Source organism: Sorex araneus, chromosome 6, assembly GCF_027595985.1.
Source record: "Sorex araneus isolate mSorAra2 chromosome 6, mSorAra2.pri, whole genome shotgun sequence".
Classification (NCBI taxonomy): Eukaryota; Metazoa; Chordata; class Mammalia; order Eulipotyphla; family Soricidae; genus Sorex; species Sorex araneus.
Genome location: NC_073307.1, coordinates 23,015,268 through 23,132,791, shown reverse-complemented (window position 1 = coordinate 23,132,791; position 117,524 = coordinate 23,015,268). Strand labels below are relative to the sequence as shown.

At 48.4% G+C, this 117,524-nt stretch overlaps 3 protein-coding genes across 4 annotated transcripts; 1 reads left to right on the top strand and 2 right to left on the bottom strand.

Moving 5' to 3' along the window:
- Positions 1 to 40,727: 40,727 nt before the first annotated feature.
- On the bottom strand, positions 40,728 to 59,800 carry GFRA3 (GDNF family receptor alpha 3). The gene is made up of 8 exons (XM_055143064.1): positions 59,638 to 59,800; positions 54,631 to 54,918; positions 49,250 to 49,342; positions 47,121 to 47,433; positions 42,358 to 42,461; positions 42,086 to 42,220; positions 41,761 to 41,849; positions 40,728 to 41,378 (listed from the first exon to the last, which is right to left on the bottom strand). Exons 1-8 carry the CDS (start codon positions 59,723 to 59,725, stop codon positions 41,289 to 41,291), a joined length of 1,200 nt encoding a protein of 399 aa, XP_054999039.1. The 5' UTR covers positions 59,726 to 59,800; the 3' UTR covers positions 40,728 to 41,288.
- An 8,121-nt stretch (positions 59,801 to 67,921) lies between these two features.
- On the bottom strand, positions 67,922 to 93,078 carry CDC25C (cell division cycle 25C). The gene is made up of 15 exons (XM_004609985.2): positions 92,891 to 93,078; positions 90,817 to 90,911; positions 89,325 to 89,370; positions 87,336 to 87,369; positions 87,168 to 87,257; positions 85,657 to 85,755; positions 82,128 to 82,283; positions 74,434 to 74,586; positions 73,601 to 73,702; positions 71,314 to 71,376; positions 70,113 to 70,211; positions 69,362 to 69,495; positions 68,685 to 68,796; positions 68,355 to 68,493; positions 67,922 to 67,986 (listed from the first exon to the last, which is right to left on the bottom strand). The coding sequence occupies exons 1-15, from the start codon at positions 93,076 to 93,078 to the stop codon at positions 67,922 to 67,924; spliced, it is 1,575 nt and encodes a 524-aa protein (XP_004610042.2).
- An 8,654-nt stretch (positions 93,079 to 101,732) lies between these two features.
- Positions 101,733 to 116,648, top strand: FAM53C (family with sequence similarity 53 member C). 2 transcript variants are annotated; one of them, XM_055142061.1, is made up of 5 exons: positions 101,733 to 101,872; positions 105,289 to 105,518; positions 105,906 to 105,963; positions 110,848 to 111,632; positions 113,610 to 116,648. In XM_055142061.1, exons 2-5 carry the CDS (start codon positions 105,441 to 105,443, stop codon positions 113,865 to 113,867), a joined length of 1,179 nt encoding a protein of 392 aa, XP_054998036.1. In that variant the 5' UTR covers positions 101,733 to 101,872; positions 105,289 to 105,440; the 3' UTR covers positions 113,868 to 116,648. The 2 variants fall into 2 exon arrangements, with proteins under 2 accessions (XP_054998036.1, XP_004609956.2); XM_004609899.2 differs by lacking the exon at positions 101,733 to 101,872 and adding an exon at positions 102,078 to 102,326.
- Positions 116,649 to 117,524: the final 876 nt, after the last annotated feature.

Below are 117,524 nucleotides of genomic sequence, written 5' to 3'. Positions count from 1 at the left end.
AGGTATTGAGCTTTGGTTTGTAGCTGTGAGTAGTAGCACAAGTGAGTCCATTTTGAGCCTGTAGCCTCTTCAACACTAATGCCAGTGTCCTCTGGCTTTACGTGATGGCGACTCAGAATACATAATCAACCTTGATCAAACACTCCTCCACCCACCCCATTCTGTTTGCCAACACCTCAAGCTCGTCCCTTCTTCTGGAAGAATTCCAGGAAGCTTTATGTAACCACAAGCTGCAGCCTCCCCCTCATCTCAAAAGGAATGAAATGAAATAAATAATAACATCAAACTGTCCAATCAGGAATGGAGGGGCTAAAATGCCCCCCCACTCCCTGTCCCCCTGAGGGCAGTCACGCCAATGGCAAAGTGGAGTCTGGCCTTCTGCCAGCTGCTTTCTCTGTGCCTTGGCCCCTCCCTCAGCCCCAATCTCCTCATCCTCACTCCTCTTTTTTTTCCCCCTAGATCAACTTTAACTTTCCAGGTTCCTGTTCTACTGATCTTGTACACTTCTAAATCCCCACTGTAAGCAATAGACTAGAAATTCACCCCCCTCAGAAAAGAACATGTACAATGCAATATTAATAGGCATATCAGCTAATAACTGAGCACTTACTATGTGCCAGTTATTTTTCATTTTGAGTTTGAAAGTGCATACAGAACAAGCAATGAATTTTGTGTTATTATAATGAGACTAAGTCTGAAAAGGAAAGAGGGCTTACTATTTCCTGAGTTTCTCTATGCATTAGGCCACTACCCTCAGGAGACCAGGGATCATGGTAACAGAGAATATAGACTCTGACTCAGGCCAACTCAGGTTTGAGGTCAGCTCCATTACTGACTAGCTCTGTATTTTTAGAAAGCTATTCACTGTCTCCATTCCTTCATTTATCATATGTAAATATAGCTGGTCTTATCTCCTTGGCTTGTTGAGAAGATTAAAGAAATGATGTATGGAAAGTGCTTATTCCTTGACCCATAATAATCAATAAACATAGAGAAATTATTATTATTACTTATAAAATAACATTAGTGTGAAATCGCAAAGTAATTCTAAGCTTTGCTTTAAGCCCTTCAGACCTAAGGTTAGCATTCCTCCTTCCCCCTCCTAGTTGTCATTTATTGGACTTAGAATTACTGTGCTCCTTGGGACTAATTGGTCAAGGGCATTCCATATCTACTCTCTACCTGGAAGTGTACCTGGCCAGCTGTCATGTCAGCAACGGTTTTGAAACAGGTATGTACATCCAAATACCAGGACTTGGCCTCATGAATGGCCACTGGGAAAGCCAGAGTAGCAGCATCTTTGGGATGTATTGGCTTCTGTAAACATTAATAACAGAAATCCTACTTAAATCAACCTAAGAGACTAGATGAGAGCGTCCAAGCATGCATAATTAGCAGACCCAACATGTTTACCTGCGACTGAACTCCACTGGCCATGTGCAAGGCAAGTGCCCTACCCACTGTACTTCCATTTCTTAACCTTTCATTATAGTGTTTAATTTAACCTTCTCAACTGCCATTTCTGTCCTCCAGATGAAGAATATGGGAGCTGGAGGGATAGGAGAGTGGGTAAAGTGCTTGCCTTGCAGGCAGCTGACCTAGGTTTTATCTCTGGTACCACATATGGTCCTCCAAACCCAGACACTAGTAATCCCCGAGCACAAGCCAGGAATAAGGCCAGAGCACAGCTGGGTATGGCCCCAAAAACCAAAACCAAAAATGAAATAAAAACTCCAAACAGATGAAGCATCCGAAGCTCAGGACAGTGGAGTGAGATGTGGCACAGTCAGCTGCAAGCTAGACTGGACCTTGGTCTGTTTGGCCCTTTAGTCCTGTGTTGTTAACTTCAAGGGTAGGAGCCTTGCACCAGGTAGGAAAAAGTTCTCGGCAACTCATCAAGTTTGAAACCAGGACCTTTTGGGCTAGAACGATAATATAGCAGGTAGGGCATTTGCCTTGAATACGGCTGAAGCTGACCTGGATTTGATCCCTAGCACTCCATATGATCTCCTGGGAATCACCAGGAGAGATCCCTGAGCACAGAGCCAGGACTAAGCCATGAGCACTTCCGGGTGTGCCCCCCCAAAACAAAAAATTAAAAGTCATAACTTCAAGTCTATCTTTAAGGTCTATGAATTTCCTCAAGTTGTTTTTATATCAGAGATTCAAATGCATCTCTGACATGGGTCTTGGGGAGTAGCTGGGCAGGTTCAAGAGCACAAACTGGACACCGCTGGCTCTAGGCTGTGCTTATCTAAGACACAGTGTGGTCTTGGCCATCCTTCTGTCACAGATAAGGGCAGATTTGAATCTCTGGAGTCCTTGTGATTACTGTGGATCAGGAATTTACACGCCCTGGGTGGAGAGATAGTCAAGCCAGTAGGGCATGTGACTTGTATGCATCCGACCCAGTTTACCCAGTTTCAATCCCAGCAGCCCATATAGTCCCCTGGGCCTGCTAGCAGTAATACCTGAGTGCAGAGCCAGGAATAACTCTGAGCAGTGGTGAGTGTGACCCAAAAACGAAAACAAAACCACACATCTCCCTTGGGGCTGGAAAGATAGTACACTGGTAAGAGCCCTTGCCTTGCAAGCAACCAAGCTGGATCCCATTTCCAGCACTACATATAGTCCCCTGAGCACTGCCAGGGGTGATTCCTGAACACAAAGCCAGGAGTAAGTCTTGAGCACACCAGACCTGTCCCTCGCCAAGCCCAACCTTGAAGAATCCAACTGCCGCCCTTCTCTGTGAGCAGCCTCAGCCTGCAAACTTCAGCCTCTGTAGCCCCTTTGCTGGAATAGGAGACGATCCACTCTCTCACCCCCTCGCTCAGAAAGGGAAGCACAGTGAGGATTTCCAGTTCAGGCAGAAAGCTACCTCCTTTACACTTACTTTCTCTTCCATTAAAATCGAAAGTTGCAAATCAATCAGGAGAAAATTGCCCTAGGGACCACTGAGCAGACATCTTCGTTCAAATCAGACCCTGGGTACGTGTGTCAAAAGCACCTCACACTCCCATTCACTGCCAGCCAAGTCTCTGGGGCCGTCCAATTGATTTAGGAGCATTCACTCAGATCTGACATTCACTGCACATGTCCTTGGTGGATTGGCGCTGCCAGGCCAGCCATCTGATTAGAGCTCTGACTCACTGATCCAATGGGCAAGGTAAAGCTACAATGCGAGGAGAACGGTAGAAACGGAAAGACAGAAGTGCTCTCCTCCACACCCCAGAAGCACGCAGCTGAGGTAGCAAAATGTCCCTAGTTTTAGATGAGCGGGCATTGGACATCTGCCACATCCAGCTGTTTGGCATACAGTAGTTCATCGATGTTCACCAAAAAAACAACAGGCAGGTGACAGGCAAGAGAGATACAACATCGTGCAAGGAACTTGGCATGCAGTCAATCCAGGTTGGAGTCCTGGCACCCCATATGGTCCCCCAAGCCCGCCAGGACTGAACCTTGAGCACAGCAAAAACCCTTGAGCAGCTCTGGGTGGGGCTCAAAACAAAAACATAATAGGTAGATGCTATTTATGTCTTCATTTACAAATAAAGATAATCTTTATTTTTGCTGTGGAAATATTAAATAATTTAGGGATGGGCTATTATCCTTACTATTTTGTTATCATTTGGTTTTTCTGTGCCAGGATTGAGCCCAGGGCCTCACACGAGTAAGGCAAGAGCTCTACTTAGCAGTTGCACCCCAGCCTGGGCTACTCTGGTCAAAGTTAATTCCTTTCCCAGGAAGGACCGGGAAGCACTCTCTAGGGCAAGGTGGTTAAAGAGTCATCACTCTACTACCCCCCCACAACTGTCATCTTACGCATAAACTAAAAATCAGAAACAACAACAACACAACAAAACCCTTTGTGGTCAGACAAATCTAGATTCAAATCATGGTTCCTATTATAGTAATCAGGAAAATGAATTCACTCTAAGGATCTCAAACCAAGAGAATTTATTACACATAATTTAATGGTGTGGCCATGTAAATAATGGAAGAACTGAGAAGCCAACCAGGAGAAATCGAGGTAAACCAGAAATTAGCAAGAGCAGGAAACCACTTCCACTTTCTGCAGCCCCAAAGGAAGGAGCTGAATCTTGAAAGCAGCCAGGTTGGGGGTATACAGGCTACTCCTGTCCTCACCCTCCATGGACCAAGCTCATAAAAAATCCAGCCAGAGCGAGGGGGCTCAGCGTTAGAGCAGACACCTGGGATTGGAGTGGGGAATCCAGCTGGGACGAAGAAGGCTGGGAAATGCTTCCTGCTGGGAAGTAGGAGTGGAGGTGGGGGGGCGGGGGAGGATGCTGATGAAAGAAGAAAATCTGTGCATCTAAGGGCAAACACCCAAATGATGGAGTCAGCTCTTGCTTATTTCATATTCCTCCTTTACATTATGATTTGGTTTGTTGTTTTAATTTAGTGTGGGGCCACAGACTTAACTCTTGACTCTGCACTCTGAGATCTCTGGTGCACACACGGATCCCACATCAATGGTGTGCAAGACAAACCGCCTTGCCTGTTGTGGTATTGCTCCTGTGGGACATCACTATGATCTTGGGCTGATCATTGCATTTCTTTGATCCACTGCATTTCCTCAAGTTCCCAACTCACTGAACTGCTGAGGAGATTCGTTTGCTCTGCAGATACTGCACACCTACGTAGTGTGTGCCATGTGAGGTTGCTGGTAAATGAGGAAGAGCCACTCAATCTCCTGGAGTATACCAGTGCACTAGGAGAAAGCCCTGGAGCCGCGGGAGAAGGAAGTCTTGGGAGGATAAAGAATAGATGAAGAAATACTGGTTTAAGAACAGATGAAGAGGGGCTGAAGCAATAGCACAGCAGGTAGGGCGCTTGCCTTGCACCCGGGCTGACCCGGGTTCAAATCCCAGCATCCCATATGGTCCCCACAGCATCACCAGGAGTAACTCCTGAGTGCATGAGGGAGGAATAACCCCTGCGCATCACCAGGTGTGACCCAAAAAGAAAAGAAAAAAGAAAAGAACAGATGAAGAAACACAAAGTATGCGGGACTTTGTGACTGCCATCTCTGGGTTCAACAGGACCGGGAACCGAGATCCTCCACCTGTATCCCCCTGTCTCTGGCAACTCAGTAGTCAGTAGTCATGCCCATAAGCCACCTCTGGCTGGTGCCAGGAAACCACATCATCAGCCACCAATCCAGAGTCTAATGTCCTTCTCTCCCGGGAGGGAGTATAACATGACACTCACCATAACCATGCCACCGGGCCCCTTGCCAGCCTGTTTTACTCTGGGCAGCCCAGAGGTGGGGGGGATGAAACCCCCTCCCTGCCCCAAAGGACCCAGCCCCGGCAGCTAAAAACCAGAACTCAAGCGCTTCACAGCCGCTCTCCACACCCTGAGATTCACCAACGAGTGAATCTCTTCCTGGGCACGTCATACCATACAAATCTTAGAGGGAAATATTTTATTTTACAGATTATATCACTGTCACTGTCATCCCATTACTCATCGATTTGTTTGAGCGGGCACCAATAACGTCTCTCATTGTGAGACTTATTGTTACTGTTTTGGCATATCCAACACGCCACGGGTACCTTGCTAGGCTCTGCTGTGTGGGCTCGATACTCTCAGTAGCTTGTTGGGCTCTCCGAGAGGGGCGGAAGAATCGAACACAGGTCAGCCACATGAAAGGCGAATGCCCTACCGATGTGCTATGGCTCCAGCCCACAGATTTTATATATATATATATATATATATATACACACACACACATATACATATATATATGTATATATATAAGCACACAAGGCTCAACCTTTAACAACATGTTAGTGATCTCTTACAGAAAGGCTTAATGGCCCCTGTGTGAAATACAACAGTCTTCACACTCTTTCCCCTAAGGAAACTTTTTTATAGCATTTTCAGTAGTTTTTCATAACAATACAAAATATATTATTTCAGTTCTGCTTTGGGGCAGGGGTTGGGGCTCAGGAAGGAAACATCTGAAATATGGAGGGAAGGTGCAATGGTTGTGGAATTGGTGTTTGAATATTAAATGTAATCAAATATTGTGAACCACTTTATAAAATTTAAAAAAAAAAGAATAGATGAAGAAGCCCTGGTTGAGTGTTTGCTCAGAGCCGTTTCCCTAGTCACTTGCCTAAGGGTGACTGCAAAGGGGAGCCTCTCCCAGCGCTCTCACAAGAGTCAAGCCAAGAAGCTTGCCTGCAGCCCTCGCCCTGCAGCCGGCGAGGCTGGGGTGGGCGCTCGGGTACCAGCCCTTTTGCAGCGCCGCGCGTCCCACCCGGGACCCCCGACCAGGGCGCAGCCCGCGTGCTTTGCGCTCCCCGCCCCGGGCGGCGCTGATCGTCGGCTAATGCGTATCGAATATTTGTTGAATTCGGCCCGCAGCCCGCACAGAAAGCGTGGCGGCGGCGGCGCTGCCAGTCTCTTTAATTCGCTTTGCATCGATCCCGCCGTTAATGACCTAACCTTCCCGCTAATTAACTGACAACTGCATTAGCCGGCGCGCCCCCTCCGCACGCCGCCCTCAGCTTCCCCTCCGCGGTTCCGCCCGTGCAGACCACCGGGAGCCGCGGGGCGCGGTTTCCCCAAACCCAGGGCCCTGCAAGTGGGGTGGGGGAGTGGAGGGGAGGTCTTGTTTCAGGATTCGGGTGCCCCGCTACCCCTATTCGTTACCAAACCTTTGTTGTTTGCGTTGTTTACTCTATGCCAACACTGGGAAAAGCACTTAGTGTGCTTCAGCTTTCTGATTCATTACACTGGCCCGGGAGCCGGAGAGAACATTGATGGGCACGAAGGCGGAGGGAGGGCCCGTGGCAATAACCAACACGCAAGCGCCTGCAGCCGCTAGTGAGGGAGCCCGCGGGCCCGCCCTTCCCTGGCGTGCGCTCTCGAGGCTCCCTTACCTGCCCAAGGACGGTGGCCCGTGCTAAATGTGAGTTACGGGAAATGCGAAGCCCCAGCAAAGGAGCCTGCAAGTAAGAAACGATGTGTTTTAGTGTGGCAGGATAACACTGGGACACCACGTTGTTTATCCTCCTTTGTGTCCCGGGCTCTCTTTTGACTGCCCGTTTCAACCAAGTGACCTGGTTTTGTCATCCCGTGAGCAGCAGAGAAAGCAGAGGCAGCTGCCTCCTGCCTCTTGACAAACAGGAGCACGGACGTCTCCAATTAGAAAGATTCCTTTCCCGCTAGATTCCTTTCCCGCTCCGGAACACGGGCGTACCAAAACCAGGGTGGAACCGGACCTGTTCCTATGCTGAACTAGAAATATGACCTTTAGCTCTTTCGTTTGTTCTGTTTTGGGCCCACAACCTGCTTGGAGACTGCTGGGGACCATGCAGTGCTAGGCATCAGATCCAAGCCTCCAGACCTCTCCGCCAGCTCAATGCCCACTAAAGTCTCTTTTAAGGTATGTTTTCAGAAACCGAAGAGACAGTACGGCTGGTAGGGCACTTCTCTTGTCTGCAGCTGAACTTGGTCTAGTTCAGCTTCCTACCTGCTGTACTATTTCTCTAGCCACTATGATTATTCACTGGAACGATCTGCGCCCTTTCAGTTTGGTTTGCTTTGGTAGCTGGCTACCTTCCTCTCTGCTCAGCTCCATGTTCACGTGTCAGTCCTGACAGTGCTCAGGGGACTTCGTGGTACCTGCAATGGAACACCAGGTCTCCTGCATATAAATGTTTGCTCCTGTCCCTTAAGTCATCTCCCAGGCCCTACTACTCAGGTTTTATTTATTTATTTATTTATTTATTTATTTATTTATTTATTTATTTATTTATTTATTTGTCTTTTTGAGTCACACCCGGCGATGCTCAGGGGTTACTCCTGGCTCTGCACTCAAGAATCACTCATGGCAGTGCTCGCAAGACCATATACGATGCTGGGGACCGAACCGGGATCAGACGCATGCAAGACAAACGCCCTGCCTGCTGTACTATTGCTTTGGCCCCTACTACTCAGTTTTAATCTAATTCTCCCTTTATCCTGATTTCTGTGCCTGTCATCCTGTTGTACTCTAATAAGAAAGAAAGAAAGAAAGAAAGAAAGAAAGAAAGAAAGAAAGAAAGAAAGAAAGAAAGAAAGAAAGAAAGAAAGAAAGAAAGAAAGAAGGAAAGAAGAACTTCCAATGTCTACTGGGATGAGGTAGCAAGCCAAAACAATATTTCAAAAAATGAAACCAGGGGCTGGAGAGATAGCACAGTGGGTAGGGCGTTTGCCTTGCATGAGGCCAACCGGGTTTGAGTCCCAGCATCCCATATGGTCCTCTGAGCACCGCCAGGGGCAATTCCTGAGTGCAGAGCCATGTGTGACCCAAAAAGCCAAAAAAATAAAAATAAAACCCAACAATAACAAACAAACAATAATAATAAAGTAAAACTATGACTGGGGAGGGACACAGGTTTTATATGCACTGCTGGGTGTGACCCAAAAAGAAAAGAGAAATGAAACCAGGCTGGACCAATAGTACAGTAGTAAGCCATTTGCCTTGCACGCACCAAACCCAGGGTTCAATTTCCAGCACCCCAATACTGGTCTCCTGAACCTGTCATTAGTGATTCCTGAGCACAGAATCAGGAGTACGCACTGAGCACCACCAGGTGTGGCCCAAAAACCAATAAAATAAATAAATAATATAGGGGCCAGAGCAATCCAGAGCACTGGATGGGGAACTTGTCTTGCATGCAGCTGACCAGGGTTTGATCCCCAGCACAATATATAGTCATCAAAGCCCCACCAGGAGTGATCCCTGAAGTAGGAGTCAGTACTTAGCAGGAATCAACCCTGAGTATTGCCAGCTGTGGCCCCAAAACTTAAATTATTAAATAAATAAAATATAAAAGAGGGGGCTGGATCAATAGCACAGTGGGTAGGGTGTTTGCCTTGCATGCGGCCAACCCAGGTTCGATTCCCAGCATCCCATATGGTCCCCCGAGCACCGCCAGGAGTAATTCCTGAGTGCAGATCCAGGAGTAACCCCTGTGCATCGCTGGGTGTGACCCAAAAATCAAATATGTATAAGTATATGTTTAATAAATATAAAATAAATATATATAAGATAGGGGCTGGAGCGATAGTACTGTAAGCAGGGCACTTTCCTTCCATGCAGCTAACCTAGATTCAATCCCAAAGCCCCTCCAGGAGTAATCCCTGAGCAGAGCCAGGAGTGATCTCTTGTTGTGTCCAAAAAAACCAAACGGGGGCCAGAGTGATAGTACAGTGGGTAGGACATTTGTCTTGCATATGGCTGACCCAGGTTCGATCCCTGGTATCTCATATGGCCTCCCAAGCACTGCCAGGAGTAATTTCTGAGTGCAGAGCCAGCAATAACCACTGAGCATTGCCATGTGTGGCCCAAAAAGCCAAAAAAATAAAAATAAAACCCAACAACAACAAGCAAACAATAAAGTAAAACTATGACTGGGGAGGGACACAGGCTTTATATGCATAAAGTTCAACCCTGACACTACCACTGACCCCCATGCCAGCTCTGTTGGGGTAGTACTGAAGGCCTCCTGAGGGCCACCAAATGTGGGTCTGGTGGCCTCAAGTACTACTGGGGTGACTCTAGTTGCCTCTAACACTGGGACACTGTGGAACCCAAGCAGGACCATATCATAGGACCTTAGCATGGAACAATTCCACTGGGTTTTCTGAGTATTTCCAGGAGTGTCCCCCCCAAAATAAATTATATATAAATATAAATAAAATAGATGAAGGGTAGGGGCATAGAACAGTGGTAGAGCACATGCAAAACATGTAAAAGGCCCTGGTTTCCAGCCTTGGAGCTACCAAAAATATATCAGTGAAAATAAAGCAGATAATATAGGAACGGAAATGTCTGGCCATGCAGTTAAAGTAAGAGCATCAAAGGGCTGAGCACACATTTTGCACGAGGCCCAGCTTCCATCCCAGCTACCACATGCTCTCCCAAGCACTGCCAGGAGAACCCCAGGACCTCTAGGTGAGGCCCAAGACCAAAACAAAAACAAAAACAAAATTCTACCAATGTTCATTGACTTGAGTTGGTATCTGGAAGTGAGGAAAGCGAGACTTGGAGTGGTTCATGGAATTATTCCAGCATGACAAAACAAGGTGACATCAAGACTGGAAAGTTCCAGACTTTCCCTAATACCTCCTCTCTTTCCTTCTTTTGCTGAAGTCACCTTTCCATCCAGATTCTGGGATTTCCATCAGCCTATGTCCCTTCCCACAGGACTTGGTCAATGTGGGTAGCCGGGAGAGGGTGCACAAGTGAAAAGGAGACAGACACAAGAAGAAAGAGGCAGACAGAGGCAGACACAAGAATGGGAACAAGCTCCAATTTTATTTCTCCTAAGCTAGTCTTTTATAATTGATTATATGAGGAAGTGGCAGAATGGGAGAATAGCAAAGAATGCGAATGTTTAATGAAACTGGATGTGGGCCCTGATGGCTGTAGGGAGCCATCTTACAGAGCTTGGCTCTTATCGGCTAGTCAAGCGGAGGCTGCTTGGGATTCCTGTGATCTTATCATTTCACCGCTTGTCTCACTAGCCAACGGCCATGCCTGATCAACATTTTACTATTGTTCCTGTGGGGGTCCAAGCATGCATACCACCCCCTCCCACCAAGAGGTATAAGTATTGTAACTGCTGTGAATAAACTCTCTCTCTCTCCTCCTCCTCCTTCTGGCTCTGCGTCTGTTCATTCGGTTACGTCCCCTCCTTAGCCCCACGAAGGGTCCTCCCTGCGGGACAGGATGGGACCCCACATCTGGCGCCCAGCGTGGGGCACTAGGGGACCACCGAACGCCCAGTCAAGTTCACGTCGGCCGACGAATTCACGGAAAAGTGAGTGTCTCTGAGGGTCGCCTCTCTCTTGGCGCACACCCTGGTATGGGACCGGGCTTGAATACAGTCTCGTGTTGAGGACAAGACGGTCACTGGCGGAAAGGCTTGAATTCCCTTGTCTTGTGTGTATGTGTGAGTGATTGTGCAGTCTTGGACGTCCTCGTCCTTGTACTGAGTCTGTGGCTCCACGACTTGGCATCCTTAAGATCCCTTTAAGGTTACGGAGTCCGATTGGGCTGTCTTCGATTCCACGAGGAACATATGGTCTAGGGTGGTGCTGGTTTAGACACCGGCCACAAGTCACCTCTCAGGCTGATCCACTATGGCTAAGTTCCTCACCGGCCAGACATGCATCTGAGTGGTTTGTTATGAGTGTCCCCACCCCACCCCCCGCCCCTTCTTGTGTCTTTTGTGTTTTCATTTCTGTCGAGTTGGCAGAAACTACCTCCCAGTGTAGACAGTCACTGGTGGAAGGTCGAATCCCTTTGTCCTGTGTTTTCATTTCTGTCGAGTTGGCAGAAACTACCTCCCAGTGTAGACAGTCACTGGTGGAAGGTCGAACCCCTTTGTCCTGTGTTTTCATTTCTGTCGAGTTGGCAGAAACAGCCTACCAGTGACCCTTTCTTTTCTCTTCTTGCTTTATGGCCTGCTTATCCTCTGTTTCCAAGGCTCCCTCAATCTGTGGGGATGAGGCCACCCCCATGCACGGAACTGACTCCTCAAATTCTACTACTATAGACTCTGACCATCCTGCTTTCCTACCTGAGCCCTCCCAAGCGGAGGCGCCTCCAAGACTTTAAAAAGAAAAACGGCAGTTGGCGACTGCTACAGGATCTACGAGCAGTAAATAAAACCATAGTCATTTTTGGGGCGCTTCAACCTGGACTGCCGTCCCCAGCAGCCATTCCTTCAGAAATGTATAAGACAGTACTTGATTTAAAAGACTGCTTTTTCTCAATTCCCTTGCATCCTGATGATCACCCCGCTTTGCCTTTAGTTTGCTAGCTTCTAATTAGAAAGAGCCCAATGTACATTGGAGCAACCCCATTGTCAGGGGGATAAGACCAAAGATAATGTGGACGTCCGTAGGGCAGGTTCAGGAATTTCAGTGTGAATGTGGTGAGTGGGTGCGCACCCTCGTGAAAGAAGGACCGGTCCGAGCGAGTGCAGGAGTGTGCTTTGTGCGTGTGCCTTTAGTGTGTGTGTAGTTGTCTCATTATCTTTCTCTTAGTTCTGCTTATTATTATCAGCAGAGAAGGCAGGAAAATGCAAGATCATGTGGTTAAGTGTTTAATAATATCAGGAAATAAAAGTATATCACTAAGGTAGCCTATCCCCAAATCTGATAAGAAGTCACTAGTTCCCTGCCTCAGAACTAGTCTTGACCAAGAAAGAAAAATGCTAGCATCTGACCACCTTAGGTTTCAACAATTTTGAAAAGGTTTTGCCGGCTTATATCAACAAAAGCGCTTTCTTGACCCATTTTTAACAAGCAGGAAACGGGCTGGTCAGGCAGAGAAACGGGGAGCAATGTTCCCAATCGGCCGACAGGGCTTAACTTTGCCCTGGGGACTTGTTCCTTCCTTTCTCAGTCTATCAGTTTTTTCCTTACCGTTTCTGAAGGGCCACATCGATAGATCAACTGCAGATGTGTGCACATGTACGTGTGGTGTTTTTAGTGAACTTATTGTCTGTCTGTTTGTTTGTCTGTCTGTCTCTCTATGTGGAACACTTGAGTGCTGGAGCCAGAGTGAAAATCAGTGGTAAAAATTAGGCCTGGGGAAAACAGGATCGTCTCAAGAGATCAGAGTGATATGCAGTTCAGCAATTTAAAGGATCTATGTGATTTTGGAACCTGTTAGACCAGGTTTAAACAAAGATTTCTAATTAGAATGTGGCGCCTACAACGAAATTGAAATTTTTAGTCTAAATTTCTTATTGGAAGAACATTAATAGTTATTAACAGTTGAAATTCTTTTGAATTCCAGTAGCTGTACTATCTAGAAAAAGCTACAGAGCTAGAGCCAGAAAACTAAAAGTGAAATAAGAATTCAGAGAGTGCAAGGCTTTATCTTATAAGCCTCAGCCAATTTTAATGAGGAATTTAGCTGTTTTTCAAGCAACAGAGGTACAGAAACCCTCAAAATAAACAAAGTTTACTTGTGTTTCCATAAACATTTGACAGTCCAAATGCTTTTCTTTCTATGCTATTATCAAAGTTTGGTTAAAAATATATATATATATATATATATAAATACCCAAAGGGCTTTTTCTGTGTTTGAAAGCATATTTGTATTGTGGAATTGATAAAGTTAGAAAGCTTGTGATTTGAACTAACTAAGGTACGAGAACTATTGAACTTAAGCCAAAGAAGATTTACTCATGTTTCATAAAAATTGATGGTTTAAAGGTCTTATGCTGTTGTGTAAATGTACATATGCATCTATATTGGATTATTAGAATGTGAGCTGAAATAGTTGTGGTTAAAAACAGGTTAGAAGAGTAATGGTTTAGTTAAAATATGTTTTTCTAGAGTTATAAAATTGGTTGCAAAATTTATTCTACAAGTGTTTTATTTGATCTGAGACTCGGTAACTAAAATTTCTATTGATACTTAGCAAAGAATTATAATAGATTAATCTCAGGTGTCAGCCTGATAGTCTAAAGCCATAGTATTGGGCCTTGGTTAAAGTTTGAGATGTGGGAACTTTTACTGACTATTGTTAAGTCAGTCTATCCAGTACATGAAAATGCATGTTATTATTCTGATAACTTTATTCATTGCAAAGCTTTGTCACCAGGTATCATACCTAGCTCGGACCATCAGAGAACTTTGTACACAAGTGTGAGATCCTTAATGTTTTATGGTAATCTATGAGTGTTTTAATCTTTATATTTGTGTTTTCCTAGAAATCAGAATTCTAAGATGTCTCCTGGTTAATTTCTAATGTGAAGTGAACTTTTGCCAAGTGAATATATGTTGTAAGAACTTTCTAAACCTTTTTGAATATCTATAGAACTGACAATGCTTTTGAAATGGTATGGCAGAGTAGTTTTGTCGTGTTAAATGAGATGATTGATAATTAGTGTCCAAATTTGGGAAATCATGTTGTACTGAGTTTAGTAAAATAAGAGTTTAAATTTGTGGGACGACTATAAGGAATATAGATGTATGTCTTAAGTCAGAAAGATAATGGATGCAGATATCATCAGTTGGAAAAAGGAAAGTAGTCCTGTTAAAGTGAAGTTGATTTTGAAATGGGTTGAAGGAAAGTTACAGGACAGAATGAATATAAAGGAAAGTGTAGAAGGTTTGAGGTTGTGTTTGAAGGAAAGAAACTGATCACTGTTTTAAGAAACTCTTTAAATCACATGCAGAATTGTTCTAGTATGTTTTTTGGTGGGATCTATGGAAAAGATATTGGATGGATTGTCTGGACTCCTGTTAGAGTGCTCTTAGATAATTGAATTCTTCAAAAGTTTCGGGAAATCAAGGGTTTTTTCAAATGGGATTAAATGAATTAGACATGTTTAACTGTACACTGGACTCCCAGTACAGTGCTCTTATTAATGGGAAGTCAACGTTTTCAACATGGGATTGAATGGGTTAAATATGATGTTAAATTGTACACTTTCTCTACAGATTTTAGATTCTTTGGCTAGGAACTACAACAAATGGGTGTGTTGCATCTCACTGTGAGTAAAAGTGAAATGTTTTTCTCTTCTTTGTACCTTCGGTATGTTTTTGATGCTTCGTGGCACTATGTTGGTTTGCATAAATCCAGACAAAAGTCTTTCCTCTCTGTAATAGGGTCTACCCCTCATGCAGACAGGAAAATCAATTATGGGACCCCAAAGCCCTCTTTCAGGGAAAGAGTCAAGGGATTGGTCTAAATGACAGGAGCAGGTATTTAACAGGTACTGTTTCAAGTACCCTACAAACCTCAGGGAGACCCTAGAGGCCAGTTGGCTTAAGGAAAGAATGGAAATCATCACTGCTATGGAAAATGAGAAATCCGGGAATCTGTGTGACTGACACAATCTGGGCCTACTCAGCATCAAGAAAAACCCTGGAAACCAGGATCTCTCTCAGCCCTGAAAAAGGGAGGGGATGGACTCCTTTCTGCCAGGATGCATCTACGGAAAAGGCCACCTCCAGTTCAACCTGAAAGCTCAAGACCATCCAGTTCATCGTGGGACATTTATGGCCAGGCCTGGGTAACTCTGACGTGCCACATAAGATTAATGCCATTATTGGTGTGCCTCCTGTCTTTAGCCCAACCCCCAGGACTTATCAGTAAATAATGGGGTACCCCAAAATGGAGAGTTCTCCAGTCTTGCTGTGTTTATGCAAAAGAACAAGTCAGATTTGTTAAGCCATCAGGCAAATTTTAAAATGAAGGTGGAGAGAAAACCATGTTTCTGTAACTTGCCTTTTACAGAATCAGATTCAAATTCTACAGAGTGATCTAGTAAATGTATTCTAATCTTGATCTAAAAGGTATCCCTTCTGGGTAATTCAGGTAAAATGTGTTTTGCTGACTGTAAAGTAAGCAGCCTAGTCTTTGGGACTCAATGTTGAACTTACTATCACTAGTCTGAAAGCCATCTTTCATGGGAAGGAACTCAGTACTGTGCTTTCTGTTTCATTAATGAACCTAGTGGAAATTCTGGGCTTCCTTTCCTAACACTTGTTCAGCATCAAGGAACTCACCAAGGAGAGGATTGGCAGCTTGACATGCAAATGATCAAACACTCATTCAAGGTATAAATATCTATTGGTTCCAATTGATAGCTTCAGTGGATGGGTAGCTTTTCCAACCTGAGAAGTGGCTTGGTGCTTCTAGGCCACTAGAAAAATCTGGACATAGGAAGTCATTTTCTATCTACCATGGGTGAAGCAGTTATTCTTTTCCATTGTTTTTTATGACAGAAATGGGTATGGCATTATGTTGCTTTGGTTTCTGTTGCTTTAACTCTTATGTTTCCTAAGACAGCAAACTATTTTGTCCTTACTAGGTCAGAAAGGACCTTCCACATCTCCAGAGTCTAATCATCTCAAAGTGCCATCCCTCAGTCTAATTGATCTGATCTTTTCTTTCAGATAACTTCAGGAACCCAACCAGTTCATTGCCTGGGGCCCACTAAAACTAAGGTAGCTTGAGGTTTCACCCCTTGTGCAGGCAGGGTCTGCGCCCCTCTGTCAGCATGAAGCAGCTTCAGAAGATGGATCACCGACCATTTTCCCCTTATAGATTTAAGGTGGTGAAATCTCTAGGGAGGAATATGATGTAGGCAGGTAGATAGGGAAAGGCCCTTGGCAATGAAACAGATTAACAAAGTCTCTGGGAAGGAGAATCCTGAGACTGACCCACCCTGTGGATACAGAAAACAGACCTGATAAGACTTTCTAAAGAAGACCATCACCACTCCCAACCTCCCTGGTAACCTCCTTAGCAACGGACTTTTACCCGAGAAGAAGCCCCCACGTGGGGGCAGGTTGAAGAGACCCTATAAAAGACACCTTGAACAAAGGAAGTGCGCGCATATGCTGCCTGAGCCCATGTGCTGTTTGTGCCATGTGGCCGAGCACATGTGTCGCCCGCATCTGCCCCCTTGAGATGTGTACTTTCATGTTTTCCTGTTTGTGTCACAAGGGATACCGGACAATGCCTCCCCTGACCACATTTAATTTAAAACAAAACAGGGGGAGATGTAGGGAGCCATCTTACAGAGCTTGGCTCTTATCGGCTAGTCAAGCGGAGGCTGCTTGGGATTCCTGTGATCTTATCATTTCACCGCTTGTCTCACTAGCCAACGGCCATGCCTGATCAACATTTTACCATTGTTCCTGTGGGGGTCCAAGCATGCATACCACCCCCTCCCACCAAGAGGTATAAGTATTGTAACTGCTGTGAATAAACTCTCTCTCTCTCCTCCTCCTCCTTCTGGCTCTGCGTCTGTTCATTCGGTTACGTCCCCTCCTTAGCCCCACGAAGGGTCCTCCCTGCGGGACAGGATGGGACCCCACAGATGGCAGTTTCCCTGGGCATTGTTCTGCAACCTTTCCCTAGAAGCGGTTGTTCCTTAGGTACAGGTCAGATTGTACTGACATATTGGTTCCCAGGCATAGGTTTCTGGCTGTTCCCAGGCATTGGTTTCTGGTTATTCCCAGGCATTGGTTCCTGGCATCTCCTCCCTTTTTATTTTCTAAAATAAGCAATTAGGTATTGGTAGTATAGTAAGCCTGCCCTCGCAGCTCCAGAGATGGCTCAACCCATTTCACTGAAGACAAGCTCACCTCCATAGAAAGAATTGGCATTAACCAGCGGGGGAAGTAGGGGCCTATCCCCCATCACTATTAAGGATCCTTTTAGTGGGGAGAGGAGTATTGTTCAGATCCAACCTCTAGGCATGTTTCTACAAGCTCGGGACGGCCTTTGAAGGCTTCTCATAGGCGGATACTGCCTGGTTCCCTCCCCCCAAAGGTGCCCATGGCATTATTACAACTGCCCCAAGAGCCAGTCGCCCTTGCTCGGGTGCAAGGAGCCAGTAGCTGCACAAGGAGCAGGTGTTAATCTTGAGGGTGGCGTAGAAAGGCGGGTGTAGGAGTCCATTCAGGTATCTCCAGCCCTCGATCAGCTAGAGCCCATCGATGATAATGAATTTGGATGGGTTTTGATGCCAGGGAGTTAATTTGCCATTTTTATCAAGGCCATAATTCTATTAAACAAAAATAGACCCAGGGATAATACAATCAGAAAACCAAAAAGGGGACCAAGCAAGGGAAGCACATAGGATAGTACTCCTCCCATCCCCCACCACCCCTGGGAGGTGTTGGTGAGTCGTCTTCGTCTCTCGAGGTTTTCTTGGAGCTGTCTTATTCGATCTCGGACCACTCCACTCTGGTTGACAAAGAAGCAGCATTCTTCTTGCAGAAAAACACAGAGGCCGCCCTGTTCGGCAGTAAGGAGGTCCAGTCCTCGCCGATTCTGCAATACAACTTGGGCAAGATAATTTAATTGCTCCTGAACAGTCAAAATAATTTGGGATACCTCTTGGATGTTCCCTATCAGCTGACTCTGCAAGGAATTATGTACGGAGACAGCAGTGGTGATTCCTGCTGCACCAGTGGCTACTCCAGCTGCTACCCCCAGACCAACAATGAATGGGATAAAGGCAAGGGACAGGGGCAGAGGGGCGGTACAAGTATGTTCTTTCAGAAGTACGGGGATGGATTCAGATGCTGGGAGTATACTAAGGTGTGGGAAAACAAAAACAATAGCATAAATTTCAGTTCAATTTCCATACAAAAAGGGGTGGATACCTGTATTGCAAAGAAAGGAGGCATGAAATGGGGGACAATACGTGAGGGAAGCATCCATTACTGGGGTTCCAGGAATCTTTGACAATCAAGGGAAAGTTTCTGTGTAGGTTGACTTAGAATTATTAAAGCAAGTAAGATTCTCTGGAACTGTAGACAGCACATAATAGGGAAAATAATAGAAAGGTCTATTATCATGACAGGGCTTATTAGCTCAGAGGAATCAAAGGTATCACTAATCAGCAAAATGGAGGCATCTAGGGGGACCTCATAAGAGGGGCACATACACAACCAGCACCCTTGAGCAAACCCACTCTGAGTAGTATTAAGCAACTGATAGGAGAACTCCAAAAGTTTAAGCAAAAGGGTAAAGGTTCAAGAATGTGTTGGATCTGGCTGCTGAATAAGCGAGTGCAAGATTTGAGAGATATTGGCTATCTTTTCAAGGATAATCTTGGTGGGGGAAGCGGTAGGCCTTGGGACCCATATTTTCTGTATCTTAATTAGCCCATAGGGGTCCGTCCCCCTTCTGTCCACTTGAATTCCTGCTAAGGCACCGGCTATCCAAAGCTGATTATTGGGGTCAGGGATTTTATATTTAACTGGGTTGCAATTCCCTGGAGTGCAAGTTTCGCTGGCAGGTAGTAGCAGCTCCAGGCTAGCCTTCAAGGAACCGGAATGCACGTGTGGGCAAGACCAATAAGGGCAGTAGCCTTCTTGAGCATCATCACAGTCTCCCTATTGCTTGTGCTTCCAACAGATATATTTATGGAATGTGGCATAAGATTGTTTCCAGCTGCGCAAGGAACCTCGCCCAGAGGTGGGCTTGCAGGCATCAAAGTACAGATCTACATGGCTATCTATTAGGGGATTATATCGGGACCTATTAAGAAGCAAAGGTGGATCAAACCCAACAGCAAGAATCTGAAATTCCCAGTGTGTGTCTTCTTTGTTACTGTAGATTGTCTGTGTCAGTGCCATCAGGAGGGGAAGTATGATTCTCATCTACATCTGTGGGAAGAGAAAAAAGGCCATTCTCGGGATTTGAGTTTCCCTGGACTTGTTGGTGTTAGCAGGTGTATTTACAGGCTTAATTAACCGTTCAGGGAGCCAGCGGGCTGTACCCTCTTGGCTATCAAAAGTACAAATGGACCCTCGTCCCCAGATAAGCACAGGGTCTGGGCCATTCCATTGAAAGGTAAGAGGGTCTTTCCACATGGCAAGGGCATGGTTATTTTGAGTAGATGGATGCCAAAGGCGGTCTGCTGCCGAACGTCCTTGTAAATATAAGGTTAGAAAATTGAGAACAAAAAGGGCATGATTCAATAGGTTTCTAGGAGTGCCCAAGGTTGGGTAGGTAATTCCTTGTTTCAGTTTTTGAAGGTAGGCCTTCAGGGTTTGGTGAGCACGCTCCACTATGCCTTGGCCTTGTGGTTTGTAGGGAATGCCCGTTATGTGTTTTATTTGGAACTGGTAACAAAATGTCTGAAAATTCTTACCCACATAACCTGGGCCATTGTCAGTTTTAATCATCCTGGGCTTTCCCATAAGGGCAAGGCAGGTTAAAACATGGGCAATAACATTCTTGGAAGCCTCTCCAGATTGTAATGAGGCATGGATAAAGCCGCTGTAAGTATCAGTAGTAACATGAATATATTTAAGTTTCCCAAACTGATTGTAATGAGTTACATACATTTGCCAAATATCATTAGGTACCAATCCTTGGGGGTTAACCCCCAGATGTGGTGAGGGCAACATAGTAATGCGTCCAGGACACTTTTTAACTATCTGCCAGGCTTGCTCTCGGGTGAGTTTGTAAAGAAGCCTAAGAGTATTAGCATTCAAATAAATGATGGAGGCTATAAGCTTGCTGGGATTGAGTAACTGAATCAATGAGAACCAGGAAGGCCTACTGAATGGTGGCATCAGCTAGAGCATTCCCTGCAGCTAAAGGTCTGGGGAGATCAGAATGAGCACGAAGATGACCCACATAAAATGGCTGTCATCGTAAGTGGATCAATTCTTGCATCTGAGCAAAAAGAGGGGAGGCATTTGTGGATGGTTTAATAAAGGGAACTGTTTCCAAGAGAGGAAGGGCAAAAGCTATATAGAAGCTATCTGTATATAGATTAAAGTAAACAGTAGATAGTTGTTGGAAAACTTGGACAATAGCAAACAATTCAACCAATTGGGCAGAGGTATAGGGAGATTTCTTATGCTGGGGGTGCCATCAATCACATAGGTGGCTTGGCCATTAGAGGATCCGTCTGTAAAAACGGTGAGAGTACCATGTATGGGAGCAAAGCAGGTGACCTTAGGGAATATAAAGGAATGTACTCTAGCAAATTGTAAAAGTCTGTTAGCTGGATAGTGATTATTTATTTTACCAGTAAAGGAAAGGCAGGCAATTGGCCAATCATCAGATTTGCTCATGAGCCAATTCAATTGTTCCTGAGAATAGGGAACAAACAGAGTATCTGGGTCCTTACCAAATAGTTGGAGACTACGCTCCCTTCCGAGCATAAGAAGCCTAGCCACCAACGATGGGTAAGAGGCAGCTAAAACTTTGGATGCAAGGTGTAACCAAAGGATGGGGCCCTCCTGCCAGAACACTCTACTGGGTATATGGGAGGTGGCACATATAACCAAAAAAAGGGGTTTCTCATAGTAAACAAAGAAATAGTTTGATTTTGAATGGCCGAATTAACCAACTGTAAGGCAGCAAGACCAGAAGGTGTAAGCTGTCTGAGGGAGGAAGGGTCAGGGTCACCTTTGAGGATATCAAAGAGCGGTTTAAGTTCTCCCTTGGTCAACCGTAAATAAGGGTGGACCCAATTAATATCCCCTATCAATTTTTGGAAATCATTAAGAGTTTTCAAATGAGCGGTTTGCAATTGCATTTTTTGGGTAAAGATCCTAGAGCCTTGCAATTCAAAACCTAAGTAAAAATATGGGTCTTTCAATTGGATTTTATCTGGGGCCACCTGAAGGCCAAATGTGGCTAATTTCATAACCAATTCCTTGCAGCACGCAAGGAGTTGAGAGCCATTAGAAGCTGCCAAAAGTATATCATCCATGTAATAGGTGATATGAATTGAGGGCCAATGGCATCTTATTGGATTGACAGCCTGGGCTACGAATTTCTGACACAGGGTGGGACTATTAGCCATTCCTTGCGGCAGCACCTTCCACTGAAATCTAGGCATTGGTCCAGCAAAATTCACAACCGATAAACTAAATGCAAAGTGCTCCTTATCTAAAGGGTGAAGGGGAATGGTAAAAAAGCAGTCTTTAACGCGGCCGGAGAAATGCTCCGGACCCGAATCCGGGCCAACAACACCAGGGATCCAGACGGAGGAGGTACAGCTGGTACACCTTCTCCGGATGGAACCCTGGCGACACTGAGAAGCAACTAACACGGCTCCGGGTTGCGGGACTGGAACACATCCGAGCCGCGGGGGGGCACTGGAGTGGGGCAGCGCCTGCCCAAACTCCAAATGGTCCCGGCCGCCAGAAGTCCCGCCCTCGACCCACCCTCGGCGCCATCTTCCCACCTTCAACAGAGAAGAGGCCAGGCAGTCTGGTGAGCAACGCGGCCGGAGAAATGCTCCGGACCCGAATCCGGGCCAACAACACCAGGGATCCAGACGGAGGAGGTACAGCTGGTACACCTTCTCCGGATGAAACCCTGGCGACACTGAGAAGCAACTAACACGGCTCCGGGTTGCGGGACTGGAACACATCCGAGCCGCGCGGCCGCGTCAGCGGCCGCGCGACCTTTTCTAAAAACTGAAAACATACAATCTTTTAATGACAAACCAATTATCAAATGCTTCCTTAGTAGGGCTGTCTTCCTTGGGGGGAAACTCCAACAACAATAGTGAGTTTTGTTTTGAAATATGGAATGTAAGCAAGGTAGAGAGAAAATGAAGTGAAATTCATCAGTTATACAGTTAGGGGGGCTGTGGCGGGGGGTATACTGGGGATTTTGGTGGTGGAATATGTGCACTGGTGAAGGGATGGTGTTTGAATATTGTATAACTGAGACATAAACCTGAAAACTTTGTAACTTTCCACATGGTGATATAATAAAAATTTAAAAAAAAAAAAAAAAAAAAAAGCAGTCTTTTAAATCAATGAGTACCTTAAGATGTCTTGCAGGAATGGCAACGGGTGAGGGTAGGCCAGGTTTTAAGGCTCCCATAGGTATCATGGTTTTATTAATTTCCCTAAGATCTTGGAGTAACCTCCATTTGCCATTCTTTTTCCTAATAACAAAGATGGGAGTATTCCAGGGAGAATTGGTGGGTTCAATATGGCCTGTAGCAAGCTGCTCCTGCACTAAAGCCGTGGCAGCTGCAAGCTTCTCCCGTGGCAAAGGCCATAGGTCAACCCACACAGCATCATCCGATTTCCATGTTATTTTGTCTGTGTGGGATGCAGGCAATGGCAATGGCCATTAGGGAAAATTTTTTGCACTGAATCCTGTGCGGTCAGTCTGGGATGGAGCCGACACAGGCTCCTTTACTCCCTGAGACATTTTTCCCAAGCCTTGGCCGGGGAAATATCCCTGCTTCAGCCTGAGCTGGACCACTATTTCATTAGGACTGCACATGATCAGATTCATTTGAGAAAGAATATCTCGCCCAATAAATTGATGGTCAGTCCTGGGACTACATAGGGCTGTACCGTGCCGGAATTACCCTCTTCGTCCTCCCATTTAGTCAGGTGGGAGCTCTGTAGAGGGTTGGTCATTTGTCCTATCCCCATGAGATGAGTGGAAGATGCAGTGAGTGGCCAAGATTTGGGCCAATCCTTTTCAGCAAGGACAGTTGTATCGACATTGATATCAAGTAGCCCTTCAAAGGAACAACCATCTAGCTTTAAGAGCAAGAGGGGTCTGTCTTGGGCGACTTTTTGTTTGTTTGTTTGTTTGTTTTTTGCTTTTTGGGTCATATCTGGCAATGCATAGGGGTTACTCCTGGCTCATGCACTCAGGAATTACTCCTGAAAGTGCTCGGGGAACCATATGGGATGCTGGGAATCGAATCCTGGTTGGCCGCGTGCAAGGCAAACACCCTACCCGCTGTGCCATCGCTCCAGCCCCTTGAGAGACTTTTTGAATCCAGAAGGCCTCAGGGGATTTGGGGGATGAGATCAGGGCAGGGGACATTTCTATATTTTTGGTTTGGTTTTGCTGAACAGGAAGAAACAAGAGCTGTGGTAAGGGTGTGCCCTTAGGGATGACTACAGGGCCGGCAAGGGTGGGAGCTAGGATCTGAATTTCACCCGTAAAAGTAGAATTATTCCACAGCCCCAGGAATAATATGCAAACCAAGCAAGGGTGTATCAGTTTTACCAAAAAGAAGGCAAAAAAACCCAGCCGGGAGAGACCCGGGAACCCTGGTGGACAGTACCTGAGTCCCCGCTTCCGGGGGTCAGTATTGTGCTGGTGGGGGAACAGAGCCCCAATCCTGGGCGATCTGGGGAGTCCCAGAGCAATTCGGCGATGCTGCGGAGGGGGGAATTTCCGTTTGCACGATGTTGGAGGGACAAATCTAGAAGCCCCAACGGTTTGTCTCTGGGGAGGGGCCTGAGGCTGGCCCCGCTGGGAGTTTCCCTGGCTTGGAGGGAGGAGGTTCTTATAAATGTCGGTTTTTGAGGGACCTTCAGAGGCCCAGTGTTTCCCTTTCTTACAGCGCGGGCAAGGAGTATTAGGTGATGGGTGCTCAGCCTTGGGTGCAGTGCTGTCTCTAAAAAAATGGCCTGGTTGTCGGCAGTTAAAACAGGTTTTGTCTCTAGGGGCTATGTACTCTTTAAGAGGACCCCGATGGCCATCCCAATGGCATGAGAGGAGCCAATCTCCGAGCATAGCCGAATGTAATCTGAGATGTTGGCACCAACACGGTGAGGGCGAATGGCAGCTTGGCATGCAGGGTTAGCATTTCATAAGCAAGGTGTTTTACAAAAGCACTTTCATTTTCTCTGCTGCCAACTAAGCGCTCGTTCGTGTCAGTCAGGCGGCTGATGAAACTGCTATAGGGTTTGTCTGCACCCTGCCGCAGCTTTGTGAGAGAGGTGGTCGCAGACTCCTCAGGGGGGAGGTGCTTCCATGCCTTGAGACCAGCACGCTGAATTTGGGCAAAGAGATCAGGGGGAAAAGGGGGCCGGGTGAGCGTTGGAGTCATATGAATGGCGGCCCAAAAGTTTATCTCTAGTCCAGTTTTTAGAGGCTCTATTTTCCAGATTTTATTGAGCAGTTTCTCTGCAATTCTCAATGAACTCAGTCCTCCACAGGACATAGTCACCTCCAGGCAAGGTGGCTCGCGCCAAAAAATACCAATCATTAGGCGTCAGCCAGCGGTCACTAAGATTATCAAGGAGTGCCAGAGTAAAGGGAGCTATGGGTCCATACCCGGTCAACGCCGCTTTCAGGTCTTTAAGATGTTTAACGCTAAGGCGACGATACTTCTGTCAGGGACCTTGTCCGAGTCGGATTGTTCTAGGTGATCAGAAGTTTCCTCATCATCAGAACCCGAGTTTCCTGAACCACCATCCTCATGAGAGTCTGCTTCCTGAGCTCCGGAGCCATGTTCCTCATTAACAGGTTTGGGTTTCCGAACGGTGAGAGCCTGAGTGGGGCCAGCCTCTGAGGGGGTCTTAGTATGGGTGACTGGGAAGGCAATGGCAGAAGGCTTAGGATTTTGGGGATGTTTTGATTGGGCTTCCTTAGGGAGGGAAAGTCTCTCTTCATCTAATGCATGGAATTCTTTGATCAGGCAGAGATATTCCTGCTTGTGCTGGAGAACAGCCCAAAGGGAAGCCACCTCTCTACATAATTGGTTTTTGACCCTATACAGGTCACTGGAAAGTAAATCAAAATCAAGAACCGGAGCACAAAGGGAGGGTTTTTAGGCTCACAAGGGAGTGCAGGGGCCAAAATACGCTCAAGATTAGAATAGGGTGGGGGTAAGGTAGGAAAGGCTCCTTGAGGGGAAAGAGGCTCACCATCATGATAATGGGCAGCCTCCTTCTCCAGGGTTGTAATATCAGCGGGGGATAATTCATCAGGAGGACTCTTTAGGGAGGGGTAAGGGGCCTTGGTCTGGGGCGAATCTCTGGATTGTGTTTTATCAGCAGGAAGGCTGTCACTACTGGGCATAGGAATAACAACCAAAGAGCAGGTTGAGGGGGGTCATGACAATGTTCTTAAGAAATCTCTCTCTTGTTGGACAAGCTTCCTTACTTCAGGAGAGTGATTATAAATTTTAAGAATATCATTAATAAGATTCCAATAGAAAAAGGCTTGGACAGGAACTTTCTCAGGCCCAAAGGTTTCATAATAATCTTTTAAGCAATCTCCTACTCTCCCTCAACATTTTTCATCAATAGTACCTTCCTGGGGAAACCAGGGACAAACCTCACCAATGTAAGTAAGGACTTTCTGCAGGTCTTTTTTCTTCTTCTTTTTTTTTTTTTCTTTTTGGGTCACACCCGGCAATGCACAGGGGTTATTCCTGGCTCTGCACTCAGGAATCACCCCTGGTGGTGCTCAAGGGACCATATGGGATGCTGGGAATCGAGCCGGGGCCGACCGCGTGCAAGGCAAATGCCCTACCCGCCGTGCTATTGCTCCAGCCCCCAGGTCTTTTTTCTTAACCCGTGTCCTAAGGGACTCCTTAAGCCCCCTGAGGAACATATCATGTTTACTCAATGACTGTCCATAATCAAAAGCAATAAAAGATAGACAGAGAAAAGATCACCAATAATTTATTTAAAAGGAGTGACCAGTGGAATTCTTGGTAACGAGTGCCTACTTGATGCACAGTTTTTCCTGTGCAGGGCACGCGAATTTATCTGGGATTCGAGGCTGTGACCCCCTAATCCTCTCACAGGAGTCTTCTAGTGGCAGGATGCCCTAATGGCATTTATGTGCCCACAGGGGAAGAGATTATTGGCTTAGGAAAAACAGCATTCAAACAGACAAATAACAACAAAAGTCACAACAATTAAAAGAAGATAATAATAATAGGTACTTCTTATAGGTGAATACAGATAAAGGCAACAAAAGGAAGACAAGCCATGAACCTAACGTGAAAAGAAAATTCCCCAATCCCCAATCGGTCAATTCCTCGACCACCCAGTCTGCTGGACTTGGGTTGAAAACAGATATTCACTGCTTACCTTTTACCTTTTCCGAAGTCTTCGAGACTTCTATGATCGTGGCCACTTTCCAGCAGTGCTTGTCACAGTGATCCCTTGTGCCCATCGCACACATTGGGTACCACCTGTCCTGTCCCGTGGGACTTGGTCAACGTGGGTAGTCGGAAGAGGGTGCACAAGTGAAAAGGAGACAGACACAAGAAGAAAGAGGCAGACACAGGCAGACACAAGAATGGGAGCAAGCTCCAATTTTATTTCTCCTAAGCTAGTCTTTTATAATTGATTATATTAGAAAGTGGGCAGAATGGGAGAATAGCAAAAAATGCGGATGTTTAACGAAACTGCATGTGGGTCCTGATGGCAGTTTCCCTGGGCATTGATCTGCAACCTTTCCCAAGAAGTGGTTGTTCCTTAGTTACAGGTCAGATTGTACTGACATATTGGTTCCCAGGCATAGGTTTCTGGACGTTCCCAGGCATTGGTTCCCGGGAAGCCTAGGCCCCCGCAGCCAGGCAAGCCTATCAGGTGCCCCATCCTTGCCATCTGGACTTTCTAGATCAAGAGGATGAAGCTGGGCAGACGTAGCAGTTTGCTTGAAGTCACTCAGCTGACTCAAACCCAGCTCAAACTCAGATGGAGCTGGATCCATTTCCACTATGCTCTCTTCAAGGCAACATGCTTTCCATGAATAGCAGTCCCCAAAACATTCTTGACCGGCAATTCCTGAGGAATTAAGTGTTTGTTATTTGGCCCAGCAGGGAAGTTCATTTTTGGGTTCCCCTGTTGGGGGAAGGGGTAGAGAACCAGATTGAATCAGATGGTCTCTTTCAGAAGACACAGGAGGCTTTGTGATGGAAACTGTTAAAAGGCACAGTCTGGAAGCATGAAACAAGCCTTGTACTGCCAGGCCCATCACTGGAAGGAGGGGCCTGAGAAGGGAAGGAATGAGATGCCTCCCTTAGAGCCCCAGTCTCAGATGAACATCTCTTGGTCTTCTCTCACTTCCTAAAAAACACTTCTGTTGCCCACCTCTTTTTTTTTCTTTTTGGGTCACACCCAGCAATGCTTAGGGGTTACTCTTGGCCCAGCACTCAGGAAATTAAGACCACAAAGCAGGTTTACTTTAAAAAGGTATATACAGATACACAGGCATTTTCTACTCTGGAGAAGCCCATGTTCTCTCTTGAGTACATCTCTCTCTCACACTCACAGAATTCTCTTTTATTTTGGGGGGAAGATGGGGGGCACACCTAGTGGTGCTCAGGGGTCACTCCTGGCTCTGCATTCAGGAATTACTCCTGGTGGTGCTCAAGGGGACTATATGGGATGCTGGGAATCGAACCTGGGTCGAGCCTAGGTAGCAAACCCTGCTCACACAATTTTTTAAAAAACTTTTTTCTATTGAATTACTGTGAGACAGACCATTACAAAGCTGTTCATGATTGGATTTCAGTCATACAGTATTCCAACACCCATCCCTCCACTAGTGTACATTTCCCAGTACCAGTGATCCTAGGTTCCCTCCCATCACCCACAATTTTCCAAGTAAATTTATGTCAATAAAACTACTTCACTTAAAAACTTTTTTAAAAAAGGATTTCCTGAGTGCAGAGCCAAGAGTAACCCCCCAAGCATTGCTGGGTGTGACCCAAAAAGAAAAAAAAAGAGGGGGGCAATAGAAGTGTTTTTTAGGAAGTGAGAGAAGACCGAGATGTTCATCTGAGACTGGGGATCTAAGGGAGGCATCTCATTCCTTCCCTTCTCAGGCCCCTCCTTCCAGTGATGGGCCTGGCAGTACAAGGCTTGTTTCATTCTTCCATAGGGGTCCAGAGAACTAGTACAGGGATTAAGGCACTTGCCTTGCATCTGTCAAGCCCGGTTAAAACCCTGGGCATCCTATATGGTTCTCTGAACCCTGCTGATGCTTAGGGCTGGAAAAATAGCTCAGTGGACTGAGCATACATAGGAGGCTCGGTTTGATGTCCACACCAGGTCTCTGGCTACACTGGGAGTGGCCATCAAGTACCCCCAGAATGGTTTCTCCCCAGTAAAGTTAAAAAGGCCATGCCACATATATAGCTCTTAGTGCTGTTTGCCGAGCACTCAGACCTGCAGCCCTCCACATGACCTGTCCATCTGTCCCCACCACAGAACTAGTCTTCGGTTCTGCGCCCCCCCTGAGGCCTGTGCCTCCCATCCTGAACCGGTGCTGAGCACGAAGCATGCTGACTCGGAGGTCAGGCCTGGGCAGGGGAGGGCTATTTGCTGATGTTCCCTGCGGGGTGGAAGCTCTTCCTGTTTAGTTGCTCTTCCCAGCCAAGACACAGGGCTCCCTTCTTCCCCTCACCCTCTCACCCGACCTCTGTTCTGGGATGCCATTGAAGGTTCCGAGGGTCATGAGCCTGAAGCTAGCATGCCTCTGGCTGAATTCTGCACCACAGGACCCAACTCTGCCCGTGGCTGTCCCTGAGACAGTGGGGCGGGGAAATGCGTGGACTAGGAGCTAGGACAGACATCTCAGAATGAAGATGATGATGCATCATCTTCTCCCTTGCTCTCCGTGCCTTTGTGTTTCCTCACTCGGGTTGCTGGCTGATCTTTCCCCCCAGCTGCTTCATAAACCTACTCATGCTTCCACTCTGAGCATAAGAGTTTTTCTCCCAGGAAAAATATAGCTTGAAAGAGCTTTGGCTGGGCTGAAGGATAGTACAGTGGGTTTGGGTGCTTGCCTTACACACAGCCAACCTGGGTTTGCTTCCCAGCACCCACTCTAGTCCCCAAACCCCACCAGAAGTAATCCCTGAGTACAGTCGAGTGTGGACCAAATACCGAGAAAAAATAATAGTACATTCTGAGGGCTATAAAGATAGTACAACATGTAAGGAACTTGCCTTGTGCATGGCCAACCTTGGTTTGATCCCCAGCACCCTATATGGTTCTACCTGGAGTGATTGCTGAGTGCGAAGCCAGGAGTAAGCCCTAAGCACTTCCAGGAGTGGCCCCCAAACAAACAAACAAACAAACAAAAAATACTTGTTTGGGCCCGGGTGGTAGCTTGAAGGGGGAGAGTTAAGGCTTTGCGTGTTCAAGGCGCTGAGTTGGATCCCCAGTCCCACACTGGCCCATCATGCCCTGCACTGCTGGGTGTAGCCCTGATGTCCCTTGGGTGCCATCAAGCCCCAGCAATACAGTCACCTATGCTCAGAAACATCAGGCCTGCACTGCTGGGTTGAGTATTACAGCCATTGGCCCTGGGTCCCGAAGTACTGCTGGGTGGAGTCTTCCCCATATAAAGTTCTTTCTGACCACACCTCCACATCTGGCCTCTGGTGTAATGGAGGGCATGGGATCACTGACAGTCGGGTGAATGTGATGTGGATTAAAGGCTCCACCCAACAGTCCAGGAGGTGAAGGTTTGATTCCTGGATCAGCCACTTGTTAGCCCGGTAACCTTCGCTAAGTTGCTTGGCCTTGCTTAGCTAGACTGTGAAACAGGGGAGATAGCTCTGAAAAGTAAATGAGATCACGCTTATTAAGTCATTAAAGTGGTGCTCCACACGCATTAAGCTCTTAATAGATGTTAGCTATTAAGTCTCCGTGTCTCCTCCCCTGCCCCACGACCCCGCACTCCCCATATACCAAATAAGGCCTTGACCAGCTCAACATCTAAAAAGGGGATTCTGTTCCCAAGGCCTCCCAGGATCCAGACCTAAAAAGGTTTCTTCCTGACAGAAGCTGAGATGCTGGGGGGAAAAGACTGAAATTTCTGACAACCAGAGATCCCAAGGGAGACAAGAGGGAGAGAAGCAATAACTATTGATCAGATAAGAAATAGAAGCAAAGACGAGGGTTACCAACCAGCCAGAAAAATGCCAAGAAGTCTTTTCAATAGTAGCTACACTTAGCTGTGCTGGAGGTAGGTGCAGGACTGATCCCAGAAATTCTTGAACAGGGGCAAAGACCTGGGTCCTTATAGTTTGGTGCTACCATCTGGTCATACTGGGGGGCGGGGAGGAAGGGCATGAGGGCCACATTCTGAGGTTATGGGGGACCATGTACTGCTGAAGATTGAACCCAGGGTCTTTAATGAACTCTGTAGTCCCCAAAATGGGAACTTCTATTTGGGGACAAAAAGAACCTGGGACACAATGAGATAATAGAGTGGGTAAGGCACTTGACTTGCATGCATCTGATCCAGGTTTGATCCCCCACATCGCACATGGTCCCCTAAGCATCACCAGGTGTGATCTCCAAGCACAAAGCCAGAACACAGCTGGGTGTGGTTCCCATACCTTCACATCCCCTCAAAATCTGATCTAATCTCTTATGCTCAGTTTCCCTGGAAAAGATAAAAAACTCAAGATTTCGGGCTGTTTTGGTGCCTCGTATGTGCAGACGATCCGATTCTGTGCATCTGGAATTGGAATGGGAGCTCATTTAATTGCAGTCTGCAAGCCTGGGAAGTCAGGCAGGAAAATGGGTCTGCGGAGGAAATGGAAGAGCTGGCCCAGGCTGCCTAAGTCTCTAACAGAAGGGTCTCAAGAAAGATTCTTGGGGCCAGAGAGGTAGCACTGTGGGGGGTGGGGACTTCCCTTGCACATGGTAGATGGGAATTTGATCCCTGGCCCCCCAAATGGTCTTCATCTTCCAAGCTTGCCAGGAGTGATCCTGAGAGCAGAGCCAGGAGTATCCCTGCGCACAGACAGGTGTGCCTCCCCCCAGGAACTATTTTGGGGCCAGAGAAAGCACTGAATAGATTGTGCATATTATGTACAGGAGACTCTGGGTTCAACTTCTGGAACCGCTGGGAACACAAAGCCAGGACTTGCCCCTGAACATCACTGTGATCCCCCAGAAAAATGGGGGGAAATAAAAGAATAATTTCTGAGTCAGGCTGAATTTCCCAAAGCCTGATTTAAATTCCTGAGATTGACATTCTCCTTTTACTATGTCATTCCAACGTCGTTGTTACTTCAGCCAAAATAACTTGGCTCAAAAGACAGTGACTTTCTTTGACTTCACAACTTGTCCAAAGTTCCACAGGGCCTGACCTCTAGACCCAGAGTTCGGGTTTTCATACTTGTAGTCCAGACCTTGCAAATTGGCAGCACTCTCCACAGGGTGCCCACAATTTTATTTTTCTTTTTGGGTCACACCCGGCAATGCACAGGGGTTACTCCTGACTTTGCACTCAGGAATTACTCCTGATGGTGCTAGGGGGTACCATATGGGATGCTGGGAATCGAACCCAGGTCGACGGTGTGCAAGACAAATGTCCTACATGCTGTACTATCGCTCCAGCCCCCAGGGTGCCCACAATTTGAAGGAGATTAAAGCTATCACTCCCCACTGTTCTGAGCAGGGTACCCCAGATTCCTAAACACATAGTACTCACAGGATTCCCAGGACTGAGTTGCCCATTCCACCTCCTTCCCTTCCCCACTGCTACTACTGCTGAGGGCACTCTTGGTTTTGGTGCTCCCTGACCTTCCCATGCTTCGCTCTGGGATTCACACTTCTCCAATGCTGGTGCTTGACCAGATGCTGGCTGCACTGTCCACCGGCAGTTACAGGGTGTCTGCATGGTGCTGCGCTCCTAGCGGCAGTGCTTATACGTCTTTTATCACAGGGCTTACCAGGGATTGCACAGTCCATGGCGGTCGGAGGTCCAGATGGCAGAGCCAGGCTGGGTGCCTGTGGGCACCAGAGATGGGACGCATTGCCTCCTGTTTGTCTGCAAAGTAGCTTTTTATTTTTAAATGTAGGAGTACTGCAATTATTCAGTCATTGATTAAGCAGATTGAACTGGCCATGAACTCCACATTACTTTTTTAATTTAATTTTATTTTTTTGCTTTTTGGGTCACACCCGGCGATGCACAGGAGTTACTCCTGGTTCTACACTCAGGAATTACTCCTGGCGGTGCTCAGGAGACCATATGGGATGCTGGGATTCGAACCCGGGTCGGCCGCGTACAAGGCAAACGCCCTACCCGCTGTGTTATCGCTCCAGCCCCTCCACATTACTTTTTTTTAAAAAAAAAATTTAATTGGATATCCATGAGATAGACCATTACAAAGCTGTTCATAATTGGGTTTCAGTCATACAATGCTCCAGTGCCCATCTCTCCACCAGTGTACATTTCCCCCACCAATGACCCCTGTTTCCCTCCCACCATCCCCCAACTCTCCCACCCCCCACCCAGCCTCCCTCTATGGGAGGCCCTTCTCTATTGCTCTCTCTTTTTCTGAGAAGCAGCTCTTTTGAGCCCAGGAGTCACCACCCAGGACCAAACTGCTATCTTTTTTTTTTTTTGAGAAGAAACTTTTTAAATTTTTTTTAATGTTTAATTTTTTTCTTTTTGGGTCACACCCAGCAATGCACAGGGGTTGCTCCTGGCTCTGCACTTAGGAATTACTCCTGGCGGTGCTCAGGGGACCATATGGGATGCTGGGAATCGAACTCGGGTCAGCCATGTGCAAGGCAAACGCCCTACCCGCTGTGCTATCACTCCAGCCCCTATTTTTTTTATTTTTATTGAATCACTGTGAGATAGTTACAAGCTTTCATGTTTGGGTTACAATCACACAATGATCAAACACCCATCCCTCCACCAGTGCACATTCCCAACCACCAATATCCCCGGTATACTTCCCCTTTCCCACCCTCCCCCTGCCTCCATGGCAGACAAGATTCCCTATACTCTCTCTTTACTTTGGGCATTATGGCTTGCAACACAGATACTGAGAGGTCATCATGTTTGGTCCACTATCTACTTTCGGCACACATCTCCCATCCCGACTGATTCCTCCAGCCATCATTTTCTTAGTGATCCCTTCTCTATTCCATCTGCCTTCTCCCCTCCGCTCTGAAGCAGTCTTCCAGCTATGGGGCAATCCTCCTGGTCCTTGTATCTACTGTCCTTGGGTGTCAGCCTCATGTGATGTTATTATATACCCCACAAATGAGTGCAGTCCTTCTATGTCTGTCCCTCTCTTTCTGACTCATTTCACTTAGCATGATACTCTCCATGTCTATCCATTTATAAGCAAATTTCGTGACTTCATCTCTCCTAACAGCTGCATAGTATTCCATTGTGTAGATGTACCAAAGTTTCTTTAACCAGTCATCTGTTCTAGGTCACATGGGTTGTTTCCAGATTTTGGCCATTGTGAACAGTGCTGCAACGAATATATAGGCATAGATGTCATTTCTACTGTGCTTTTTTGCATCCTTTGGATATATTCCCAGAAGTGGTATTGTGGGGTCATATGGAAGGCTCAATTTCTAGTTTTTGAAGGACTGTCCATATTGTTTTACAGAAAGGCTGGAACAGTCCCAAGGTGCCATCTTTTAAGCAGTCATCAGGCACCCTGTTCAGAGTTGCAGTTCTTTCCAGTCCTCAAAACAACACTGATTGATTTGAAATACTTTTACAATTATGTGACTGACTTAAATTTTTAGGGAGAAGAAAATAAACACAAGTGCTGCAGAGGCAGTACAGCAGATAAGGTGCTTGCCTCGTCTGTGGCTGTCCTCGGGGTCAATCCCCAGCACCACAAAGGGTCCCAGAGCACCGCCACGAGTAATCCCCGAGCACAGAAACAGGAGGGAGCCCTGTGCACTGGCAGGTGTGCCTCAACTCTCCCCCAAAAAATAAATAATAACAACAACAAAAAAAACATTAACTGGGTTCTGAGGAGATAGCATAAGTGGCGAGATAAGACAAATTCCTCATGCTTACAATTAATCTTTTATAGATATAGGAAGGAAATGAAAAACGAAGTACCAAACCATTAAGACTGATAAAGGCTAAAATGTAGCTCAGTTGTACAGCTCCTGCTTTACATGTATGAGGCCCTGGGTGGGGTCACTGGGATACTGAAGAATCAATAAAACAGGAGCCTGGGGAGAGCACAGAACTTAGGGCACATGCTTAGCATGTGTCCGACATGGGTTCTGTCCACAGCTCCACATGGTCCCCTGAGTATTGCCAGCTGCAGTCCTGAAGGCCCTCAAACCCCACGGGGTGTGACTGTGGAGTCCAGCATGGCCAGGGTGACAAGTAATCCCTGGCATTGCAGGGCCTGAAGCACCCGCAGGCCCTGGCATCAAGCTGTCAGGTTGGCCTCCTGAGCACTGTTTGGAATACCCCCTTCAAAAATGAAATACATAAGATAAAAAACATCATGTGGGGCTAGAGTAGGGCAAGCAGGTAGGGCATTTGTCTCGTATATTGGATCCCCGGCATCCCATAGGGTCCCCTGAGCACTGCCAGGAGTGATCCCTGAGTGCAGAGCCAGCAGTAATCCATGAGTACCACCAGGTGTGGCACCCCCCACAAACACAAGCAAAAACATTAACTGGGTACTAAGGAGGCAGCACAAGTGACAAGAGTACATGTTTAGCTCCTGTAAGACCCCGAGTTCAAGCCCCAGCACGTCACACCCACCCCTCTGCACTTTCAAGTGTGGTCCTTATATTTAAAAAATTATAGCGCAGGGGCCGGAGTGATAGCACAGCGGGTAGGGCGTTTGCCTTGCACGCGGCCGACCCGGGTTTGATCCCCGGCATCCCATATGGTCCCCCAAGCACTGCCAGGAGTAATTCCTGAGTGCAAAGCCAGGAGTAACCCCTGAGCATCGCTGGGTGTGACCCAAAAAAAGCAAAAAAAAAAAAAATTATAGCGCAGCGAGTAGGGCATTTGCCTAGCATGTGGCTGATCTGGGTTTGATTCCTCCGCCCCTCTCGGAGAGCCTGGCAAGCTACTGAGAGTATCTTGCCCCCATGGCAGAGCCTGGCAAGTTACCCATGGCGTATTCAATATGCCAGAAACAGTAGCAAAAAGTCTCACTTGGAGACGTTATTGGTGCCCGCTTGAGCAAATCGGTGAGCAACAGGATGACAGTGACTAGTGATTTGATGGGAAACAAATGCTCTAGCATTGTCTTTTAGGCAGGTTTGAGTGGTGGTGGGAAAATTCCAAGTAATGAGGGTGGGACTGGTGTCAAAATATTGAATGACCAAAGTAGAGAGAGAATATTGTGGAAATTACTTGCCACACAGCAGGGGAAAGGTTGGGATTGGGTGGGAGTGGGGGATACTAGGGATTTTGGTGGTAGAAAATGTGCACTGGTGAAGGGATGGGTGTTTGATCATTGCATGACCAAAACTCAAACATGGAAACTTTGTAACTATATCTCATGGTGATTCAATTTAAAAAAAAATTACTTGACAGGGCCAGAGCCATAATACAGTGGGGAGGGCATTTGTCCAGCATACAGCTGACCCAGGTTTGATCCCTGCATCTCATATGGTCCCTTGAGCACTGCCTGGAAAGATCCCTGAGCTCAGAGCCAGAAGTGAGCTCTAAGCACAGTGAGGTGGCCCCAGAACCAAAAAAAAAATAAACAAGAAATTAAAAAACATTACTTAATTAGCAATAAGGGGCTATAATTAAATCACTGGATTTTTTTTTTAATTACTAAAAAGCAAAACAAGGGGCTGGAGCGATAGTTCAGCGGGTAGGGCACATGGCCCACCAGGGTTTGATCCCTGGCATCCCATACATACAGTCCCCCGAGGACCACCAGGAGTAATTCCTGAGTTCAGAGCCAGGAGTAACCCCTAAGCATCAGCCAGTGTGACTCAAAAAGACAAAAACCAAACAAATGAACAAACAAAAAGCAAAACAAAGACTACAACCCTTTCTGTGGGGAGGGCCCACACCCGGCAATGCTCAGGAGTTACTCCCAGAGGGGCTCAGGTAGCATGGGGACCATGTGACATGTTGGGATTGAAGCCGGGTCTGCTGCGTACAAAGCAAATGCCCCCCTGCTGTACTATTGCTCCAGCCTTGCAACCCTTTTAAGTTCAGTTTTGCCATCAATGTCCCCACTATGGGTGAGAAATAGTGGCTCAAAGGAGTAAAGAATATCTCTAAACAGCTGGGTGTCACAGTCAACCAGATTAACAGACAAGTTCCAACGGCCTAAACTTGAGTACTTGGGGTGCCCCTTCCCCAGAATAGCTTATGACTGTCAAGGAAAGAAGTTTAAAAAGGAAGACAGCCTAGAACAGAGCAAGAATTTGTTACAGGTTTGTTGAATTGGGGTTAGGGGAGATAGCATAGCATGTAAGATACTTGTCCTGCACAGGGCTGAACCGGATTGCATCCCTGGCACCCCATATGATCCCTGGAGCCCTGTAGAAGGAGGTGATCCCTAAACCCAGAACCAGGAGTAATCCCCAAGCACCACTGGGTGTGGCCCTAAATCCAACATAAATAAATAAATGTTTGTTGAATGAATGATTGAATGGGGGAATTGAAGATAATTGTTTAAAAAAGTCAGCTCCACCCCAACCATGCAGACGCCTGTAATTCATTACTCTCTGCTTCCCACTGCTGCCGGCAGCCCTTCCCACCTCATCCCCAGAAGCTGGTCTAATGGCATTAACCATCCCAGCCAGGCAGGGTACCATTAAAAGCTTCAGTCCAGCCACTGTGCCCCCACCCCTAGGGTCTTGGCTCTGGGCCCTGGGCTAGAAGAGTGGTCTGGTTGTTTACCAGGAATTTGGACCTTCTTCAGAGAAAAGCACAGATGACCTATTAGTCTAATTCAAGCACTTAGCAAGGAATGACTGTACCATTCACACCCCCAGCCCCAGGCTAATGGAGCCAAGGCAAATGGAAAGGCCTCGGCTGGCTCAAACATCTTCCTGGCAGGGGAGGAGGGAAAGGTCCACCCAGGGTCCCACTGGAGTTTGCAGGGAGGCCGGTTCCCGGGGCAGGAAGTGGGCTTTATGGGGGCTACAGGGATGCAAGGCTGCATTAGGGGGAGACATCCCATTGCACTCACACTCTGTCCTCTCCTCTGCCCTGCTCCCCAGACCCTCTTCCTTGCCTTGAGATTCGGTTAGGAGAAAAATAGAAATATAGGGGCTGGGAAAGTAAAGTACAGTACAGTAAAGTAGGTAGGGTGCTTGCCTTGCAAGTGGCCGACCTTGGTTTGCTCCTTGGTATCACCTAGAATCCCTTTGAGCCCCTAAGCATCGCTGGGTTTGACCAAAAAACAAACCAAAAAAGTAAAATGGAAAGAAAATCAAATAGCCATGACCATCAATACATCAATAGAGAATTTTTTGTTTGGTTTTGGGCCATATCCAGCAATGCTCAGGGGTTACTCCTGGCTCTGCACTCAGGAATCACTCCTGATAGTGCTCAGGGAACCATATGGATACCAGGGATTGAACCCACAAGCCAGGCAAATGCCCTACCCCTCTATTATGGCTCTGCCCCAATAATTTATTTATTTTTCTTTTTGGGTCACACCTGGCGATGCACAGGGGTTACTCCTGGCTTTGCACTCAGGAATCACTCCTGGTGGTGCTCGGGGGACCATATGGGATGCTGGGAATCGAACTCAGGTCGGCCGCGAGCAAGGCAAACGCCCTACCCACTGTGCTATCACTCCAGCCCCGAGAATTTATTCTTAAAGTCTATGTACGAGGCTGGAGAGATGCAGTGCAGCTAAGGTGCCTGTCTTGCATTCAGTTGACCCCAGTTCAATTGACACTGTGGTTCTCCAAGCACAACCAGGAGTGATACTGAGCAAAGAACCAGGAGTAAGCCCTGAGCACAGCCAGTTGCGGGTCCCCCAAACAAAATCCAATCAAACAAAAAAGCGTACATCGGAATAGGCAACCATACAATCCTGTATTAACGCTGTATCAGCTTTTCAGCTGTCTACTGCATGCCCTAAGCACAAGGAGCCTTTAGTGCTGGATGCTGAAAGAGTTCGGTAATGCAGGGTCTGACTTCAGAGCAGGACAGAACCTGAGAGGTGTTGGGGGCTCACCTCTCCCGAAGGTGACTGTGTTACAGCAGCTGCGGGCTACTGCACGGGGCCCCTGCAGATAGAATAGAAGCAGAGTGTGCCCACCACCCCCACCCCAGTCCCAGAGGTCTTCGGTATCACAGCTCTTTATTTATCCAGCAGCAATTCCTGTGTTCACCCCACAACCACAGAAAATCCCTCTTGCCCTGCAACCGTGGAGCCACAGAAGCTGCAGGCAGAGGCAACAGTGGAGGCCAATAGCTGCTGAGAAAAAAATCCAAATTGGCCCAAAGGTTAGGTAAAAAGAAAGCGGGTTGAAGCATCAGGGGCAGGGGTAGCGGCTGCAGCAGCTCTCTCTCTCTCTCTCTCTCTCTCTCTCTCTCTCTCTCTCTCTCTCTCTCTCTCTCTCTCACCCCCGAGAGAGAACTCCAGTGCCCAGGGGACCATCCCTGCTTACATCGGGCCTCCATCCCCTCTTTGCCCTCTGATTGGAGGTGAGGGGCTGAGGCAGAGGGGACCAGCAGGAAAATTTTCATGATCTGGCTCCTCCCTCCTCATTTTCTTTGAAACATGAGCCTGCTCCCATACAATTAGTCATGTCATACTCCACATTCTCCTGTGCACATAGCTGTCTGAAGGCTGAGAGTGGAACTTTAAAGATTTTTAACTTTTTGTGTGTGGGGGGAGGAGTGCACATACCTGGAGATGCTCAGGAGACACTCCTGGCTTTGCACTCAGGGATCAATCCTGGTGGTGCTTGGGGGACCATCTGGGACACCGGGGATGGAAGCTATGTCAGCTGTGCGTGCAGGGCAAGCACCCTCCCTGCTGTACTGTCTTTCCAGCCTGGCACAATGCTTTTGTATTGATTATCTTCTTCCTCATGAGGTGATTGTAAGTTTTCCTGTTTATAGATGTTCATACTGAGACCAAGAAAGGTTAAGTCCAATCTCCTGTGGCTAGTGACTGACCAAGCGTTGGACTAAAGAGCGAATGCTCCTGCTCTGTACAGGAGGAGACCGTGGGTGCTTAGAAATGAGGTTATTATAATAAGTATGACACCTTATCACACTGCATTCTTTTTATCGCTCAATTTGACTGGGCACTTGTGGTGGTGGTGGGAGCTGCTCCTCCTGGTCGTCAGGGGACCAAGGACCAAGGATGGGGATTGAACCCGGGGCTCCCACATGCAAGGCTCCAGACTAAGGTCCAGAGCTCTGTAAAATCACGTCGGTTTACCCTGCAGGGGTCAGCTACCTCCTTATCCTGACAGGGCTACAGGTCAGGCGAAGGCCCCGCTCCCCTTCCCTCGGCCCTCGATGGCCTGGCACTCTCTAGGCTGTGCTTGGCTGAGGGCCCTCCCCTGTCAGCTGCTCTGGCAGATCCCACGCAGAACCCCAGACATGGTACCTGGAGAGGTAGTACAGCGGCTAGGGGGCTTGCCTTGCATGCAGTCAACCTGGGTTCAATCCCCTGCACTCAATGTAGTCTCCAGAGCCCTACCCGAATTAATTCCTGAGTGCAGAGCCTGGAGTAAGCCTTGAGCACTGCCAACTGTGGCCAAAAAAAAAAAAAATGACAGATGATAGAACAGATACCTGGTCTACAGTCTTTTTTTGTTTGTTTGTTTGTTTAATGTAGGAGTACTGCTATTTATTCAGCCATTGATTAAGCTGATTGAAATGGTCTACGGTCTTTTTTTTTTTTTTTTTTTTACTTTTTGGGTCTTTGGGCTGGAGTGATAACACAGCTCGGTTGGGCGTTCGCCTTTCATGCGGCCGACCTGAGTTCGATTCCTCCACCCCTCACGGAAAGCCCACAAGCTACTGAGAGTATTGAGCCCATGCGGCAGAACCTGGCAAGCTACCCATGTGTACTGGATATGCCAAAAACAGTAACAATAAGTCTCTCAATGAGAGATGTTACTGGTGCCCGCTCGAACAAATCGATGAGCAACAGGATGACAGTGACAGTGACTTTTTGGGTCACACCTGGAAATGCACAGGGGTTAGTCCTGGCTCTGCACTCAGGAATCACCCCTGGCAGTGCTCAGAGGACCATATGGGATGCTGGGAATCGAACCCGGGTCGGCCGCGAGCAAGGCAAACGCCCTACCTGCTGTACTATTGCTCCAGCCCCATGGTCTACGGACTTGAAGAAGTTATTTTTCTTTCCATATCCATATCAGATAGAAAGTCTGCGAGACTTGCCTGAGGTCACACAGCAGTTGGTGGCAGAACTGCCACCTCCAAATCCTTTGGCCTGCTCTTCTGTCTATATTATCTAGTTCTTTAGAAAAGCATAATGTGAGAGGCTGGAGCAATAGTACAGCGGGTAGGGTGCTTGTCTTGCACCTAGTCAATCCGGTTTGATCCCTGGCATCCCATATGGTCCCCCAAGCCTTCCAGGAGTGATCCCTGAGCATCACCCGGTGTGGGCCCCACCCGCCAAAGAAGAAAGAAAAGAAAATCACAATGTGAGAAAAGAGAAAAAGAGCAATGTTTTAATTCAATATGTTTAATTATGAGCTGAGAGGCTTGGGGGATTATAGGACAGGCAACTGGAAGAAACCAAGGTCCAAATGCTTTTGTTCCTGATGCTCAAATGCTTTACAGGAAACTGGGGCAGGCCAGGCTGCTGGCTCACACCCCTGAGCCCCCCGCCCTCCCCCGTCTCAGTTCAGAGGAGGAGACCTGAGAGTCTTCCTCTAATCTTCCTCACAATGGAAAAACGTCTTTGGAGGCTGCCTGCAAGCACCCAGCCCTGCCTGCCTGGGTAAAGTGGAGGGAAGGGCTGGTGATCCTGGGGGCAGCGGAAGGATCAGGACAGAGCTTGGGAAGAGCCAGTGAACCAGAAGATACAACTAAACTGTGGTCCCCACATCCTAACGAGGGGGCAGCCTGGGTCGGGGCTGGAGGCGCGAGCAGAGGGATTGAGAACTCAGCCAATCACAGGCTTCCACTATGGCCTCATCTGGAGCCGAGTGACAGGCCGGGTGGTCAGGGCTGCCAGGGAGGGTCCCCCCCTCCATCTTCCTGCAGCCCTTGCCTCACCCCCTGCATGCTGCAGGTCAGGCTGGGAGTGGTGGAGGAGGAGAGGGGCCTTGGGGAAGGCCAGCTACCAGAGGCTCCAGAGCAAGGTCCAGAGAAGGCTGCAGCAGGAAAAAGAGAGCAGCCAGGGCTGCGGCCTCACGGCGGGGCTGATCCCCTGTGGAAGGAAGCGGAATGGCATCAGTGCCACCTCCTGCACCACCTCAGTCTCACCCAGCCCCTCCTCTCTTGGGCCACTAGTGATCCGCGGTACGTGGGACATGGGGGAGAAGGTGGCCACACACACACACACACACACACACACACACACACACACAAATATACATTCCTCTAACTTTGTCTTACTTGGGTTTGTGCCCTAAGCAGAGTAGTTGCTTCTCAAGCTTTTATACACTGTGGCCCCCGTCCCACCTTGTTTATTTCCTGTTTATGTCCTACAGGTTGACCCCCTTATCCCCCATGATGCAGCTTTAATCTGGGGTCCCCCTGCTGAGGAACGTGGGGCTGGAGCGGGAGGAGAGGGGTTAGGAGAGGCTCACCTTGTGCTCCATCGCAGGACCCTCAGGGTCAACCCAGTCCAGGGAGAAGAGCCGGGTGTGTAAGCGCATCTTATCCCTGATGGCGTTTACTGGGGAGCGGGAGTTTGGGAAGGAAAGAAACTCTCAGTTGCCCGTGTGCTGGCTCAGTCCCGGGCACCGGACAGGCTGACTGGGCAGCCTGGGGGCCACTCAGGAAGTCCCAGGATGGGGGCGGAAGCCAATGTTGAGGAGGCAGCTCCTCCCACCGTGGACCATGGAGCCCACGCGCTCTCTGTTCATGGGGACACTGCGAGGAGTAAAGGGGCAGCGAGGGGCGCGCACTCACTGAGACAGGGGTTGCGGGAGAAGGCCCCCTCCAGCTGCTCGCACTCCTCCTGCTGGTTGCCACTTCCTCGGCACGTGCAGCTCAAGGCCACGCTGGTGTTGACACTGCTGACATAGTTCGGGGTCAGGATAGTCCCTGTGAAACCAAGAGGAGGCAAACGGTCAGGACCGACGACCCCCCCGGCTGCAGCTCCCATGGCCTCCTGCCTGTTTCACGGCCATGCTGCCTGGGTTTAGTCTCCAGAACATTCTCGTGTCCCCGGCCCATCTCACCGATCAGCCCCAAGTATGCTCGCAGACACCGGGATGACTGTGTCGCGCAGGTGCCTAGGATGTCCATGGGATGGCAGTGGGTCTGGAAATCCGCCAGGCGTGACCTAGAAAGAAGGAATTTTCCAGAATCCCCCTTGAGGAGCTGGCCTGCAGCTTTCACCTTAGCCACCCTTTTAGCTGGCATGCCCATCTCTGTGCTAAACCCTCCTTTGCTCTTAGAAACCCACTCAGGGCCTTCTCCTCGGTGATGCCTCCTCCTGTCAGAAACAAGGGGCCGCCAGACCCCACGGCACTTGGCTCTGAACTGTGGGTTGTGTATCGGGCTCTGCCATCCTGGGTCATGACAACGCAAGGCAACTTATTTAGTCTGTTTCCTTGACTGTAACACTAGCAGTGGGTTTTTGTGAAAATCAAATAAGAGAGTGCATGGGGCCAGAGGGATGGCTCAATAATGGGCGGAGTCCATGCTCTGCCTGATCCCCTGAGCACTGCTGGGATTGACCCCAACAGGGTTGGGAGTGGTCCCCAGCACCGTAGCCCTAAAAATCAAAAAAGAATTGAGAATGCATATATGGTACCTAGTGTAGCACCATAGCTAAGTATTTAATTACTGTTTGATATTGCTATAATCATTATCATTCATCTTATAATAGGTAAAGCTGGTAATCGTCAGATAATGGTTTATGGTCAGATAATGGACCAGAGCGATAATACAGTACTTAGGTTGTCTGCCTTGAACATGGCTGAACTGGCCTCAATCCCTGGCATCCCGTGGTCACCTGAATCCACCAGAAATGACCCCTGAGCACAGAGCCAAGAGTAATCTTGAGCAGTGCTGGGGATAACTCCAAAACCATGAACAACAACAAAAAAGATGAGAGGTTCAGAGGCCACAGAGAGGGTACAGCAGGAAGGGCACTTGCCCTGCATGTGGCTGGCCCAGTTTGATTCCATATGGTCTCCCAAGCTCTGCCAGGAGTGATCCTTGAGCACAGAACCAGGAGCAAGCACTGAACATTGCCAGATGTGGCCCAAGAACAACAACAAAAAATTAGAAGTTTACTTTCCTTCATCTCTACTTGATTGGGAATGCCATGAAGGAAGGGATGATACATTAGTCAGGTAGCTGAGCACTGGCTCTGTGTCAGCTGCCAACACAACAGTAGGCAAACAGACACAGGGCTGAGGCACACAGATTCCAGGCCAGGATTTCTTCATCCTTCTTTTAAAAAGTAACCATCACCAAGTTCACTCATGCCCCTCTGCTGTGGCTTCTTCATCTGTAAACCAAGAGTGAACTAAAAGCCTCTTTGGAGCTAGAGCGACAGCATAGCAGGTAGGGTGCTTGCTTGCACACGGCCGACCGGGTTCAATCCCTGGCATCTCATATGGTCCCCTGAGCACCTCCAGGAGTAATTTCTGAGTGCAGAGCCAGGAGTAACCCCTGAGCACTGCCAGATATGGCCCCCAAACAAAAACAAAAAGCCTCTCAGATACAGGGCTGTGGGGAAACTTCTGAGGAGGCAGCCAGGTGGTTGGGTGGGCTGAGATTGGGTTCCCGGGAAGTAATAAAACCAGGAGGTGATTCAAAGTCACCCTGTCACCAGCCCTAGAGTAACCCCAAAAGCACAAAGGCTGGACCCACTTTGTGGACATAGAAACTGAGACCAAGAAGACCTTCACAGCTGCCAGCACCAGCTCACAGACGCCTCAGAGAGAAGCTCCAGCAAGAACAATGGGCTGAGACAAGAACGTGAAGACAAACCGCCAAAAGTTCAAAGCTGGGGGTGGGAGCGATAGTACAGGGGGGAGAGCGCCTGCCTCACATGCAGCCGGCCTGGGTTTGACCCCCAGCATCCCATATGGTCTCCTGAGCACTGCTAGGACTGATTCCTGAGCACAGACCCAGGAGTGACCACTGAGCAGGCTGAGTGTGACCCAAAAAGGAAAACAAAAAAAACGTTCAAGCTCTTCTACTTGACAGTGGATCAATAGACCCTTATCTACATAGGAAGCCCCTCCTGGGGACACGCAGAAGAAAACCTATAAACCCAACTTTGCAAAGGCAAGCAGAGTGCTTCCCCCTTCTGGGGGCGGGGTCCCCACATCTCATGTTGGAATGTGTAATCCCTTTATTTTTATCTGTGGGGCAGCTTCAGCTCTCCTCTAGAGAGACCCACATTCTCTTGAACCACCCCCCTTCTCTCCCCTCTCTTGCTCTGTTTCCTCATAATCTCTAAATAAAATTGTTTCACTTCAGTCTTCATCTCCTCCTAAAATCCTTTTTCAGCCAGGGAAAGTGACAGACCTTTAAAGAAGCTGGGCGAATGGGGCTGGAGCGATAGCACAGTGGGTAGGGCGTTTGCCTTGCATGCAGCCGAACTCTGGGTTCGATTCCCAGCATCCCATATGGTCCGCTGAGCCCCGCCAGGGGTAATTCCTGAGTGCAGAGCCAGGAGTGGCCCCTGTGCATTGCCAGGTGTGACCCAAAAAGCAAAAAAGGAAAAAAAAAAAAGAAGCTGGGCGAAGGCTGGAGTGATAGTGCAGCAGGTAGAGGGTAGAGAGCTTGCCTTGTGTGTGCCTGACCTGGGCTTGCTCCCAGACATTCCATATGGTCCCCTGAGTGATTCTGGAGTGCAGAGCCAGGAGTAACCCCTCAGCATTGCTTGGTGTGACCCCAAAACTAAAACAATTAAAAATAAAGAACCTGGGTAACAATTAGGACTTATTTTTCCTTTTTTTGCCCCCACTCCCTTCTAAGAAAAAAAAAATTCCTGGCTCTAGCCTGAGCTCTACAAGAATCTGAGGGGAGCGGAAAGTGGCCGGGATTGATTCCCACGCTGTGTAGATCAAATGGGACTCGACACAATCTGACACTGGTGGGATGCAAGTGTCCACGCTGTGCAGGTGCTTGGGACAGACTTATTCAGTCCTGAACTTCCACGCACTAGAAGATAAAGTATAGAGGGCATAGAGGATAAAGCGGGAGACTCCCTTTCCCAAGGGAGTTATTGGCAGTAGTTAGCGGGATTAATATGTGCTCGGCACCATATCTGGTCCAGTGGGTTACTGAGAGCCCTGACTATGCAGAGCTTTACAGAGAAGGAAAGGGGGACTCCGGGGAGATCATTTGGCCAAGGAGACAGAGAATTAAGTGGCAGAAGCAGGCACCAAAGAAAACTTGGTATGTGGGCCATCTCTCAGAGTCAACCAGTGCCAACGAAACAGATGGCAACTTCACTTTGCTGAGGGTTTTGCCCTGAGAAGGCGAGAAAAGCCAGCTTAAAAAAAAAAAAAAGGAAATTTTTTATCCGCTGGGGAACGGTGTAACAAACACCTTGCATATCCTGGCATCCTTTGCTTTGGCAACAGCACAGAGTAGCAATATATCTTAAGTACTAATTAGATTTGTCCTACAAAGATGGATGAACAAGAGTGATATTTACTGCGCATCTACAGCAATCAGGGCATGATTAAATAAAGCATGGAACATCCATAAAAAGGAATCCAATGTAGGCATTTAACTATCAAGTTGTCTGAGGACCATAAATGACAGAATAAGCTGCACCATTTATTGAGCACTTACTCTGCACCAGCAAGTTGAGCATTCGGCATCAATTATGGACATAAGCCCTCCTCAGAATTTCAAGGTCTGCCTTACCATCCAGGCTGTTACTGGAATATGAGTGGAAGCTTAGGTTAAAAGCTGGGCTCAGAGTCACTCAGACCCAGGATTTAAACGCATCATTTGAGTTCACACCAGAGCCTGACCTCACCACACTTCCATCCTGCCTCGCTGAGGTAAAGCTCATGAGATTTGTAAGAAATGTGAAATTTTTTGATGCTTTTTTCCAGAGTGATTCATCTCATCTGTATGTGAAAAAAAAATATCCAATAAGTGGATTTCTTTCAGGGGATGGATTCTGAGTGATATTCTTCTGAAGTTTTTACAGAAAGAGAAAAAAATATCTATAAGAAAAAAGTTTTAAAGATATAGAGAGGGGATGGAGTGACAGCACAGCAGGTAGGGTTCGATTCCCAGCATCCCATATGGTCCCCCGAGCACTGCCAGAAGTAATTTCTGAGTTTATGAGCCAGGAATAACCCTTGTGCATCGCCGGGTGTGACACAAAAAGCAAAGAAAAAAATAGAGAGAGAGCAGGGGCCAGAGTGATAGCACAGTGGGTAGGGTACTTGCCTTGCACATGGCCAACCTGGTTTCAATCCTTAGCGTCCCATATGGTCCTGGAGGACTTCCAGGAGTAATTCCTGAGTTCAGAGCTAGGAGTAGCTCCTGAGCACCACTGGGTGTCACCCAAAAAGCCCCCCCAAAATAACAGAACTGAAGGAACCAGAGAAATAGCAGCAAAGTAAGATGTTTGCCTTGCATAGGGCTGACCCTGTCTGACCCCCAGCTGTCCATAGGCTCCCCAGAGTACCTCCAGGAGTGACTCCTGCCTATAGAACCAGGAATAAGTCCTGAGCACTTCTGGGGTGGCCCCCCAAAACCCAAACCAACAAAAATATATAGCAGGTTGGAGAAAGACCTCAATGGACCGAGCACGAGCGGCACCCCCCCAACCCCCCCACCTCCCCCACCCCCGGCACCACTACATCGTCCCCCGGTACCCACTGCTTCCCAGCACAGTGCCGAAAACCCCTGTGTAAACTCCAAACCAAAAAATATATATGAAGAATAGCTATGGGGTGAAGTGAAGTTCACGGCCCCCAGGGTATGCGGGGTCTGGCGGGCGCCCCTTCACCTGCACAAAGGTTCCGCGAGGCAGAGGTCACGGAGTTCCAGGCAGTTGGGGACCTCGGTGGGCAGCGCGCAGCTGGGGGCGATGGTGTGGCGCCGGCGCTTGCCGCAGCCCTGGTCGGTGGGCTGGCACGGGCACAGCAGGAGCCCCTCGGCGAGCTGAGGGGGCGCCTTCTCAAAGAAGAGGCGCAGCTGGCGCTGGCACGCGGCGCGCTGGCAGTGAGGCCCAGAGCACGCCTCCCCGTAGGCCCGGCGCAGCTGGTCACACTTGGAGTTCAGGGTGCACAGCATGGCGAACTTGAGGCAAAGGTCCGAGTCTGTGGGGAGAGGAGTGCCCCGTCAGCGAGCCCTGCTGCCAGCCCGCCCTTGGACCCACCCCGAGCCCCTGTGACGCTGACTGACCACTCAGAACCGAGAGGGGCAGAGAGACGGTGGCCAGTCCACCCAAATTAACTTCCTTCATGACTCCCAATCGGACTGCGCCCCCTAAGCACAAACTGTGCCCGCTCTTCCTGCACCTTAGCACCCAACTCTTCACTGTGACTGGATTTTTTAAGAAAGAAAGAAAGAAAGAAAGAAAGAAAGAAAGAAAGAAAGAAAGAAAGAAAGAAAGAAAGAAAGAAAGAAAGAAAGAAAGAAAGGAAGGAAGGAAGGAAGGAAGGAAGGAAGGAAGGAAGGAAGGAAGGAAGGAAGGAAGGAAGGAAGAGAGAGACAAGGAAAGAAATAAAGGAAGGAAGGAAGAAAGAAAGGAAGGAAAGCCAGGGGACTAAAGCGATAGTACAAGGGTAGGGCATTTGCCTTGCATGCAGTGGACCCGGGTTAGAGTCCCAGCATCCCATATGGTCCCCTGAGCACTTCCAGGAGTAATTCCTGAGTACAAAGCCAGGAGTAATCCACTCCTCCCCCTTCCCCCTGCCCCCCGTGCATCGCTGGGTGTGACCGAAAAAAACCAAAATAAATAAATAAAATAAAAATCAAATTAAAAAAAAAATAGAAAGCCGGGGACCAGAGGGATAGTATAGCGGGGAGGTTTTGTGCCATATGCAGTGACACTTGAGGGCTACTCCCAATTCTGGTCTTAGGATCGCTCCCAGGAGTGCTAGAGGATCAAGGAAGGGGTCAGCCACATGCAGGGCGTTTGCTCTAACCCCTCTATCTCACGCCTGCCTATCTTTCGTTAGTTGATTCCTGCACAAAAGTTTCCTGTATTCTTGAGTCCTAGAATGACTGGAGTTGACAGAATTAAGTGGAATTAACAGAATGTCCCAGCGGTCAGGAAAACGAGTAACTGGAGTGGGTTATTCCTGGATTCCTTGTTAACTGCGAGTTTACTAGGTATGAGCATTAATGCTTTTCTCTTAAAATTCCAGTTTAACGTATGGAACTGACTGTGCCAGCTGCGCTGACCGGGGCCAGAGAAGCAGCTCAACAGGCTGAGCACGTGCATTACACGCAGGAGGCCCAGGCCCAGGCCCCACGTCTGCAGATTCCCCTTGAGGACCACCAAGAGTGACCCCCTAAGCAAAGAGCCAGAGCAGTCACTGGGCGTGACCTCAAGCCACAAACATTGTTCTGACAGAACAAAGCTCACATTTTTTTCTCAGGAGGGATGTGTGCGTGTGCTCTTGCCAGTGAACAAAACAGCCCCCCCCTTTCCTGAACACCAGGGTTCTTGCCTAACAGATGGCGCCCCACACTGACTCACCCCTGAGGAGTCACAATCTCGCTCACCATCTCCCCAGCCCAACACCTCACCCATCCCATTACAGTAGTCGAAAACAAGCAATTTCCTAGTCTTCGGGGATAAAAAGCTATTTCCCAGCTGCCTTGAAGGAGAATAAATAACTTCATTTCAGCGCATTTTTTCCCTGCCACTATAGCCACTCCCAGAAAACCCTCTGTGGGGACCCACCTTTGGAAGCAGAGCACCCTAATGCACTCCTCGGAAGGGCTGCCTAATAGTGGCCGTCTCCACTGAGTCGTGAGGCCACCCCAGAGCCCTGGCTCAGACTCCCACCTTGAGAGACTTTTCCACCCCAAACCCCCACCGCCCAGCTGTGTTTCCCACCAGCCATCCTTCCTGGGGGTCCAGGTTCAGCCCCACACCCCACCCACAGAGTCTGTCCTCCATACCTGGTTTGAGCATGTTCAGTTTGCTGAGATTTACTTTCCAGGGTTTCCGGGTCACTGTGTCTTCATACGGCGAGACATCCAGCTCGTAGTCACCTAAGGACAAGGAGCAGAAGAATCCTGAGGACAGAGTTCAGGGCTTCCAGGTCAGACCTCGGTGCCCAAGGAGAAAAGCAAAAGGAGGGTCTCCACTAACTAGCTGCAAGAGGTGACAAAAAAGCTGGGCCCTAAGGGTAAGCTGACTGGCCTGGTGACAAAAGTGAATAAATGGGAAGAATACCAAAGCTGTTGCTTATGAGCATAGTGGGTATGTGTGCTGGGCACCATGGCATGAAGGAAAAGATTATATGTAATGCATGATCTGCCTTGCTTTCCAGTCTTCCCCTGCAGCTGGCGGGGGAAGGGGCAGGGCTGGACGAGGTTCTAGCCTCAGCACTTGGCTACAGAGATGCATGACATGCAGGGGAGATGGAAGTGAAGCCAGATCTCAAACTATATATATAAATACACACACACACACACACACAACACACACACCCCTTGTATGTCCTTTTTTGGATGGGGGGCACACCCAACAGTGCTCAGGGATCACTCCTGGTGGAGCTTAAGGGACCATATGGGACTGGGGGATTGAACCTGGGTCAGGTACATGCAAGACAGGTGCCTTATCTGCTGTACTCTCTCTCCAGCCCTAGTGCATGTATTTCATTCTTATAATCTTATTTAATTCTCCTTGACTGTGTGTGAGTATGTGCGCACTCACGTAGCTAAATCTTAGTTCACTCTCCTTGAACGCTTTGGGCAGAGAAGAAGAAATGGAGGATAAGTGAGGCTGTTCCCTGCTCAGGTTCACAGAAACTATCAAGAAGCTGAATGGGGATTTGAAACCTGGATGAGCTGAATTCAGTCTATGTCCCTAATCACTAGGCAAGAGGACACAGGGACCTGCCTTGTCTTCAAGTCTCCTGCAGCTGGGGAAGGGGCGGTGCTGGATGCTGTTCCAGCCTTAGCATGTGGCTGCAAAGGTGGGGGAGGGAAAGAGAGGGGGGGGAAGAGGGAGGAAGGGAGGGAGGAAGGTAGGGAGGGAGGGAGGGAGGAGAGAGAGAGAGAGAGAGAGAGAGAGAGAGAGAGAGAGAGAGAGAGAGAGAGAGATCTTAAATGACTTCCCAGTCAACCCCACCGGGCTGTGATCTCTTTGAAGGGACCTGACAGTCGCATAAAACAGGCACACAGTACATAGGCATGGAGGTGCTGGTAAATCTTATTAGAGGAGGCAAAGGGTGAGATGAGTGAGGCTGCAGGTGTGTCATCCAATAAGGCTTGGTGAAGGCACCTTTAAGAGGGAACGGCAATGGATGCTGTCAGGCGAACAGGAGCAGAGGGTCTGGATACTTGGGAAGGCCTGGGAGCTCCCCAGGGTAAGGGGTGGGGGCAGGGCAAAGAGCCCCGGAAGAAATCTTAGGGGAAATTCTGAAAGAGAAGCAATTAGGATGAAGAGTGGAAAGCAGGGAACAAGGAGTATGCAGACGGCTGCAAGGGCTGGAGTGAAGGTACTGTATGTGAGAGCCTTGGTTTTGATCCTCGGAGCTGCATCTCCCTAAACACTGCTGGGGTGCCTCTCAAAAATTAATTAATTCTTTTTTTTTTTTTCTTTTTGGGTCACACCTGGCGATGCACAGGGGTTATTTCTGGTTTTGTACTCAGGAATTATTCCTGGTGGTTTTCGGGGAACCATATGGAATGCTGGGAATCGAACCCGGGTCGGCCGCGTACTAGGCAAACGCCCTACCCGCTGTGCTATCTCTCCAGCCCCCAAAATTCTTTTTAATTAAAAATGAGTATGATAGGGGCCGGAGCGATAGCACAACGGGTAGGGCGTTTGCCTTGCACCCGACCGACCGGGTTCGATCCCCGGCATCCCATATGGTCCCCCAAGCACTGCCAGGAGTAATTCCTGAGTGCTAAAACCAGGAGTAACCCCTGAGCATCGCTGGGTGTGACCCAAAAAGCAAAAAAAAAAAAAAAAAAAAAAAAAATGAGTATGATATACTGCATTACTTTCCCCAAAACTTGCTGCCACCAAGTTAAACACCCCCACCTGTTGCCACTGCTTCCATATCCCCTCACGAGGTTCCTCAGCGACCCTCAGGTGAGCTGAAGCAGGCAACAACCCCATCTGAGCAAGAGCTCTGAGACCATCATCTGTTTGCACTGCTGCTCTTTTCCCTCTGCCTGCCTGGGTCCCCAAACGAAGACATCATGTGGTACAAAGACTCACAGGCCACTCAGGCACGTCTATAGCAAACATGTAGAGTGAGCCTAGCTGGAGTTTTTGCTTGTTTTGTTTGGGGGCCACACCTGGTGGTTCCCAGGGCTTACTCCTGGCTCCACACTCAGGGATCACTCATGTTGGTGCTTAGGGACCCTCTGGGATGCCATGAATTGAACCAGGTCAGCCACATGCAATGCAATCTCCCTACCCGCCGTACTATCTTTCCAGTCCCAAATACTTTTTTTTTTTTTTTTTTTGCTTTTTGGGTCACACCTGGCTATGCACAGGGGTTACTCTTGGCTCTACACTCAGGAATTACTCCTGGCGGTGCTCAGGGGGAACATATGGGATGCTGGGAATCGAACTCGGGTCGACCGCGTGCAAGGCAAACGCCCTACCCACTGTGCTATTGCTCCAGCCCCCCAAATACTTTTTTAAAAACGAAATCTAGAGCTTGGGGGTTGTTTGTTTGCTACTGCAACAAATTCTTATTAGAAACCAACAATTTCTTATTCAAAATGCAAGCTAGAAATGGAGAGCTGCAGTAACAAGAATCTATCTATAAGATTGGCTCTGGAACTGGGCAGTGGGTGGTGACTAAGCTGTTAAGGGGGCTGGAAAGAAGGCAAGCTCTCGTCTAGTGGCAAAACATTTGGTAAAATTGTTGCCTGTAGTAACTTGGATGGAAGATGACCAGTTTGCAAATAAGAAGGAATCAGAAAAGAGAGAATACAGGAATTCCAGATCTTGAAGGATTAAAAGATGCAACTAGACTCGGGATGTGAATCAATGGTAGGGAGCCTGCCTTGCGTATATATGTGACTCCGGGGTTCAATCCCAGCACCCCAAAATAAATAAATGAACAAAAGATATGACTGCTACTCATACTCAAATAATAAAAGATAAAAATGAAAAATGCTCTGAGAGACAAGTCAATTACAACTCAGTCGAGGGGAAAAGACCAAATGAGGTGTGTAGTTTATGAGCCTTTTGTGCAGATTTCTCACTGAGTAAGGCAGATTTGACTTGGAACTAGGCAATCTAATAAATTGGATTTATTTCTTAGATTATTTATATCAATAAACTTGTACTCAGTAAATTTGACAGTTGGACTTGTGTGATTTTTTTTTTTTTTTTTTGCTTTTTGGGTCACACCCGGCGATGCACAGGAGTTACTACTGGCTATGCACTCAGGAGTTACCCCTGGCGGTGCTCAGGGAACCATATGGGATGCTGGGATTCGAACCCAGGTTGGCCGCATGCAAGGCAAACGCCCTACCCGCTGTACTATCGCTCCAGCCCCTTATGTGATTTTCTTTTTGGATCCCACACCCCTGGTGGTTCTCAGGAACTACTCCTTTTGGATTTATCCATGGTAGCACTGGGCACCATGGATTAAACCCCTGCCTCCTGCATTTCGAAGCATGGACTCAGTCACCTGTTGAACAATCTCTCCTGCCCTGAGACCAACTTGAGAGTGGAAATATCCTAAAATGCCTTGGGTTGGAAGTCAGCTGAGAACACTCAGGCCCCAAGGAGGCTGTAGGTCCCAGTGCTCTTTTCAGAAGTGGCCAAATAAATGAAGAAGGGAGAATCTCCCAGAGGGTTGGGTCAAGAGCCACGGAGAACAGTGTGTGAGAATGGCTACTCCCAGGAGCCTAGCTGGGCCTGATTAACGATCGATCCTCACTCGGGAGGAGACGGATGAGGATCTGTCCAGTGGGACTTCACAATGAAGCGAGTGAACCGATGTCTGTGACGTGCCTCCCAAGTGTCCCCTTCAACGGGGTGGGTCACACTTCTATTCCTCTTCCATTCACATCTGAGTCCTTAGGGGCAGCACAGGACATGGCTTTTTAGTTCACTGATTTCTAGCTCATGAGGAACTACCTTCAGAACTGATGCAGAAATTATCCCAAGATCCTCAAGTTGGGAACAAGCATCATGTTTGGACAGAACTCTCTGAGTCAGGGGTGGGAGAAACAGCTCAAAGGGCTGGAGGTCATGCCAGCCATGCCACAGCACTGCTTCGTGCCCCCAAACACCACTGAGAGTGACCCCTGAGCAGTGAGCTAGGAGTAGCCCCTCCAGGTGTGACCTCAAGATAAAGCAAAAACAAAGCAAAAAATGCTCGGGGCATCTCCTTGGGAAGTGGCAGTTACATTTTGCTTGTGGGAGGCAAATGAATGTTTTGACCAAGGGGTATAGTAGTTGTATTATTGTTCCTGGAGATTTCTGCAGCCCTATAAGATTCTAAATCCTCACATGGATTTTCAAAGTGTCCCTGTGGGAAGGTATACACTGCCCTCATCACAGGGATGCCAGGCTTGGCCTTGTTGGCTTTGTCAACGGAATGTGAGCAAAAGTATTTCAATGGCCACTTAAGTCATCATATGTGGGCCAGGGAGATAAAAGTGGACATGGGCAAGGCCTTGCTTCAAGCCCTGGCATTGTATACCTGCCCAAGACCACCCCTAACCCCCTCTCAGAGCACTGGGGGTGGCCCCTAGTGAGAATAAACTGTCAAGTCATCACGATTCTGCCACTGTGCATTTTCTCTCTTCCCTGGAAAGAAGGGAACATCGCAGTTAGAGGCTGTTCCCTTCGGTCTGGATTCCAGAATGAAGAGCTACTCATGAAAGAGCAGACAGAATATGTTTTGTTACAGCAGCGTGATCCAGTAAAAGCTGACTGGCCCAGAGAGGGTCTGTGGGAAGTCGGAGGAAGCTTCTGCCTGTGGCTCTTCCCTTGGAACCTCCCACTATCATCTTCGATCTGGTTTATGAAGAGTCTTTTGTTAAATGAAGAACCAGAATGGCGACCCTCTACCTCAGAACTCACCTATCACATCAAAACCTATCTTTAAAACCTGTCTTGAGGTTAAGACCTTTCTTCCATTTGTCTCTGTACCCTGTGGCGCCAGGCATTCCCCAGATTGAGCCTCAATTTGGCCCAGAGCTTTACAAAGAAGTGGCTGCATGTTTTCAGGTTAGGAGTGAGGAGAAGATGGGGCTGAAGAGATAGTAGAGCGGGTAGGGTGTTTGCCTTGCACGCGTCCAACCCAGGTTCAATCCCCGGCATCCCATATAGTCCTCCGAGCACGGGATCTCACCAAGGCTGCGGGCGGGATGGACGGTCCAGTAGATATCCAGGCAGAAAGCTTGATTCTTCATCTGTCGGTGGCACGTGCAACTCATCAGAGAACTATTCTTGAGGGGCTGTGCTGCCTCCAGGCAGCCCTCGGGGACAGAAGGCTCCTCTGGGAGCAATGGGGTACTCATGTTAGACCTGCAGGAACTCAGATGCTGGTAGGCAGCACTGCACGTAGGATCAGCCAAGCACTTCCTCCTGGCCTGGATACAGCTGTTGATGAGTCGGCCTTCCACGAGAAGGGGGTCTCCTGTGTGGGGAGAGAGAACAGGTGAGTCTCACAGGTCAGAGCAGTTGTCATAGCCCAGGGCCAAGGCATAACACAGGAGGTGCAGACTCCTGATGTGACCTTGGGCAGGAAAGTCCTGTCACCATCTGCCAGCATCCAGCTGCACACCTCCCTCCCCCCACATCTGTGCTCCCCTCTGAAACCCAGCATCTTGCTTTCCAACATTAGAATTCATTTTGCTTCTTTGACAATCTGATAATACATGCTTTTGGTGTCTTGGCTTCTTTAACTCACTTATGTTTATGAAAATTACCCATATTGCTAAGTGTACTTGTACATAACTCCCCCTACCCATTGTTAGAGGTTCATCTTTATTACCTAATAGCAAATAGCTTATTTTCATTGCTATATTTAATTGTGTCACTATAATGTAATTCTACTGCTGACTGGCATAATATGGGGTCATCTCTTAAAAGTTATAAATCAGATTATCTTATGTCTCTGCTTAAATCCCTCCATCCGTCCACTTCCGTCAGGGTCTAGTCTGTATGTTCCGGTTTAAAAAGACTTGTAAGATGTGGACTGTGCCCACTTCTCCAACCTCCCCTCTTAGCCCCCTCTCCCTCTCCACTTCATCCACTTTGGCCTTTCCAGTTGCCACTGAACAAGGCATCTGAGGATTTGTGCTCTTCCCTCTCTTCCTTCTCCCTTCCTTTCCACCTTTTATTTTGCAGGTGGGGACAGGGGCATGAGTGGGTGGTGGGTCACACCTGACCGTGCACAATCTCAGGGATCACTCCTGATGGTGCTCAGGGGGACCATACGTGGTGCCAGGGATTGAACTGGAGTCAGCCTCATGCAAGGCAAGGGCCTAAACTCCTCTACTCTCTCTCTGGTCTGTTCCCTAGTGAAAACTCCTTTCTGAAAGGAGTTTTCATCTACCCATGTAAAGTATCCTAGCCACGCTAGCACATTATTACTCCAATTTCCTGCATAGTACCTTCATCTCTTGATTTTTTTTTTAAAAGCAGTTTTATTTTTTGAGTGCATGGGACTGAGTTGCCTTACCTTCTTCCCCCTCTTTTTAGTTTCTGGGCCAGGTCTGGTGGAGCAAGGGGCTATTCTCAGCTGGGCCCAGGAGGATGCTCCCACTGGTGCTCCAGGGCCTTGCGGTGCTGGACACTGAACCCAGAACTCTGACATGCAATGCATGCACTCCAGCCCTTCGAGTCCTCTCCCTGGCCGAACTTGATTTTATTTATTTGGTTTTGGTTTGGGGGGCCATGCTGGACTGTGCTCAGGGATTTTTTCCTGGCTCACCCTCAGGGATCATTCCTGGCAGGGCTCAGGGGACCAAGTGTAGTGCTGGGATCAGTTGTGGGCAAGGCAGGTGCCTTATCTACTGTACTCTCTCTCCAGCGGCCTACTTTGTTTTAAAAAAGAACCTGCTCCTCTCAATTTCCATTTGTGCCTTCTCTCTTCTCTGTGCTGGTACCTGGCATCATGCTTACTCCTGGTGAGCCTCGTTATTACAGAAACCACAGGGGCATGTGTGAGTCACCCTTATAACTTCACTGGCCTGTTCCCTCAAATTAGTTTCAGAACCCCCAAGTATGTGGGGTCTCAGAATTTAGCTCAAAGTCCTAAATCATGTGATAATCAAGCTGTTTACTTATTAAAATTTAGGCTTCTAGAGGGTTGGGTATTTTTTTTTGGGGGGGTGGGGCTCAGAGGCTGTAAGGGATGGAACCGGGGCCTCACAAATACATGACACTCTCCCAGTGAAGCACATCCCTGGCTCCGGATCCGGGTCTAAGTGTCAAACTCAGCCCTCCCACTTGAAAAGCAGGTGTTCCCGCCCTCTCCGTGAGCTTCCCAGGCCCTGAGCTATTACTTACCTTAAGGATTCCTTTTCTTGACACCTTCTTCGCTCACCTTTCCTTTGTCCCAGAATAAGATCATTTACGGCACTTTCTGAATCTAAGTTTCCTTAGATGTGAAATGAAGGGATTGAACTGATCTAGTTTCTTAATGGAGTGGATGGGGAAGAGAGGTTAGGCCCCTTTTGTGGGAGTGTATGGGGCTTTCCAAAGGGACTATAGTCCCAATTCACATCATTTTATATGTGGAAGATCACAAAGAAACAATCTTTCAGAAAGAGGAAGACATATTTTCCTCTTTTCTTTGATGGGGAGGGGGTCACTCTCAAACATGTTCAGAGGGTCCAGGGGCCACCCCTGATGGCACTCAATCAACCAAGCAGAACAATTTAATGCTAGAACCCAGCAATGCAATGTGGCTCCAGTCAGTGACGTTGGGGTGACCAGAGTTACACCCAGTGTTACTCAGTATCATCATGCAGTATTGGGGATCCAATCTGGGGTCTCAAGCATGCCTGACAGGTACTCCAGACTGTTGAGTTGTGTCCCGCAGCTCTAAGGTTTTTATCTTTACTGAAGAGGAAGGACATGGATTAAAACAGTCTGAGAAATACTAAACTTTTAAGATGTTACTTGGTAGGAACCCAATAAGTGCTTCCTGAAATAAATAAGTAGATCTAATTTCCATTGTTTTTACCCAACTAAATATGGAGTCATAACAATTTTTTAAAATAAACCTCACTAGTTCTTTTTTTAAAATTTTATTGATTCACCATGAAACCTAATTCTTATCTGATAATTTACTAAGTCTGAGCAGTGGTGGATTTAGGGACATTGCAATTCAACAGAAAGGGCAAAAGTCATGTCAAAATTTCATCATAGGGGCTGGAGCAATAGCACAGCGGGTAGGGCGTTTGCCTACATGTGGCCAATCCAGGTTCAATTCCCAGCATCCCATATGGTCCCCTGAGCACCGCCAGGAGTAATTCCTGAGTGCAGAGCCAGGAGTAACCCCTGAGTATCACCGGGTGTGACGCAAAAAAAAAAAATTTCATCATAATGGGGTGGAACTTGTAGCACTAAATGGGTTAAAGAGGAAGGTGGAGTCTTTTCTTGTTTAGTTTTGGGGGTCCACACCTCAGGTTGTTCAGGTTTTACTCCAGCTCTGTACTCAGGGATCACTCCTGGCGGTGCTCAGGGGACCGACCACATGCAGTGTCAATGGCTAAACCAGGGCCGACTGTGCGCAAGGCAAGCACCTTACCCCGCCCCCCTCCGCCCAGCTACTATCTCTCTGGCCCCAGGAAGGTGTTTTTTGAGGGTAAGAGGAGCCAATGTCTTTTCCTATGCCAGGAAAGGATTCAGAGCCTTTCACATGCTAGGTATGAGCTCCACCAGAGTCATAAGCCGGGTGCACTGAGGAAGGTGTTGAATGTTTGCCCCCGATGCTGTTCTGTAGCCATGTCTTTCGGGCTCGTGGCATTTCCTAACCAGGCCAATCATTTATCTTGTCTGGCCCCTGATTTACTGTCTCAGTCAGCAAGGTCCAAGCAGTTGTTTCCCTCCCTTCCTTCAGAGCTGCATTTGTGCAGTAACACCCCCCCCACACACACCTCATGGACACAGATCACTGTCAATGTGCAGTCTCTGCCTCAGAGTGCCAGTAGGCAACCCAGAAGGCAGGAGCTACACACGGGTCCCACCCTCAAAGGCAGAGGCACGTGCCCGGGGGCCCTGGATTCCTGCCGTGTGGGTGGCAATGATTCTAAGACCAGGCCTTGGGCAGCACATCCCACCAGACACCTACTGTGCTTGGAGCATCTGCCTAAGAGGACAAGCCCCATCGGGGCTGCAGGGCAAAGGCAGCTTGCTAGTGGCAAGGGACCGGAGGGAAGCTAGTGCACCACATGGGGCACTTGCCTTGCACCCCATATGCACCCCAGCCCACCAGGAGTGATCCTTGAGTGTAGAGCCAGGGGTAAGGCCTGAGTACCTCCAGCGTGCGTGGCTCAGAAAACAAAATTATAATGAGAACATATTTTTCTCCAAATAAGGGGGAGGAAGGTCAAGGCTGGTGGAGAGGGATATTCCCAACACAGCCAGACCGAGGAAGCAACTTCCAGGGCAGCTGCTGACCAGCAATGATTAGTGTAACAAATCAGTTCAACTTGTTTTGTTTGGGGGGCCTCCCAAGGAGTGCTCAGTGCTCAGGCGGACTCCAGGTCCACTCAGGGGCACGGCAGCTAGAGACCACCAGGGGGACCCCAAGTGGTGATGGGGAAAGGGAACCATGCAGTAGTAGGATAAACCTGGGTGCCTTTGAGCCATCTCCCTCCCCAGCCCTGAAACAAGCCAACCCAAACAAAACTCTTTCCCGGGGCTGGAAAGGAGCTTACCTTGCACGCGGCTGCAAGGGGTAGGATCCCATTAAGTCCCCAAGCCTCAGCCCCGCCAGGAGTAATTCCTGAGTTCAGTCAGGAGTAAACCCTGAGCATCGCGGAGTGGGGTCTGGGGGGCGGGGGGGGGCACGCCAAAACTGTCTTCTCCTGTGCCCCAGGTGTGTCCACGGCCCGGGGCCCAGCCCCATGCTTCTACCCCTCTCTGAGAGCCGCCGTGGTGGAAGCTGGAAGCGCCCTGCCGTGGGCTGCTGGGACGGTGACCGGACCTCAACAGAAGGAAGCGGGAGCCCCGAGGGAACGCCTGGGAGCCAGGACGTTGCTAGGAGTCACCTGCCACCAGCCAGACGGGCATTAGCAGGACAGCGAGCCTCTGCCGGGCGCCCTGGGGCTCCTGCTGCAGCTCTGCGGGCGCGGACAGACCGAGTCCCCCGTCCCCCGGCGTGCGCTCCGACGACACTCACCTGCCCCGAGCAGCAGCGGCAGCAACAGCAGCAGCAGCAGTAGCGGCGGCGGCGGCGGCGGGCGGCGCGGGTTCGGGGGGCGCGGCATGGCGGGGTGCGGGGCTGTCAGCCCCCCGGGGCGCGCAATGCTCGCGAGCCGGGTTCGGAGCTCCCCTCAAGCCTCTCGCTGCGGCGCAGCGCTGCGATCGGGGCTCGGCGGCCGGCGCCTCCCACCGCCCCTCCTCTCCCCGCGCCCCACACTCGCCCCCACCAGGGTCCTGGGCGCCGCCCTCCAGCTGCCAACCGACGTACCACCCGGCCGTTACTGCTCCGAGAAAAGCGGCGCGGGGGGCAGAGAGGGCGAGCGGCCCGTGGGGCCAGCGCGGCGCTTGCCCGTACTTGGCGGAATTCTGCTCCAGGCGTGCTGGGCGCTCTCGCCACCCTCGTCTCGAGACTCGGTCGCGGGCGTGCGGATGTTACTGATTTCACTTTTAGGAGCCACACCCGCGGGGCTCGCTCCTTGCTCAGAGGTCGCTCGCTGCGAGGCTGGCGGTGACCATGCGGTGCTCCGGATGGAACCTGGGCTCCCGCATGGAAAGTTAAGGCTGCAGTCCTTGGAGCTCTCTTCCCGAGATATAAACGGACAAAGAGCATGCGTCCTCGCTCTCCAGAAACCCATCCCCACTCCAGCCCACTACCATCAAGTTACAACCACCGACAACAAAATCTTGTAACAAATTTTTTTTGCTGTTGCTTTTTGGCCCACACGCGAAGTGCTCAGAGGCTACCCCCCAGCTCTATGTTAGGGGGCTGGGGCCCTTGTAACAAAATCGGAACAAACCAACACCAGGAAAGTTGCATTTCTCCTATATTTCTTTCTAGGCCTTACACACCTGGGGTCTGGAGTGGGGGCTGGACCAGGAAAAAACTGGGAGCACAAGCCAGGTGTGGCCCCAAAACCCAGGGGAACAAACAACACAAAGCAAGAACTTGCACACCTGTGACTTCATTTTCCCTTTCCAAGAATCTTCAAGGCCAAGAGTGCACTGCTGTCATTAACCCCCCAGAGTCTGCAAAGATGCAGCCTGTGCGGACTGAAACGGTCTTGGCCATAGGCTGGGCAAGATCGCAGGCCCTTTGCCAGACTAGTCTCCAAACTTCCTCTCCTCCTGTGTCAGGAGGGAGGATGGAAGAATTAAAGCCCCTTCAGACTAATTATCTGAGATTCCCCTGGAGGAAAGGCAAGCTCTCTAAGGAAGATGGATGGAGAGACCATTCGGGAGCTTCATCATTTTCAGATGATGATTCCAGGAGCAAGCTACTCTACCCAGGAAGCAGCGAGGTGGAAACCCAGCTGTGCCCAGAACCCAGGCTTTCTCCCCAGAAGGGAAAAGGTATTGATCGGGCAGAGTGCTGATTTCCACCTGCGCCCAAGGTAGAGCTAGGGGCAGGCAGGACCACTTGGAGGATAGCAAAGTAAGGTTTGAAAGGGAAAGAAGCCCGGGAAATAGCACAGCAGGTAGGGCATTTGTCTGCCCTGCACACGGCTGATCAGGGTTCAGTCCCTTCCCCGAGACCCTCCTGGAAGATCCCTGAATAGAGACAGGAGTAAGCCCTGAGCACAGCTGGGTGTGGGCCTGAGAATAAGAAAAAAGGAACAGAGAGTGCTGTCCCCTTAACTCCCAAACACAAGCCCTTGCCTTACTTCCAGAGCCCACCTGGCAGAGGGCCAGGTGGGAGGGGCTTGCGAGGAGCAATAGAAACCTTGAGATTTACTGGCTGCGGCCTGTAAATGTGGCCATCCTGCTGTGGCCTCTGGGGGGCATTTGCCGATGTAATCAGCCCACAAAGAGAGTCATTCCAGCCAGGGGTGTAAATCACCCTTCACAAAGCTAGGAGAGAGACATGTGCCCCAGATAAGGAAGGAGACTGATGTGGCCTCCTGTGCCCTTTCCCTCCCTTCTCCTGCCCAAGGGGAGCTGGTTCCTGAGCTGTAATGCACTTTAAATGGAGTTTGTGCTTTGTTTTAATCTCTATCTGCCCTGCCAGTTGCACAGGAGAGCTATGAAAGTCAGTGTCAAAAACTGCTGTTTTGCAGTGTTTTATTTATTTATTTGGTGGTGGTGGTGGTGGGTGTACACCCAGCGGTGCTCATGGTTTACTCCAGGCTCTGTCCTTAGGGATCACTGCTGGTGGGCTCAGGGGACCATATGGGATGCTGGAGATCAAACCTGGGTAAGCCACCTGCAAAGCAATCGCTCTACCCACTATACTATCTCTCCGGACCCAGCTACTTGGGTTTTTATAAAGGCCTGTTTTCCCCCAGCTCCTCCCTACCTCATTGCACTTTGTCAAACTGCTCCCATTCAGGAAGACTAGGAAAGCTGCAGCCAGGGAGCCGATAGCTCCCAATTTCCACTCCACACTGGTAAGTTTCAAAACTGGTTATTTATAAAGCAAAAGGAGCACCTTTAGGCAGAAGGGAATTGAGGACCTCGGACCCATGAATCGTAACAGGTTATGGACAAAGCACCTCTACTCTCCTTCAGCAACCAGGTCAAACCAAGCTTTGGGTAGAAGAGGCTGGAAAAAAAGACACCTGCCCAGGTACCAAAGTGTTTCCTCAGTGGAATATGGTGGCAAGGTCAAGCTGAGGGCAATGCCCAGGTCCACCTGTAAGAGGCCAGTCTTACTGTGTGAGCAAAGGAGATGCCAGGGGCATATTTTTGCTTGGATGCTGGGGTGGAGAGTCTGACATCACTGGGTCTTTAACCAGGATCCGTAACCAAGGCTCAGGAGGGGCTGAGAAGCCTCTGTAAATAAATATGACTCCAAGACTAATATTGACAGCTCCTCCGGGCACCCTCTCCCCACCAACCGTGTCCTCTCCACAGCCAACACCTGCTGGACAAGCAGCATTGCCGCTGGGAAGCTGGTGGAAAATGACAAATGAGACAGTCCTTTCTGCAAAGATGATGTTACTCAGCCATCATTCAATTAATAATGTCTTTCCAGACTGATTATGGGTCCAGCTGTAGGTCAGGTGCAAAAATTGATTAGAACACACAGGCTGGGCAGCTCTCAAAGCACAGGCCGGGACTCACGGGTCCATTTAAGCGAGTGAAGTCTCATTTAAAATCTTGGTTTCTACCAAGGCCTCTCTCACGATTGTACTTTCATTCCTGCTGCATTTGAAGTTTTTAGGTCTTTGGGCCACAGCCCATGGAGCTCAGGGCTTCCTCTTGGTTCTGTGCTCAGGGATCACTTCTGGCGATGCTTGGGGGACCATATGGAATTGAACCCAGGTTGGCCTCGTGCAAGGCAAATACCCTACCTGCTATACTATCTCTCTAGTTCTCAACCAATTGCATTTTTTTTGGGGGGGGGGAGGGACCACAAGTGGGTGGTGCACAGGGATCACTCCTAGCAAGCTCAGGGGACCCTATAGGGTGCAGGAGATCAAACCCAGGTTGGCTGACTGCAAGACAAGCACCTACCTGCTATCCTATCACCCCAGCTCTACCTGCTGCATTTTTTTTTTCTTTTGGCTTTTTGTGTCACACCTGGCGATGCACAGGGGTTATTCCTGGCTCTGCACTCAGGAATCACTCCTGGCGGTGCTCAGGGGACCATATGGGATGCTGGGAATCAAACCTGGGTCGGCCGCATGCAAGGCAAACACCCTACCCTCTGTGCTATCACTCCAGCCCCTACCTGCTGCATTTTTTTTTTTTTTTTTTTTTTTGCTTTTTGGGTCACACCCGGCGATGCTCAGGGGTCACTCCTGGCTCATGCACTCAGGAATCACCCCTGGCGGTGCTCAGGGGACCATATGGGATGCTGGGATTTGAACCCGGGTCGGCCGCGTGCAAGGCAAACGCCCTACCCGCTGTGCTATCACTCCAGCCCCTACCTGCTGCATTTTTAATCCCAGGTGTTAGCAGCATAGTGAGTAAAAGTCAAAAACATAAGTTTTGGGACTAGGGAGAAGGCTCAACGGGCTAGTGTGCAGAGGCAGTTTCAATCCCTGGCAACACATGATGACCCGAGAACCACTGGATGTGACCCCAGAGCAAGAAGGAAAAAAACAGCCTGGGTTCACATGCCATTTCCAATACACGCTGGGTGAGCTGGGGCGTGCTATTTAAATATTTTGTGCTTGTTTCTTCATCTGTGAAATAAACGAGTGTTTACTTCATATAATAGTTATGAGGATTAAACAGCAGATTTTTGGGTTTTTTCTTTGTGTGTGTGTGTGTGTTTAAGCCATACCTGGTGGTGCTTAGGGCTTTCTCCTGGCTCTGTGCTCAATAATCATCTTGGTGGTGCTTGGGGGACCATATGCTGGGAATTGAACCCATGTCACTAAATCAAGCACCCTACCCACTGTACTATTTCTCCTGTCCCTAAACAATAGTTGAGTTTAGCATAATGCCTGACACAAGCAAATCTGAATAAGTATTACAGGTGGCAGACAGGAAGGAGTTCATGAACCTGCCCAGATCCTGCCCTTCCATGTTGTGGCTTGGAGGCAGGAGGGGACATTATTTTTTGCTGAATGTACTAGTAGTGCAGACTGCTTGTAGCCTATGATCAAATGGAATCATTTTAAAGTGTTTCAGCTTCTTAGAGGCAGAGACTATATTGTGTTTTGGTGTGTTTAATTCCCAGGATCCCCGAGGCAACCCCACCAGAAACAGAAACAGGGACATGGCTCAAAGAGCTGAGCACAGGCTTTTTATGGGGGGCTTGGGTGGAGTGGGGTGTCTGCGTTCCACGTTTGTCACCACATGCAAACACTAGTGTACCCAGGTTTCCATTCTTTACTAGTGGGATTCCTGATGGATGAACACCAGCCCATGCAAAGTCACCAGTGCAGAGCTATCTGCCTGGGCAGAGGGCTGTACTCTGGGCACTCGTGCCCTGCACTGACCAGGCCAGGATCTGAGTGCACAGGGCCCTGACTTCACCAGAACTTACAGAAGCCCTGGGGATAGAGCACAGGGCCAGAGGTGCCAGTTTGCATACACAGGACTCTGGTTCTGTTCCTGATACTTGCAGGCCAGGGAGGCTGGGAGGCTCTGGTAGTCCCTGGCATTGCAAGGTCCGAGCAGCACTGCACAGCATCAGTCTGGCCCCAATGACTGAGAGCCTCTGGCAGTGGACTGTGGGCCCACTGAGCACCGCCTAAGAAAACCGAATGGAACTGAAGCTCTTATATATATATATGTATAGTACCTGGTTACAGTGCCAACTCCAGAAAGACACAATATGTGAGGACTTGGTAACAGTAAAATCCATAAAGGGTACACACTCTGGAATCACACCACCTTGATTCAAAGCCAGCTTCATCATTTATTAGCTGTATGATCTTAAACACATTAGTGATTTCCTGATTCTCAACTTATCTGTAAAACATGCATAATAATGAGTACCTGCCTCACAAGATGATTGTAAAGATTGTTTTATGTACATATGATTTTTTAAAGTCACACATGCAGTAAATGCCTGAAAATTATGAGCGTCTACTATTATTATTCCTGAAAATAACATGAATTAAATCAGGGAGATAGCTCATTGGGCTAGTGTTCAGACTTTGTATGTGGGAAGCCTAGGTTCAACCCGTGTGGACCCCCAACACCCATAAAGAGAGAGAGAGCAAAAGGGAATGCCCTGTCACAAAGGAGGGGTGAGGGGTATGGGGTGGGGGTGGTGGGAGAGATACTGCAGAATCACTGGTGGTGGAGAATGAGTACTGGTGAAGGGATGAGTTCTCGATCATTGTATGACTGAAATGTAAGCATGAAAGTTTTTAAGACTATAACTGTACCACAAAGTGATTCATTAAAAATTTTTTTTTAATTAAAAAAAAATAGAAAAAAAAAAGTGACCCCCCCAGCAATGACCAAGCTGAGAGTAGGACCCAGCACCACCACGATGATAAATAGCACTGAACAGATAGATACCTTACATGGTACCTAGACAGTGGGGAAAATCATACTAGGAAGCATACAGGAAATGCTTTTTTTTTTCTTTTGGGGTCACACCCAGCGATGCACAGGGGTTACTCCTGGCTCTGCACTCAGGAATTACTCCTGGCGGTGCTCAGGGGACCATATGGGATGCTGGGATTTGAACCCGGGTCGGTCGAGTGCAAGGCAAACGCCCTACTTGCTGTGCTATCACTCTAGCCCTGGAAATGCTGCTTTTATATGCAGACAGATATATTTGAAGAGTGTATCTTCAAAGCAGACAACTGATTATAGGTTTTTGTTTTACAACTCAGAACTACTGATGGGGGCTGAAGAGATAGTATAGCAGGTAGGGCATTTGCCTTGCATGCAGTTAACTCAGGTTTGATCCCCAGCATCCCGTATGGTCCCTTGAGCCCCACCGGGACTAAATGCACAACCAGTTTCCCCTGAGTATCACCTGGTGTGGCTGCAAAACAAAAACTAACAAAAGGACCCCGCCCCCAAAACATACTTTACCAAGATAACTAAAATGAGAACCACAATATCAATCTCCTCCCGGGTTGGGGCTTGAGTCTATCTTTCTGGGGACACGTAGGAGGAAGTGACCCACTTGGCTAGGCAGTGAGTTGGGGGACTCCTCAGGGAAGAGGTACTTCTAGTAGATTCCTCCTCAGGGTTCCAGCAATTCCTGCTGCGGGGGGCGGGGGAAGGAAGAAATGTGGAGGGGAAACAAAGAAACAAGCATCCTTGCACCAGTCATCTCCACTTAAGATAGCAGCATCCTTTTTCTCCTTTTCCCCTATAATGTCTGAGCTTGGATGTTATAGGGGAAATGTCAGTTGTCTACTTTGAAGATACACTCTTATTCCTGAGTCCAGGAATAAGACAGGCAGGAGCTGAGTGGCGGCAGGCTCAGGGAGTACAGCAGCGCCCTCTGCTGTGAGGCACACATGCAGCACCCAGGAGCGGGCTGGCCACCTCACACAAGACTGTCCCCAGTTCTCAGGAGCTTTTGAGGTGACCTTCTGCCCTCCTTCCCTCCCACCACTCACCTTAAAAAAAAAAAAAAGTCTCCCTAACGCGAGCAGAGCGACAAGAGGAACGCAAGCTTCTGTGAGCGCTGCGACCAAGTGTGTGCAACTCCAGAGCACACAGCCAGGCAAGTGCGCACCAAGTCAGGCCAGCAATGAAGAAGGAAGCAGGGATCAGGGGAGGGAATTAAAAAATGTCTCCCTGGGGCCTGAGAGACAGAACAGCAAGTAAGGTTTGCATGCAGCACACACAGTTAGATGCCTGGCATTTGGCTTCCGGAGCACTGCAGGAATGATCCCAGGGCAGAGCCGGGAATAACCCCAAGCACCACAAGATGTGGCCCCCAAACTAAAATAAAATTAAAGGGGCTGGAGCAATAGCACAGCGGGTAAGGTGTCTGCCTTGCACGTGGCCAACCCGGGTTCGATTCCCAGCATCCCATATGGTCCCCCGAGTACCACCAGGAGTAATTCCTGAGTGCATGAGCCAGGAGTAACCCCTGTGCATCCCGGGTGTGACCCAAAAAGCCAAAAAAAAAAATATATATATATATGTATATATATATGTATATATATATATATACATATATATTAAAGGCTGTCCTCAAGAACTCAGAACATGTGCTTAATTCACTGAGCTCTTTCTGATCCTTGTTCAGAATTTTCATTTTACCTGTTTTCATATGGTTCAAATCAGTACTTATCGCATCTGTGACGGGGTGGCACACCTGGAATGCTCAGGGGGTATTCCTGACTCAGTGCTGAGGAATCACTCCTGGCAGAGTTGGGGGGCCAGACTGGGTGTCAGGAATTGAACCTGGGTCAGCAGCATGCAAGGTGAACGCCCCTACCCACTGTCCTCTTTGGCCTCAAAGGGAAAATAACACACACACTTTTTTGCTGCAACCAGTGGTATTCAGGATTTACTCCTGGATCTGTGCTCTGGGATCACTTTTGGCAGGGTTCAGGGGGCCACATAGGGTGCCGTGAATTGAACCCAGGTTTGCCACATGCAAAGTAAACACCCTACCTGCTATACTATTGCTCCTACCTCCAAAAGGAATGTTTCAAAAAACTCAAGCTTGTGATTTCCCACTTCCGTCAGAAATTCTGGTTTTCACAGATCTACGGTGGATCTGAAAACACGCATTTCCCACAAATTCAGATGATGCTGACCGAGTGCGTAAAGTTAAAACTCTTTAGAACCACTGATTTAAGAGAAAAACACCTCGTTTGGAGCTCTGAATAGAGACGCTCACACCTTTATGTCCGGGAAAGTCTAACTTGGTGATCACTTCCTCATACTGATCTAGGAGCTGAGTGAGCTCGCGAATATAAATCTCCCATTCTGCAATGTTTATTTTTTCCCATTTAAGAAGAGGTGAGATAAATTAGAAAAAACATAGAGAACGAGGACAGGAACTCTCTGGCAGAGCCTGAAGCCCTGCGGGAGGTAGACACGAGCAGTCAAGAAGAGGGAGGCACCGTTTTCGGCGATCTCCCTGCACTGCAGGCTGCACACCGCCTTGCAGGGCGCCTGCCAGGACGCTCCCTCCAGCCTGCCAACGGCTCAGTGAAACGCAACCTATGCCCAGGCCTGGGACCTCATTGCTTCACGGGTATCTTCTAACCATCTAAGGTGTAGCTGCACAGGAAGTGGCCTCCTTGCACGCAGAATTGCCAGTGTCTGTGGGGGCCAGGTGGCCGCGGCCGGTCCTCCTTCACGAGCTCCCGTTCTTCCCCAGTAAGGCGATGTGCTCCTGCAGCTGCCGCTCGCCTTCCCGGGCACGGCTCTGGCTTTGACACCGCAGCATCTCGGCCTTATGGTCCTGGTGAAGCATTGGGCAGTAGCTCTGGGGTTCACACAGCTCCTGGAAGTAGGGGACTGCGTAAGGGAGACTCTGGGCTCCAGAACTCGGCCTCTAAGTGCCACAGAATCAAGCTGCTGCTGGCCGCAGCTCAGACAGGCAGCGGTGTCTTCTCATGGGGTCCTGGGGGCCCAGGAGTTGCCCATTAAAGCTGGCTCCCCGAGGCTGGACTCCCCCTCGGACCCAAGCCTTACCGTATATTCTGGGAAGAAATCTCGGTAGCCTCCTCGGAGGACGTACAGCTCTGGGTAGTGTAAGGCAGGATAGCGGTTCAGAGCCCTGTCCTCCTCCCTCAGAGCGCGGCACCTTGAGGGACAAGGCAGAGATGGGTGGGTGGAGTGAGGCAACGCGAGGACACCTCGGGCCGCTCACTGGCAGGAGGAGGAAGAACAGGTTCAGTGCTGGCCCGAGGAACGGCCTCCGGATCGGTCCATTTTTGCAAAGCCACATCCAGCTGGCGTCACTCTTGCTCCTTTCTTCCACGGGTGCGTGTTCCCCAGTCCTTGTTTCCCCTTTATTGCTCCAATTTTTTTTTTGGGGGGGGTCACACCCGATGATGCACAGGGGTCACTCCTGGCTCTGCACTCAGGAATTACCCCTGGCAGCGCTCAGGGGACCATATTGGATGCTGGGAATCGAACCCGGGTCGGCCGCGTGCAAGGCAAAAGCCCTACCCGCTGTGCTATTGCTCCAGCCCCTATTGCTCCAATTTTTGAACTGCAAAAAACCCTTCTTTCCAACTCCCTCACACTCTTCAAATTGCAGTGGAGACCAGTCACTCTGTGAGTCAGTCTCGAAACGGGTCTGGGAGGTTCCTTGCCTCTAATCGATATCCAGGTCCACCCACACCCAGCCCTGTGTAGCCACTTACATTCGAGGACCCCTCTCGGAAGAGAATTCGCAGTGGAACACAATGATGATTCTTTTCTGGGTGTCTAAAGGAACAATGGGCTTCTTTAAAAAGAAGTTGTATAGTTCTTCTTGACTGTACAAGTTTAAGGCTCCCTGTGGAAGAATTTTTTTTTTTTTTTAAATATTTCTGTTTTCTTAGTTGCAGGGTCACATCCTGTGGTGATCAGGGTCATGTGGAACCAGGGATCAAACTCAAGACCTCATGTATTCTAGGCAGGAAGGCTACACTTGAGCCATATCTCGGGCCTAAAAGCAATTTTTAATGCACTTTGGACTGTGTCTACACTGAAATATAACAGATATTATATTGGGGTATTTGGGCCAGGAAAAATGGACTATAATCATGTCCAGGACAGAAGATCACAATATCTCTATCTTCCTCTAGAGGATGTAGTAGGTACTCAATAAATTTTCATCCAACTAAATAACCAAGAGTGTAAGGAACCACTGTGGCGAATGTCTAGACAAACTGTTTGCAAAATGATTCTCAGTGCTTGGATTACTATTTTTCTTTTTTGTTAGGCATTCTTGGCTCCTACAGAGAAAAGAAAGATTAGTCTAGAAGGGGATAGGGAAAAAATTGTGCAAGGTAGACAGAAGCAAAAACGAGAACAAAGAAGTGCATCACATACTACCTTGGCTCAGGACACCTTTGTCCACAATAAAGAACTCTGCCCCCTTCCCTGTTAATGTTCCCAATGTCATCTCACCTGGATATGTCCTCCCAGGTACTCGTATGGAAAGCGGCAGTCAATGATATAAAACTTCTCAATCAGATCCTGAAACTTCCCTGACAATAAGGCAGCCACCTGCAGAGAAACTGTGAGTGAGGACCCGGTTCCAGAGTTAGACGCCCCATCGTCAGTCCTTTCATCGGGACCTCAAAGAGGGCGACGATTCAGCCCCATCCTACAGAAAGGGTGAAATAGGAAGTGGCCTTTTTGAGAAGACAAAAAGCTGGTAAGAATGAGGACACCAGGGAGACTACGTGGGCTAACAGGTGGGCTGGCATCAGTCCTTTAGGAGACCTCCAAGGACTCCGTGAGTAACAATAGATTACAAATCGATGATATATTCAACAAAAGGAGCTTTTGGTTTAATTAAAAATGTGTTGTGTAGGGGCTGGAGTGATAGCACAGCGGGTCGGGCATTTGCCTTGCACGCAGCTGACCTGGGTTCGATTCCCAGCATCCCATATGGTCCCCTGAGTACTGCCAGGAGTAATTCCTGAGTGCAGAGCCAGGAGTAACCCCTGTGCATCGCCGGGTGTGACCCAAAAAGCAAAAAAAAAAAAAAAAAAGAAACAATGTGCTGTGTAGCAGAATATTATATAGCCATTAAAAGGATTATAGATATTTTCTTGTTGCTAGAGGTAATGCCTTATTAAAACTAATTGTAGCACTATATGTTCACTGTGATATATTTTCGTAAAACATATGCCAGAATAAAATCCGGGCATTCAAAAGGAAAATATTCCAAGTGGTGGGCAGACAACACATAAGATGTCCAAATAATTATGTTTTCCACCTTCTGCCACTCTCTCCTTCCAGGACATTGGATACTTCGTTTAGTTAAAACAAAAGTTGACTGGGGCTGGAGCAATAGCACAGTGGGTAGGGCGTTTGCCTTGCACGCGGCCAACCCGGGTTCAATTCCCAGCATCCCATATGGCCCTCCAAGCACTGCCAGAAGTAATTCCTGAGATGCAGAGCCAGGAGTAACCTCTGAGCATCGCTAGGTGTGACACAAAAAGCAAAAAAAAAAAAAAAAAAAGTTGACTAAAGAAAGAGAAAGGGAAGTCTTTAAGAGTGAACATGATGAAAGAAAGACAAACAGAGTGTGGGTTTTAGGGACAGAATAGACCAGATGGTAGCTTATGTAACCAGCTACCATCTCCAAATCTCTGCTTACTGTTTCTGGGTTGATGTACTTCAGATCTGGGTGTCTCCCTGATACGGTTGGCAGCACACATACCTAGAAATACCCAAGAGCTAAAATAGCAAGTTTTCTGTAGCCAAATTTGAGATCAAAGACGCATATATTGTCCTTCTTTCCAATATATAAAATAACCTTTATAACTCCAGATGCTTTCAAAAATTGGTGGTCTCTAGAAGGTATACATGTAGCAATTCCAATTCAAGAATTAATCCACATAAACCAAATAAGAATGCAACAGAAGTTCCAGATTTGGCAACAACGTCGATCTTGGTATAGTTTCATAAAGAGAAGTTGTAAAAGTAAATATCCTACATGAATAGTTTTATCAAGAAATTCTGGGTGCTTGGGGCTGGAGCGATAGCACAGCAGGTAAGGCGTTTGCCTTGCACACGACCGACCCGGGTTCGATTCCCAGCATCCCATATGGTCCCCTGAGCACCGCCAGGGATAATTCCTGAGTGCAGAGCCAGGAGTAACCCCTGTGCAGAGCCAGGTGTGACCCAAAAAGGAAAAAAAAAAAAAGAAATCTGGGTGTTTAAAGAAATGATATACCATACCGCTATTAAAAATAATAAAATGAGGGGAGTAGAAAGATAGTACAAAGAGTACTTGCCTTATATGCAGCCAACCTGGGTTCGATCTCCACATCCCATAATGGTCCCCCAAGCTCACCAGAAGTGATTCCTGAGCCAGGAATAACCCAAGCACCGCTGGGTATGGCCCAAGCACCTCCCCTCCCAATAATAATGATAAAATGAGGCCAGGCATAGCTCAGTGGTGGAGCACCAGCCTTGCATGTCTAATGCCTGGGATGATCCCTGGCACCCCAAAATGGAACAATTGTTGAAGTAGGGGCCACAAAGAAAAAAAAGAAAAAAGAAAAAAAAAGAAGTAGGGGCCACAGAGATGGCCCATGGATAGAGCACTTGCTTCAAATAAAGGAGACTGGGTTCAAATCCTGGCACCATAAACAAACAAACCAAAAAAAAATCAAAGCAAAATATGCGGCCAAGCAGGGTTCAATCCCTGGCATCCCATATGGTTCCCAGAGCAATGCTAGGAGTAGTACCCAGGAACAGAGCTAGAAGTAAATCCTCAGGCCCAGATGAGATCCGGAGCAGTCACGCACGACACGGCCCCTCTGCTCCTTAAAGACTATGACCCAGGAGGTCTACTAACCCATTTTGGCACCCAGAGACCTCTTACAGAAATGCATCTAGACTGTGAACTGAGCTAAAATAACAGAAATCACATAATCTTCATTCTCTTTATTTTTCCCTTTTTCTTTTTAATTTTTTATTAGTGAATCACTGTGATGTACAGTTACAAACTTATGAATTTTTGTGTTTGCATTTCACTCATACAGTGATTGTTTACCCATCCCTCCACCAGTGCCCATTCACCTCCACCAATGATCCCAGTATCCCTCTCACCACCCCCACCAATCCCCCACCACCCCACCCTGCCTCTGCGGCAGGGCATTCCCCTTTGTTCTCTCTCCTTTTGAGTGTTGTAGTTTGCAATAGAGGTATTGAGTGGCCATCATGTTTGGTCTATAGTCTACTTTCAGTTCGCATCTTCCTACCCAAATGGGTCCTCCCGACATCCTCTATTTGGTGTTCCCTTCTCTATCTGAGCTGCCTTTTCCCCTAGCATGTGAGGTCAGTTTCTCAGCCATGGAAAACAAATTATCAAATGATGCCTTTCCAGCAGGATTGATTGTTGGGGGAAAATTCCAAATAATAATAATAGTCAGTTCTCTGTTGAAATATTTGAATGTATTCAAAGTATAGAGAGAATAAAGTGAAGATCATTAGCCACTCTGGTGGGGGGGGCGGTTGTGGGAGGGGAGTATATTGGGGTTCTTGGTGGGGGAACATGTGCATTGGTGAAGGGATGGGAGTTTGATCATTATATGACTGAGACTTAAACCTGAAAGCTTTGTAACTATTGTCATGGTGATTCAATAAAAAAATTAATTGAAAAAAAAAAAAGAAGTAAATCCTCAGTACAGCCAGATGTGGTAAAATAAATAAGTGATAACTCACTGAAATTTAGAATGGGGGGAGTGGACAGAACACAAATTAGAACATATGCTTTGCATGTGGGAACCCCAGACTTCTATACCCAGCATTGTATGGTCCCATGAGTACCACTGGGAGTGGTCCTGAGCACTGCCAAGTGATAGGGAGAGAGAGATCGGCTAAAATATATATTTTATGAATAAAAATATATATATGATAAGAATAATTAAACTCACCTTGGAGAAATCACCAATCAGATGCCCCTGGTTAAAATCTTCTTCAAGCATTTGACTGATACTAATATCACAGAGAGAGATGGTCTTCTTTAGACCTACACTCTGAAAATGACAAGGTTCTCTTCAGCCCCAGTTATCACATTAAAGATTTAAAAACCAAGAAATGGAAGAAGTAAAGACCCATTAAAATATGCACACTAGGGGCTAGAGCAATACCACACAGCGGGTAGGGCATTTGCCTTGCACGCTGCCGGCCTGGGTTCGATTCCCAGCATCCCATATGGTCCCCCAAACACCGCCAGGAGTATTTCCTGAGTGCATGAGCCAGGAGTAACCCCTGAGCATGGCCAGGTGTGACCCAAAAAGCAAAAAAAAAAAAAAAAAGAGCACACTCTGATCTACCAGGTGTGGTCCCCCGCACTGTACATGTAAATACGAATGAGCACGCATGCATGCACGCACGCACGCACACACTGGGAAGACAATGCAATTATACCATTCCCTAAAGTACAGTACAGGTATTTATTTTATATATGGCTAGAAACGGATGATGGAAGAAACAAAAAGATAAAGTAAAAGCAAGTAGGAAAAAAAGCAAAGAAGACGAGGTAGAAGATCAGACAGGTTCACATTTTAAAAAGGGTTCTTGAGCTGGAGTGATAGCACTGCGGGTAGGGTTTTGCCTTGCACGTGACTGACCCGGGTTCAATTCCCAGCATCCCATATGGTCCCCTGAGCACCGCCAGGAGTGATTCCTGAGCGCTTGATCCAGGAGTAATCCCTCTGGCATTGCCGAGTGTGAACCCCCCCCCCCCAAAAAAAAGCATTCTTACCACTCTGAATTCTTTGTGGCTAGAGCACTGCTTTTTTTCCACTTTATTTGGTGATAGGTTGTTCTTGAATTTTACCACCTGCTTCCATCCGGGCCTGTTCAAATTCTCCGGCAACGAAGGGGAGCGATGGAGAGAGCTTCTGTTCAAAGATGCCTGTTTAAGAATAGCAACGCTCTAGGTTTTTACTCAAAGTGTGTCTTCAGGGGGCGGAGAGGTAGTACGGGGGTTAAGGTGCTACCCGTGCATGTGGCTGACCCCTGTTCGATCCTTGGCACCACATACAGTCCTCTGGGTACTTGCAAGGCCCAACCCTAACCCCAGCACTGAGCCTGCTGGTAATCCTGAGCAACAATAGGAATGGCTCAAAAGAAACCCAAAAACAGAATGCCTTTAGACTAACTGAGAACCTCTAGGCACTTGTTAGAAATGCAGACTACCAGATGCCAGGCCTCTCCCAGACCTACCAACTAAAATCCACCTTTTTCTGGGTTCAAGATTCCTAGAACACAAGCTGTAGAAGCAGGGCCCTTGGCAAGCACAGTGTCTGTCTGACTGCTGTTCTCCCTGACTAACGTAGGATCTCCCCCAGAGGCTTCCACTCTAGTCAAACCAAACCTTCCAGCTGACAGTCTTGCACATGCCAATTCTTCCCCACGTGACCTCCCGCACCATGGTTAAGGTCCACAAAAATTCCATAGACAGTGTTGCAGGGGTGGAGGGTGGGGGGTCAGTGTCATGCCTGGTATCCCCTATTTCCTTCCCCTGCTTTTTACCATATTTGCTTTGGTTTGATTTGGTCTTTGAACCCACACTCGGCTATGCTCAGGGCTTACTCCTGGCTCTTCAATCAGAGATCATTCCTGGCAGGGCTGGGGGGGCCGGGGGGAGGTGGTGTTCCACATGCAGTGCTGGGGATGAAACCTGGATTGCATGCGTGCAAGGCAAGCATTGACTACAATATTTTTATCGTCAGCTAGATTGTAAAGGTATTAATTTTCTTCTCACTACAATGTAAGCACCACTGAAAGACTTTGAATCTTCAGCATTACTGAATGAACAGGACATAGATTGAAGAGGGGGTGATGTTTGGGGAGGAGCAGGAATACTTTATGCAGCGGAACAAGAAGGGCCGCAGATTATGTGAATATCAGAGAGAACCAGGATGAGGTAGGCAATACAGTACTTGTTTTGCATGTGGTGAGGACCTGTGTTCAATCTCTGGCACAGGGGACAAGGGGACAGGATGCATGTGGTACGGGAGGAAAAAGGTGTGTCCGTGTGCGCGCGTATGTGTGTGTATCTCAGAGCAAACAGATTGCTGTATTTGGAATTTGGGGACCAGGGATAGAGCTCAAAGATAGAGTTCCTAAATTGCATGTGAGAGTCTCTTCATGCAATCTCTGAGGCCACACACAAAAATTAAATATCAATTTCCTCTGATTATTTTCTTTCTTTTTTTTTTCTTTTGCTTTTTGGGTCACACCCAGCGATGCACAGGGGTTGCTCCTGGCTCTGCACTCAGGAATTACCCCTGGCGGAGCTCAGGGGACCATATGGGATGCTGGGAATCGAACCCGGGGGTCGGCCGCGTGCAAGGCAAACGCCCTACCCGCTGTGCTATTGCTCCGGCCCCATCCTCTGATTATTTTCTTGTGAAACAAAACACTTTAAATCAAAAGTCATTCTTGGGCTGGGAAGATGGCTCAGAGGGCTAGAGGGCTAAAGTGTTTGCTTCCCATGAGGGAACCTGAGTTCAATCCCCGGAGCACTGTCAGTTATGGCCCCAAAATTTAAAAAAAAAGAGAAAGTCATTCTTGATTCCACTCTTCCTTTGCAACCAACATCTAACTCATCAAGTCTTTTTGATTGTTTATCCAAAATTTATTTTTTTTAATTTATTTTATTGAATCACCAAGTGGAAAGTTACAAAGTTCTCAGGCTTATATCTCAGTTACACAATGTTCAAACACCCATCCCTTCACCAGTGCCCATATTCCACTACCAATAAAAACAAAAACAAAAGCAAAAACAAAACAGACAAACAAACAAAAGAAAAAAACAGATTACATCCCACCCCTCACCCCCCAACCCACCCCCTGGGTGAGTGATAATTTCACTTCCTTTTCTCTTTACCTTGATTACATTCCAAATTTCAACACATAACTCACTATTGTTGTTAGAGTTTCAAAACAGACTCACTATTTTTGTTGGAATTTATCCCCTAAGAATACAGCTCTATTAATAGGGAAATATTTGATAATAAGTTTTCCATTGATGAGAATGAAGAGATAAAATGTCGCGCGGCGGCGGTAGCGGCCGCGCGGTTTACAATTTCTGTATTATAGTAATTAAGTCCAAGAAGATTTAAGTTTGAAAATGAATCATTTCTCTTCCTGGAACAGCATGTAGCCAAAGTTAGTTCACAGTCTCCATACATGGGTGCAAGCACTTGCTGGAACCCCAATTCCTAAAGCTGTCTCTGGTTCCCGCTTGTTCCACATCCACCGGCTCTGCAGGGGCATGGGCGCCGGGGCCGAAAGCCCGGCCGGCCGGAGCCGAGCACGGGCCCCGACTGGGGCTGGCCCTGTATCCCGCGGCTGTTTCAAGTTCAAAGCACACATTTTTTTTTTTTTCCGCGCCAAAGTTCATACCTTCTCAACGGACCCACAAAATGTCGGACACCACGCCTTCTCCCGGAGGGGAGAGAGACCAAGAAGGAAGGTTATTTCCTCCGTTAGCCGGCGTGGGGCAAAAGCTTAGTTCACAGTCTCCATACATGGGTGCAAGCACTTGCTGGAACCCCAACTCCTAAAGCTGTCTCTGGTTCCCGCTTGTTCCACATCCACCGGCTCTGCAGGGGCATGGGCGCCCGGGCCGAAAACCCGGCCGGCCGGAGCCGAGCACGGGCCCCGACTCCCAAAATTTATTTTTAATTCATCCATTTCTGTTTCCATCATTAACCTTTGTCCAAGCAACCATCAAGCCCCAACATGTCTAGTAAAATAATTTCCTACTCCTCCCCTTAGACAGGGTTGCTTCACAGTAAGACCAACTCATCCTACCTTGCAGGAGACATTCCCCCATGGAATCTCCTCAGTAGCAGTTCACTAATCTATTCGAAACTAGCCTGCTTGAGATGGCCTTCCTAATTATTCCAATTAAAACATTGCTTTCTGGGCCTGGAGCGATAGCACAGCGGGTAAGGCATTTGCCTTGCATGCGGCCAACCCGGGTTCAATTCCCATCATCCCATATGGTCCCCTGAGCATTACCAGGAGTAATTCCTGAGTGCAAAGCCAGGAGTAAACCCTGTGCATTGCCACGTGTGACCCAAAAAACAAAACAAAACAAAAAAAAAAATTCTTTCTAGGGCTGGAACAATAACAGAGCAGGTAGGACATTTACCTTGCACGTAGCCAAGACAGGTTCAATCAATCCCTGGCATTCCATATGGTCCCCGGACCACTGCTAAGAATAATTCCTGAGCACAGAGCCAGGAGTAACACTTGAGCATCAGTAGGTGTGACCCAAAAAGCAAAAAAAAAAAAAAAAAAAGTTTCCTATTCATGTTTATCTCAATCCCTATCATATCTGTTAAGGTTTCCTTCATGACACTCAGGTAAACTGCAACAGTTCAATGACGCCATTTGGTTCAACAGACGGTACAGTGGGTAAGGCACTTTGCCTAGCAACACATAAGGTACCCGGTACCAGCAGGAGTAATTCCTGAGCACAAAACCAGCAGTAAACTCTGAGCACTGCTGGAAATGGCCTCAAATATGCCTCCACCATCCCCCTCAACAAAAAAAAGAAAAGAAATTGTGGGGCCAGAGAGATGGAACAGCAGATAAGGTGCTTGCTTTGCATGTGGCCCACCCCGATTCGAATCCCCAGCAACACGTATGATCTCCTGAGCACAGTAAGGTGGCACTCCTATACACATTTAGTAAAGTTTTAAATTAGATGGGAGGCAGCTGAAGGCCAAAAGAGACAGATATTCCTTTGCTCATTCTCTTATAAACAATATGGTTTTTGTTTGTTTCTCTGGTTTTTTTGGGCAGGGCATGGGGGACCATATGGGGTATTGGGGATTGAACCTGGGTGGGCCAGTTGCAAAATAAGTGTCCTGCCCTATGAATTAACTCTCTGGCCCCAAGCAATATTAAAAAAAAAAAAAGGAAGGGGAGTGGGTTTGGACACACCCACTGTGCTCTGGGCTTATTATCTCCCTGATATCACTCCTATCACAGGCTGGAGTGATAGCACAGCAGGTAGGGCATTTGCCTTGCAAGAGGCAAGGTGTGACGCCCCCCCCCAAAAAAAACAAAAAAAAAACCCCACAACCTCTCTACTCTACCTGTGTCCCTAATCTCTCCTTCCTGATTCTGCTGTTACTCCTCTATCTACTTCCTCACGCGGCTGCGGCTGCTAGTGACTCTCACTCCCTCACAAGCTTCTTCTCTTGCCTTAAACTTGGAGTCATCAGTCTTCATTCTCTGCTCTATGCAGATGGTCTTAAAATATAGATTTCCGCTCCTGGTGATTCCAACTCCGGATTCAGTATTTCCATTTAAATTTCCTGTTATCACCTCTAACTCAAAATGTCCAAAACAGAATACATTACTCACTTTCAATTCACCCTTCTATATAAATAATAGTCTTACAGTTCTCCAGCTACTCAGGTTAAAGTTAAAAGTAGTACCCTAAGTCCACAGTCACTTTTTCATATCACACTATAACTCAGTAATTTCACTTTCTGTCATCCTGTACCGTATGTTTTCTTACATTGTCTATCTTCTGGAATAGATAATATAGCTTCATGCTGTCTTAATTACAATGTCCTCAGTTATTGTACAGTACTTATTATAAGCAATAACACATACAGTAAACAATAACAGTGTTTATTAAATGCCATTGGAGCTTACACTTACATCATTTTGTTTTTGTACCACACTCGGTAGGCAGTACCAAAGGGCTACTCCCAGCTCAGTGCTCAGGGGTTACTCCTGGTGGTGTTTGTGGTACCATGCAACACTGGGAATCGAAGTTTTGTCTCCTGCATACAAAGCATGTGCTCTAGCCCACTGAGATCTCTCTCTGGCCTTTACATGTTTATTAACAATAATGAATACGTAATTATGAATTATTTTTAATATTTTTATCTTATTCACATCAATTCTATTGAGATTTAGTATTATTGTCTTTGGGTTTGTTTTGTTTCTGGACCACCCCCAGCCTTGATCAGGACCTTGCCACATGGTTCCTGGCAGGGCTCAAGGAACCATGTGAAGTGCCAGGGACCGAAGTCTAGTCAGCCATATGCAAGGCCAGCACCACACCTGCTGAAACCTCTGGCCTGAGATTACATGTTATCCTCATGCCATCCACCCTTCGCGCAGAGAGCAGTGTTTGAGCCACGGCCTGGGAGCTCAGTGCCTACACCCGCTCTTCGCTCAGCGGCAGTCCATGCAGTGTGCGGGCCATCAAGCCCCCTGGCCCCGAGCAGTGTCTCCAGGCCCCAGGCTCTCCTGCTCTCCAGATTTCTCTTTGGGGGACACACACCCAGTGCTGCTTGGAGCTTGCTCCAAGTTTTGCCAGGGATCAAACCAGGTGCCAAGTATGCACTCTAGCCCTTTGATTTATCTCTCCAGCCCCCATTTTTGTTTTGTTTTGTTTTGGGGCCTGTCACATTTAGGGCTTACTCCTGGCTCTGTTATCAGGACTCACTCCTGGCAGTGCCAGAATTCAAACCTATATAGCACCTTAATCTTATATTATTGCTCTGGTCCCTGCTCTCCATTTTTTGTTTTTTTGCTTTGGGGCCACATCCAGGGATGCTAAGGGGTTCCTCCTTGCTCTGTGTTCAGAAATCATTTCTGGCAGCCCTCAAGGAAACATATGGGATGCCAGGGATCGTCCACCACATCCAAGGCAAGTGCCCGCTGTACTCTCACTCTGGCCCTGCTCTCCTTTTTCAAAGAGTGAAGAAATAAAGCTGCAGCACAGTCCACTGTTTCTCTGATTGCTATAACATTAAACAAGAGAATGAGGACTATAATCCAAGCATTTTAATTCCACAATATCATAGTTCCCTTAAAAAATAAATTTAAGGGGCCGGAGCGATAGCACAGCGGGTAAGGCGTTTGCCTTGCACACGGCCAACCCGGGTTCAATCCCCGGCATCCCAGATGGTCCCCCAAGCACCGCCAGGAGTAATTCCTGAGTGTAAAGCCAGGAGTAACCCCTGATCATCACTGGGTTGTGACCCAAAAAGCAAAAATTTAATTAATTAATTAATTAAAAAAGCATTCCGGAGTCACAGAAGTGGCTGAAAGGGCTGGCCTGCAAGGTCACCAGTTCAAGGCCAGGCACGGCATGACGCCCCTGTAGCCCCTGAGTGCAGCAAACTGTGAGCACCCCACAAAAATACCCACATAATCCTACACGTACTGTTTCAAGGAAACAAAGTTGATACAGAAATGTTAAATGCCTCAGAAACTATCTTTGACTTATTAGTCTGCACCCAATAAGCCACAGGCTTCATATTCCTCTTAGAGATATGGAGATGGATGTAAAAGACTAATGATATATCATAAAGTAACTGAAAAACCATGCCCTATTCCACCACTGCTAATATATCTGGAGGCACCACCTAATATTCAAATACGCCAATGGCGATCTACAAACTAGTAACATAGCCTGGTCAGCAAACAGTCAGTACGAAGAGTGCCACAGAGTCTGACACCCTGTCAGTCAGGTGGCCCCGAGACACACACCAGGTCTTTCTTCCTTATTTACTTCTGGAGCCCAGAATGGAACCCAGGGCCTCATACACACATGGCAGAGTCCCCGCAGTGAGTCCTGTCTGAGCACAGAACCATGTCCTCTTTCTTGGGGCAATACCCGCAGTGCTAAGTGCCTGGATTTTAACCAAAGTGCCACACCTGACTGTGCTCGGGGCTTACTCCTAGTTCTGTGCTCAGGGATCACTTCTGGCAGGCTCGGGGAACCAGCTATATAGGGTGGCACGGATCAAACCCAGTTTGGCTGCACATAAGGCAAATGCCCTATGCACTGTTCTATTATTTCAGCTCCAGGGGCACCAAAGTAGTGTTCAGGGAACCGACCATGCAGTGCCAGGGATCAAACCCAGGGTTTGCTCACACCATCTCCCAAGTCTGATTATACATTCTTGATCTCTGTACTCTACAGCTTAGTATAGTGGCTGCCACCTGTTAGATAAGTAACACTATATAAGAATGCAGAAATGGGGGCCGGGGTGATGGCCCAAAGGCTGGAGTGCATGCCTGGCTTCACAGCATCCTGGGTTTAATTCCCTAACACTACATGGTCCTGAATATCACTGGGAGCACTAAGCTGAGAGTAGCCCCCAGAACTGCTGGGTATTAAAAAAAAAATGAAAAAAAAAAAAGTATGCAAGAATATTAAAAAAGAACAACTAGAGTAAACATCAAAGAACACTTACCTTTGGGGCTAGAGCAATAGTACAGCGGGTAGGGCGTTTGCTTGCATGCGGCCGACCCGGGTTCGATTCCCAGCATCCCATATGGTCCCCTGAGCACCACCAGGGGTAATTCCTGAGTGCAGAGCCAGGAGTAACCCCTGTGCATCGCCGGGTGTGACCCAAAAGCAAAAAAAAAAAAAAAAAGCAAAAAAAAAAAAAGAACACTTACCTTGGCCTCATCTTGATCTTCAAGGGAAAACTCCATCAATTCACCTGAAATCTCCTCTGCCAGGTCTTCTCTGGGTTCTGGATTTTTATGCAATCCTGGAACTGTTATGGGACTGCCCAGATATTTCATTTCACGCTCCATCAAGTTTCCGTTGTTCTACCAAATATATTAGTAGTGTTAAATACTATTTAAGAGCTTTATGTTATGAATAAAAATTAACTGAAAAGAAATCAAAGACCTAAATGTAAGTAAGAGGTACAACTATAAAGTTAGAGAGCAGCTGACACTGGATTCGGCAATTACTCTTTTTTTGGGGGGGAGTGGGGAGGGAGTGGGAGGCCCACACCTGCCGGTGCTCAGTGCTTACTCCTGGCTCTGCATTCAGGAATCACGCCTGGTGGTGCTTGGGGGACAATATGGGATGCTGGGGATGAAATCTAGGTCAGTTACATATAAGGCAAACGCCCTCCCTGCTGTACTATCACTCTAGCCCTAGAAATTACTCTTGAATATGACAAAAAAGCACAGGGAACAAGGCCCAGAAGGTAGCTCAAAGGAGTGGGGCATATGTCCTGCATGCATGAGGTCATGAGTCTGATCTCCAAGTATCTGAGCACCCAGGCCCAGGTACTACCAGGAGTGGCCCTCAAAGCCCTCAAGCACCATTAAGGCCTTACTAAAAAAAAAAAGAGAGAGAGAGAGGGTGAGAGGGGAAGAGAGAGAGAGAGAGAGAGAGAGAGAGAGAGAGAGAGAGAGAGAGAGAGAGAGAGAAGTGTGGGTAGGGCCAGAGCAATAGTACAACGGGAATGGCATTTACCTTGCACGTGGCCAACCCCAGAGTAACCCCTGAGAATTGTCAGGTGTGACTCAAACCAAAAAAAATGAACAATCAGCAGCTGGAGAGATAATGAAGTAAGGTGCTTGCCTGGCACACAGCGATACAAGTTCTATTCTGGTACCCCAAATGGTCCCCTGAGTTCTGCCAGGAGTGATCCCTGAGCACAGAGCCAGAAGGAAGCCCTTAGCACTGCTGATGTGGCAAAAAAACAACAACAACAAAAAAAGCAAACAAATAATAAAAGACCAAAGGAAACAGAAGAAAAATAGATAAGGTCAAGCTTGTCAAAATTAGAATCTTTCAGGGGGTGGAAGATAGTACAGCAAGTAGGACATTTGCTTTGCACATGGCCAACCTAGGTTTGATCCCCAGCATCGTATATGGTTCCCAGAGAACCACCAGGAGTAATCCCTGAGCACAGAGCCAGGAGTAATCCCTGAGCACCATTGAGTGTAACACAAAAACAAAAAGAAAAAAAAGAATTAAAATCATATGCCAACAAATACTAATCAAATATGACAGCCTTAGTTTCTAAGAAAAATACATAAATCATGTATTTTATTTTATACAGGATATAGTGAATGCCCTACCCACTGTGCTATAGCTTCAGCCCCAAGACTCCGCTGTCTTTTTTTTTTTTTTAGGTCATACCCGGCGATGCACAGGGGTTACTCCTGGCTTATGCATTCAGGAATTATTCCTGGTGATGTTTGGGGGACCATATGGGATGCTGGGAATTGAACCCGAGTCAGCCGCATCCAAGGCAAACGCCTACCTGCTGTGCTATCCCTCCAGCCCCTCCGTTGTCTTTTAAAGCCAGTAAGTGCCTGGACAATGTAATGTAACAGTAGCTATGGGGGAGCCAGGAATAGCTCAATGGTGGGAGGCTTTCCTTGAAAGCATGAGAGCCTGAGTTTAAACTTGAGTACTAGGGACTAAAGATATACTACAATGGGTAGAGTGCTTGAATTGCACAGGGCTAACTCAGGTTTGATCTCTACGCTAGCACCCCAGATGGTCCCCCAAGCACCACCAGGAGTGATCCCTGAGTTCAGAGCAGGAGTAAGCCCTGAGTACCGATGGATGCGGCCCCTAACAAAACACACATAATACAATTTTTTTTTTTTTTTTTTTTGCTTTTTGGGTCACACCTGGTGATGCACAGGGGTTACTCCTGGCTCTGCACTCAGGAATTACCCCTGGCGGTGCTCAGGGGACCATATGGGATGCTGGGAATCGAACTCGGATCGGCCACGTGCAAGGCAAACGCCCTACCCGCTGTGCTATCACTCCAGCCCCATAATACAAATTTTAGATTGTAAAATTACATGCAGCTAAGACTGAAAAGAAATGAGGTAAAGAGCCGTTTGCCTTGCACACAGTAAACCTGGGATTCATTCATACATGTGTGCGTGCACGCACATACACACACACACACACAGAGCTCCCAAAAGCCCAAAATAAGTAAATAAATAAAAGAGGCAAAATATGAATTGTGTGTTTTCTCTATAATGTACCTTTTTCTTTTTGGGAGGATGGTGCTTTTGAGTCACACCTGAAAGTTTCTGAGGCTACTCCTAGCTCCGTGCTCAAGAGTCACTCTGAGCTGTGCTTGAGGTAACACGAAATTCCAGGGATCAAACCCAAACCCAACTCATGCAAAGTACACACTCAGCCTGAACTATTTCTCCAACCCCAAATAGCATTTTGGTTATTCACACTTTCCTCTATTGTTAAACCATTTCATATGTGGCAGAAAATACTGTCAGAATCAAATAAACGGGCTGGGACATAGTACAGGAACATGGTTGCTCGCCTTGCATGGGGTCAGCCCCCACCCCCCATTCCATCCCAGCACTTAAAGGGGTCGTCCCTGCACACACAGACCTAGAAATATCCCCTGAGCACCGCAGGGTATAAGCCAAAACCCCCAACACTCAAAACAAACAAAAACCAGATAAACCAAATAAAATCAGATAAACATTTTAATGAAGGAGAAGTTGTGTGTGGGGAGGGAAGGGCACACCCAGCAATGCTCAGAAGCCATAGCTGGCTCTGTGCTGGGGACCATACTTGGTGGCACTGGGATTTGAACTAGTTTTACCCTACCAGCTATGTGCAAGGTAAGGGCCTTAACCTCTGTACTATCTTATTCTGGGAGCCAAAAAGACAGTACTGTAAGACGCTTGCCTTAGATGCCTGAACTCCTAACACACACACACACACACACACACACACACACACACACACACACACACACACACACACACACACACACACACACACACACACACCCCTTTCCCTGCTCAGGTGTTTTTCCATACACACACACACACACACACACACACATACACACACCCCTTTCCCTGCACACACACACACACACACACACACACCACACACACCCCTTTCCCTGCTCAGGTGTTTTTCCATACACACACACACACCCACACACACACACCCCTCTTTCCCTGCACACACACACACACACACACACACACACACACACACACACCCCTCTTTCCCTACACACACACACACACACACACACACACACACACTCTTTCCCTGCTCAGGTGTTTTTCCATTCACACCAGCTTGAAACACTTCAGAGGTACATAAACCCAGATCTGTCATTCCATACCCCACAATACTTCAGGTTAGCCTGGATAACAATGCCAGGAGACTCACCCTCAGAGAAAGAGGAGACATAAAAGGGTCTCCTAGTTTCTTCTGAAATTTCTGATTTCTCGATGCCCACCAGACCAAGGGCTTCAAATTGTTGTTTTCCTAAATTAAAAAAATACACATATTAAAAAACAAAATTAGAGATGGGAGCTGGAGCTATAGCACAGCCGGTAAGGTGTTTGTTTGGGTTCGATTCCCAGCATCCCATATGGTCCCCCAAACACCACCAGGAGTAATGCATGAGTGTAGAGCGAGGAGTAACCCCTGAACATTGTCAGGTTCAATGACAATGATTCCCTGAGCATCGCCAGGAGCAATTTCTGAGTGTAGAGCTAGGAGTTACCCCTGTGGATCGCCAAGTGTGACCCAAAAAGAAAAAAAAAGGGGGAAGGCATTTGCCATGCATGAGGCAGGCCTGGGTTTGATCCCCGGCATCCCATATGGTCCCCCAAACACCACCAGGAGTAATGCATGAGTGTAGAGCGAGGAGTAACCCCTGAACATTGTCAGGTGTGACCCAAAGACAAAAGAAAAAATAATAATTAAATCAAATTAGGGCCAGAGCAATAGTATAGCTTGATCAAAAAGAAAGCTTTTTGGTAGGTATCTAGAAAGATATTACAGAGGGTAGGGCATTTGCCTTGCATGTGGCCAACATGGATTTGATCCCCGGCATCCCATATGGTCCCTGAGCTCAACATGTGTGATCCCTGAGCACAGAGCCAGGACTAAGCCCTGAGTACAGAGCCAGGACTAAGCCCTGAGTACAGAGCCAGAGCAGCCACTGATCACAGCCACACATAGTCCAAAAAAACAAAAACAAACAACAAAAAATTGAAAAAAAAAAAATCTAAGTGTCCTGCCAGCAGCACAACCAAGTGGGCCCACTAGAACCTAAAATGGATGCGACCCTGGTAAGCACCACAACCACGTGTGTGGAAAATGGGACCAGAGCAGTTATACAGTGGGAAGGGCGTTTGTCTTGCATGCAGCTGACCCGGGTTCAATCCATGGTATCCCATATGTTCCCCCAAACCTACCAGAATGATTGCTCAGTGCAGTCAGGAGTGACCCCTGAGCACTGCCAGGTTGGGCCCCCCAAAAACAAACAAAAAGAAATTAAAAAGTAAAACTTGCATGTGAGTTATGCAAAGAGCTAATGAACATATATGTAAGTTACCTTAAACTGCTTTAAATAAGTGTTTTCAATTCCTTATACTACAGTAAAAGAATTTTGTCATTAAACTGTCAGCTGACCAGGAGTGATAAACACACCTGATGGGAAAGACCTGGAAGCTAGTTTTCCGCCCCAGGATCAAATCTTTACTGAGCCACATCCCTAGCCCTAAGGTCAAATCTTAAGGAAGGAAACAACTAACAGTTCAAGAAATTTTTCTAATAATGATGCAGTTTGCTTGCTAGCAAACTGTAAACAGCTCTAAGTCTTAGGATACAAATGATGCACAGAAAGAAAGCAAACTGCTAAAATATCAACATATCCAGTCAACACTCACCTTTTCTTCCTTTGTGGATGAGTTGCATATTGCATCTTTCTTCCTGTGACCTTGGACCAGAGCATTGGGAGTACTACAAAGTAGCTGTACCTACAAGAGACCCGGGACCATCAGCTTCCTCTGTGACTTGAGAAACAAAGCCAAGCCCAAGAAATGAAAGTTACTCACTGGGTTGCATTTTATATGGTGCTGGGGATGAGTCCTGCAGATTTAAAAACAGAAACATAAAACTACCATTTAGACCCCAAACACTACTTGGGCAATTCTTCAACTTTCCTCACTTCCATTTTAGGAGCCTTATACTTATTTTGTTTTATTGAACCACACCAGCAGTGCTCAGGGATCACTCCTGGTGGTGCTTGGGGAACCATACAGGATGCCGGGGACAGAACCTGGGTCAGCTGCGTGCAAGACAAGCACCCTATCCGCTATACTATGACTCAAGCCACATAGTTCATACGTTTCTAGTAACACACACATAGGATGTGCGTATAGCAAGATGTTAGTGACATCCTGGGTATAAGATCTTTATCACAGGCTCAAGAGATAATGCAGAGATTAAGGTATCTGCCTCTACTAAACCTAATTTGGTCTCTACATAAAGGCCTTCTGAGGGGCTGGAGTGATAGCACAGCTGGTAAGGCATTTGCCTTGCACGCGGCAGACCCGGGTTCGAATCCCAGCATCCCATATGGTCCCCTGAGCACCGCCAGGAGTAATTCCTGACTGCATGAGCCAGGAATGACCCCTGTGCATTGTCGGGTGTGACCCAAAAAGCAAAAATAAAAAAAAATAAAAAAAAAATTAAAAAAAAGGCCTTCTGAGCAGTGATACCTGAGCAGAGCCAGGAACAGCTCCCAAGTACTGCAGGGTAAGGTCCAAAACAAATTAAAAAAAAGACACGTGGGGTGGAATGGGGGTGGCAGGGAGGATACTGGGGACACTGGTGGTGGGAAAAGTACACTGGTGAAGGGAGGGGTGTACGATCATTGTTGACAGAAACTCAATCATGAAAGCTTTGTAACTGTATCTCATGGTGATTCAATAAAAAAATAAAAATTTATGGGGCTGGAGTGATAGCACAGCGGGTAGGGCATTTGCCTTGCACTTGGCTGACCCGGGTTCAATTCCCAGCATCCCATATGGTTCCTCGAGCACCGCCAGGAGTGATTCCTGAATGCAAAGCCAGGAGTAACCCCTGTGCATCGCCGGGTGTGATCCAAAAAGCGAAAAAAATGTAGTATTTCAGGGAGAAATCAAAATTGTTCAGTGTTCAGTGTGGGGTGAAGATCCACCTTAACAAATAAAGTTTGGCTCTCAGTTAAAAAAAATTATCTTGGGACTGGAGAAATAGCACAGTGGGTAGGGCGTTTGCCAAAAAGCAAAATAAATAAATAAAATAAATAAATAGAAATTTAGGTAAAAAGACCTTTGCTTCACTAACATAATCATATATATAGGAATGCATCAAAGGTGATAGAGCTTCAGCCAAGGAAACAGTTCAAAGGGTAGGAAGCATGCTCTGCATGAAGGAGACCCAAGTTCAATCCCTGTCATCACATGTTCTCCCTAGCTCTGCCAGGAACAAAGCCTACGAACCCAAGAGTAGCTCCTAAGTAACAGTAGTTACAGCCCAAAAATAAAACAAAACTAGCAACAGGGGCCAGGTGATAATACAGTGGGTAGGGTGCCTGCCTTGATGACCTGGGTTCAATCCCTGGCACTTCATATGGTCTCCGAAGCCCACCAGAAGTGATCCCTTGGGCTGGAGCAATAGCACAGCGGGTAGGGCGTTTGCCTTGCACGCGGCCGACAAGGGTTCAATTCCCAGCATCCCATATGGTCCCCTGAGCACCGCCAGGAGTAATTCCTGAGTGCAGAGCCAGGAGTAACCCCTGTGCATCGCCAGGTGTGACCCAAAAAGCAAAAAAATAAAAAAAAAAACACAGAAGTGATCCCTGAGCGCCAGGAATAAGCCCTGAGCACTGGGTGTGGCCCAGAAACAAAACAAAACAAAAAAATTTCAAGAGAAGGAATCTAATCTCCAGTACACTTTACACCTAAGTGAAATGTTCCACACTCTGCAGATTTTGCATAAGATAAAATCAATGAACTAGTGTTTTAGTATGGAGATCATTTAGCAAAAAAAAAACTTACATCTCAGCTAACTGTATTTCCTGAGGTCCTGAAGAATCCAGGTGACCTACAACCAGAGAGTAAACAAATATTAAAAAGGTGGATTAATAAAAAAGACTCCCTCTAGTTAAAACTCTATAAAAACATGTGTAAGGATTAGTTGAAGGCCTGGAGAGATAATATAGCGGGCAGGCGCTTCCCTTGAACCTGAACAATCCGGATTCAATCCCCAGGATCCCATAAGGTTCCTCAGTCCTGCCAAGAGTGATTTCTGAGCATAGAATCTGAAGTAAACTTTGAACACTACCAGGTGGGGCCCCCAAGAAACAAAACAAACGAAAGAATTAGTTAATATTTTCTTATGCTGGGGCTGGAGTGATAGCGCAGTGGGTAGGGCGTTCAACTTGCACGCAGCCGACCCGGGTTCGATTCCTCCGCCCCTCTCGGAGAGCCCAGCAAGCTACCGAGAGTATCTTGCCGGCGCAGCAGAGCCTGGCAAGCTACCCATGGTGTATTCAGTATGCCAAAAAAAACAGTAACAAATCTCACAATGGAGCCGTTACTGGTGCCCGCTTGAGCAAATCAATGAGCAACGGGATGACAGTGATACAGTGATTTCTTATGCTGGTTTCTTAGCCTCAGCTGAGAGTAAACTAGAGGTATAAAACTTCTCATTCTAGGGGCCGGAGCGATAGCACAGCGGGTAGGGCGTGGCTGACCCGGGTTTGAATTCCAGCATCCCATATGGTCCCCCAAGCACCGCCAGGAGTAATTCCTGAGTGCAAAGCCAGGAGTAACCCCTGAGCATCACTGGGTGTGACCCAATAGGAAAAAAAAAATAAATAAAAACTTCTCATTTTAGTTTTTTCCACTCTGGAGAAGCCCAGGTTCTCTCCTGAACAAGTATTTCCTTACTTTCTCTCCGGTCACAATTCTCTAAGTAAATTTAATTCAATAAGAACTATGTTAAAAACTTCTCTTTTAGGGGCCTAAGCAATGATACAGCAAGTAGGGCTCTTGCCTTGCATGCAGCCAACCCAGGTTTGATCCCTGGCATCCCATTAGCAGTGATTCCTGAGCACAGAACCAGGAGTAATTCCTGAGCATTGCCTGGTGTGGCCCCAAACTACCCAAAAAACAAAAGAAAGAGGGGCTGGAGTGATAGCACAGCAGGTAGGACGTTTGCCTTGCACGCGGCTGACCCAGGTTCGATTCCCAGCATCCCATATGGTCCCCTGAGCAGCACCAGGGGTGATTCCTGAGTGCAGAGCCAGGACTAACCCCTGAGCATTGCTGGGTGTGACCCAAAAAAAAACAAAACAAATAACAAACAAACAAAAAAAAAAGAAAGGAAGGAAGGAAGGAAGGAAGGAAGGAAGGAAGGAAGGAAGGAAGGAAGGAAGGAAGAAAGGAAGGAAGGGAGGGAGGAAGGAAGAAAAAAAGCAACCAAGGGAGAGAACAACACAAATAAAAAGGCTTTTCTTTCCTTGAGACCTTTTTATCTCCTCCTTACCAGTTTCATCAATATCTGTGGAAGCACTAAATTGAGTGGCAGACATCTCCCCAACACTAAAATTAGAAAGATCAAGGCGACATTTTGGGGTTTCTCTGTTGAGACAAAATAATACACCAAGATCCCCATTAGGTTGCAATAGCATGTTATCTTCTTACTGAAGCACCAATAAATGACTATCACATTATCTAAACTAGGTCCAAAAATATTAATTGCCTCTGGAATTACTTCAGAATAAGCTGAGAAAAGTCCCCCATTTTTCTCTATTCCAATAATGCATACCGTATTTTCTCTTGATATTTAAGAAAAAAAAATTTTTTTTGGCTTTTTGGGTCACATCCAACAATGTACAGGGGTTACTCCTGGCTTTGTACTTAGGAATTATTCCTGGCAGTGCTCAGGGGACCATATGGGATGTTGGGAATCGAATCTGGGTCAGCCGCATGCAAGGCAAACGCCCTACGCACTGTGCTATTGCTCCAGTCCCAAGATAATTTTTTTTAACTGAGAGCCAAACTTTATTTGTTAAGGTGGATCTTCACCCCACACTTTCTTCCCTGAACACTGAACAATTTTGATTTCTCCCTGAAATACTACATTTTTTTTGCTTTTTGGATCACACCCGGCGATGCACAGGGGTTACTCCTGGCTCTGCATTCAGGAATTACCCGTGGCAGTGCTCAGGGGACTATATGGGATGCTGGGAATCGAACCCAGGTCAGCCGCGTGCAAGGCAAATGCCCTACCCGCGGTGCTATTGCTCCAGCCCCCATGAAATACTACATTTTTAAAAAATCTATAACTATCCCATTTTGATTGCAAGCTGAAACATGGAAACGTGTTATGACCACAATTTAGAGAACATTAACAACAGTAAAAGTCAGAGCATGACTAAGTGATATAATGCTATAGTTTTCAAAGATTCTCCCCAGAACACATTATTTGATCCTCACAAAATTTATGTAAGATTGGATAGGATCATTTCTATGTCTTACAATTCTAAAACTCAAAAGGCTCAGAGAATGAGTTAAGAGAGCAAGAATTTAATCCTTTATCAAGTTCAAATACTTTGGTGGGAGCCCACACCCTGCTGTGCTCAAGGCTTATTCCAGGCTCTGTGCCTAGGAATCATACACAGATCAGGTCTGTTTAAGAGCCTTATATCCTCAATTGTCTCTCTGGGCTGTAAATAATTTATTTTACTTTTTTTTTTTTTTTTTGGTCCACACAGAGTGGTGATCAGGGTTTACTCCTGGCTCTGGATGTGGGGATCATCCTTGCAGGGCTCTGGGGACCATATGGGATGCTAGGAATCAAATCCGGGTCAGTAGCATGCAAGGCAAGTAACCTATACACTGTATTATCTCTAAGTTTCCTGTTCAGAAATAATAATAATAATCAGTATTATTGATCATGATATATATTATTGAGAATAACAATGTATCATATAATTTTTTTTTTTTTTTTGCTTTTTGGGTCACACCTGGCAATGCACAGGGGTTACTCCTGGCTTTGCACTCAGGAATTACCCCTGGTCATGCTCAGGGGACCATATGGGATGCTGGGATTTGAACCCGGGTCGGCCGCGTGCAAGGCAAACGCCCTACCCGCTGTGCTATCTCTCCAACCCCTGTATCATATAATATAATTACATATTAAATTATGATTATATAAATATATAATTATCATATAATAATATATTATTACTTTTTTTAAGTTTGGGGGTGTCTCTTGGCAATGATCAGGGGTCACTCCTGGCTCTACACTCAGGAATTACACCTGGCAGTGTTCAGAAGACCATATGGAATCTTGGGGGTAGAAGCCGGGTCAGGAACATGCAAGGCAAGATCCCTGTCCACTGTACTATCTCTCCATCCCACCAGAAATATTTTTTTAAATCAGCCAAAAGGAGCAAGGGAGAAGCTCAAAAGGCTAGAACACATGTTTTGCATATTGGAGCCCCCAGGTCTGGTCCCCAGCATCCGCATGATCTACCATCTCCAGCATCTCCTCAATCCAAAAGCTTTTGGAAAAGCAAAAAGGTGATAAGGTATGAAAAGTGAATTAGATTTACCCAGACAAAATGCTTAGGTTTGCGGAATCATCAGCGACTTTGCTCACTGGAGTTCTAGGGAGATCGGTACTGGTGAAGGAAGTGTTTCTCTCCAGGAGTCGGTTTAGTATCTTCCTCTGTTTGGACCTAAAACTAGGTCCTGAGTCAGGACTTCCGTTCTCTCCTGAGGGTAAGAGCTGTGCAGACATGGTTTCCGTGTTCTCCCTAAGACAAGAATAAAACCTCTCGTCTCTAGCTGTATCACCGATGGTCCAGCTAGTACGACCTCCAATCAACCACCCTTCAAAGCAGCAGACAAACCGACCGGTATTGGAGGGTGGGCAATCCCCCAACGATGAATCACAGCTCCAAGCGGCTTGGCCTTTCCCTGGGTACCCGAATTTCCCGAGAGGCAACTCCAGGATTTGGAAAGATGCTATGAGACGCGGGCTGACCTGCGCAGGGGCACAGAGCTCACGGCTCCTACCGGGAAGGAACCGAAGGCCCCCTAACTCGCGGTAATGCCTTACAGGCCCTCCGAACTTTCGTTTGTGCGGCCACTACCGGACACGGCGGTGACCACGAGGTCTCCAGGATTCAGGCTTTACGGAAAGTGCGAGTCAGACTTACCTTTCGGAGGAAGGAACGCGGGTGGGGAAACCAAAAATGGAGACTTGAGAAAAAGAAAAGAAATTTCTGAAGAGACGAAGTTAAAATTATGACCTTACTTCCCGACTGGACAAGACCCAGGTGGGAATATTAGTAGCAAGAAAAATTAACAGCCCCGGACCTCAGCCATTCGAACCTTCCGCCCTCCCAACAACCAATCGCCTCTCAGCTGCGTCAGAACGTGAGACCGCCCATTCTCCTTCGACCAATCGTTTGAGTCGTATCATTGTCGGGCGGGCGTAAGCTTGCTCCGGTAAGAACAACACTTGCTCCGCCTGGCTGCCAGAATAAGGGCGACGATTGGCTCACTATTAAGGTTCGGAAAGCTGGCGTGCCATTGGCTCTGCCTCTAGCCAATCGCTACGCTCTTCTTGACCTCTGCCTTCCCTCTCAGGCTCCAACTCCGGGAGATTTAAATGGCACCTTGCAGGCGACAGCTGCTTTTGGGATATTACCTGGAGGTTTTACTTTAGGTGGAAAGAAGTTCTAAACGTTTCCTTGCTGCTTTTCTGTGTCGTTAGGTGGCTCTTTCCCTTCTAGTTGTATTAGTCTTCCTCTGGAGATGGAGCATCTGCCGAAGGTGTGGCAGACGTTAGAGTGAGATAGGTGTAAAGCAGCCTTGGCATTTGCAAGAGTTCCTTGTTTGGTGCTCTTTTAGTACTAAGCATCCCGAAGTTGCTAGATCGTGTGAGAGTAAATAAAAAAAAATTTTTTTTTAAACAGAATAGATGAGTCCCCTTTGGAACAATTCGTGTCACAGTCCAAAGGATCTAAACTTTACCTATTGAAATTTGAACCTTAACCAGATAATTCTAAGAATCTGGGGGGCGGGTGGGATTGTACCATGGGGAACAGCGATTGCCTTTGCGCACTGCCAAAGTTCAATCCCTGGCATCGCAAGGGATTGAATCCCAAGCACTATCAGGAATGATCTCTGAGCACAGAGCCAGGATTTTTTTTTTTTTTCCTTTCTTCCTTTTGGTTTCTTTTTTTTTTTTTCTTTTTGGGTCACACCTGGTGATGCACAGGGGTTACTCCTGGCTTTGCACTCAGGAATCACTTCTGGCGGTGCTCAGGGGACCACATGGGATGCTGGGAATCAATCCTGGGTTGGCTGCGCGCTAGGCAAGTGCCCTACCTGCTGTACTATTGCTCCAGCCCCTCTCCCTTTCGGTTTTGGGGCCATACTTGGCGATGCTCAGGGGCTACTCCTGGCTCTGCGCTTAGGAATTACTCCTGGTGGTGGTCAGGAGACCATGTGGGATGTTGGGGATTAAATCTGTCCGCTGCCTGCAAGGCAAACACCCTACTCACTGTACTATATCTGCAACCCCAGAATTTATTTTTAACATCCTGAGTGCATGTTTTTGTTCCCCAGCACCAAGCCAGGAGCGACCTCTGAGAACTGACTCAGCAGTTAGCTCCCATGCCCCCAGCACCACCAGATGTGGTGCAAAATAAACAATTATAGGCCTACCCAAATAATTCTCATAGGTTCAGGGAGATGTCTAACAAGCCCCCCAGGTGCTACCCATGAAAATGAATTGCAGACCACATTTTGAGAAACAAATCAGAAATGTAATCTTTATCTTTGAGAAAAAGTAAACCAGAAATAGAATCTACATCTCCTGTAGGATCTTGGAGGTGGTGGCGTCTGAGATGTGCAGCCCAGTAGGTGGCTTTTTTTTTTGGGGGGGGGTCACAGCCAGCGATGCTCAGGGGTTACTCCTGGCTTTGCACTCAGGAATTACTCCCATTTGGGGAACCATATGGGATGGCGGGGATCGAACCCAGGTCAGTCGCATGCAAGGCAAACGCCCTACCTGCTGTGCTATCGCTCTGGCCCCACAGTAGGTGGCTTTTATCCTAATACTCACAGGATCTGCTTCCCTGGAAAGAGGTGTGTAAAGAATCTTTGTCACCTGGGATATAAGGTAAGTGTGGGAGTCAGCATGGAACCCTGCCATAAAAACCAGGCTGTGGGTAGGAATATGGAATGAACTGGTTTCTGCTTTGATCACTATAATCACACTCCCTAGAACCACAGCATACTTCAGCAGAGGTGGGGGATAGAGACAGAAAAATATTGAACTATAGCAGTGTCAAAAGTAAATAGATTAGGGGCCGGAGTAATAGCACAGCGGGTAGGGCGTTTGTCTTGCACGCGGCCAACCCGGGTTCGACCCGGGTTCGATCCCCGGCATCTCATATGGTCCCCTGAGCACCGCCAGGAGTAATTCCTGAGTGCAAAGCCAGGAGTAACCCCTGTGCATCGCCGGGTGTGACCCAAAAAGCAAAAAAAAAAAAAAAAGTAAATAGATTAAAACGAGTACATGCCTGACTACCAGTGCTTTCTTCATCAGGTCCCCAATTGAGTGCACTGTGAGTGGTCACAAGAATATCCACTAAGTGATTATAATTGTGTCAGCTGATGGTAAAACATAAGAATTTAAAAAGAAATTAGGGGCTGGAGCGATAGTATAGTGGGTAGGATGTTTGCCTTGCAAGTGGCCAATCACAGTTTGATCCCTGGGTCCCATGTGGTCCCTTGAGCCCCAACAAGAATGATTCCTGAGTGTAGAGCCAAGAGTAATCTCTGAGTACCTCTCAGTGTGACTCAAAACAGAAAAGCAAACAAGAAAAAAAACAACGTAGTGGTTTTGGGGCTGGAGAGATAGTACAGCGGGTAAAGTGCTTGCCTTATACACAGCTGCCCTGGGTTCTATCCCTGCCATCCTGTATGGTCCCCAGAGCACTGTCAGAAGTGATTCCTGAGCACAGAGCCTGGAGTAACCTCTGATCATCACCAAATGTGGACCCACGAAAACAAAACAAAACAAAACACCAACAATTTTTTTCCTGGTTTTTGAGCCCTACCCAGCATTGCTCAGGGATTACTCCTGGCGGTGCTGGGTGCGGGGGGGGGGGTGCATATGGGATGCCGGGAACAGAAACTGGGTTGACCACATGCAAGGCAAACACCCTACCTGCAGTACTATCGCTCTAGCCCCGTATTTATGGGGTTATTTTGCTCTTTATTTTTGGGTAAAACCCGATGCTGCGGGAAAGAGGGAACTACTCCAAGCTCTGTGCTCGGGGCTAGTTCCTGGTAGGACTGCAGGGAGTAAACTCTGTCTCCTGTTGGACTATCTCTCCAGCCCAGTAGAAGGCATTTGAAAAGAATGTCAACAAAATAAGATAAAAATAAAAGAATGTCAAATACTGAGGGGGGAAAGTGAGGAGGGAGATAGGCCAATAGGCTAGAATACAAGCTTTGCATGTAGAAGGCCAGGGACCTGCCACTGCATAAGGTCCCCTTGGTACACTGGGGGCAACCCCCACTCTTCCCAGCTATAAACTGGGAGAAGCACCTGAGGAGCACCTGGTGTGACCCAGAAACGAAACAGAAAGTCAAATACTGGGCTGGAGAGTGGGCTGAGCACGCGCTTTGCATACAGGAGGGCTGATTTGGTCCCTGGTACTGCATGGTCCCCTTGAGCACCTGAAGGACTGACCCCCACTCCATGCACAGAATCAGTAGCAGCCCCCCTGCAGCACTGGGTGTGACTCCCCAAAAGCCCCAAAACAGGGTCAGAGTGATAGTACAGAAGTTAAGGTGCTTGCCTTGCTGTGCACATGACTAACCTGGGTTTGAATTGCTAGCACTGTAGATGGTCCCCCAAGCACTGCCAAGAGAGACCCCTGAGCACAGAGGTAGGTATCAGCCCTGAGCAGGGCTAATTCTGGTCCCCAAACAAGAGCAAATTAAAAATACACACAAGGGGCTAGAGCGATAGCACAGCGGGTAGGGCGTTTGCCTTGGACGTGGCCAACCCGGGTTCGATTCCCAGCATCCCATATGGTCCCCTGAGCACCGCCAGGGGTGATTCCTGAGTGCAGAGCCAGGAGTAACCCCTATGCATCGTCGGGGGTGACCCAAAAAAAGCAAAAAAAAAAAAAACACGCACACACACAAAAAAGGATGTCAAAAACTGTCTTTCTACCTCTTTTTCAGAGGAGATTTGGTAATATTTGACTTAGTTTCCCAGAAGGAAGATTAACAGTTGGGAATTACAGTGTTTGATCTGATTTGGGTTTTTCTTTTCCCTATTGGATTGAGGCCATTGATCATACCTCATTTTCAGGGAACCTCTGACAAGTCTCCTGATTCACTATGATGAAACAGCGAGCTGTGCCTCTCACCTGGATGTGTCAATACATTTGTGTTTGTCAGAGCACAGTAACAAACAGGACTTCACCATCAAATACCATACAAGAAGAGACATAGCAGATGCTTGTGTCTGGAATGGCCCAATCATTCAGAGGAGAACCCTCCACTCCTAGGAAACCTCCCTCCTCCTGCCTGACCTCTACCCCACAGCCAGCCCGAGACATGAGCATACTGTTCCCAGTTCCTTCTGTGAGTGGATACTGAGCCCACCTCTCCCCACTGGGTAGAGGTTTTCGCTTTCACCAGCTAAATAGGGAGAATCTGAAAGTGTTCTATGGTCCTTTGATTCTGCTGCTTATCTAGGCAGAGAAGAATGGAGTTTCATAGAGCCAGTGAATTTCACCCCTGCAAACTGGTTTCCTGGACAACACCTCCAAACCCTCAAAACCTTGGGGTCAGAGCGATAGTACAACAGAGGGGGCATTTGCCTTGCACGCGGCTGACGTGGGTTCCATCCCCAGCATCCCAAATGGTCCCGTGAGCACTGCCAGGAGTAATTCCTGAGCGCAGAGCCAGAAATAACTCCTGAGCATTGCTGGGTGTGGCCAAAAAAGCCCCCCCCTAAAAAAATAAAATAAAATTCAAAAAACCCTCAAACCCTCAAAAAATCTGGATGATGGGTCAGGAATGATTGCACCGCAGGTAAGGCATTTGCCTTGCAGATGGCCAACCTGGGTTTCATCCCTAGCATCCCATGTAGTCCCCTGAGCACATCCAGAGTAATTCTTGAGTGCATAGCCAAGGGATAAGCTCTGAACACCACTGGGTGTGGCCCAAGAACCAAAAACTAAATGAATATATAAAAATCTGGGTGAAGACCAGAGAGAAGCTTAGCTAGTATCTGCTGGAATCTACTAGAATAGAATCCAAGATGGGTTCTAGTTCATGAAGGGTTTAAGGCAGTAGCCCAAGAACAAAAAAATGACCTGGGTTTGAGGGTTTGATAGCTGGCACCACATATGATCCTCTGAGCCCCACCAGGAGTGAGCCCTGAGCTCAGAGCCACCAGTAAGCCCGTAGCACCATGGGGTGTGGCCCCCAGACCAAAACACTAAAACACAACAACAAAAGGATGAAAAAAGGGGCTATAGGATAAAGCAGAAGATGAAAAACATGAGAACTATAATTTGTATGTAAAGATTTAATTATAATTGGTACCGGGGGGAGGCTGGGCTATGAAGGGACCATTTTATACTTCATCTAAGAGGAATATTTGCCTTTGAAATGAGGCTGAAAACAAGACTTGCAGAGTTCCCTCCCACACCTCACCACCAAGGCTTTTTTTCTTTTTTCTAATTTTCATGTTTTTTTTTTTTTTTTTGGTTTCTGGCCACACCCAGCTGTGCTCTGGGCTTACTTCTAGATCTGCACTCAGGAATCACTTCCGGTGGAGCTTGGGAAACTGTAAATGGTGCTGGTGATCGAACCCAAGGTTGGCTGCCTTACCCGCTTTCAACATGTTTCAAGTGAGCACAAACTTCTTTGTTTTTGTTTTGGGTATTTTGGTTTTTATTTTAGTTTTGAGGCCATATCCAGTAGCTCTTAGAGGCTACTCCTTGCTCTGAGGGAAAAGTTGCCGCTTCTAGCAGTTCTCAGGACCAAGTGGTGCAGGCACTGACCACAGACGTCCCACACACCAAGCATGCACCCAGCCCCTTACACTCTCTCTGGACCCTGACCAACTCCTCAAACTCAATCATTTACCTTTCATAAACAAAGTTAATAATAAAAAGGAGGATCACCTAGTGAGTAAGACCAAAGACAAGTACCTTGGAATACTTAACTACACCTGCCTGTGTTCTCCCTTGAATATGCATCTTGCGGGGCTGGAGTGATAGCACAGCGGGTAGGGCGTTTGCCTTGCACGCGGCCGACCCGGGTTCGAATCCCAGCATCCCATATGGTCCCCTGAGCACTGCCAGGAGTAATTCCTGAGTGTAGAAGCAGGAGTAACCCCTGTGCATTGCCCCGGGTGTGACCCCCCCAAAAAAAAGCAAAAAAAAAAAAATGTATCTTGCTTGCTTGTCTGTTTCACATGCTTTTCTCCTCTCTAGAGAAGCCTGTGTTCTCTCTCGAACACACACTTCTCCCTTTCCCCTCACATCTTTCTAAATAATTTTTTAGTATTAATATTGAAATGCCTCTGTGGGCAGGAAAGATAGTACAGAGATTAAAGCATTTGCCTTGTACACGGCCAATCCAGGTTCAATCCTTTGCACCATATATGATTCTCCAAACCCCACCTGAGTGACCTGAGTACAGAGTCAGGACTGAACACAGTCAGTTGTGGCCTAAAGACAAAATAGAACTGGGGCCAGAATCATAATACAGCAGACAGGGTGCTCGCCTTGCATGCGGCCAACCTTGGTTTGATGCCCTGCACCACATATGGTCCAATGAGCACCTCAGGAGTGATCCCTGAGCACAGAGCCAGGAGTAAGCAAAGTACTGCCAGATGTGGTCCAAAAACAAAAAACAAAAAAACAACAAAAAACTACCTTTGTCCATAATATAGTCAGTCATCTAACCTCTGTAGCATTTGCATCTGTGAAGATGGTCTCTTTTGACAGTAAGGGAAAACAAGAATACATATTTAAAGTGGGGGAGGGGGTGAGGAGATGACTCAAAGGGCTGGAGGTCTCAGGAGCCTGGGGCTGGAACCCTGGAGTGTATGGTCCCGAGCACCACTGAGAACAACTCCAAGAGCACTGAGCTGGGAGTAGCCCCTTAGCACTGCTGGATTTGGTATTCAAACCAATGGCACACTACCATTATTACAGGGACTGGAATGAAAGTAAGGGGTAAGGTGCTTGCTTTGCATACATGGCTCACCAGGGTTCGATCCCCAGCCCTACTCGGTCCCCTGGAACACCTCCAGGAGTAACCCCTGAGCATCGCCAGGTGTGGCCCAAAAACCAAACCAAACCAACAAGAAAAAAAAAAAACAAAACAAAACCCCAAAACCACCACTACTAGTCTGCAGTACGGGTGTAACATGCTTCACAGCTATTTATAGGAAATCCGGTCTCAGCTATCTCGAGGGCCTAATCCCTGCTCCTTTTCTTTTTCGAAGGGAATTATGCAAGAGAAGGAAACATACCCCCAGATCATCCCTCACCCCCATTTCTTGATAAGTACTTCACTTTTTCATATTTCAAATTTTTCAATTTGCATAGACTTCCTGCTGTCTCTCCTCCCTTGGCTCTGCAGGGAAGACCCCCACGGGCTCTCCTTTCCAGTCGATCGCAATTGCCTATAGGTCCTGAACTTGAGCACGGGCACAAAATATTTGCAGGAGACCCATGTGCTTCAGGGCACTTCTTGTTGAGTGTGATAGTGGACATTATTTGCATTACTCCTACTAGTTGATTTTTTTTTTTAAAGGTAAAACTAAACCTCTGCCCTGGAAAAAGATCACAAGACGAAGGCATTGTTGTGAATCTCCCTGCTTTCCCCATGTTTTTTTGCCAATCTGAACCTCGATGTAGATAGCGGAGATTCAATTTACATAAGAGCGAGAAACCATCAGGTCCTTCCCCAACGTCTTCACCTACTTATGTCTACACCCAGTCCCTCCCAAAATGAATGAAACTTGGACGGAGAGGGGAAGATGGTGGTAGCGATGGAGATTTAATAAAGGAAGAGGAAATACAGCGCCAGCCACATCCCCTCGTCTCCCCCTCCCTTCCCGCGTTAAGGAAAGTGGTCCAGCTGTAACCACCGTACTCCCCCCGCCCCCACGCAAGCAACTGACCAGCCTATGATGTCATAATCACAATCCCATTACCTCATCCTGTTTGGGGGGGGCTAGAGGGAGAGGAAGGAGTGCACAGCCCTGGGCCCACTTCAATGGTACAAAGTATTCAGGGCGACGGCTCGTTCCCGGACCAAGCGGAAGCGGCCCCGCAACCTTTGTGAGTGCTGGGTGGGCACGGTTGGAAGCGACCCGGCGGCGGCAAAGGGGGCTTCTGGGGCTCCGGAGTAGGCCCCGATCGCAGCGCGGACTACATTGCCCAGCAGCCTCCGCGCCGAGGACGGGTTCTCTGCTGGGCACGGGGGATTCCTTCGGCGAGACGGCGGCCCCGGGCGGGACAGGAGAGCAGGTGAGAGGCGCCCCGGCCCCCGGCACGGCGCGGCCCCCGGCGCCCAGGGAGCGGCGCGGGGCCGGGCGGCGCGCTGCAGGCGGCGGGCCGGCTTTGTTTACCTTCCCCGGGCCCGGCCTCCCCCGCGGCCCGCGCGCCGTGCCTCCAGCTGGGCCGGTCCACCTCCTGCGCCCGACCGGAGGGGGGGACCCGCGGGTGAGCCGCCCGCCCGCCCCGCTCGGACCCGAGCGCCGGCCTCGCCCCCGACGGCGGCCTCCGGGAGACCCCGGGAGAGGGGAGGGCCGAGGGCCCGCGGCTCGGCGGGGCCGCGCGGGGGCATCCTGCCGAGGCCAGCGGGGCCCCCGCGCTCCTCCGGGGCCTGTTGGTTCGCGCTGGCGCCTTTTAAGGGCACCGTGGGGCGAACGGAGCGCTCAGAGCTGCTCCGGCCGCGGCCCCGGGAGCTGGTGGAGCGGCGGTAGGTGGCGGAGGGCAGGTGGCGCTGGGGCCTCGGGGCGGGCACCCGGCCGGCCCTCCCTCCTCCCCCCTCTCCCCTCCCCCAGTCCGGCCGCCCGCGCGCCTCGGCCTCGCCGGCCGCCTCCGCCGGGGGTGGGGGGGAAGGGGGGGCGCGGGACGCGGTGGGGGAGGGGGCGGCGGGGTGCTAAGTCCCAGACCCTCTCCATCGCCCTGCGTCGCGAGTTCGCTTCCCGCGGCCTGAGGATGCAAACTGAGTGGGAAGAAGCGGACGTCAGCCCCCCCCACACCCATCCATCCCCCCTCCTCCGGGAGCTGGCCCTGCAGGCTCCCCCTCCCCCGCCGCGGGGCTAGCGGACGCCCCAGGCCCCACCCCGCGGGGACCGGCAGGGCAGCCGAGGGAGAGGCAGAAGATTGGGAGGGTGGGGGTGGGGGGCTTTTGCGTCTTCATATGGGGGGGAGGGGTGCACCCACTTGTCACCCCGATCTCCCACCATAGCCATATGGAGGAAGAGGCAGACTGGTCCCCACTTAGCTGTGCCTGCACCTCCCTGCTCCCCTCATGTTTTCCTTCCGACTCCCCCAGAGGGGTAGGGCTGGGACCCGCGGGGGAGAGGGGGACGGGCCCCAGGGGCTTGGGGGCTCTCACCCCCCCCTTTGGCCTGATTTGATTCCAGGTTCTCCAGGTTGCACCAGCTCAGCATCCCTGAAATCAGGTGTCAGGGGTCCCTGCCATCCAATAGGAGATGGGGTGGAAGCGAGGGGGGGCGTCTTTCTTTTAGGGGTCTTGGTGGTGGGGCAAGAGCACGGATTGAGAGTCGGGCCTGCTAGGACTGTGGAGAGAGCCTCGCGGCCTCCTCCTCTGTGCAGGGCTGGACCCTGCGCCAGTTGGAAGCTGAGAAGTTTTAACTTGTTTAGTGAATGTTCAGAGCTGCCTCGGGGCCCCCCCTGCTAGACAAAATGGAAGGGGAAGGAAGGCGGCAAGGGAGAGCTTCTTGCACTTTTTTTCAGTGCCTGCCTGAGAAAGAGGAGGCCCCTCGCGGAGCTGGTTCGCCTTCTTTTGTGTCCTGGTTTGATTCCTTATGGCTTCCGTTCTGTTCCCCCTCTCTGCCTGGCCTGTTTTAGGAAACTCAGACTGAGAGTATCAGTTGCGGGGTGGTAGTTGCATTGTTCCAATTACCGCCCTGTGTGGCCACATCCCAACAATTAAAATGCAGAAAAACACAAAATCACTCTCTTCACTTGATCCCAGAGAGGGCTGGGAGTTTGCTGTTTTGGCCAAATGCCTCATGAAAAGCTTGAACCGAGTTTGCTTCACTCCTCCTCCTCCTCCTCCTGCTGCTGCTGCCGCCGCCGGCTGGTCAGGCTGAGGCCTGGGGTCTCTTGGGTGAAAGGCCTGCAGTTAGGTTCTCTTTCTGGTTGGTGTTTGAGAGGGCAGTTAAGAAACTAAGAGCAGAAGTGATCTAAGCTGCAACTTCTCCCACAAGAACGTAGGGGAAGCAGCTGAAGGGAGCTCGCAGGAAGCTGGAACTTCGTTCAGGGTGGTAATAATAATTATGCATGAAAATGATAGTTAACTATAATGATGATTGACTTCTCCCACACCTTTCTTCCAAAGAACTCCAAGTACATCCCGGGGTATTTTTCTTTGCTCTTCCTTGAGGCCGCCCTCTCTTAGGTGGGAATATGGTAGAGATGATTACTCCCTTGCAAAAGGGGAGGGTGATCTGCCCCCAAGGTCACAGGAAGAGCCCTCTTGGCTTCTCTTGGTATACAGGTGAGGGAGGTTGGCATCCTGCCAGACAGATGAACGCTGCGATTGCTTTCTTCATCTCATGATATCACTTTTGGCATTCTGAGGCTCTGGAGAGCAACAGGCAGGAGGGGTGAGAAACAGATTATGTGGACTTCTCATTTATACAGACCAAATGGTGTAAGGGTTTTTTACATCTTGGTATTTTGTGTTCTAGTGTCCTGTAACAGATAAGTCATTCTGCCTGTTTTACAGATAGATAAACTGAGGCTAAGAAAAGGTTACATGTCTTCCCAAAACTGTACTAGCAGATTGAATCAAATTTAGATTTCTTGAAAATTTTCTTTACTAGCAAATGCTCCATATACCCGCTAGCGAGCTGTCTTTGTGTGGGTCTTCTGTTGGAAAAGGTAGAACACGGCTGAGACGCTAGGTTAGCCTGCCCCTTCAGTTGTTGTATAGGCTTTTGAAAAGCGTTCGCTGATAGTTTGCCTCTACCCAAACTGACTGTTGGAGTCTTGATTAATTGCACCCAGGCTGCTTGAGTCATATCAGTCTAAAAACTTAGTTGAATCAAGTCACAGAGTTGTCGTTAACTTTTGTAGAATTGAGAAGTAATTGGAATTACCCTGGTACCGTTTCCTTATCCCCTTTCTGTGCTATACAAGAGTACATACAGGAGAGGTTGGAAAACAATAATGTCAGGTGTTGAGGCTAAGGGAGAATATATATAAAACCGTTCACTCTGGCCTGAAGCAGAACAGCATCCTACAGCCACTGTTCCTACCTGCTCCCTGTTATTTCTGTGTAGTTTTAAGAAAAGATTATTTCTCTTGGCTTCGGACTGGAAGGCAAAGAAAATATTGGTCTAATCAGGATGGAAGTGACCATGTGGGCATCCCTACTCACGTGAGCTGTTTTCTAAGTGGTTCTGGTATTCTGGGTAGTGTGAGCAGAGTGTGAACCAGGTTAGGAGTGGCAAATAGGTTTCAACTTGCCTGCCAACTCCATTTCATTTTATTGGATTTGTGGAGTGCCAAGTTCAGAATGTTTCTGAGACTATGTTTAGGCTTAGCAGGAAAGAGCTTTGATCAATTAATGTCTGCCAGAGGTCTGGCATAGGGATGTTGTGGTATGTGTGCCATGCAATTTTCATCTTTGGACCAGGTACATCTCTAATATCACTTGGGCCTGGTCCCTCTGTAATTGGCAGACTCAGCAGGCATGACTGGAGAGGGAAGTCCCAATGGTGCTAGAATGGTGCTGCAGTGGCAGAAGACGGCTCACGAGTGAGGTCTGGAAGAACAACAGGGAAGACATCCATCATTTGCTCCAAAGTGTGCAAGTCAGATCCTGGGGAGAATCATGATAACCCTGATCACTGAGCAGCTACAGAAGCAGACTCTGGATGAGCTGAAATGCACACGCTTCAGCATCAGTCTGGTAAAAGACCAGTCTTCCTGCTTCTTCACAAACCCCTCCCCCTTTTTTCTGAGGCTGTTGCTATTACTTCACCCTGGTCCTATGCTATCTAAGTGATGTGGTATTTACACCAAAAGAGCCTACTAATGGCTCAAAACCCAGCCTAAAAGGAAGGGGGCAGGCAAAGATCCACCAATTGAGAAGGGACACACTTGGGTGGAGAAGGGTGTGAGCTGTTGGAAGATTCGGATTATTGCACCCGCTAACTTTGGGAAGACAAGAAGAAAAATTGACTACGTAGGAGTCCCTAACATCCCCTCTAGCCCCTGAGTTGGCAGGGGTGAGCTGTGAAGGGTTTCCTAGAAACTGTGTTCTCGGCCTGAATCATGGGTATTCTCTCTCTCTCAGCCTTTGCCTGATCATGCAGACATCTCCAGCTGTGGGAACCCTTTCCAGCTTGTGTCTGGTAAGACACTTTGTATGTCTGTGTGTGTCTCTGCCTCCATCCACACATTTCTAGTGACAGAACAGCTCCTCTGCTTCCACAACATTTTTTTACCTAAGTCACTTGTGTTTTATTGCACCAGCATGCAACTTCTTTTTTTTTTTTCCTAGCCATGTGGGACCTTTTGGGGTGGAGGTGGGGTGCAGGGGGGCTTGGACCCCACTCAGCTGTGCTCAGAGGCCGTAGTGCTCAGGGATCGCTCCTGGTAGTACTTGGAGGAACGTGTGGTTGTTGGGGGTCAAGCCCCAAACCTGACAAAAGGCATGTACACTAAACCCTTTGAACTGTCTCCCTAACTCATTGTTAGAATTTTCTTTTTATTTTTTGAGCCACACGTGGTTGTACGCAAGACTTACTCCTTACTCTGTGCTCAGGGATTCTTTCTTTCTTTTTGTTTTTTTTTCCTTTTTGGGTCACACCTGGCTGTGGACAGGGGTTACTCCTGGCTCTGCACTCAGGAATTACCCCTGGTGGTGCTCAGGGGACCATATGGGATGCTAGGAATCGAACCCGGGTCGGCCGCGTGGAAGGCAAACGCTCTACCCGCTGTGCTATTACTCTGGCCCCGTACAGAGATTATTTCTGGTGTTTAGAAATGACCATATATACTGCTCAAGAGCTTATAGGGGTCAGTTGCTTGCTAGGCAAGCGCCTTATCCATTTGACTATTTCTCTAGCTCCCCTTATGAGAATTTTTATAATTTTATTTTTGCTTTTTGGGTCAACCTGGTAATGCTTAGGGGTTACTCCTGGCTCTGCACTCAGTAATTACTCCTGGCGGTGCTCAGGGGACCGTATGGGATGCTGAGGATTGAACCCAGGTCAACTGCATGTAAAACAAACAAACACCCTACCCACTGTACTATTGCTCCAGACCCTAATCAAAATTTTTGGATAGGTGATCCATTCACTTTTTTTTGTTTGGGGGGCCACTCCAGTGGTACTCAGGGGTTACTCCTGGCTCTGCACTGAGGAATCACTTCCTGTGGTGCTCAGGGGACCATAAAAGATGCCAGGGATTGAACCCAGGTCAAAGGAATGTAATATAAGCGCTTTACTTGCTATACTGTTTTTCTGGCCCCTACATTCACAATTTGTTTTACTTTTTAAAAATTATTATTAATTTGCTTTTTGGGCCACACTGGTGATGCTCAGGGGTTACTCCTAGGTCTTCATTCAAAATTACTTCTGGCAGTGCTCAGGGGACTACATGGGATGCTGGGGATTGAACCTGGGTCGGCCGTGTGCAAGGCAAGTTCCCTACCCACTGTGCCATGTCTCTAGTGCCCACAATTTTTTTAGTGTTTAATTTTTTAAAAAAAGAAGTTGAGGGGGATGGTCATGAAAGAAGGGCTGAGTGCTTGATTGCATGTAGAAGGCCCAGGTCTCCCTGTCCCTGCAGTTTGTCTTCTGTTATGATGCAGAACTATAGGGAACATACTTTTTGTTTGTTTGTTTTTGATTTTTTTTTTCCACAATCCACTGTGCTTGGGGGGCCATATGTGGTGCTGGGAATCTAATCGAGGTTGGCCATGTGTTAGGCCAGTAGTGTTTGTTAACCTGCTGTACTCTCTCTGACCCAGTGAACCTCCCTCTTATTACATAATTGTATAATTGTGCACATTTGGAACTGTATATGAGGTGTAAGTTCTTAGGTTATAAATTACTCGGTCTGGGCCAAAGAGAATACAGCGAGTAAGGCGCTTGCCTTGCACATGGCTGACTTAAATTCAATCCCTGGCATCCCATATGGTCCCATGAGCACTGCCAGGAGTAATTACTGAACGCAGAGCCAGGAGTAACCCCTGAGCATTCTTGGGTATGGCCTAAAAACTTAAAAAAAAAAAAAAAAGAGCGGCTCAGTGACAAGGGTTTAGATCAAGGTAGCATTCACAATTTGCATGGAGCATCACTCAGGAATGACCAGAACGGTTTCCCATGCTGCTAGGCTAGAATCTTAGGTTAAATCTTAAGTTGATATTGCATCTTCACTCACCAACTTCCTCTTGTTTAGTTAGTGCTGAGGATCGGATACGGTTCTGTAAGTACAGAACATGACATGAATGGTCTCTGACCTCATGGAGGTTAATAGGCAGAGCTGTTAAAATGTTCATTACAGGGGTTGGATAGTTAGTACAGCAGGTAAGGCACTTGCCTGCACTCAGCTAACCTGGCTTGATCACGAGCACTCCGTATGGCCCCCTGAGCCCAGCAGGAATGAGCCCTGACTGAGCACAGCTGAGTGTTGATCAAAAGACCAAAAAAGCCAATTGTTGACGGGGTATATGAGTCAGTGGTAAAGTACACTCCTTACGTATGTGAAAGCCTGGATTCAGTCTCTGGCTCCAGACCAAAAAAAAAATGGGGGACTGGAGTAATAGCACAGCAGGTAGGGCGTTTGCCTTGTACACAGGCGACCCGGGTTCGAATCCCAGCATCCCCTATGGTCCCCCGGCACTGCCAGGAGTAATTCCTCAGCGCAGAGCCAGGAGTAACCCCTGTGCATTGCCGGGTGTGACCCAAAAAGCAAAAAAAAAAAAAAAAAAAAAAAGGGACAGATTGCCAGAGAGAGAGAGAGAAAGTACATGGGTTTAGGTGCTTGCCTTACACATAGCCAATGCTGATTGGATCCCCGGAACCACATTAAGGTTTCCTGAGTGCTGCAAGGTGTGCCACCCAGCAAAACACAAAATCAGTTGTGAGTTTTCTCAATTTCAAATCTGACTTTTTATATCATTTGCTCTAAATATCTAGCCCTAGCCAAAGGAGCTTGGATTCAGTCCTTTGTACCTTATAGAACTGCCTCTCAAAAGTAAAATTTTAGTTAGAATGCACCAAGGAGGGACCATTCCTTTCAGTCTTTCCCCTTTTCCTCTCTTGGTCCACTAAACTTTGGAATTAAGAGAAGCCCTGAGGGGACTGGAGCAATAGCACAGTGGGCAGGGCGTTTGCCTTGCACGCAGCCAACTCAGGTTTGAGTCCCAGCATCCCATATGGTCCCCTGAGCACTGCCAGGAGTAATTCCTGAGCACAGAGCCAGGAGTAACCCCTGTGCATCACCAGGTGTGACCCAAAAAACAAAAGAGAGAGAGAGAGAGCCTAAGGAAAGGAATTATTGTGTGTGAGTAGCCAGACACAAAGGAACCTAAGAAGCATCAAGTCTTCCTTATTTATTTATTTTTAAGTTTTGGAGTCACACCCGGTGATGCTCAGGGGTTACACCTGGCTCTGCATTCGGGAATCACTTGGTGGGGCTTGGGGGACCATATGCGATGCTGGGGATCAAACCTGGATTGGCCATTTATAAGGCAAGTTCTCTACCCACTGTACTATTGCTCTGCCCCCTCCCCTCCCAAGTCTTTTTAAAAAAATTTGACCATAACTGGTGGTGCTCAGGCCTAACTCCTGGCTCAGCACTCAGGGATATAATTCCTGGCAGACTTTGGGGGACCATATGAGATGCCAGGGATTGAAGCAGGTCAGTTGCAGGCAAGGCAGGCTCCTGCTTGCTGTACTGTGACTTCGGTCCCCAGCACGGCATACGTCACCGTCCAAGACCTTTCTCAGCGTGCTTGCTTAGTTTCAGAATGACTCTTCTCCTTCCTTCCCGATACCTCTTCAGCAGCCCTAATTTCTTCTTGATGCTGTTGACCGGGAGAGGAAAAGACTAAGGAAGAGAGAGTCAGTCCATTTTCCACAGTCGAGGTCTGGGGGTTTGGGGGAGTAGGTCAGGATGGTTGAATGCAGGGAGGAGTGAGCAGGCACAGCAATATTTGCTGTCCTATATCTGTGAGACCAAGTGGCAGACAATAGATGCGAAGATGCAAATATATTTCCAATTTCAAGTGAGTCTTCATCGTGGAAGCAATATAGCAAGCACAATGGTTAAACAACCTAACCCCAGTGCGGATGAGGTAGTACCGGAGTTAAGGCTGCTGCTTTGCATGCTGCCTACCTGGGTTTGCTCCCTGGTACTGCATGTTCCCTGACTCCTGAGCACAAAGCCAGAAGTAAGCCCAGAGTACCACCAGGTGTGTGCCAAATAATGACACAACCTAGACTTGGGGCCCGGGAAGAGATCGCTCAGAGAGCTACTATACATGCCTGAGGCCCGGGTTTGATCGCAGGCACCTCAAGGTCCCCCAGCACTCCTAGGGCAGGCCCCTGAGCACCTGCCTCCCAAGAGTAACCATCTGGTATCACCAGGTGTGGCCACACAACAGCAACATAACAAAAAAACAACAAAAACCTTAGCCTTGGGCCGGGGAGACAGAGCTAGTCCTCGAATTCCAGGATCCCTGCGTACCACCCCTGAGCACGATTTATTTTTCTTTTTTCTTTATTTTTTTCTTTTTGGGTCACACCCGGCGATGTACAGGGGTTACTCCTGGCTCTGCACTCAGGAATTACCCCTGGTGGTGCTCAGAGGACCATATGGGATGCTGGGAGTCGAACCTGGGGCAGCTGTGTGCAAGGCAAACACCCTACCCACTGTGCAATCGCTCCAGCCCCACCCCTGAGCACTATTGTCCCCCACCAGACTGAGCTCTGCCAGGAGTGGCCCTGTACCCCCAACGCTGCTGGGTGTGGCCCACATAACAGAAACCAACCAAACTGTAAGAAAGCTTAGCTTTCGACATACCTGGGTTTGCATCTAGCTTTCATTTTTAGATTACATGGCACTTGTTACTAGAATGTCTCATCTATGAAATGGGGGTTCCTGTTTTCTGCAGTTTGGGGGAATCCTTAGACGGAGCACTCACTGTCATTGTTCGGCACAGTAATAATCTCTTAACAAGCATGTTCGGTATTGTTAATGGTATTTTTATTACAACTGCCTTCCAGAAGGTGCTTCCTGGAGAGGCCTGCCCCACTGTTCCTGTGCCGAGTTCCAGGACAGCCTCAACCTCAGCTACCACCCCTCAGGCTTGAGCCTGCACCTCAGACCACCCAGCCGGGGAAGTTCCCCTCATGAGCAGCCCCTTTCCCAAGTCCTAAGCCCCGAGCCCCCAGATCCGGAGAAGCTTCCCGTGCCCCCCGCCCCTCCCTCCAAGAGGCACTGCCGCTCACTCTCAGTGCCCGTGGACCTGTCTCGCTGGCAGCCAGTGTGGCGGCCCGCCCCCTCCAAGCTGTGGACTCCCATCAAGCACCGGGGCAGTGCTGGAGGGGGTGGGCCGCAGGTGCCTCACCAGAGCCCCCCGAAGCGGGTCTCCAGCCTCAGGTTCCTCCAAGCTCCCAGTGCCTCTTCTCAATGTGCCCCACCCCGCAGGCCCTACAGCCCCCCTTTTTTCAGCCTGGCTCTGGCCCAAGAGTCCTCTCGACCCTGTGTCACCTCCCCCCAAAGTGGCTCCTGGGAGAGTGATGCCGAATCCCTGTCACCGTGCCCCCCCCAGCGCCGCTTCTCCCTCTCACCCAGCCTGGGCCCGCAGGCGAGCCGCTTCTTGCCCTCCGCCCGGAGCTCCCCCGCCTCCTCCCCAGAGCTGCCCTGGCGACCGCGAGGCCTCCGCAACCTTCCCCGCAGCCGCTCCCAGCCTTGCGATCTGGATGCCCGCAAAGCTGGGGTCAAGCGGCGCCACGAGGAGGACCCCCGGCGGCTGCGGCCTTCCTTGGACTTCGACAAGATGAATCAGGTGGGACCAACGGGGCCGGGAGGCGGGGAGGGAAGCGGAGGTTCTCTGTTCTGTGGCCCCCGTGCCGGTGCACCATGTCTGCCGTCTGACCTAGCTGTCTCGGGCGTGCCAGGCCCCTTGTCTCCACTCTCTTTTTGCAGGGGGAGGGGGAGGCACACCTGGTGGTGCTCAGGGCTGACTCCTGGCTCCGCACTCAGGAATCCCTCCTGGCGGTGCTCGGGACCATATGGGATGTCCAGGATAGAACCCAGGTCAGCGGGGTGCAAGGCAAGTGTCCTCCTGGCTGTGCCAACTCTCTCGCCCCCTCACTTTCACTGTTGAGCTCTCTGGCTCTGTGCCTCCTCACGGGGCTCCGAGGGGATCTTTTTTTTTTTTTTTTTTGCTTTTTGGGTCACACCCAGCAATGCTCAGGGGTTACTCCTGGCTTTGCACTTTTGCACTCAGGAATTACTCCTGGCAGTGCTTGGGGGACCATATGGGATGCCAGGGATTGAACCCGGGTCAGCCGCGTATAAGGCAAACGCCCTACCCGCTGTGCTATCACTCCGGCCCCCGGGATCTTTTCTTTTGAAGCTTTCACTCGGGGTATCTGCCGTCTTGGTTTGCTTGAAGCTGTCCAGTGTTAGCACTGCAAGTCCCGTGGCCTGTGAAATTCCTCAGGCCGGGGAACTCGGGAGAAACTTGAGTGAAAGTTAAGTTAAACCTTCCAGTTGGGACTCCAGATGCTGGTGAAAGGCACTTCCCCACCTCGGTGAGACGGCATGAACCACGAAAAGAACCATTGCTGCCTCTCCCTGTGCTCAAGGCTGGTTTTGCTGCTTGCATCCTCATTGCTTCACGGGGTCTGTGAGGGCTGCTGAATCATTCCTCTGTTCAGCAACCCTGCTTGGACTTCCTAGTATGAGAACGTATTCTAAACCACTGGGTCACAGACTTCTTTGAGAATTTATTCAGTCATTCTTCCAGTCATGCGGCCATTTATTAACACATTTATTAATTGCTGTGAGCGAGACTGACTGGGCATTCGCCACATAGTAGTGGGAGACACAGGTGATACTCTTGCCCAAGTGGAATCTATAAATTATCTTTTTGGTCTTTGATTTTTGGTTAGGCTGGTTGTGCTAAAGGGCTACTCCCAGTTTGGTGCTCCCGGAGATACTTGTGGGGCAATGTAGTACCAGGGATCGAACACCAAGCCTCCAGCACACTCCCCCACCCTTATAAGTTACGTTTTAATCTTAAATCTGAAACTCTGGGTGCTTTCTTTCTGTTTCTTTTTTGGTTTTGGGTTCATATCATGATGCGTAAGGCTTACTCCTGGTTCTGCTCTCAAGGATGACTCCTGGTAGGGCTTGGGGGACCCTCTGTGGTGCTGTTGATACAACCTGGGTCAGCTGTGTGCAAGGTGAAAGCCTTGCCCACTGTACTATCTCTCTGGCCTCTGGGCTCTTTCCTTAAAGGAACGTATAATGAACGCTAAATTTTTTAAATTTTATTAGTGGGTTGGAGGGATGGCATAGCAGATGTGGCCCAACTTGCTCTCCCCACCAGTAAAATACTGTCACTGTCACTGTCATCCCCTTGCTCATCAATTTGTTTGAGCGGGCACCAGCAATGTCTCTCAGTGAGAGACTTATTACTGTTTTTGGCATATCCAGTACGCACGGGTACCTTGCCAGGCTCTGCCGTGCGGGTGTGATACTCTCGGTAGCTTGCCGGGCTCTCCGAGAGGGGCGGAGGGATCGAACACGGGTCGGCCGCGTGAAAGGCGAACACCCAACCGCTGCACTATCGCTCCAGCCCACTAGAAAAATATAATAAAATTTTATTAGGGAGTATATAAAGTCTCCTTAAAACCTAGGACTCCTGTTTTCAGAGGGAGCCAAGAGAGACACATGGCAAATAACAGCTTGGGTCAGGAGGCTTGGCAAATGAGTATTGTCTGTGCATGCTTAACTCTTGTTGTTTGTTTGACAGAAACCATACTCAGGAGGTGTCTCTCTCCAAGAAACAGCCCGGGAAGGCAGCGGCATCTCTCCGCCGTGGTTCATGGCCTGTAGCCCCCCACCCCTCTCTGCTTCCTGCAGCCCCGTCGGGGGTTCCTCCCAGGTGCTGAGTGAAAGCGAAGAGGAGGAGGAAGGGGCTGTGAGGTGGGGGCGACAGGCGCTGAGCAAGCGGACACTGTGCCAGCAGGACTTTGGGGACCTGGACTTGAATCTGATTGAGGAGAACTAAAACTGAGAGGCTGCTTCCTGGGGCCACACGGACTGACTCTCTTATGGCTACTAACAAGTGTCAAGGCCCCACGGCCGGGGGCCCAGCCTGGGAATGGGGGTGAGTGGAGGGCTCCGACTCAGGGCAGCCGGAAATCTTCTCGCTCTAGGAAGCTCGACCATGCCGAGAGACTGGCCGGGACAAGATAAACGGAGCTGGTGGCGGGAGGGACAGCCCCGAGCAGACCCTTCCTGTGGCGGCCCTGAGTGTGAGTATCCCTGCCCCTGACAAAGCAACGGGCAGGGATGGAAGGGGTCTGCCGACCCCAGCTCGGGGAATTTCACTAGCCCCTTTGCTTCAAAGGGCACTTGTGTCTTAGAATTTGGCCAGGGTGGGGGGTTCCTTCGGCCTCCCCGGAGAAATTGTGTGAGAGTGTGTGTGTGCGTGGGAGTGGACCCAGTGAAGGTGTGCTTGCGTCGCCTTAGGGAAGAGGGCATGTGCTCTCAGCAGAGCAGCATGGCACCCCCCCCAGCCTGGGTTCCACGGGACGGCTGGCTTGTTCAAGGAGTCAAGAGGAAGGCACCAAGTTATGCTTCTAAAGTAGCTTCAGAACCAGGCTTAGAATCCCGAAGGACCACTGGCTCTGCAAAGGATTCTGTCTTGGGGCACAGCCGGGTCTTTTAAGTGCTGTGACCTCAACGAATGGTCGCCCCATTCCTTAGGCCCACCCCTCCCCATGAGAAATCTTGAGTGTCGGCGGCCGGAGAGAGCTCTACCCATTCTGGGCTGCCCCTTTCTTTCCCTCCTGACTTTCCCTTGGTGGTTATCCAGTCTGCCTCTAAGCAAATGCGAGCACCTGTGGGCAACTGAGGCCGGGTTGAAGGGCTCCGTCTCTCTTCCTGTCTCCTGACTGGACCTTTTATCCCCCACCCTCTGACCTTCAAGGGTCAAGAATAACAACGGAAGGCCCTTGTGTTAGTTCCTCGCATCTATGGAACTGACCTGCCGGAGAGGCGTTTAGCGCCTCGCAGGCCTGAGGAAATTCACCCCGGCACTGTCCTTTGGAAGCAGGCTATGGGATAATGTGTCCTTAAAAGATGCGGGTCTAACCATTTGCCTGACCTGCTTGAGAAGGAGCAAGGGGGATATATCAGCATTTCCTAGTTTGCTTGTCTTCCACTCCTGCCAGGAAATGTTTATTTGCCTCTAATTGGCCCTGAGAGACCTCGGGGAGGTTGGGGCTCACTGAGGGATTGGCTGAGGACACGTAAAGCAAAGGCTGGGAGAAGCAACTGGGAGTTTTGTTGTTGTTGTTGGGCTGAATTTCTTTCTTCCTTTTTTTTTTTTTTTTTTTGTCATCCACAACTTGAGCCCGGGCAGTGAGTCCTAAGAGCCCCGTGCAGGAGCCACGGAGGGCTGGCACCAGTGGAGCTGAATACTGAGTCCGCTGCCACATGAGTTTGTGTGGCTTTGTCCAGCTTTGGTTAGACTCCCCACGAACCAATTAGACAGACCCTTCGTATTTATTAGAAGGGTATTTTCCTCTTCGACTTCCAGGGTGTCGAGGGACCCGAGTTCCTTATGCTAGGGAGGAAGACCACAATCTGTGTCTTCCTCCAGGTGAGTTGAGTTGCTTTTTCTGGATTCCCCCACGTGTTGGAGAAGAGCACCCGTGAGGCTCCAGCCTCCTTGCCTCCACTCCAGAGGAGGTGGCCATTTCTTCAGCCTCTGGCCCTCAGAGGTTCTGTCCTTCCAGGACTCCTCCCTTCTCCTCTCCTGCTAGTTACCACGTATTACCAGTGAGCTACTGGGTCTGTAGGGGCCAGAGAGGCTCTCTGGAGAATCCAGGGAAACTGTGAGCCCAGGAGTTGCCCATCCTTGGTTTCATTCCTCCCCTGGCTCTTCTCCCTCTTTAGGCCATAATTTCCCTGGTGCCAGCTTCTTTCCTCCTGGGGCAAACTCATCCCTGGGCTCTCTGCTGCAGATTGGCTGTGCCAGCTTCTAATAGGCCACTGGCAATGCCACTGGGGTCTCAGTAGGCCCTAAGATGAAGAAGTGAGGGCAGCAAGGCTGCTTTCCCCCAGCTCCCCTACAGCCCTAGGGCACCATCCTTAGGGGAGACGGCCTATAGATAACGTATTTGAATTCCATTACTTTAAGACTGTAAAGTTAAGCTGGAACTATCATCTTGCTTCCTGATCTAAGCATTTGTGGCCCTGGGATAAGCCTTTTGTAAGAAGTGATTTCATTCTGCTTTACACAGTAGATCTGTTCCAACGGTTCTGTGTAAACCAAATGCTATTTTTTCAGTGCATTTGGATTGCTGATCATTTAAAAAAAAAAAAGCAGCCTGTGATTGCTTCTTTTGTAAAGCAAACAACATCCCTCTACTTTAGCTGTTTTGACTATTTGGATTTCCTCACATTGGGCTTACCCAGAGTGGAGCACACCTCTCCAGGCTGTGGTTGATGCTGGGTAGACATCTGCATCTGTGTTGTGTGTGTGGTGTGGCTGACCAGTAGGTGAGTATTCCTGCGTGTGTGAGTGAAGCCACTCCCAGGCTGGTGCTCTCCTCCTGTGCCCGGTGACTGCCCAGTGGCAGCTCCAGCTGCCCTTCACTCCCACCTGCTGCCAAAGTCCCTGTGCTAATGGGATTACAAAAAGTGGAAAAAAAAAAATTTTCGTAAACTTTGTTTTATATTAAAAAAAAATCCATTAAGTCTGTGTGTGTTAAACATGAGGTCCTGCCTCTGTGGCTGTGTTTGAAAAAATAAAGTTTTATTAGAATAATCCATTTTTCCCAAGCAACCTTGTGTATTCAAGTGTCTTCTTCCCTCCTTCACCACGAAAGGCAGAGAAACAACAGGGAGAAAATCAACTGCCTTGAGCTCCTTCCTCTGGGACATGTCTAAGCTTTTGGTTCCTCGGCCCTTTGCGGGTCGCCACAATCATCACCTAATGCCTAGCATCTGTTCCAGCCTTGGCTGTTTCCTGGACCTTTTATCCCATCTCCTCTTTCCTGCTGTCCCTGTCACTTTGAGCAGGGTGAAGCCAAGCACTAATATATTCTTGCTCACTGAAAAGTGCTTGATGGTGCAGTCAGGAACTTGTCTAGATTGATTTGTAGACTCTGGGAAGTTGAGAGAATGCAGAATGGGAAATTTGATAAGGAATTCCTCTTTTGACTTTTTGCAACATATATCCTGGATAGATGGAGATTCGGTCATCAGAATCCAAATTCCAGAGATGGAAGCAATTCCTCCATCTTTAAAAGACTGCTTTGGGAAAGGTGTCCTAGGACCAGGGCTCCCCTTTCGTCCTAGACGGTGTTTCCTCTAAATCTCAATTTGGATTGCTTGTTTGCCGAGAGCTGTGTGGTTCACTCTCTTTAGCGGTTTCTAGCCCATCTCTTCTTCCTGTGTAAGCATTCCTCTGATGTGTGTGGGAGAAGTGGAGTTGCTTAGAGATCCAGGCAAGAGCCTTCTGTCCCTAAGGCATAGCTTTTTTTTTTTTTAACCAGTTGTGGTGCTGACTTGCCAGGCACAAGAGTCAAGTTGCTTAGCCTTCGTCCCAGTTTCCTGCTTCATATTAGTGGCACTCATTGCTAAATACCAATTAAGTGTGCCTAGAGGACAGGATTGGACTGACTACCTGGAACCTTTGAAGGGTAAAAATAAA

Coding starts and splice junctions, on each gene's coding strand:
- GFRA3 (XM_055143064.1), bottom strand. CDS start 59,725: ATGCCGCGCCCCCCGAACCCGCGCCGCCCGCCGCCGCCGCCGCCGCTA. Junction 54,919..59,637: donor GCCGCTGCTGCTCGGGGCAG/GTGAGTGTCGTC, acceptor CTCCCCACACAG/GAGACCCCCTTCTCGTGGAA. Junction 41,379..41,760: donor GTCCTGCGATGGAGCACAAG/GTGAGCCTCTCC, acceptor TTCCTTCCACAG/GGGATCAGCCCCGCCGTGAG.
- CDC25C (XM_004609985.2), bottom strand. CDS start 93,078: ATGTCTGCACAGCTCTTACCCTCAGGAGAGAACGGAAGTCCTGACTCA. Junction 85,756..87,167: donor CATCCACAAAGGAAGAAAAG/GTGAGTGTTGAC, acceptor TTTTTAATTTAG/GAAAACAACAATTTGAAGCC. Junction 70,212..71,313: donor AGTACATCAACCCAGAAACA/GTAAGCAGAGAT, acceptor GTTTCTCTGCAG/GTGGCTGCCTTATTGTCAGG.
- FAM53C (XM_055142061.1), top strand. CDS start 105,441: ATGATAACCCTGATCACTGAGCAGCTACAGAAGCAGACTCTGGATGAG. Junction 105,964..110,847: donor CCCTTTCCAGCTTGTGTCTG/GTAAGACACTTT, acceptor ACTGCCTTCCAG/AAGGTGCTTCCTGGAGAGGC. Junction 111,633..113,609: donor ACTTCGACAAGATGAATCAG/GTGGGACCAACG, acceptor TTTGTTTGACAG/AAACCATACTCAGGAGGTGT.